Below are 144,179 nucleotides of genomic sequence, written 5' to 3'. Positions count from 1 at the left end.
ATCTTAACTCTATCTATGATGTACATGTACAAATTGAAAGATATAGGGTTAAAAGTTTGAAAGGGAAATATGATGACATGTGAAAATGGTAGAATGTGTAAGTGTTTCATAATATGGTTTTAGGTTAAAAGATCTAGTTTCTATAATTAAAACTACAAATGGAACCATAAATGATGAAGAAGTGGTAAGTGAAATATTGAGAACCTTGTTTCTTGTTTATTCCAATAGAGTTTCAACAATTTTTGTGTTTAGAAATTTTGACAAGTTTTTGGCGATTGCCTAATTGGTATTCATAGTGCATTTGAAATGAATACTTTAGATAATAGTATTCCCAAGGTTGAAGCAACTTTTAAATCCTCCTTATCATTGGCATTGGGAAGAAAAGGAAAAAAAAAGTAAAAGAGATAAATGCATTTCTTGATAAAGAAAAAAGAAAAGTTTTGTTAGAAGCTCTATCTATAGGAAGTTTCCCAAAGGTACCAATAAGTAGAAATGTAAATTACCTTTCAAATATTTTCATGTAAAAAAATTGGCCACATTGCTTATAGATTTTATAATACTAACAAAAAAGATGGAGTAAGAATATTTAAGTGAAAAGGAAAGAAGCAATGTTATGTTTCTATTGATGAAGGAGTAAAAGACGATTAATTAGATAGTATATAATGAAGAAGTAATGTTTATTATTTTCAAGGAAGAAAACAAAGAAGGTGAAGGTGAGAAATCCTTACCCACTCATTTAAATCATAAAAACGATTGGATCACTATTAGTGTTTGTTCTCATCGCATCATAGGTGATAGAGGAAAGTTCATCAAGCTTGAAGAGTTGTCAGATTTAGTAACAACACTCCATGTTTCATCAAAGGTAAAGGTTTTATCCCCTTAAATGGTAATAGTAATGGGAATATCATTGTTTCCACTGACCTGCGAACTTGATTTGCCTTCCCTGGCTTTTCATCCGTGGGTATTCCTTTCAAGATGGGACGCTTTCTCCTTTTACTTTCCTCTACGCACAAAGCCAACTCCCACTGCTCCAGTCGTGTCCTCAGTTATTCTTGCCATCTCCTCATCTTCTTATTGTAAAACCACTCAGTCCAAGAAGGTGCTTGACAAAAAGGAGATATGAGGATAAGTCCAAGCACTTGTTCTCTGTATCTCAACGCAAACAGTGTGAGAATGTAAGCCCCTGCACTAACACCCATACATATTACCCCGTGAAGCCCAAAGTAACCTAACACTTCAGCAACCTACTCTGCCAAGTCATCAACAGCGGGTAGAGCAACATCAGAAGAAATATCATCCGGGTGCATCAATATGATAGATGCAAAAATTGTGGAAGAGCAGTGACGCAGCCTCGGGGCAGAAGAAAAGACCTTGAAAAGATGACATGTAATTCAAGGCAACATCCGGATAAGTAATGAGTGCTGGCTTCTCTTGATTGCCAGAGACAAAAAAAGAAATTGGTCCATGGCTTGTTTTTACAATGTGCTCCTGTCCACCATTTTATGTGCTCTGTTCTTGGCATTGACTGTTCTTTTTGATCGGCCCCTGCTTCAAAAACATGGGGCTAACTTTTCCTCTGCTCACGCATTGAGTTATTCTCTACATATTTTTTTTTTCATTTCATTGATGGCTACCTTCACTGCATGGAGCTCTGACTGCTATTTATCTATAGCTGCTCCCCTTTAATTTGAATGCGTGGGATGCTTTTGCACTTGTTATTTGCTACTAGCAGCTTCATTGGTTTTAGAACCAAAGTCCACACTCCCCTGCCTCTAACTTAGCTGCTGCGTTATTCCTTGGTGTGCTTCTCTATGCTTTAGAGTGGAATTTTTTTTTAAAAAAAAAAATGCATGGAGTTGCTCTGTTGCCTGGCATCTTCTTTTGTTGTTTTGTGGCTACTTCCAAGACGCCCCTTTCTTCCACAGACCTCCGCTTTGCTCACGTGGGCTCACTTTGCTAGCGGCTTTGCACATCCCTCGTTCATGTTTCCACTTTGATCTATCTTCACAGGAGAAAGATAATACTTTTGGTAAATCTGCGAATTGTTAAAGATTTTTCTAATGGAGTGCTTTGAATGATTAGTTGTAAAGGAGACTGTTGTATATAAATTTTGTTCTTATAAAGCTTGGGGTTTGATTAAAGGAAAGCTCTGTATCCTAGCACACTTTTGCATCCATATTTGACTCCAAAACTGCAGCTTCAATGTTTACAAGAAGCCCAGAAGCATCAAGAATACAAACATCAATCAACACTTTTGACTTTTTAGGTGATGTACTTATCATCTAGCTCCAAACGTGCTCATCTATACATTTTCTCCAACTCCATTTTTTTCTTGAAAACCGGCTCCTTCATTTTGCTTACTTTTAGTTGATCTAAACCATCAGCTCCAATCTATACCTGCTTAATCATTTCTAGTGCAAGAGCATCTGAAGTTTGAAAGTAATAATGTAAATGACAACAAACAAACCCATTCATTCAATAGTTATCCTGAGGTGATTTAAAATCAACTGTATGATGTTGGGCATCCTTGTTTTGAATTAGGGTTATGCAAACAATAGCATGACTGCTACTTGAATTTTGAGTAATATATGGGTATTGGAAATACCTTCTGTGATAACTCTTATTTAAACCTTATCAATCTGGTACTATTAGTCAGGCCCCAAAGTGGGTCTGGCTAAATTTTTTTCGTTTCCAAATATCTAAACTATCAAACTGATCTACTAAGATCTTTGAATTGATAGAAATCAAAGTTGAACACTGAACCATCATTTAAAACTCATTTTACCACTTATTTGCAAACTATGATTTTCTGCTAACAAGGCCTGTCGGCTTGCTTTAAAAACTGACCCGAACATCTAACTGGGCTCTAAAATCTGACCCGTTGATTCTCTGTTCCGCATACTCCTATCTTGTCGAATATCGTCTTATAAAAAATTCAGGATCAAAAGATATTCGCTGTCAAAGTTGACCTCTCAGAACTACCTGCAAGAAAACATGTCATTAATAATAAATTGGGTTCGGATTTGGTTTTGAAAATTGGGCAAACGAGCACTTAGGAAAACGAAAACTAGGGCATCGGTTCTCTGTCATGAGGAGAGTATAAATTTGTGATTTGGGCTTATGACGAATAACTGGGCGCAAATGAAAAATGGTCAAAGTGGGCTACTTGGATTTTGTGGATTGAAACAATGTTAGAAAAATGTTTTTTGCAAATGAAATGGACTCGAAAAAGTGTGCAAATGGATTCGTCAAAACTTAAAAATTGACACACTTAAAGCATTTCCAGAGGACAACACAGTGGTACAATCCATTTGATTTGACCTAGCACAAATTTCAAGATATAACAACACAAACAAGGGTTCCAAACAATCTACATTTGTTGACACCAGTAAAAAGATAGAAATTGCATTTGGAATCACGTTTGAAAAGTGTGCAAATGGATTCCTCATGAGCTCAAAATTGAAACATAACAAGTCTCTGATGTCAATAATGCAACACAATTTTTTTTTTAGCATTTTGGTGAACTGGGTCAAAGTTATAACTTGTCAAACAGGGCTTCCTAGAATTATATGCAAACTGCAAAAGTATGAAAATAGTAAACTACCAACTTTGAGAGACTTAAAAACTAGTCAAACAGATTCAAAATGACTCAAAATCTGAAACATAGGCTTTTTGGTATGGATACTAAACATCCCTAAAGTGGCAAGTCATGAAACATTTCTAGGTGCAAGATATTGAATGACAAACATAGCCTCCTGTCACTATTTGACACCCAGTGAAAATGCATATTTGACACTAGCTCAAAACGAGACTTCACGAAATGGCTCGAAATCTTAATTTAACTTCATGGAACATATAGATGCACTAAATGAAAGGTGCTAGAAGCATTAAACACCTCATAGGGCTCAAAGGTATAGCCAGGTACAATCTCATCAAAAAGTGCTTAAAGGGCTTGAATTTCTCAATGGTACTCAAAATTGACCATGCAATTTTGAGTCCCTATAGAAGGTATGGAATGAGTACATCAATCCAAATAGAAGGCTTTGTTTCTCATGATTGTATTTGCTAAAGCTTATGACCAAATTGAGTGGCCCTTCATCTTGGCCATGTTGCAAGCTCTAAGATTTTGTCTTATTTTCCTTCATCCCGTGCAAATGCTTTTTGAGGATACCTTTGCATGTATTAACATTAATAGGTGAAAATCCAAGGCCTTTGGGATCTTTAGGTCTATTTTTCAACGGTGCCCTCTTGCACCTTCTCTTTATGTTATGACCGTAGAAGGGTTTGGCTACTTGCTTTCCAATTCCCATTTCTATGGGTATGGTATGTGGCATCTCCCTCCTTGCTTTAATAACCCATTTCCAGTTAATAATCACTTTGTGGATGATTCCTTCCTCACACTCATTGAGGATGAGGAAAATGTTTCCAATTCCTTCCAATGGCTAGACACCTTCTATCTTGCCTCTGAATCTACTATTTAATAGCACAAGACCCTTTGTTACAAACAATGCTTTCTACTTGGCCTGACATGGCTTTCTTGCTACCAATGGAAATGGGTGCAACATCATGGATAATTTTCTTTCTTTCTTAGCATCCCCTTTACATTTCAAATTTCTTCAATGGAGATTTGGAATGTTATGTTGGCTAGGATTGCAAAAAAAATTGAGTATTGGATCACTAAGCCCCTTTCATTAGCTAATAAATTTCAAATTTTCTCTAAGCTATTTGCTAGCACTCATGTTGACTAATCCTCCTATTCAGCTCCCTCAAAGGATTCATACCTCAAGCTCGAATAACTATTGAGAGATTTTCTCAATGCCTTAGATGCTTCTCATAACAACTTCCATAGGCAGACATGGGAGTATTTTTGTCTGCCCAAAGACTTTGGTGGCCTTGGGATGCTTTCTACCTAAAAGAAAGGCATTTCCCTTTGTGCGAAGTGGGTCATTTGGGCTCTCACTGATAATGAGTCTTGGAAACTTTGTGTGATACATTGCATTTCTTTAGGATTCCTAGTTAACTGGCCTACCTGGAAGGGGATTGACTTTCAAACCCTTCTTATCATCTTTGAACTTATGCAAATTCAAGGTACTTTAGTTACTAAAAGCATCTAGAAAGCCTAGGAAGTTGTCAAGTCATGGCTTCAATGGGCCGATGATGGGTTCAAAGATGCTATCTCCATGAACCAATACAACCTCTAGTAGTCGCCCTTATTTTCCACTCAAGGTATACGTTTGGCCAAAATTTAGGGAGCTAGTACTCTATAGTTTTTCAAACATGACATCAAGACACCCAAAGATCTTCTTTCTAGAGCTACTATGAGACTTCACGCATGGGAGGACATGCAAGTTTAGTTTAGGCTTAATCATCCAGATCAATAGAAATTTGATCTTTTAGTTTCTATGGTGCCTCCTCACATATTGCACAAGCTTGATATTTAGTCCTCTTGCCCATTGTGGAAGGCTTGGGTTATCAGTGGTTGATCAGCTACAAACCCAAATTGGGTTATCAGTGGTTGATCCTGCCACTCCAATGATCAGCTACAAACCCAAATTGGGTTATCAGTGGTTGATCTCCCACATGCCTATGGTTGATGTCCTCAATTGATGCAAGCATTTGCAGTCCTCTTAGAAGACCTGGAGTCTTAGGTTTTCCACTACATGACAAGCTATTATTGAGTTAAAGATTTCTCATTTTTTTGGTGCATCCTCTTTCAGGGGCTACCTTTGGGCCCTAAACTCCAAACTTTTGGTGTCCCTAACCCCAAATGTAATTTCTGTGGGTAGCCAAAAAAATTTCTACATATTTTTTGGTTCTACATGTGTGCTCAACATTATTGGCACTAGATTCATGATTTTTTCAAGCCATTTCATCTAGAGGCCTTTTCTTGGCACATAGTTGTTCTGAGAGATTCACCCATGATCCCTTTTGAGTACTCCCAGATCTAGCATGCTTTCCAAATGGAGATTTTTTTTACTCTCTTGAAAGATCAAAATGCTATTTTATTCTTTGACAACTTTGTTGATATAAATTTTTCTATGTACACTAAAGAATATATTGTAATAATGTAATGATGTAGATTCAAATACAAACTTATAAGGTGGCTTTGGAGGTGGTCCACCTGCAGAAGATTCTCCCTACATGGTGGCCATGGTGCCACCCAAAACTATCTTTGGAGACCATACACTACCTCACATCCACCAACAAGGTTGTAGTAGTTTTGCTTGCCACTCACACACCTTAGGCACAACCTTCATGCCACTCCCCTAGTGGCTGATTTGGTGGTTGTAGTTGCTCGATCTCACCTCCTTGGAGGTTAGGCTCAAGCTAGCCCCTAGTGACTCCTCTATTTGCTCCTAATTCTAGGCGGCCTTCCTCTATTTGGGACCCTAAATGGTCCTTCTCTTAGCTAGATTCAACTATCTTCCCTCTTAGGCCGGAGGGAGAAAAAGATGCTACTGCTACTACTATTGTTGTTGATGATGGGTGGGCTTCCCCTGAGTAAATATGAATAAAAGAAAAATTAGGTGTCATAAAAAATGTCAGTTCAAGCTTGTAGTTTAAATATATATATATATATATATATATTCCAATATCATTCATATCTTGATTCTATCACCTATGTTTAGGAAAATGTATTTTGTACACCCAACTATGATCTAAGTGCCACTATTGTTCTCAATATTATTCATAAATAAATATAACCAGTAATGATGGAATTAAAGTTATACATAAATATCCAATTTGTCTCTTGGCATCCAAGGATATTTTATATGATTTCTTAAGCATACATGAATTTGGTATAAGATTTTAAGGTACATGATATCTTAATAAGACTAATAAACTCTCTCATGACATTGTATATTGAAAATACATCTATAGGAAAAATGAGTAAAATTTACGAGAGAAAAAATATCAAAGTCTATGATATTCTCGAAAAAATGTAAGTTTTTCATATTCATTGTGATAAACAATGAATCTACAAAATTATCTAGATTGTCATCCTTCTCTAATAAGTCTTGAACATTGTTAATCATTTCTTGTACAAAGTTTAGATGAGCGTGATTAGTTTTAGAATAATACAAGATATGTTTCTGCCAATCAAATATCTCTTGTACTAGATCACATCTAATTATTTAATATGGCAATCAAAATTGATACCTAGATCTATTCCCTATAACCAAACCATTTCATTAGAGACATTTGGAAGAAAAATGATATTCATGGTATGAGATTCTTTCACTCTCTCATCCTAATGATGGATCATGGAGTATGATCTAAAACATTGATGGTTACAAATTTATACACAATCTTGGCCCATAAAGACAACTACATACTTCGTGGATTGTGGAAATCTCCTATCTTCAAAATGATCTTCTTTTTTGATGAAAAATAATAATTATCGATTATCATTTAAAATCTTATCAAACTCACTCGAACCCCAAACAAAGAAAATATAACCATTAATGGACCTCTGATCTTCTAAGTCACGTACCCAGTCTATATTAATATATTTATAAGTACATACCCATACCATCAATAGATTGATAAAAATACAATTATTAGAAGTTACATAAAAATATCTAAATACCCTCTTAGTAAAATTTTCTCTCCCTACACCAAGGTTAGAATCTAACTTACTAAATAATCCCATTGCTTGTAAAATATGTAGGTTGATGGAAGATTTTTCATACGTCAAAGTATTCATATCACTAGAATAAATAATGCTATTCACTCTATCAAAATTATTATATATATTTTGAAATATTTACAAAGTAAGTTTAATATAACAAAATAAATGGAAGACTCATTGAATCACATTGATCTAAATTATTCTATTATAAAATGACATCTCCATACTTTCATTGACTCAAGAAATTTTTTGAATGATCTTGATCCTCACTCACTCATCTTCATCCTTGTTGGTGTTTTAAAGCTACCATGTAGCAAAATACTTGATACCAAGATGGTGAAGAGAAATTTATTCTAAGGATTAGCTATATCCTATGATCAACAAACAAATCTTTAGATCTAGACCCAACTTCAACAAAACCATAAAGACTTCATACTCGTTAGGCTCTACAAGACCAATGCAAGTGCACTTGAGGGATAATAAGATTCAAACTTTGATATTATCTTCACACATCATTCATTCAATGACATCCTATTACAATACTCATCCCCTATAGAAGATGTTTGGTCATAATTCTTCTCAAATTTATAAGTAATTTTGGGTAATAGCAGCTAACTAAAACATAAAGATTAAGTGCAAACAAGTATAACTAGCTATAATACTCTTCATACATTTAAAGTAAAATTCATTTTGATTTTAATATTTTGCTTGATGCTTATCCATGATCTCTTCATATGCAAACTAAAATAATTGATCAGTGCCTCATCCATTGGGATTCAAAGTCTATCCAACTATTTTAATCTAATTGATTGTATTACACTCAATATTATCAGCAATCTTCCCCAAAACTCATTCTTATGCATATCATTCATACTACTTGGAAATCCTATCATTCCACTAAACCATTTACTTAATTCCTCAAATTAAAAGCAACAGTTAATTGATATACAACCTATTCCATCTACATTAAATTGAACAAGCTGTTTGCGCTCAAAATTGCATGGTCTATTTTGAGCACTATTGTGAAATTCAAGCCTATAAATGCTTTGTGAAGCCTATGTACCTCGCTGTTGAGTTAACGCATAAATGGTGTTTAATGTTTCTAGCACCTTGCATTCAGTGTGTCTAAGTGTTCCATGAAGATAAATTTTCGTTTTGGCAAAGTCTTGTTTTGAGTTTGGTGCCAAATCTGCTTTTCACCCCAAGTGTCAGACAACGACAGGAAGCTGTGTTTGCATCTAAATATCTTGCACCTAGAAAGGATTTGTAACTTTCCACTTTGCGAGTGTCTAGTGTCCATACCTGAGAACCTATATTTCAGATTTTGAGTCATTTCGAGTCCGTTTGACTAGGTTTTGAATCCCTCAAAGTTGGTCAGTTACTGTTTTCATGTTTTTGGAAAATATTCAAAATTCTAGGAAGCCCTGTTTGACCAGTAATAACTTTTGACCAATTGATCCAAATGTTGAATTTCCTTTTGCGTTGCATTGTAGACATCAGAGACTTGTCACGTTTCAAGTTTCAGCTCTTGACGAATCTGTTTGATCAATTTTCAAATGTGATTCCAAACGCAATTTATGACTTTTTACTGGTGTCAGCACTTGCAGATTTATCAGTACCCCTTTTCGTGATGTTATATCTTCTGATCCGTGATTAGTCAAGTCAAATGGATTGTACCCCTGCGTTGTCCTTTGAAAATACTTTAAGTGTGCCAGTTTATAAACCTTGACGAATCAGTTTGCACACTTTTCCAGGGCCTTTTCATTTGCAAAAAACACTTTTTGTTGTTGTCTCTTGTCTTGCAATTTTGAGTAGCCAACTTTAGACACTTGCCAAATGCGCCTCGTTATTTTTCATGAGCCCAAATTGCATATTCATAATGTCCTCATGACAGAGAATCAGTGTCCTAGTTTTCATTTCCCCATGTGCTCATTTGCCCAGTTTTCAAAGCCAAATCCAGACCCAGTTTGTTGTTTTCTAACACATTTTTGTGCAGATAATTCTAAAGGGGCAACTTTGACAGCGAATATCTTTTGGCTCCGAATTCGTCATTAGACGAAATCTGATAGGGTGAAAGTATACGAAACAAAGAATCAGTGTGTCAGGTTTCAGAGCCTAGTCAATTGTTTGGGTCAGTTTTTAAAGGCAGTTAATGGATCTCCTGACACCAATTTGGCAACTGGCAAAAAGTGATAAAATGAGTTTTAAGGATCGATTTGTGCTCGATTTCAATTCCAGTCAGTATTAGATCTTCAACTGATCAATTTTCCAGCTCAGGTGTCCAAAAATGAAATTTTTTTTAGCTGGACCCACTTTGGGGCCTGGCTAAATTCATTAGATTTGTGATAGCCAGTAGGATTTTAAGATGGCTTTCTGTGCTTGAACTTTTGAAGTATGAGATTAGCATGACCCTATGCTCAAGGGATAATTCAAAGTTACTACATGGAAAACAAAGAATTGAAAAGACTATTAGAATGTCATGCAAGCTTGCGAGGGTGTTATCCTCTGGTTTTCCATCAAGGAGTATCATTCATAAATCACATAAAGAGATTTAGAAGGCTCCTGCAAAATTGGGGATCTACATTTGGCATATGATTGATTCAATGATTACAACTCTATTAAGTCACTTGCAAGATTATTGGCGAAGAGCTATTTAATGCAAAACAAGAAAGGAGCAAAGCTATATATTCTTGAGAGTAAACTAGATGGAGTGAATTAATGGAAACTCTGACTGAAGGAGGTGAAGATGAAAATCCGTTGCAAGTTAAACTTAATGGTATTGTAACAATTCCTCAAGCGTGCAATTTCTTCTCCTTCCTATCCATTAATAAGTTGCCTCTGCCAAAACATTGAATTCATTTCCTTGCGGAGGAAGTTTTGTCTAAGTATGACTAAAATCTATATTGATGAGAGGTAAATGCATCCAAGACCACTATATGAAAGCCCATGAAAATAAAGGGAGTTAGCAGTAGGGATACAGATGTACAACACTTCTAGCTGTTGCAAATGCTAATTAGAATATTCATTTCAAGATGAAGGTCACACGCATTGAAGGGGGAGGCAAGTTTTAATGTGCAAAAAAGAAGAGCATCCAACAGTTATAAAACTAAATCAAAGATCACCCATGTTATAAAAGAAGCCTCACACATCATGCAAAAAACAACCCCATGCATTCAAAGAAAAGGTGCCATAAATTACAAAGCACTAACAACATGGAGGAGCCCTGTAGCAACCATGAAGAAGAATCCACACGCAATAGGAATAGGGTAGGAAGCCACCAATAAAGGATGAAGGTAAGCCGTAGGTCAGAGCTTGGAGACCACTACACCAAATCATTTTCAACATCAAATGCCATAAAATCTAAGGAGGTAGGGGTGTCAATAAAAAAGCATCAATATTTTTAATGGGAGCTCATGCTTTCATTAAAAGCTTCCATCAAGAAAGTTGCCCTACAGGAGACCTCACGCATGGCGATCCAGAAAGTAGGGAGCAGCTCACGATTTTGACACAAGAGCAATCAGCCCATGACAAAGAAAAGTCAATGGAGAAGGCAACATAGACCAGTGAAGACAATCCGCAGTCACAGAATGAAAAGGAAGTTGTAGTCTCTAAGGAAAAGACTCAACGCTGAGGGCAAAGAAACAATTAAAAAGTTTTATCCCACATTGGGAATGCGCAAACTTTTTTAAGACTTTAAATTCAATAGCCCTCAACATCTTAGTTGTCTTTGGGATGGTGGGCTTTTGGAAGCTAAGTTTGCGGAGGTGGGGCCCATGGTCGACAAGCCAGTCATAGACATTGACAAAGGTTAAATTTTGAACAAATGCATCAGACAGAGTTGATGACATCAGCGAGTGGGAGGTTGCCGGGAAACTAAAAATCTGGCACCTCGCTACTTCGCTAGACGGGAGGAAACTAAAGGTCCGGCTAGCGACTTAGCGAGTTGCCAGAGAATTTTAGAAATCCGACAAACGAAGGTTGAATTCGAGCTTAGAGATCACGCCACATGGATAATTTGATGGTCATCGCTAACTCGCCAAACGAAAGTTGCATGAAAGTTATCGTAGCGAGATAGCGAGGATGGATGCAGTAATGACATGTGGCAATGGATCCAAGAGATGGTGACGTGGCGAGCAAGTTTCTGAGACGCGTGAGATTGTGACACGTGGCAGATGGTCAAACCAAGTTTGACCCAGATGGAAGGGTAAAAGAAATTTCAAAAGTTATAAAATTAATTTTTATCCTCTCATATGCACGTACTGATTATTTTAAATAAAGTTTGATTTTAAACATAGTTCAAACTTTATAATATTTCAAATTTTTGAAATATTCAAGTGCTTTAAAAGCCATGGAACAGAGGTCTAATTTATAAACAGACATAACTAGAGAAATTTTCAACCAAAATGTGCACTCCAATATATCATCAGAATCGGGAGAAGACGAACTTTCTATTTCTGGAGTCAATTTTTGCACAGGTATTAGTCTGTTTGAGCTATATGAGGATTTGTCTTAGGTACCTGAATTGCAACCATTTTTAGATATCGAAGTGCAGAATTATTTTCCAACATGGTAATGACTTGAATATCAGTAGCATATAGTGAAAATGTAGTTGGGGTCACATTTAAGTCAATTATTTGGGGAGTTCACCAGTTTTTCATAAGGAAAAACAGATATTTTAGTGACTCAGCAACTTTTCATCATTCAGAAATAGACATTTGCAAATCAGTTACAAAAAATGATGAAATCAAATCAGATCACAATGGGAGAAGGAAGGAAGAAGTTTTCAGTTGCCAGAAGATTGATTTTCAAGTGGACACTTGTCAAGTAAAGATCAGATCCAGGATTTCTTTCTTGTCTATATCTTTCTTTCTTTAATACTTTGTGAGGGTTCCAATTTTTTGTTATGGAGAAACCATTGTTGGTAGAGAATTTGCAGTCATTCTGTGAGACCACTTTGTTGGATCCAGATCTATGATTCCACCCACATTCTTCAGCAATTTCTCTTCTGTATGAACATAAAATTAAGTTTTATGCAGATAGTTCTATTCTATTAGGTGATCTATGAGTTATTTTCTATACATCTTTCATGTATTTGATTTCAAGGAAAACAAATAAAGTGCAGTAAAGGGTTTCCAAATTCAATTTGAGTCTTGTCTCCTGTTTATGGATTTGTAATCTTTCTAGTTTGTGATCAAGGATCATAGATTAGGTTGCATCTCATTTTAGAATGTATGTGGTTAAAATGTCTTGCATATGGATCAAAGAGCCATGCAATTGCTTGGTATTTATCATAGGGTTTTGCAGATTTCATGGTGGGATAATTTGAGTATGAGATTCAAATATGAAGCAAATGTCTGTTCACAAGGTGAAGGATAGATCGGGGATCTGGATGTAGTAATGTGTCTCAAATTTCCAAAAGATGTATGGTTATAATTCATTTAATTTCCCAATAGATAAGGCACTGATTAAAAATAGGATCACTAGATTTTGTTGCTCATATTTGGGTCTTGTTGATATCAACATTATTAATCAAATGCTTTTCCCTTGCATGTTGAAGAGCTGTAATAGAATGCCCTCACTCAGCTTATGAGATTCCTAGATCTGCATTTAGCTACTGTAGATTGATTTTATTTCATAAGTTATCAGGAGAAATAAGGGTTTTATCTGCTTCATAATAGATTCAATGTATGCTTTGACAACTGGTACCATATAAAGAATCTATAGGTCTACCCGCCTAGGTTTTGTAGAGCCTGAAGAAGAAGAAGGGTCTAGCCTTATAGTTGGCCTAGTGTCTGAATGGGCATGTTGAAAATGGGAGTTAGCTGCCCCTAGATGTGCTTTGTTCTCATCAGGGTAATTGGAAATGGGTAATGTTTTCAAACACCAACACAAGCTTTGCTCATACAACCTCAAGATAACCAATCAAAAAGAAAGGAGACAAGACTTAGAGAAATTGGATATGGTGGTTATTCATCTTTGCATTAATTTTCATTGAAAATCATACAAAATTTGGAATAAAACTCAAGACAACTCAAGACAAGATAATATAATCTTTGAATGTTAGTGTATTCTCAGACTTACAAAGAAAATACATCATAAAATCAAGGAAATTGGATTGAATAAAACTAGCAAAAACTAAAAATTGCACAATAGTTTAGACCCTCTCTCTAGCCTTGAAATCTCATTTATATAGTATGAGATGCAATAAGCTTCAAGCCCAAAAAGTACTGATAACTGTCCTTGAGATAGAAAGATATTTACAAAAGTTACCATCATAACAGACAAAATTTGGTGCAATAGAATGATTTGTATCATGACTATTTTTTTTTGTGGGGACTACTTCTACTGCACTTCTTTATTGAGGAGTTCATCATTGGCTTTGTCATAATTTTCATTCTTTGGACCATGTGGCCATTGGACTTTCTTGTGATGAACCCTTTTTTGACATTTGAAAATTGAGCTAAACTTAGGGTTCTCTATCCATGTCATCTTGTACTGACAAATTGACAATCACACTTGATTCTTCTACCACCAAGTCATTAGTTTAGGCCTCTGTGCTTGTTACTATAGTTGGTTTTTTATCTTTGTCTTCTTCTGCTTTAACCAAGGCATTAGTTATTTGCAACTCATCTTGTTCCATTTCATCCTCATCGGTTTCACCAAGTTCTAACTGCTTTGCATGTACAAAATCTGCCATCCACTTGTAAAAAATTGTGTCACCTAGCCAATCAAAACTCAATATCTCATGTTGTTTCTTCAAAACATATTCTCCTAGTTTATCTATTTCAATAAACTCTTCTCTTATAGAATCATAAAATATTTGAACTTTAACAACTTCTTCAGTTGTATTTTTCCACCATGCATGCCCCTTTTTATTTATGACCCTATTCATCCTAAGGCATAATAGATCATCCAATTCCTTGGCTCATTCCTCTTTATCTTTTAATTTATCCTTTTTATTCAATGCATGGGGGAAGAGTTCAAAGTTTCTACTCCTATATTTTGCAAGATAGTTTATTATTCTCCTTTGTAATGCAATTCTTTTATTATCAAACTTGAAGAGATCATCAGTCAAGTCAAAAGTCTTTTCTATTTGTTCACAAGATAGACTGATGACTGAGAAAAATAAAAGGGTGACATCCTTGTCCCTCTTATTCCATTTGTTTGCAATTGGCTTCAAAGCATCCTCATTTATTTTCAGCTCATTCCATATGTTTATTACTTTTTCCAATTGTTCATAAAATGTAGGCCAACCAATTTTATCTACCATATACATGATTGATTGTCTCAAATTGTCTTCATACTAGATATCTAGTTCAACATGCAATGCCTAGAGTTTGATATTTTTGTCTTCAAAATCCTTTTTAGTATAATATTGAGGTCTCCGTGGGGTGTCTAACATTTCTATAAGAGAAGTTGATTTAAAGGGCTTAACTAGAGGATGAGGATAAGTAATTCTAGGTCTGCTAGATCATCTTGCCATCTTATTCTCAAGCTTTGTTCTTTTCTGCACTTCTTTATTGTAAGCCCCCAAAACCTGTTAATATTTTTCTTGTAATTCTAATTTTTCCTTTTACACCCTCATGGTTGTGGCTAGGGTGAGGTTGGTTGTGCAAACATTTAGCTCTACAACCTCCTCATTTGGAATATCCTCTACCCTTTTTACAATCAAGTTCCCTATCATGTCAATATCATCAAGCTGAGATAAACAAGCTCTGGATCCTCTTCTCATTTACCAAATCACTAAGGTAGCATGATCTTCACTAAACTTAGCACCTCTTAGCCCCTTTTTCACCTTTTCATCTATAGTTAACTACTTGCTAATAGTGTTAAAGACCATGGCATCTGTAATGTTAAAGACCATGGCATCTGCAATGTCCCAATTTGGTAAAAGCAAAACCCCACATGATTTTATCATTCTTCTTCCTTCTTCAGGGATCAAACTTTTAAACTCTTGCATCATCTCATCCTTTATTTGATCTTGTATGGACGCCTCTTCCATTTTAGGATGCTCTACCTTCCTCTTATTGCACCTTTCTTCAAATAGTTCAATATTTGTTCTCCATGAAGCTCTTGATTTAACAAAACTGTCATCAGAAAGAAATTCATGACTAACTTGCTCTACGATAGGGTCTAATTCCCTTCCTCTATACCTCAGCAACAGCTAGCTCAATGATATGGGAAGATCTTGATGATTTCCTTCTTCTATTTTTGTAATAATAATAAAGACCCCCTTTGGGATCCTAATTGCTCCATTTGGTCCTTAGTGAGTTGTTCATCTACTACATGCAATGGGGATTGAGTGGGTGAGTATTCCTCTATTTGGGATGCTTATTTTTCTTCTATCTTTTTGTCTTGGGCTTTTTTTATTCAAGTCTCTCTTCCAAAATAGTACTAGTTGATCCAACTATTTGTTTACCCTTATCAATGTTAGGCTCTTTATTCTTAATAATATTGTAGCAAGACCTCCTCTGCATAACCAATTGTCTTGATCCTACTGCAGGGGTAAAAGATAAATTTTTCATTATTGCTCGGGCCTTTTTAGGATAAGAATTGATAAAGAATGTCTTCTTTTCATTCATTACCTCCGTAATCTCTGTAAAAGTGATCATTAACTTATTCAACTTATTTGTTTCTATCTTTGCATCTTTTAAAGGTTTATAATCTTTGTTAAAACAATTAATAAACTCTAAAACTATGGAATAAATTCTCCATTTCACCTTTTTGATCTCTTGCTCCTAGAGAGAGAATTCATTTCTTATTACATCTTCAGGGAAGTAGGGTTGATTTTTTTTAGCACCAATCTTAGTCCTCTGTCTGAATATTTCAAAAAATCCTTCACTATCATTAAAATGATCATGAGAAAAAACAATTTTGTATGGGCCTAAGAATTTATATAGAAATAACTAACCACCTTTTAAGATTGTGAACTGATGAGCAACTATACAAGATGGTAAAATAGAGCCCATAAATTGAACAACTAGTTGTGCTTCCTCCAAACCACCTATTTTCCATATCATCTTAGCTATTTCCCTCTTAAGAGGTACTTGGTAGGAAAACACATGCGGAGCTCCTTGGAATCCATACACTCTAAATACTGTAGACACAAGGTATGATATGATATCTAGCCAATTATGGGAAACCTTTAGACCAGTACGATTATCCATAGGCTTGATGAAGTCTAGCGATGACTTAGGTATCCTCGGGTTGTCCTTTTATAACAAGCTCCTCAACCTAGATGTAAATTATCTATCAAATCTCACAAGACTGGCCTCCTCTATATCCTAGGTCATAGTTGCACTCCACATTTGAATTGTCAGAGATTCTCCCTCATATTCTCTGTACAACACCATTTCCTTTTCAAAGAAAGTAGCTCCCTTATACAAAATCATATGCATCAATGAAGAAAAGTAGCCAAAGGTTTTCTCAATTTTGCCCTTTGCAATCCCAACTAGACCTATGCAAAGTTCTTCTACCAGATAGGATGCAAAATAAAAAATAATAGCCACACCAAAAGAAGAGATATGCATCATCATATACATAAACTTTATTGACACAAATTCTTATTCATCTTCATCAAAGACCTTGCACAAATTAATGTAGATGTTTATGGCCCTAGAATTGAAAAACTATTTCTTGAAAGGTTCTTTAGTTGATGCTGTAACAAAAGTCAAATTACCAATTGTGGTCAAGTGTCCACTTAGTGCCCCTTGCCTGATTTGATCTTTATGAGAAAAATACTCCTCTATTTCGTGAAAATCAATGACCTCGTGATAATACGTGGTTGGCTCCATTCCAAAAACTTCTTGAATTTCTTCTGAAGTGATTTTCATTAAAAATTCCCCATCTATTCTCCTCACCATCCTAGCTATGGGGTCATAATTTTGGGCTACAACTATGAGAAGGTCTAAATCCATAAAAACCACATGAGCTACTAACTTACCTAACTCAAAATTCTAAATATTCCTAGAGGGGGAAACAATTTTCTCTCTAAGAACCATTTCTTAAGCAATTGGAGCCCTGTTTTAGAAGTTATGGCATCCGTAGTCCAATTTCCTTTGTCAAACAAACCATCTACAATTTGGAGTCTAGGGTTTACAAGAACTATTTTCTTTATTTGGGCTGATTCATTTGTAGATTCACTCAATTGTTCTTGAAAATTATCATAGATATTTCTTCTAGCACATTGTTCCTTCTAGAGAAACCCTTTTTTGGAGGCATATTGGACAATAATGAAGAGAAACCAAAATTATTTGTATTATATGTGGACTAAGATAATTACTTGGCTTTCTTATTTCTTCTCTAAATGCTGCAATGAATCATTGATATAGATAGTTTTTATGACTCAAACAGGCGGGAAAATAGACTCTTCAAGAGGTTCTGGCTCTAGAAAAACAAAAATACATTTGCACGAAGAAATTCTTCGACTTTATAAACTATATTCCTTGTCTTATTTCACAAAAGGAGCTTTAATCCTCATAAATAGATCACAAAGGAACAGGCTGGAATTACCCTTCAAATTTGAAAATAGGCCATTGATTTTTGAAATATTTGAAGATTAAGGAATAAAACATTTTATGACTCGACTTCAACCTTCCTAGTTGGCATTCAAACCAATTGAATCCTTCCAAATGAGCCATTTCTTTCCTTTTTGGAAACTTACATAGGACCCATTTATGCCTCCGAACACATGTCATGTTCTCTCTATGTCACTAAGGGTAAAAGTTGAGCAACTTCTATTGGCGACAATGCAACCACCATCGATCGTGAGAAGATCTGATGGTGCAAACCAATATCTCACTTTCATGTAAGTAAATCCCTCATGGCAGCTAGAAATCTAAAATTTGGACAATCCTTTAATGACATGGAACTCATAATGCCTTCCTTAAGGGTTGGTCCCACCACATATCCATGTGGAGAGCTATCACCATGTTGCCAAGGATAAAAACCTTGTAGCTTCCTTTGGCAAAAAAGTGACCACTGTCGATCATGAGAAGATCTGACAGCACAGACTTTATTCTTGAAACTTTGCTTCTTTTAACTGGGTCCTACAGATAAGTATTCTCTTGTCGCTATGTTGCCAGGAGTAAATACCTTGTAATTTCTATTGGCGACAAAGTGACAACCCTTGATCTTAAGGAAGATCAAGGGTTATCATTACTTAATTAATTTTTTCAACAAAATAAAAAATCTTGCAGAATATTAAAGTAAAAGCTTAGGTTAAAATTATTTTGGAGACTTAGGAAAGTGTTAGATAATGCAAACAACTTTTTAAAAGGTACCTAGGAAGAAATAAAAGAGGTATTTAAAATATCTTTCTCGTGAATTCCTTTTTTGTTTGAAAGGCCATGCTATGTAAACATAATCCAAAGGCTTTCTAGGGTAATACTAAGTGAAACAAAAATTAGACTTCTTCTAGGGGTAACAAATTAAAAACATAAAACCCTAGTTTTCACAAAGGAAACTGGAACATTTACTTAGAGATGCAATAGGATAATTTTTAGTGAAAACCAAACCAATAGTGGCTCTGTCTAGGGACAAAAAATATGCATGTTCATACAAGGGCTCAGAATCCTTGGAAGAAGCAGACTAGATATATTGAAAAAAAATTCATGAGAACCTTGAGAGAGAAATGACATAGGAAGAAAAAATATAAAAGGCTATATAAGAAATTACAAGGATTTATAGAAAATATAGAAAAACCCTAAACTACTATTCATGGAAAATAAGTATTTTTAGCAAAAATACCTTTTCAAGAAGTGGAAGTTAAAGAATATTGCTTGATAAGTCTTTGAAAATATAAGAATCTTCTCCCTATGTAGCTTCCACTAGATAAGGACCTAACCATATAGGATGAAACTTACTATGTTTCCCTTTGTCTTCAATCCTAGCATTCCACACAAGAACTAGGCATTTAGTTTCAAATTTCTTATTCACTATCTTTCTATCATACACCATTTTGACTTGTAACTACAATTTTGCATTTCTGAGAGAAGCTTATTTTCTAGTCTCTATTAATCCTACCAATTCATTCTTTCTTTCTTGAATATCATCAATGACATCTTCATCATACATCTGAATGTAATTAGATAGGCCTACTAGATTGTTTTGGGGTATTCTTGCCTAGATTCCATATACCAGATCAAAAGGTACCACACCTATTGCTTTCTTTACTATTACCCTATTAGCCCATATTGCCAACAATAATTTGGATCCGATGCCTTTTTATTATCATCTAGAGTTCTTTTCATGATTTTTAACAAGCTCTTATTGGTAGATTTAGCTTGCCCATTTCCTTGTGGATGATAAGGTGAGGATGTTTACCTAGTTATGCCATATTTATCACAGAATTTTATGAATTCTTTTGATGTTAAAAACATTGTGTCTTCAGTTACAATACTTTAAGGGCATCCATACCTTGTAAGGATATTATTCAAGAGAATATTATTCACCACCTTGCTAGTAGCATTTCTTGTAGGAATGACTTCCACCCGCTTTGTAAAATAATTTGTGGATAACAAGATCCATGAGTAACTAGTACTTGACTTGGGAGAAATTTCACCTATAAAATCCATGTCCCATTGCTGGAAAGGTGCTTGAACTTCAACTGGTTTTATATGAGTATTTCTAGAAAATTTTAGCTTACCTACATGCATCACATTTTGTAACAAGTAATTGTGCATCTTTCAAAATAGTAGGCCACTAAAATCCAGCTCTCATTACCTTGTGAGCAATGGTTTTAGCAATGTAGTGTCCTCAACATATTCTTGAATGCATTTCATTTAATATCTCCTCAGACTGTTCTTGATCAATGCACTTCAGTAATACTCCTTTAAATTTCCTCCACCACAGATTTTTTCTAACACTAATGTATCTTATTGCATGAAATATTGTGCTTCTCTTTTCATTATTTGTCAGATAGGGTGGAGTTTCCATGTGTTGCAAATAGTATATGACATTGGTGTACCATTCACAATTATCCATATCACACAATCCTAACCTTAAGTCATCTGCTACCATGTTTATTTGATTGGCATCCAAGTTTGATTGAGCCATGAGTTTTGCTAATCCTTGACCTATTACCAACTTAGTAATTTGGATGTCAATGTTAAACTACTAAATTCTATTGATCTATCTACACCTCCTACTAGATACTTCTTATTGAGAAAATTTTTCCTTAATAGCTACACTTAGTACAAATGCTATAACAATGGCACCTACAAGATAACACCTATAAGCTTTGACAACCTTTACTAAGTTCTAAGCCTATTTTTCATTTATCTGCATATTTCAATTTAGTAGGTTGAAGGTGTTAGTCTATGGTGATTGATCAAGGAAGTACTGTACAAAAGATTTTTGGGTTGTGGCCGACATTGTGGCCAACATATGGCCAACATGTTGTAACCCTAAAGCAGCATAAAATACTTGTATAAAAGGGCTTAGGGTTAGGGATTGTTTCATTGTAGGTGATGCGAAAATTTGTTCTTGTAGTGGTATTGAGCTGTAAGGGATTACAGATTGTAATCAGGTTATAATCACTAGATCATAAAAAAATTGGACTTGTTGTTTGGTGGATGTAGCCCAGGGATTGGGTAAACCATGTTAAATCTTGGTGTCTTGTGTTCTTTTCTGTGTGATCTATTATTTTCTATCATTGGTTATATTTGCATGTAATTGTTATTTTTGTCTAAGTTTTAAATCCTAATAGAAGGGAATTACTAAAAAATGCAACAGGCTGCTCATACCCTTCCTCATTTTTCTACAATAGAACTACTATCATAGTATGAAAGGATGTGAAGGAAAATATATGCATTGGTTTTGTATGCTCAGGAATCTTGAGGATTGGGGCATTTTTTATAGTAGTCTTGATTTCTTGAAAGCTTCTAAAGGTTCACTGTCCCAACTAATAACACCTCTCTTTTTGAGAATTTTAGATATTAGTCTACTAATCTTAGCAAAATTAGTAACAAATCTTCTTAAAAAATTTACTTGCCCAAAAAATGATTTTATTCCTTTTACATTCTTCGGCTTGGGAAATGTATTAATGGTAGCTACTCTCTTAGGGTCAATTTTTACCCCATCCTTTGACACTATGTGAGCTAACAATCTCCCTTCTATTACTCCAAATGTGCATTTCTTTGGGTTCAGGGATACTCCATATTCTAAGGCTTTAATGAAAATTTTCTCTAAATGTTTATAGTGGTCTTCAACCTTTTTGGAATATGATGTAAGATCATCTTGATACACTACCATAAACTTATCATTATATTCATGAAAATCTACATCCATGGCCTTATGAAAAGTTGCTCCTACATAAATTAACCCAAATGACATTATTACATAGACATATGTGCCCCATGGAGTAGTAAAGGTTGTCTTAAACTATTCCTTTTCATTTACAAGAACCTACTTGTAACCTGAGAATCCATTCATCATAGACATTAATTCTGAACTAGTCACTTGTTGTAGCATGGCTTCCATATTAGGCAAACCATAGTTATCTTTCAAGGAAGCAATATTTAGGTTCCTAAAATCCACACAAAGACTTATGTCCCCATTTTCCTTCTTGACAAGCACTAAGTTTGATACCACTTAGCTTTATTAATTCTTCTTGCATTTTAGGAGCTATGGTGGGATTCACTGGTCTCTGCTTTTGTCTAAAAGGTTTGACATTCTCCTTAAGTGGTATAACATGCTGAAATAATTCTTCTCTATAAGCTTGAAGGTCATCATACGACCATGCAAAAACATGTCTATACTTTCTTAGAAAATCAATAAGAGACTTTCTAATCTTAGCATATAGGTTCTGACCAATATAGACCTTCTTTGGGGCTTCATAGGTACCAAGATTTATCTCTTCAATTTCTTTTGGTTTGTGATCCCTAACCCCTAACTTCACTCTATCTTGGTTATCAAACATGCTTTCTAAAAATACCAATCCTTTGGGTACTTTGTTAGTTTTCAGCTGCAAAATTTCTTGGCCAAAGATTGTCTCCTTCATGTCTATTGTTTCAATTAGAGAATTGAAATCAAGTTCTTGGCCATGATATTTGTCTTCACTTGACAAGAAGTTTAGAGTATCCCTATCATCCTCAAAAACTTGCCAATGTTCTGTATTATTAGGGATTGAAGGCTGGTTTTGTACTTCAATCTGTGAAATCCCAACAAAAGATACATCTTTAGGCTTAATAGCTACATTTGCCAACATATCAGCCATCTTATTATAACTCTTCTCCATCCAAGAGATACCAAATGCATCAAACAACTCAATTTGGTCCCATAAAACATTCCTATACTTCTTTAATCTCTTATTTTTAATGCATAAGTTTCTCTCACTTAGGAAACTACCAATTCAAAGTCACCAATAACATGAAACTTTTTTATTCCATGATGAGTTGCAACTCTTAATCCCAATAAGAGTACTTCATATTCAACTATGTTATTTCTACATGAAAATTTTAAGGTAAATGAATATCTGAAAGTGTTCTTTTCTGGAGATACAAAAACTACTTCTGCTCCTAAACCTTTCTTAGAACTTGTCCCATCAAAATACATAGTCCGCAGAATCTGTGAATCCATGCAACATGCCACCTCACGTGCAATCACAACTGGGAGTTTTTCAACTTTTTGGATAATCAACTCTGCTTTGAATGCATTTATACCAGTATCTAGAAAACAAGTGGAATCCTTATCAACATCATCCCCAAAAATATGGTTGACCCTTGGCTCCCCATCTACCCTAACATCCTTGTCACCTATATAAAAAGTAGCATAGGATAAGTAGCATTGTAGGCTACCTCCTATAAAAATGCTCCATTTTATGGATAGCAACATTCCTTAATGTGGAGGAATATCAGCTACAAGGACTGACATTATTAATTCTACATTAGGGTACGTAGCAAATTTGAAAGGTAATTCATTAATAGTACCTATAACAAGCACTTCCCTAGCATCCATACCTCTACATCTACCTTGTTTGGTGTCTATTTGTAAACCTAAGGCTTTCATGACTTTAAAAGGCATTATAGTATTAGAAGCTCCTAAATTTATCATGCAATTCTTTAGAGTTATTCATTTTATAACCAAATTGAGAAAAAATGGGTCAATATCTTGCAAATAAGATAAAAATGAATCATCTAAAAATATTTGAGAAATTTGCGACATAATCCCACTATCACTAGGGTGTGTTGTATAGTCCTTTGTTCACTAGCATTACTACTGTTACTGATCCAGGAGCATCTTGCATGGGAAAATTATTGGGAAAAAAAAAATTGAAAAAAAATAAAAAAAAAATCTAGAGGAGAGAGAAAGTGACGAAAATTAGAAGAGAAATAAAAATAAATAAAAAAGAGAGGAAAGAAAGGGAAAAGAGAATTTCTATTTTCGAGGTGCATAGGTGGCATAATAGAAAAAATAAAAAAACAAATGGTTGTCATTCCATTTATCGAGGTGTGTGGGAAGAATTCTAGAAAGTTATGAATATTGTAGAAAGTTGTGGATATTGTAGAAGGTTGTGGAGGAATTCTAGAAGGTTGTGGATAAGTCATGCATTGGGTGGTAAGTTCCTATTTAAGCAAGGCATATGAGCATTTCTAAAACAAGCTTGGAGAAGCTTGAGAAGAAGGTGAAAGCTCAAGGAGTAGCGTGAGAAGTGGAAGCTCGAAGAGTAGAAGCTCGAGAAGGAGAAGCTTTGGAAGGAAAAGCTTCAAGGTGTGAAAGAGAAAGAGGAAGTGAAGAGTGAGTTTTCCTGAGTCTGTGGACAGAGCGCCGAATGTGAGGCAGTTTGCAGCAGGATTGTGATGGACTTGTGAGTGTGTAGACAGAGCGCCGAATGTGAGGCAGTTTACACTCGAATCTTGGATTAGGTTTTTGAGAAGAGCTAGTGACTGCGATTTAGAAACAAGGAGGTTGCTTGGTGGCTTGCGAGCACAAGTTGAGATCTCAAAGGTTTCTACTAGAGTGTGGATCTGGACTAGCTTGGGTTTGGATTGGATCTTGAGAGATCTTGTAGAAATGTTATTGTAATTGCTTTTGAATTTATAATAAAATTTCTTGTGAAGCATTTTTTTAATTTCTCTTGGTCTCCATATTGTTGCATTCTTGGTTGTGAGTTGGTAAGGGTGGTGTGGCCCTTCATTAGTGGTATCAGTGCATACCTTCGTCAGTGGTATCATAGCAGGAGTTCTTGAGTGTACAAGTTGCCAATGTGTGAGGCAGTTTGTACCAGGACCTTGGTTGGGTGAAGTTTATCAGAGCAGGAGTTCTTGAGTGTACAAGCAGATCACTGAAGTGTGAGGTAGTTTGTACTAGGACCTTGGTTGGGTAAAGTTTATCAGAGCAGGATTTCTTGAGTGTACAAGTAGATCACCAAAGTGCGAGGTAATTTGTACCAGAACCTTGGTTGGGTGAATTTTATCAGAGTGGGAGTTCTTGAGCGTGCAGACAGATCACCGAAGTTGAGGCAGTTTGCACTAAGACCTTAGGAGGACATGCAGATTGATTGATTGATGCAGAGATGGAAGACTGAACTTGTTGAGGCATGATTGTGGAGAGCTGGTGGATTGCAAATCCGTTGTCCTAGACTTGTGATGTGGTTCTTGATTGTTTGTACAAGGTGGCAGGTTGCGATCTGACTTGCAAACAATTTGAGGTTGTCACAAGGAGTGTGGGAAGGATTTGTTGCAGAGGGTTTATGAAGATCTTGGGAGATGGCTCCAAGAGGATTGGACCTTAAGATGATTCTAAAAATCCATGATATAGTGGAGAGAAATTTTTCTAATATGATTTCTCGGTTGGATGCTAGATTGGCTGATCAAGCTAAGAAGGTCAAGGTGGAAGAGGATGGTTTTGTTGATCAGTTTGTGGAGCCTAATGTAGAACCTACAGAGCAACTAGAGGTTGTTGCTGAAGATATTCCTAATGTTGTTGATGTTGGGATAGAGGTAGGTTTTCATGGTCAGTTGGTTGAGTCTGACATGGATATTGTGGAGCACTCGGTCGTGAATGATCCAATTGTTGGAGGTGAGTTAAGTATTGCAGAACATCTTGTTGTGAGCAATGAGGTTGCTGGTGTTGAGAGTTTGGCATGTATTGATGGTGATCTACATGTTGGTGTTGATATGGAGTTTGTTGTTGCTAATGCGGATTTTGTTGCTACTAGTGTGGATTCACTAGTTGTTGATGTGGATGAGAGTTTTTTGTTGAAGCATTATGTTCAGTTTGTTCCTGGGAGTGAGCATGCTGATTGGATGGTTGAGATTTTGGTGTTTGATAGAGTGATGCAGATGTGAAAGATTTGCATGGTGGTTTTGTTGTCCCTATTGAGGTGGAAGCCTTTGGTGAAGATGAAGATGGTGGTAGATCTTTCTTTTGGCGAAAAAGTGTGGGACACACTTTTCTATCTACCGAGGGAGTCTGATGCAGGAGCATCTTGCATGGGAAAATTATTGGGAAATTTTTTTTTTGAAAAAAAATAAAAATTTATGGAGGAGAGAGAAAGTGACGAAAATTAGAAGAGAAATAATAAAAAATAAAAAAAAGAGGAAAGAAAGGGAAAAGAGAATTTCTATTTTCGAGGTGCATAGGTGGCATAATAGAAAAAATAAAAAAATAAATGGTTGTCATTCCATTTATCGAGGTGTGTGGGAAGAATTCTAGAAAGTTATGAATATTGTAGAAAGTTGTGGATATTGTAGAAGGTTGTGGATAAGTCATGCATTGGGTGGTAAGTGCCTATTTAAGCAAGGCATATGAACATTTCTAAAACAAGCTTGGAGAAGCTTGAGAAGAAAGTGAAAGCTCAAGGAGTAGCGTGAGAAGTGGAAGCTCGAGGAGTAGAAGCTCGAGAAGGTGAAGCTTTGGAAGGAAAAGCTTCAAGGTGTGAAAGAGAAAGAGGAAGTGAAGAGTGAGTTTTCCTGAGTTTGTGGACAGAGCGCCGAATGTGAGGCAGTTTGCAGCAGGATTGTGATGGACTTGTGAGTGTGTAGACAGAGCGCCGAATGTAAGGTAGTTTACACTTGGATCTTGGATTAGGTTTGTGAGAAGAGCTAGTGACTGCAGTTTAGAAACAAGGAGGTTTCTTGGTGGCTTGCGAGCACAAGTTGAGATCTCAGAGGTTTCTACCAGAGTGTGGATATGGACTAGCTTGGGTTTGGATTGGATCTTGAGAGATCTTGTAGAAATGTTATTGTAATTGCTTTTGAATTTATAATAAAATTTCTTGTGAAGCATTTTTTATTTCTCTTGGTCTCCATATTGTTGCATTCTTGGTTGTGAGTTGGTAAGGGTGGTGTGGCCCTTCATTAGTGGTATCAGTGCATACCTTCGTCAGTTACCTATCCCACCCAACCATGATAAAGCTTTACTCTTATGTTCATCTATTCTAAATAATTCAAATAAAGGCACTTTGACAGTGATTTGAGATAGCATAGATATCATGTCAATTGGATCACATACAATAGGGTAACTTAAAAGAATACCTAAAACTAAGATCTTCTAAAAAATAGGCATCTCTATTTGTTTAGCAACAGTAGATTCTAATTTCTTTTCTTGTGTATTTTCCTTAACTGTCTCATTTATCTAAAATTGGACTTTCTTCTTAGGTTCCCATTTCTTGGCCTTACTGCCTTTGATCTTTGCTATCACTAAACTATCTTTCTTACTATTATCCTTCATCTTATGAGTAATATCCTTTATGAAGATACCAGAAGGCTTACCAATTTCATTGTTAACTATCCTACTTCTCAAATTGTAATTACTATGGACTTGAGAGACAATTTCTATTGTGATTCTATCAATCTCCTCTTTAGAAGGCTTTCTTAGATTTATATCACCAACATTTGAGGATGTAGTACATACCTTATCTTCATCATAGTCTTCATTATCTAAAAATACTTGCTGATGGTGTAACTGGTAAACAACTCTCTAATTAGCAATATCACTTTCATGTTCTTCTAGATTAGAATCTTCATAATCATCACATATATTAACCATATTGTAGCTTACATCATCATGATTCTTTTCTTCCTATTCCTTCTCATTCTGGACATTTTGATTTGCAACAAATGATTAGGCTACTATACAATAGTCTGAGTGAGGTGATTGGCATATGATGCACCATGGCACATCATCTATTATGTTGAGAGAACTTCTTTGTAGAGGGTCTAGGGTAGCCTTATCTTTCATAATTTGGCTCTAGTTGGGAATAGGTATACCATATTTCCACTAAATAGTGTATGGATAGTTTTGCATTCTTGGTTGCCTATTAAAATGATTGTTGTTCATTGGGGCTTTTTCACCAGCATTAGATTTTTTTGCATTGAAAGTGGGCGGGTTTATCTTTTTCAATAAACCCAACACTGGACCCATTATATCTTCCTCAGGCTTATTACCTATAGTAGATTTATCATTTTCCTTCTTATTGTTCGTAAGATTGAACAATTTTGGGTCATCTCTCCTTCCTATCTTACCAAATGCTTTCCTATTGTTCTCAATATTCATAGCTATCTTGTAAGCATCCCTTAAAGTTTTGGGATCTTTGTCTCTCAAATGATAAGCCATTTTACTATCAAAGGCATTTAAGTATGTAGTGAGGCATACATCTTCATTTAATCCCATCACCTAGTATAACTTATACATCTACTTCTGAAACCTTACATTGAAATCAAAAGGAGATTCATTAGGGTTCTTTTTGATGTTGTTGAAATCATTCAACATGAAGCCAACATTAGTGTTATCTACATATTGTTCTTTGAATAAGTTTTCCAAATCAGTCCATGAACTAATGTTATCATCTGACAATCTTCTTAACCAGTCCCTTGCATCTTTTATTAATGAGTGCACAAATAACTTCATCACTATATCCTCATGTTCTACTTCAAAATTATTTAACATTTCTATGAAAATTCTCAAATGTTCCTCACCGGTAACAACATTATTTCCTAAAAACTTCACAACCTTATCTCTAAGGATAAATGATATTGGATGTGGGAAACCAAGAATACTTAAGAATGAAATTTGTCTGAATTTTTTGATGTATAGGCTTCTTGTGAAAACCAACAACATTAGATGTACTTACTGCATTGGTCTAGTTATGGATAATGCTTTGAGACTACTGTGTTTGAACCATAGGGATCTGGGTACTAGTGGTAGATGATGAAGCAGTGGTACATTCAGATATATTTTTATTAGGGACTATTGGTCCATAGGTGGGGATAGAAGTTGTGGCTTGGGTGGATAAATTTTGCCATGAGGCTAAGGCAGAATTAGATTTTTTGAATTGAATCTTCCTTCTAGTTTCTACTGCCTGAGCTTCATTTTCAACTTTTTCAAGCTCCTTTGCTAGATCCTCCTCCTTTCTGGCCTTTTCTAAATCCAAATCTAACATAGACATGAGAGGGTTTGTAGACTTATTTGGTACAACTTGAGGTTCATTCATCTAGATTCCTACAACCTTACCTTTTCCTTTATATGTTTGTTTCAGAGTAGGCTCTACATGATCTGGTTGATCAAGCTTATAGGGTTGAACTTGAGACATAACAAGTTCTTTCCTCTGGCTTATGAATTTTTCTTGTTTTAAAACCTTAGATCTCAAACTATCTATATCTCCAAAAACATTAGCATGTAGAACTGACATCCTTTCTTCTAATTTGTTGTTCTTCTCTTTTACAGCAGCCATGCTCCTAAGCAAATTATCTCTCTCAATGAGAGCATTCAAGGTGGCTTTCTCTCTTTCTCTCTCCAAATGAGCATGTTTGGCTTCTTCTTCTACAATCCATTTCTTTAGGACTCCTATTTTTTAGTATACTTCCTTTGGATCTACAGAAGTTGCTTCTGAATCAACAAGATCGGGGTCATCAAGATCTATAAGGTTTGTTTATACATATGGAGCTACTTTAGGATTAAAAGGATCTTCCATAAAATTCTTATATGCTAGCCTATGATTCATTTCATCTATCACATCTGGTCTATGTAATGCATCTCCCATTGAAGATATATTTTTATCTTGATAGGCTTTCTCTTGTTGTAATGGGGTACTAAACATCCCTCCTAAAAGCCTTGTGTTTTCTGATTCATAGCTTAATGAAGAAGATTCTCTTCCTACCACAGGTTGGTATTGAGAGTTTACTGATATGTTACCCCTTGGTTTCCAAGTAGGATTTAAATCTACTTTCTTCTTGTTTTGTTTCTTCCTACCACCTTGGGGTAAATCAATATACAATGGTACTTCTAGATTGGTTCTTTTATAAGCTCGTACTCTTTCTCTTGTCTACCATTTGTGGAAATTACTTGTCAGTAAGCACTAGTTTCAAAACCTTGATCAAGTCACCACCCTATTCTAGGAAAATATAACATGAAAAAACTTTTGACTCATATAAAATATCATGGCATAACATAAAAAAGATCTGACACATAAATAAATCCAATCGGAAAGAATTTGGGACTACAACTCTTGCTTACTAGATAAGACACTCTACCACTCTTGCTTACTAGATAAGACACTTCTATAAGGATAGTATACATTAGTCTACACCTGTGGTATTGGGAATTTCTCCACTCTTAAATTCTCAAGGTTTGTCACATAACCATGAGTAATATCTTGAAAGAAACCAAAAAAATGTATACTTAAATATCACCAAAAACTGTAATACTTTTCACACATCAGCATGTGTTCAACAAATCCCCAGTAGGGTCATCATTTTCTTGGTGTTTTAAAACTTCCAAGTAGAAAAATACCTGATACCAAGATGGTGAAGAGAAATTTAGTCTAAGGATTAGCTATTTCCAATGATCAACTAAGAAGTGTTTAGACCTGGACCCAACTTCAAATAAATCATAAAGATTTCCTACTCTTTAGGCTCTGCAAGACCAAGTTGGGTGCAAAGAAGGGATAAAAAGATTCAAAAATTTGATATTATCTTCACACTTCATTCATTCAATGACATCCTATTATAATATTCATCCCCTATAGAAGATGTTTGATCATAATTCTTCTTAGATTTATAGGTAATTTCGGGTAACAGAAGCTAACTAAAACACAAAGATTAAATGCAAACAAGTATTGACCAGCCATTATACTCTTCATACATTTAAAGTACAATTGATTTTGATTTTAATATTTTGCTTAATGCTTATCCATGATCTCTTCATATGCAAAATAAAATAATTTATTAGTGCCTCATCCATTGGGATTCAGAGTCTATCCAACTATTTTGACCTAATTGATTGCATTATAATCAATATTATCAACAATCTTGCCTAAAATTCATTCTTATGCATATCCTTCATACTAGCAAAAACTAAAAATTGCACAATAGTTTGAACCCCCTCTCTAGGCATGGAATCTTAGTTATATAGTATGAGATGCAATAAGCTTCAGGCCTAGAGAGTATTGATAGTTGTCCTTAAGAAAAAAATATATTTACAAAATTTACTGTCATAAAAGACAAAAAATGATGCAAAAGAATGATTTGTATCATGAATATTCTTTTTGTGGGGACTACTTCTATTGCACTTCTTTGTTGAGGAGTTCATGATTGGTTTTTTCATAATTGTCATTCCTCAGAGCATGTCGCTATTAGACTTGCTTATGATAGACCCTATTCTGATATTTGAAAACTAAGTTGAACTCGGGGTTTCTCCATCCATGTCATCTTATACTAACAAACTAATAGTCACACATGATTCTCTTGCTACCAAGTCATCAGTTTGGGCCTCTATGCTTGTTACTGTAGTTAGTTATTTATCTTTTTCTTCTTTTGCTTTAACTAAGGCATCAATTGTTTGGAACTTATCTTGTTCCATTTCATCATCATCAGTCTCACCAAGTTCTAATTGCTTTGCATGTACAAAATTTTCCATTCACTTGTCAAAAATTGTGTCATCTGGCCAATCAAAACTCAATATCTCATGCTATTTCTTCAAAACATATTCTCCTAATTTATCTATTTCAATAAACTCTTCTCTTAAAGAATCATATAATATTTGAATTTAACAACTTCTTCATTTGTATTTTACCACCATGCTTGTCCCTTTTTATTTATGACCCTATTCATCCTAAGGCATTATATATCATCCAATTCCTTGGCCTATTCCTCTTTATCTTTTAATTTATCCTTTTTATTCAGTGCATGGGGGAAGAGTTCAAAGTTTCTACTCCTATATTTTGCAAGATAGTTTGTGATTCTCCTCTGTAATGCAATTCTTTTATTATCAAACTCTGAGAGATCATTAGTCAAGTGAAAAGCCTTTTCTATTTGTTCACAAGATAGACTAATGATTGAGAAACATAAAAGGGTGACATCCTTGTCTCTATTATTCCATTTGTTTACAATTGGCTTCAGAGCATCCTCATTTATTTTCAGCTCATTCCATATGTTTATTACTTTTTCCAATTGTTCATAAAATGTAGGCTAGCCAATTTTATCTTCCAGATACATGATTTCTTTTCTCAATTTGTCTTCATACTAGATATCTAGCTCTACATGCAATACCCAGAGTTTGTTCTTTTCTTCTTCAAAATCCTTTGCAATATAATATTAAGGTCTCTATGGGGTGTCTAGAATTTATATAAGAGGATCTGATTAAAAAGGATCAACTAGAGGATGAATATAAGTAATTCTAGGTCTACTAGACCATCTTTCCATCTTATTCTCAAGCTCTATTCTTTTCTGCACTTCTTTATTGTAAGCCCCTAGAACCTATTCATATTTTTCTTATAGTTTTAATTTTTCCTTTTTCTCCATCATGGCTATGGCTAGGGTGAGGTTTGCTATTCCAACGTTTAGCTCTCCAACCTCCTCATTTGGAGCATCCTCTACCCTTTTTACAATCAAGTTTCCTATCATGTCAGTATCATCAATCTAAGATGAACTGGCTCTGATCCTCTTCTCATTGACCATATTACTAAGGCAACATGATCTTCACTAAACTTAGCACCTCTTAGCCCCATTTTCACCTTTTCCTTTGCACTTAACTACTTGATAATAGTGTTAAAGACCATGGCATCTACAATATCTCAATTTGGTAAAAGCAAAACCCTAGATGATTTTATCATTCTTCTTCCTCCTTCAAGGGTCAAACTTTTAAACTCTTGCATCATCTCATCCTTTATTTGATCTTGTATGGATGACTTTCCATTTCAAGATGCTCTACCTTCCTCTTATTACACCTTTCTTCAAATAGTTCAATATTTGTTCTCCATGCAAATTGATAAAAAACTCTTGATTTAACAAAACTATCATCAGAAATAAATTCATGAGTATCTTGTTCTACCATAGGGTCTAATTCCCTTTCTTTGTAATTATTAACAGTTAGCTCAAGGCTAGGCATGGGAGGCTCTTGAGGATTTCCTTCTTCTAATTCTGTAACAATAATAAAGAATCCCCCTTGGGATCCTATTTGCTCCATTTGCTCCTTAGTGAGTTGTTCATCTCCTACATGCAATGGGGATTGAGTAGGTGAGTATTATTCTATTTGGGATACTTTTTTTTCTTTTATCTTTTTCCTCTTGGGCTTTGGCTCTTTAGGCCTCTCTTCCAAAATAGTACTAGTTGATCCAACTATTTGTTTACCCTTATCAATTGTAGGCTCTTTATTTTTAATGATATTGTAGCCAAACCTCCTTTGAATAACCAATTGTCTTGATCCTACTACAAGGGTAAAAGATAATATTTTCATTATTTCTTGGTCCTTGTCAAGATAAGAATTGATAAAGAATGTCTTCTTTTCATTCATTGCCTCCATAATCTCTAGAAAAGTGATCATTAACTTATTCAACTTATCTACTTCTATCTTTGCATCTTGTAAAGGCTTATAATCTTTGTCAAAATAATTAATAAATTCTAAAACCCTAGAATAAACTCTCCATTTCTTCTTTTTGATCTCTTGTTCCTAGAGAGAGAATTCATTTCTTATTACATCTTTAGGGAAGTAGGGTTGATGTTTTTTAGCACCAGTCTTAGCCCTCTATCTGAGTATTTCAAAAAATCCTTCATTGTGATTGAAATGATCATGAGAGACAACCATTTTGTATGGGTCTAAAATTTATACAGAAACAACCAACCACTTTTTGTGATTACAAAGTAATGAGCAACTGTACAAGATGGTAAAATAGAGCCCCTAGACTAACCAATCAGTTGTGCTTCCTCTGAACCACCTATTTGCCATATCATCTCAACTATTCCCACTTTAAGAGGTACTTGGTAGTGAAGCACATGTGGAGTTCCTTGGAATTCATATACTCTAAATACTATTGATAGAGGGTATGGTATGATATCTACCCAATTATGGGAAACTTTCAGACTAGTAGGGTTATCCATAGGCCTGATGAAGTATAACAATGCCTTAGGTATCCTAGGGTTTTCCTTTAATAATAGGCTCCTCAACCTAGATGCACAATATCTATCAAATCTCACAAAACTAGCCTCCTCTACATCCCAGGTCATATTTGCACTCCATAATTGAACTGGTAGAGATTCTCCTCATATTCTCTCTTCAACACCATTTCCTTTTCAAAGAAAGTAACTCCCTTATACAAAAACATATGCATCAATAAAGAATAGTAGCCAAAGGTTTTCTCAATTTTTCCCTTTGCAATCCCAACAAGACCTATGTGAATTTCTTTTGCCAGATAGGATGCCAAATTAAAAATAATATCCACACCAAAAGAAGAGATCTATATCATCATATACATTAAATTTATTGGTACAAATTCATGTTCATCTTCACCAATGACCTTGCACAAAGTCATGTAGATGTTTATGGCCCTAGAATTGAAAAATTGTTACTTGAAAGGTTCTTTGGGTAAAAGCACAAACCTATGTCACCTTTTATAAAGAAACGTGATATCAAAATGTGACAGTTCAACATTAGTGACAAAAAAAATGTTATTTGTGTTTAAAATATGAAGATGATGTAAACTGATGAAATGTGTAGAATTGGATGAACTTTATGTCTATAATTTTTATAATTTTTTTGAGTAAGAATTTATTCATTTTATTTTATTTTGAAGTCCCTTTTTTAACTGTAAAAAATATAGGGTGTAGTTCCTATTAAACAAGTATATGCAAATCATCTTTTTTTGTTCTGATTTGAAAATATCTTATAGATGACATGTATAGCTAGTGCACAAAAAAAGAAATAATTATTTTTGATGTATATTTTCTTTGTTATAAGTACTCAAGTTTGACCTTATCAAAATCCAACAGTTTTTTCCTTCTGTCAAAACTTTCCTATCAAATCTATACCTTCTTGAAAAAAATTACATATTCATGAAGAAGATTCTCTCCTCTAGAGATAAATATAATTTTTTTTTTTTTTGATATGATTTACTATTTTTTTTCCATTTTTGAGGGAGCATCTTCTGAAACGTTAAAATATTGAATTATAATACATTGAGATTATAACATATTATAACTAATCAAAACACTCAAAAATTTATATAATGATGATATTGAATCTGAGATCTATAAAAGAGTATTTTTAGTTTTTGAAAAAAATTGAGTTTTGATAGAGAAATGAGATTTGACCAAAACAGGTTTTGGTATCACAAACGGTGACATAGATCTGTGTTTTTTCCCCTTTAGTTGATGCTGTAAAAAAAGTCAAATTACAACCTTAAAAATGGGGATTGTTAGAGAAGTTATGAATCCTCAAATCCTTGAAGAAAAAGAGGGCAAGATCCAGTTGGAGGAACTAATAGAACTGGCACTGGTGGTCATCACAGACAATGTGAGGGAGGTGGATATGAATTTGTTCAATAATGCAAAAAACAAAATGATTGATAACTTTTGACCTATTAAATGGCCTTTTCATGAGTTGGAGGAGGTAAAAGATAGAATGGGATAGATGTAAAGCCAGGGGAAGATGAATGAAAACATTGTTAGTCTTGGTGGTAAGCTGGAAGCTAGGGGTTTCGTTGAGAAGGATGAGAAAGACAACATTGAAGATAGGATGGATGAGGACACCATAATGGACATAACCCAAGGTCACTTGGATCGAACCTATGAAAAAAGCTAGGAGCTCATGGAAGAGGAGAATTAGAGAGCCTATCAAGCAATAGAAACTATCCAGGACCTCAAAAGGAAGGTGAGGGAGCAAGTGAAGAATTTTTCAAGTTCTACCCTTGGTTTCTATAGTCCCTATAGGTCTTTTTCTTTTTGGATTTTCGCCTATTTTTTTGTTTTGGCCTTTCTATTGGCCATCATTCTATTGTTGGGCTTGTTTTGTTAATTTGCAACCCTTTGTTATGTAAGAAATATTGGGTTTTAGGATCCCTGTAAAACCTATTTTTCTTAATAAAAAACAAAATTCAAATTACCAATTGTGGCCAAGTGTCCTCTCAGTGCCCCTTTCCTAATTTGATCTTTACAAGAGAAATAGTCCTCTAATTCCTGAAAATCAATGTCCTCATGATAATTTATGGTTGGCTCCATTCCAAAAGCTTCTTGAATTTCTTATGTGGTTATTCTCATTAAACATTCTGTTAGGATAAACCACGGACAGAAATAAAAAACTACATGCAAATATAACCAATAACAGAAAATAATAGAACACATAGAAATGAACACAAGGCACCAAGATTTAACGTGGTTCACCCAATCCCTGGGCTACGTCCACCAAACAGAAAGTCCGATCTTATTACAATCCAGTGATTACAACCTGATTACAATCCATAATCCCTTACAGCTCAATACTGCCGCAAGAACCAATTTCGTATCACAACATTATGGAAAATACCCAACCCTAAGCCCTTTTATACAAGTATTAAACCGCTTTAGGGTTATAACATGTCGGCCATAATATGTTGGCTACCATGTCGGCTACTGCCCAAAATTTTTTTTCGTGAAGTATGTACAGTACTTTCCTGATCAGTCACCACAATCTAACAATCTCCCACTTGGGGACTGATCAGGCTCCACACTAAACAAAAATCTCCCACTTGGAGACTGATCCTGTAGCAATACCACTACCACATGGGGCTCCCACTGGATCAAACCATCCTGGACTCTACTGTTCTTTGATTCATGTTCAGTCTAAAAGACCAACCGAAGCTGAAGAGGAGTTCAGCTTCTCCCTTGTTACAACCTTTGTCAACATATCTACTGGATTGTCATTGGTATGTATCTTCTCCAGCTTTAATTGTTCATCCTCCAAAACTGACTGAATGAAATGGTACCGCAATTGTATGTGTTTGGTCTTAGAATGTAGAGCTGAATTCTTAGCAAGATGAATGGCACTCTGACTATTTGTGAACAAATAATTATCCTTCTGAGGATGTCCCAATTCTTCCAAGAAGAACTGAAGCCATATCATCTCTTTGGCTGCCTCTGTAGCAGCAACATACTCTGCCTCTGTAGTGGAGAGAGCATTAATCTTCTGTAACCTAGAAACCTAGCTCACGGCTGCCCCACCAACAGCAAAGACATAACCTGTAGTACTCCGCCTGGTATCAATATCCCTAGCCAAATCTGAGTCAACATAGCCCTGTAAATCAATAGTAGAGCCCCCAAAGTGTAAACACTTATTGGATGTTCCTCTCAAATATCTGAGAATCCACTTGACAGCATTCCAATGCTCAAATCCTAGATGACTCATATGCCTGCTAATGACTCCCACTGCATGTGCAATATCTGGCCTAGTGCATACCATAGCATACATCAAACTTCCTACAGCTAAAGCATAGGGTACCTTGGACATCTTATCCTCCTCTTCCTGTGTCTTGGGACACATCTCCTTAGTCAATTTCAAATGACTAGGTAAAGGTGTGCTGACAGCTTTAGCATTCTCCATAGAGAAACTTTGCAACACCTTCTCAACATAATCAGGTTGAGATAGCGTCAATGTTCTGTTCTTCCTATCTCTACAAATCTTCATACCAAGGATTTGTTTTGCTGCCCCCAAATCCTTCATAGCAAATGCATGTGCTAATTGGCATTTCAGCCCCTTAATATGATCCATGTTAGACCCAGCTACAAGCATATCATCAACATATAAACATAAAATAATGTAGCTATCATCATCCAACCTCTTAAAATAAACACAGTAATCTGAATGACACCTATTATATCCATGCTCATGCATAAAATTGTCAAATTTCAGATACCATTGCCGAGGTGCTTGCTTCAAGCCATATAAACTTTTCTTCAATTTGCACACTAAGTTCTCCTTACCTTTGACCTCAAAACCCTGTGGCTGAGCCATATATATTTCTTCATCCAAATCACCATGAAGAAAGGTTGTTTTAACATCCATCTGCTCTAAATGCAAATCTTCAATAGCCACAAGACTTAAAACAATACGAATAGAAGTCATTTTTACAACAGGAGAAAATATCTCATCAAAATCAATTCCCTTTTTCTGTGCAAATCCTTTTACAACTAACCTGGCCTTAAATCTTTTCTTACCTCCTTCCTCTTCTTTCAACCTGTAAACCCATTTATTCTGTAAAGCCTTTTTACCTGCAGGCAACTTGCACAAATCCCATGTCTTATTTTTCAGCAAAGAGTCCATTTCATCTTTCATTGCAGACTCCCACTGAATCTTAGTATCCACCTGCATAGCTTCATCATAACTTTCAGGTTCACCAGCATTAGTAAGTAAAATAGAATACAAAGAGGGAGAAAACCTTTGTGGAGGTCTAATTTGCCTTGTTGACCATCTAACATTCACTGGTGTGTGTGGTATTTATTGTTGCAGTTGTTGCACATCATGAGGAATGGATGGAACATCAGCTTTTGGAGTATCATCCAGCACTACATAATCATCTTCTTTCTTCTCATGTTGCTGCAACAGATCTTTGTACAACACTTTCTCATTGAATATGACATCCCGACTTCTAATAATTTTAAGATTTTCAAAATCCCAAAGCCTATAACCAAATTCATTAATGCCATATCCAACAAAGACACATTTCTTTGATTTAGCTTCTAGCTTGGTTCTATTTTCAGAGTCTATATGAGAAAAAGCTTCACAACCGAAGGTCTTGAGAAAAGAATAACTCACCTTCTTACCAGTCCATGCTTCCTCTGGAATACCACAGCCCAAAGGAGTAGAGGGACCTCTATTAATCAAATACACTGCAGTATTGACAGCCTCCGCCCACATGTGTAAGGGCAACCTAGCATGCAACCTCATGCTCCTTACGCGCTCCATTATAGTCCTGTTCATGCATTTAGCCACTCCATTTTCCTGTGGAGTCCTTGGAATAGTTTTTTGTCTACGAATACCTGTAGTGGAGCAATAATCTTCAAATTCATGACTGCAGTACTCACCACCATTATCAGATCTGAGACATTTTAATTTCTTACCAGTCTCATTTTCAACCAAGCATTTCCATTTCTTAAAAGTTTGAAATACATCAGATTTTTGTCTAAGGAAATAAACCCATACTTTTCTAGTTGTGTCATCAATAAATGTAACATAATAATGAGAGCCACCAAGGGAAGATACCTGGGCTGGTCCCCGTACATCTGTATGCACAAGCTCTAATTTCTCCTTTTTGTTTTCCTTCCCTGTCTTTACAAAACTCACTCTCTTTTGTTTTCCATACACACAACTTTCATAGAAATCCATATTCACACATTTTAGACCTGGTAAAACTTTCCTTGAATGAAGTACTTTCATACCTTTCTCACTCATGTGCCCAAGTCTATTGTGCCACAGCGCTGTATCAGAATCTATAGCAGTTATTTGTTCTCCCTACTCAATTGCAGTAATTGTTCCTGAATATTCATTTTTCTCTGAAACAATCAAAGTAGAAGGAACAATATGACCTGTATAAAGATATAAGGTGCCTACTTTCACACCTTTTGCTTCTACAAGGGAACCTTTTGAAACCTTTCAATTTTTATCATTAAAAGTAACTACACAACCCTCATCACCGAGTTGCCCTGCTAAAATTAAATTTTTACTTAGTTTTGGAACATTTCTTACCTCATGTAGTAGCCAATGATTCCCATTCTGCAACTTAATCTTAATTTTTCCCTTTCCAACAATCTGATAGGGTTTATTATCCCCCAAATAAACAAGCCCAAAATCCCCTTGGACATAATCAATGAAATAACCTCTATGAGGTGTAGCATGAAATGAAGCACCAGAATCTAAAACCCATGAATCATCAACACTCTCTAAAGACAGAAGCAAAGCATCCTCTTCGGATTTGTTACTTACCACATTTGCCTCCTTGTCTCCATCTGATTTATCTCCTTCATTTTTCTTTCGATTCCAGCAATCTTTCTTTTTGTGTCCTGGTTTCCCATAGTACCAGCAATCATTTGGTCCTCTCGATTGAGACCTCCTCCCCTTTGACTTTCCTCTTGATGTCCCACGATTTCCAGATTTACTTCCTCTTTCAGTCGTTCTGCCCCTGCTTTGTGCATTTAAAGCACTTCCTGATGTAGATCCACCTGAGGATTTTCTATGAGTTTCCTCACTTAAAATAACACCGATCACATCATCATATTTTAGGGTACTAGATCCAGGAACAGAATTACTCAGTGCCATTACCAAGCCATTCCAGCTTTCAGGCAAAGAACACAAAATCAAGAGAGCCCTAATTTCTTCATCAAAATTGATACCCACAGAAGATAATTGACTAGTAATAGTATTAAACTCATTTAAATGATCTGCAACAGATCCACCTTCTGCCATTTTCATATTAAATAAACGCTTCATGAGAAATACCTTATTTGAAGCAGAGGGCTTTTCATACAGTGTCGCTAGGGTTTTCATCAAATCTTCTGTCGTCTTTGCTTTTGTAATATTAAATGCCACTGATAGTGCCAAGCATAACCGAATGCTTCCAAGTGCCTTTCTGTCCAAAAGATCCCATTCAGCCTTTGACATAGTTCCCCGATTCTTGGCTTTTCCTTCCAACGGCTTCCATAAATCCTTCTGATATAAATAGTCTTCCATTTGCATCTTCCATAATTGGAAGTTCTGCCCATTAAACCTATCAACCCTCAACTTACCCTCATCTGCCATCGCTCCCACTCAACTATGAGACTCCCACTTAACTGTGAGACTTTCCTGCAGAGGATAACTGAAAGACAACCTTGCTCTGATATCACTTGTTAGGATAAACCACAGACAGAAATAAAAAATTACATGCAAATATAACCAATAACAGAAAATAATAGAACACACATAAATGAACGCAAGGCACCAAGATTTAACGTGGTTCACCCAATCCCTGGGCTACGTCCACCAAACAGAAAGTTCGATCTTATTACAATCCAATGATTACAACCTGATTACAATCCGTAATCCCTTACAGCTCAATACCACTGCAAGAACCAATTTCGTATCACAACATTATGAAAAATACCCAACCCTAAGCCCTTTTATACAAGTATTAAACCACTTTAGGGTTATAACATGTCGGCCATAATATGTCGGCTACCATGTCGGCTACTGCCCAAAAAAAATTTTCGGGCCGATGCCCCGAACCCCACTATTTATGAAGTATGTACAGTACTTTCTTGATCAGTCACCACAATCTAACACATTCCCCATCCATTCTCCTCACCATCCTAGCTACAAGGTAATAATTTAGGGCTACTGTTGTGAGGAGATTTGAATCCATGAAAACCCAAAGAACTACTAACTTACCTAACTCAAAATTCCAAATATTCCCATGGGGAGAAAAAATTTCCTCTCTGAGAACCATTTCATTTATAATTGGAGCCCTATTTTAGAAGTTACAACATCCCTAGTCCAATTTCCCTTGTCAAACAAACCATCTACAATTCAGAATCTAGGGTTTATAGGAACTATTTTCTTTATTTGGGCTGATTCATTTGTAGATTTACTCAATTGTTCTAGAAAATCATCATGGATATTTCTACTAGCATATTGTACCTTCCCAGAGAAACCATTTTTTGGATGCATATTGGACAATAATGAAGAGAAACTAGAATTCTTTGAATTATATGTGGACTAAGATACTTACTTAGCTTTCTTGTTTCTTCTTTGGATGTTGCAATGAATCATTGATATAGAAATTTTTTATGATTCAACTAGGTGGGAAAATAGGCTTTTCAATAGTTTCTAGCTCCAGAAAAATAAAAATACATTTACATGAAGAAATTCTTTGACTTTCTACATTGTATTCCTTGTTTTATTTCACAAGAGATTCTCTAATTCTCATAAATGGATCATAGAGAAATAGAGTGGCATTACCATTCAAATTTGAAAATAGGCCATCAATTTTTGAAAAATCCAATGATTAAGGAATAAAACATTTAATTACTCAACTTCAACTTTCCTAGTTGGTAGTCAATCCAATTGAATCCTTCCATGTGAGCCTTTTTTTTTTTTTTCCCTTGTTGGCAACTTACATAGGGCCCATTTATGCCTCCAGACACATGCCATGTTCTCACTATGTCACCAAGGGTAAAAGTTGAGAAAATTCTATTGGCGACAATACAACCATCGTTGATCGTGAGAAGATCTAACTGTGCAGACCAACATCTCACTTTTGTGCAAGTAAATCCCTCGTGGCAGCTGGAAATCTAACATCCAAACAATCCTTTAATGACATGGAACTCATAGTGCCTTCCTCAAGGGTTGATCCCACCTCATATCCACATGCAGGCTATTGTTATGTCTCCAAGGATAAAAACCTTGCAACTTCCTTTAGCGAAAAAGCAATCATTGTCAATTGTGAGAAGACCTAATGGCACAAACTTTATTCTTGAAACTTTGTTTCTTCTGACTGGGTCCTATGGATAAGTATTGTCTTGTCACTATGTCACTAGGAGTAAATACCTTGTAATTTATTTTGATGATAAAGTGACAACCATTGATCTTAAGGAAGATCAAGGGTTATCATTGCTTAATCAAAATTTTCAACAAAATACAAAAACCCACAGAATATTAAAGTAAGAGCTTGGGTTAAAATTATTTTAGAGACTTAGGAAAATGTTAGACAATGCAAATAACTTTTTAAAAGTACCTAGAAGAAATAAAAGGGATATTTAAAAGATCTTTCCCATGCATTCGTTCTTTTTGAAAGGGCATGCTACGTAAATATAATCCAAAGGTTTTCTAGGGCAACACTTAGTGAAACAAAAATTAAGGTTCTTCTAGGGGTAGTAAATTAGAAACACAAAGGGTCCCTAATTTTCACAAAGGGGACTGAAACATTCACTTAGGGATGCAATAGGATAAATTTTAAGTGAAAACCAGACCAATAGTCCTAAAGAAAAATTTTGTAACTTCAAAGTTTATTATGGTTAACATATCAACTTATTGAGTTTTGAACACCCTAACCATCATCTTGATATTACCTACAAGAAACATATCATCAATATATAGTAAAAAAATACACTCTAATAATTAATGTATTTTAAAATAAACATAATCATATTCCTCTATATTAGAAAATATAATTTCAATGCAATGGCACCCAAATTCTAATTTCATGTCATAAGAAACTATTTTAAAGTATAAATGATTATTTTAACCTACAAGTCAATGGTTCCTCTTTTTTACTATAAAATATAAATTCTTCATGTCTTCATATAACAAATGATTTTTGACATTTATTTCTTCAATTTGAAGATTATAACCTATCAAAGTAGATATAAAGAAACTAACAGAATATATATTACAAAAAAAAGAGAAGAAATTACTAAAATCAAATCTATCTCTGGGAGAAGTCTGTGGACACCAATTGCAAATACCTTGCAATTTCTTTTGGTTGCAAAGTGACAACCATTGACCTTAAGGAAGATCAAGGGTTATCATTACTTAATCAAAAATTTCAACAAAATACAAAAACCCGTAGAATACTAAATTAAAAAGCTTGGGTTAAAATTATTTTAGAGACTTAGGAAAATGTTAGATAATGCAAACAACTTTTTAAAAGGTACCGAGAAGAAATAAAAGGGGTATTTAAAAGATCTTTCCTGCACATTCCTTTTTTTGAAAGGGCATGCTATGTAAATATAATCCAAAGGCTTTCTAGGGAAACTCTTAGTGAATCAAAAATTAGGGTTCTTCTAGGGGTAGAAAATTAAAAACACAAAACCTTAATTTTCACAAAGGGAACTGGAACATTCACTTAGAGATGTAATAAGATAATTTTTAAGTGAAAACTAGACCAACAATCCCAAAGAAAAATTTCGTAACTTCAAAGTTTATCATGGTTAACATACCAACTTATTGAGTTCTAAATACCCTAATCATCATCTTGATATTACCTACAAGAAACATATCACCAATATATAGTAAAAAAATACCCTCTAATAATCAATGTATTTTAAAATAAACATAATCATATTCCTCTATCCTAGAAAATATAATTTCAATGCAATGACACCAGAATTCTAATTTCATGTCAAAAGAAATTATTTTAAAGTATAAATGATTATTTTAACCTGCAAACCAATCGTCCCTTTTTTTTACTATAAAATATAAATTCTTTATATCTTCATATAAAAAATTATTTTTGACATTTATTTCTTCAATTTGAAGATTATAACCTATTGAAGTAGATATAAAGAAACTAACAGAAGATAAATTATAAAAGAAAGAGAAGAATTTACTCAAATCAAATCTATCTCTAGGAGAAGTCAATGGACACTATTTTTATCGTTGTGTCAATCTAAAGTAAACTTTTCATTTTTTCTTTTGGATCATGCAATTGTATGGCATATAATTTTTTCTCTTAGAGAAAATAACAAGATGTTGGATAGCCTAACATGGTAAGACAAAAGTATTATCATATATAGCCTAAATCTAGGATTTAGTATCCTTTAAAGAGAGAGGACCTCTCTAAAAGATCATAATTTATTGTTACTAATTAATATATAAAATAAACACAAATAATCACGTGGGATATACCTATCAACAAGATTATATTTCCTTACAAACTTTTTCAAGATCGAATTAAGAGAATTTTCCTACTCTTTTATATTATGATCCAAAATTATCATATGAAGTTTCATATAAATCCTCCTCTACTTCTTCTCATTCCTTTATTATATCTAATTATTCTTCCACATGTGCATTCTCTCAACTTGTTTTTTAAGTGTACAATTTTTTCCCCTTCATTTAGTTTATATTTCTTCATCTTCATAAGTTATAAACTCTTTAGCATTCTCATTGTTAACTAAAGATGCATTTCTAAGATTTTAGTTTATTTTTCAATACTAAAAATGGATTTATTCTTATATGCTCAAGAACCCAATGTCCTTTGAGGGTTTTTCTCAATAAAATATTGTATATTAAAATCATTGTATTATATGAAAAATATCACACCAATGTTGGATAACATATTTTGAGAATAAAAAATATGGTAATGATTACACATGGACACTACACATGGGCCTATTAAATATTTAAGTAAAAATGCATCTTACCTAAGGTGTATTTTTTATATATTCAAGTCTCTAATTAAAATAGGTTATATAAAATTACTCAATCCTAGTACATATGTCTAGGAAAGTGGATTTTGTGTGCAGTTTCAATGAACTTCTTGATTTCTATCCCTATTATTATTGTGAGATTTTGAGCTACAATGAAATCTTAACCTCTTTTCCTCCCATATTTTTCACATTCCCTTCAATCCTTGAAATTTAAATTGGTTTCTAAACTTCCATTCTAATGCCTAATAATTTTAGTTTTTCTAAAACTAAATTACTAAAGTAATTTTTTAGAATTTTGCAAAACTAGTTCTATGAAAACTTTATATTCAGATTAATCATTACATTTTGCACAAACATTTTTTGTTTTTTTAAAATATTAGTAAATTCATTTGTACAAAATTTAAACATTATTTCAAAATTTAAAATCTTTTTATACATAACCAACTTTTTATTTGATAAAATACATAAATACACTCCTTATATTCAAAGTTTTCTTTTGACAATAAAGATAATGAAATGTAGAAAATAATATAATGTAAAATACAATAATTTTTTTAAAAATGTTGGTTATAAATATATCTTTTGATCTACAATAAATACAATTTAAAAGAAAGAAGGAAAAATATGTCAAAATTACAATTTTTGTAGTCTAAGCCAATTAAATTGCATTTCCTGTGCTAATTATTTCTATTTATCTGAATAGAGGGTTGTTTGAAGTGGGGTTTGTGAAAGTATACAAGATGATGAAAGTAATAAATTTTAATAAAATTAATCAAGTTGTTACGTGGGTTAAAGGCATTGAGTTGGATTTAAAAGAAAAATATTTTCAAAGCTATAGAGAGGTGGCTTGTTTTAGGAAAGGAAAATCACCTTAGTTTAATTGGTCATGTTGAAGCTTATCAATTTAATAATGATGTCATTTTTATGGTAAAGACTTGGGGTTTGCATATATTATAAAGTTGTACCTTGCAAGTCAAGGAAACTATTTTTCCCTATTTGGTAACAATCTACTACTTATGTGTGAGGACAATTGTACACTATTAATTATGATAAGAATAAAAGTAAGTTTTTGAGAAACAAAATCAATTTGACCTTTGAGAAACGTCTATATCTTCATAAAAGAGATTTTCTACCTTTTTTGATGTTGGCTATTTTAATGGAGAGAGAGCCTATTGGTATGAAGAAATTTATCACCTAGTGTAGTTTTAAGAAGTAAAAGTGACGGGGGCCTATCGGAGAAGGTAATATTACATAACTACAAGGAAATTACCCTAAATGAGGAGTTGTCTGATAGATTTAGAAAGGTGGGCTTGATGGACTATATTAAGGATATGAAGGATTTAACAATGACCTTTCAATGAAGTTTGTTAATTCTTTGAAGAAGGGGCCTGTATCCATTGTTAGTGTTAAGTTTCAGGTTATTCTAGAATTGATTTCTAAAGCCATAAGGCTAGAATGTAGTGAGAAAATAGTTGAACAAAAGAGTGGAAGAGACTAAGAAATATTATAAAAATTTCTTTAAAGTAGGTGAGAAGTCAGTTTTAGTAGCATTTGAAAATGGGTATAAAAGATCTTCTCTTCATGACCCGTTTTCTTTAGTTTTCTTATACATGATGGATTATTTCAAGTTATAGGGTAGACTCTCCACCTACTATGGTCACTATTTCCTCATGTTAAATCATATCCAAAATGGTGAGAAAAAATGATATATGTCTTTTCGTCTACTTTCTTCCCTTACAAATACAATTTGCAAAGGGGATTCTTCTCCTCTTGACCAATTTATTATGCATGTCTTGTACCAATATGTTTTTAGTAAACCACCTTCAATGAGAGATGATTTACTTACCCAAATCTGAAAAAAAAAAAAACCTTTTTACTGACATGAGAATTGAGTTACTTGGTAGTGAACCATCCATTGACAACTCTAAGAAAAACCATGAGCTTAAAATGAAAGGGAAAAAAATCTCCCTCAATGACTAAGGAGAATTCATTATCCTATATTTCTTTAAGGAAACCCTTCTTGATACTAATCCTCCTAAGAGAAAATCTCCTTCAACTAAGTTTTGTACTTCCAAATTGCTTAAAACTAGCTAGGGAGATAAAAATACTTACATTGATGTTGATAAGGATGAATTTTGGGAAGAACAAATTTTGATTCTTAAGAAGGAAAAAAAATTGATTCCTCAAGTGATCTTAGAAGAATGAATAGAGCATTGGTAATCAAAGGTTTATGAGGTTTAAAAATAAATAAGAAAATAATTTTAAAAAAATGGAAGAAGAGGTGGTGCACGAAACAGACTAGAAGTTTGAGCCAAAAGAGATGGAAGAAAGTAATAATTGTCATGGTTAGGACTATGATAGAGGCAAAAGATGTCAAGGACACAAAGGAGGTAAACTCTAGTGATCTCAATATCAATCTGAATGATATGGTTATTGTTTTTGGTACATCCCATGTCTTTGAGTACTAAGATAAAGAGAAGGATGATCTACCTCCTAGAAGATGGATAATCTCAATGCACTTGACCTTATGAACTATATCCTTGCCCTTCAAAATAGAGTCATCACTCTTGAGCATGTTATTATGGATATTATATCTTATGATGAATCCAACTTTTCTTTCACCTCTTTGTGTATGATCTTGGATGGTCTTATGATGAATGTTGTGCTTGAAATGGTCATGAGAAAGAGAAGATTAGGAAAGAGGCTTTGGTGTAAGAGCGAGGATGATACTAACAAGGACTAGACATAAGAGGAATACTCTGACAATTAGAAGAAGGAAATCAAACACCTCACCAAGCATTGGGAAGCTATTGTTGGACATACAAATATCTTTTTCAAAGGGTATGTATTTCTATGGTGCGTTTTGTATTATTTCTAATATTTCTATCCCATTTGATACTCTAAACAACATTTTACAATTTCTAGGACTTTATGGTCTCTACAAATATGGAGATGGGGTTAGCTAGTATTAAGACCTTTAATGTTAATAAATTAGTAGAAGCGGTATGAATACATCTAGTAGGTAGAAAAGAGCTCTTTGTTTATTTTTTCAAAAATTTTGAGTGATAGTTGGTTCCTTCAAATATAGATAAATCATTTGCATTTTCAATACCATTAATTTCAAGTCTAATTGTTAATGTTTTCCTTTGATGTCAATGATTTTTTGCAAGTTTTTGAACAACTTAAAAAATAAATCTTTTAGTTTTAACCAAAACATATTTCCATATTTGTCACACAAAACACTTATTTGGAGAATGAATTAAGATGAAAGACATTGGAAAAGGAACTATTCTTTTTCTTCAACTTACTCATTTGTATTTAGTGACTTGTCTCAAATTTACTCTCTTGTTCTGATGCTTTTGGTATTTTAACTAGCTATTACTATAAAATAAAGAGCAACTCACATTAACATCTTATTTTGAATTTTCTCATTATTTTTAAGAAATATAGATTGGCATATTTTCCAAGATAATATTTAGATCTATTAAGTTGGTTTTATCTCAAAAACATGCTACAATAGAATCGTCAATATGGTATAGTAGAATCCTAAATATAGGGACATTAGTATAGAGTTTAAAAAGATAAATCATAAAACTATGTATATGGGTTTTTCCCCTTGATTTTGTTTGGTGTATTTAGATTGTTTTAAATTAGATTATGTTCATATCATTAATATGGAAGGAGGTAAGAATGATTTCATATGGATATTTGAAGAATTAAAATCAGATTTTAACTATCAACAAGATAATAAATATCAATAAATGTTTAACATTTTATGATTATAATTTATTGTATGATTCACTACAAACATTATGAAGGTTGAATTACATCATTTAAAACTTTAAGTTTATTAGATCATTCTATCAAATCCATGTGGATTTTTTAATTTATAAATTACAGTTTTTTCATAAATCTTTAAAAAGCAGAATTCAAACTTTTTGGATGAAAAAAATCTATTTTTTTGAGAGTTCAGTACTACTTGTGTTTTTGGAGATTTTGAACTTATCAAGGAGTATCTTTGTTCACTATCTTTTCTTAAAAAAATATAAATTTAGTTTCTATTTCTAATGATTGCTTAGTGTTAATATTTCTTAATATGTAAAATCAAGATTTCATATGAGATATAAATTGCTACACTCATCAATTAAGAATACATTTCTACAACATAATATATCTTCCTCACCTTGCATTCAATTAAACAAATCACTCCTATCAGCTAATGCGAAATAAATATATTAAGGAAATTCCAAATTTTCAACAGGGAGAGCTTCCCCTTGGGAAATAAACGCCATCACAATCCTTAGTATCGATGGGGGAGGTGTACGTGGATCTATTGCGGCTCGACTGCTTTCCACTCTGGAAGAAAGACTTCAGGTATGATAATTTGCTATAAAAACATTCGACCATTTGGATTGTTTTCTAAGATATTAGATCTCTATAGTTCATAATTAGGGGCTCAGAGCAGAGCTTTTAAATTTAGCTGTGTATGACCTTTTTATATAATGATTGGGATCTAATTTATTTACCCATTATCAAGATGATCAATGAATTTGATCCGAGATATTGATAGAAAAGGTTTACTCAATTATATGCAGAAGCTCCTCTACATACTTATCTAGAGAGTTTTAATAAAAAAGGATGTATGAAATCTCTTTTTGCATGTCAGGATTTGCATGGCAGTAGCGATGCAAGAATAGCAGATTATGTTGATGTCATAGCGGGCGCAAGCACCGGAGCACTCATTGCTGCAATGTTAGCCTCACCAGACAAAAATGGTCGTCCCATGTTTCAGGCGAAGGATATCCTAGAGTTCTACAAACAGAAATCTCCTCAAATTTTCCCACGGTCCAAGTTAGTATAAATGCTAAAACAATATATTTTAATGTGCGTCATATAGTAAATTAGGGCGTCGGCTATTTTTAGACAGTACTAAAAGTCAAATTTTTTCAGATTGGTCTTTTTCAAAAAAATTATTGTTTCAATTACAAAACATACACATCATGAAGAACAAAAAATTTCCGAAAAATATATTTTATTTTGACCTTTTTGAATTTTAATTAAAAACCTTTGTTGTCCAGAAAATAGTATCAATTAGATGGCCATTTTGGTACCAAAAACTGTTTAAAAATCCGTACATTACTTCGATGCTAATGTTTTCTTTTCACAGAAGCATTTTTATGAGAACTCTTGGCACTATTCGTTCATACTTTCTATATCCAAGATATTCGGGCAAAGAACTTCGAAAGATTATAAGGGAAATGATTCCAAATCTTCGTCTAAACGAGACAGTAACTAATGTAGTGATACCAACATATGACATTAAGGATAAGGTGGCAATTATGTTCAGCACGTATAAGGTATCGTATCATTTATGTTAAACTGACTGAGAATTTACACTGCTTTTATCTGTGTTTGCCAGAATGACTTGAGCGTAAATTACTACCACGTTCTTACGCAGGCCCGAAGAGACACGGTTATGAATGCATATGTTAAGGATGTATTGATGGGCACAACTGCGGCTCCCACCTATCTCCCACCTTATGGATTCTCTACAAATGATGCAAGTGGAAAGCCTACTGAATTTAATTTAATAGACGGAGGAGTTGTGGCTAATAATCCTGTAAGATTTTCTCCACCTAGCTGAAGCATCAAACAAGTACTGATCTATAGGTTCTTTTATTGCACAAGTAAAATCTTAAAAGAGAATGAAATAAATCATAAATGTGCTTAGATTAAATCATGTCGAACTACCTGATGCAGAAATTCGTGCATACACTCTTTTTGTCTCAGGAATTATAGAATTTTTCATTCTAATAATGCCAGTTTGTTTGCTGGGAACATCAGTAATATTGTGATTCTCATAGCGATCTCCTTTATGTTGCCTCTAATTTTGTCTTCCATCCACTTGGAAGTAAAAAAGGAAAAGATCAATATGTGTTATTTCTAGATTAAAAGTGTTAAATGGTCAAAATTGATTTATTTTAATGTGTGATGTTCACAAATAGGGAGAAAAGATCATTATTCTAATTTTTGATTTGTTTGTTTCAAACCTTTTTATGTTAGATAGACATGCAATAAGGACAGCTTTTTAGTATATTAAAAGTATACAAAAATGGATGACTTGCCCAGTGAAACAAACTAGTGGTAGAGTCAGTAACAGCTGAAAATAACTCACTGACCAAAGGAGCAACAGAGCTCACTTACCACCCATATTCAATGTAAAAAACTACCAGCTGCCCAAAGGGCTCCTTCAAAATTTGCAACCCTATTCTAAGAAAAACCATAAAACAAAGAAATCAGACCCATCTTTGGGGCAACTTCAAAAACCAAGGAGATGCCACAACTTCCAATGCTAGAACCACTGAATCCCCCGCCCTTCCACTTCAAAATTGCCATAATCAAACACACTTTAACTAAGGTGACATCAATAAAGAACCTACCAAAAAAAAACAACCTCTAGCCAAGGAACACAAGAAAAAAACAAGGCAAAGTAAACTCCTACATAATCAAAGGGTGAAACTCCCTCATCTCAACAAAGTTCAAGAAAAAAACCTCATACAACACCATGGGGTAAAACCCCCATCTTACCATATCAACCCCCTTGCAACAATTGCTAAACCTCACAAGAATTTCCTCAACTATACTAGTGCAACTTTCATCTTCCTCAATAAACTAAATTGTCACCTCAATAAGAATAGTAGAGAAGAGATCCTCCCTCATAAAAGTCCAGGGACAAAGCCAATTAGCCTTAGAAACACCATTGTAATGAGAACAAAGAACTCAACTAGCACCCACCTCCTCCCACTGGCAATCCCCCACCTCAATAAGAGGGGCCGCAAAGTCAACATAGTGTTGGAAATAGAGAAACAAAGGCCAAATGAAGTTATCCCACATAACACTGGCTCTTTGAAAACCCACCTCAATAGGGGTTGACGTTACCTCCATAGAAGCAATGCTAGAGAGGTCACAACCTTGAACCACATGGGTCAAGAAGAATAAGGGGCAGAGATGATCTCAATCCAAAGCCATCATTAACCAAAAATATGAGACAAAGTTGGGCCCATTAAAATTGTCCACACTAGCAAGACCAAAAAAGCAGCAAAAGAAATAACACCGCCTATCTTAAGAAAGGAGATAAAACCATCATGACAAACCACATAGCTAACATTGAGAAATTTAAAAAAAAAAACTCTTTCCAAGGTGAAAAAATCAGCATCAACCCTTGCACAACCTCCACCAACAAGCAATGGAGGCAAAAACCAAAGGAACCCATCTCTTTGAATACCCATTTCTCTAAAAATGCAAGTGTGCCAAAAAAGTGAGAACTAGAGCAAGCCAAGCAAGGGATTTCCAACACTCGCTAGATGAACTAACAAGATGGGAAACATTTCCCCATGTAGACAAACACCAAATAAAAACCCACAAGAGATAACTGCCATTCTAGTAAACCCTAGAAGATGTAGGTGAAAGCACACAAAGGGAGAAAGGAAGGGTAAACGCTTCACTTGACAAGCCATACAAAACAAATGAGAACCACCACCATTCATAGGATAGAGCCCCACAAAATTTAGACATTTAGACACCCCATCTATTAGTTTTAGTTAGCTTGGACAACTGTGCATCCATATGTAATCAATTAGCAAATAATTATTTGTTAATTAATCGACTCCTTCTAGAAGAAACTAATAACCTATTGGTTAGGTTGTTGGGAATATTAGCAAGACAAATTAGGAGGCTATCTAAATTCTACTAGTAAGAGGAAAGGAATTTTGTATCTCTTGATTTGCTGACGTTAATATATTTTCCATTTGCAGGACTGGTTTTCCCTTAGGGGTTTTTCTAGGGATGATTTGTCCAAAAATATTGCACTTTCTTTCTATTGTGAATTTCTTTCCATATTTTATTGGTGAAGTTGTAGTTGTGTTGATTTTTGATATTAGTTGTGAATTTATTTATGGCAATTTAGTAATCATTTACAATAGGAGATTAATAATAAGTGGCTGCAATAGTGTTAATTTTCACATGGTATTAGAGTAGTGCTGAGGGTAGAAGAGTTTTTCTCTAGGAAAGAAATTAAGGGTTTATATAACCTATTGTGATCTCTTTAGAATTATTATTTCTTTAGTTCCTTGAGATGGCTTCAACTGGCTTCAGAGATTAGGACAGATTGGATGGTGTCTCAAATTTTGGTGTCTAGATGGCCAAAATTTCTTTATTGTTGGAAGAGAATGGTATCAAGGATTATGTTACCAGTGTTGTATTTGTACCAATATATGTGACATAACTCATAGCATATAAGAAGGACAATGTTAAGGAGAGGAGGATTATTCTTGATGGCATCAAGGATCATATTGTTTCGCATATCTCAGAGCTAGAAATGATGAAGAAGATGTGGGATGCCATTTTGAAGCTCTTCTAGAATGCTACCACCAACAAGAAGATAATTCTCAAAGAGAAGCTAAAGAATACTCAGATGAACTAGGGAGAAGACATTACAAGTTACCTCACCAGGCCTAGACTGGTCAAGGACGAGTTAGCAGCTGTTGGAGATGGTCTCAGTGATGATGAGCTATTGAGAATAGCCCTAAATGGGTTTTCTAAATAGTAGAGTGTCTTTATTCAAGTTTTTAGTGGATGAGATACCTTATCGAGTTGGGATTGACTATAGACTCATTTCACTTAGGAGGATTTTAGACTAAGTCTTGTCAATGGGGCCAATAAGAGTTAGAAAAGTGACTAGGAATAGGACAATATTGTTCTAGCAAGGAAAGGGAAAGAAAAGAAGGGATCTAGCAAAGCATCAAATTCATAAAGTGAGAAGAAGAAGAAGGACCTTCCTAAGGCCAAGTGCTTTGATTTTCATGAGTATGGTCACTATGTCAGTGATTGCCTAGAAATGAAGAAGACAAAGAACCAGGTGATAGCTTCACCAAGTGTAGAAGAACTGTCTAGTAGACTAGAAGATGAGTTGCACTTATAGCTTGTATGGTTAGCTCAACCTCATAGAATTTCTAGTATATAGATAGTGAGGTGTCATTTCATATGACAGGAGTTAGAGAGTTCTTATCTAGTTATAAGGAGGAGAACACCAATATCTAGATTTTTATGAGAAATTTGTCCAAAGTCAACTTAGTTGGGAAAGAGACTATTCAGTTTTACACGGAGAATGGAAAGATAATTCTAGTTCATGATGTGTTGCATGTGCTAGGATAAGGTATACTAATTTGATTTCTGCATCTATTCTTCAGGATAGGGGATATAATGTACTCTTTAAGGGGGAACATGTGTTGATTAAGCACAGGGATTGGAAATCACCAATAACTATTAGAGTTAGGAGTGGTTGCCTTTATAGGTTGCAGTTTGATACTCCTAAGGCACTTATGAGCAGCTATAATCCTAGAGATCTTGGAGATCTTTGGCATAGGAGAATGGGCCATATTCATCATGGAACACTCAAATTGCTATGTGAGATGGTGATAGGTATTCTAGAGGTGAGCATAGAGCATGATGATGTATGTAAAGGATGTATTTTGGGGAAGTTTGTGAAAGCATCTTTTCCAAGGAGTGATACCAGATCTGAAGGTGTTCTTGATCTAGTACATTTAGATTTATGTGGATCGATATAGACAAAATATCTTAGAGAATATGGGTACTATGTTGTACTTTTATCAATGATTTCTCCAAGAAGACTTGGATATAGTTCTTGAAGACCAAGGATGAGGTTTTCAGTCAGTTCCAAGAGTTCAAGGCTCTAGTGGAGAACTCGACAGGAAAGAAGATAAAGGTTCTTTGGTTAGATAATGGAGATGAGTACAAAGGAAATAACTTCGAAGAGTTCTGTACTAGGGAAGGAATCAAGAGAGAGTGGATTGTTCCTTACAATCCATAGCAAAATGGATTTTCTGAGAGAAGAATTGTTCTATATTGAAGGTAGAAAGAGCTATGATACATTACTAGGATATGCCCTGTTACTTATGGGAAAAAGTGTGTAGTACACCAATCTACATTCAGAATAGGGTTCCACACAAGGTGCTAGGGAGGATGACACTAGTGGAAGATTTCATAGGAATGAAGCCTAATGTTATCCATTTTAGAATATTTGGGAGTTTGGCATATTGTCATATTCCAAGTGATGCATGTACCAAGTTAGATCAAATTACAAAGAGAGGGTGCTTTGTTGGATACAATGAAACCTCAAAGGCATATAGGATTTTTATCCCCAAGACAAAAATAATTATTGTTAGAAATGATGTTAAGTTCATGGAGGACAAGACATTTAGAAGGTCCACAGATTTGCTAGCAAATGACTAGAATGAGCAACTAGTAGAAGCTCCAAGGCCTACTCAAGGGAAACAAAGCACAAGTACAATTACTAGTACAAGTGTAGGCTTAGGTGGTGAAGATTCACAGAGCACGGTGTAATAGGTGCAATAGGAAATGCATCTAAAAAACTTAGAGGTTGATATCTCATCCTCTATAGTTGGCAGTAGGAACTGTGAGCTTCAAGAGACACTAAGGAATACTCAGGAGTTTGTGGGAGCTCCTAGGAAGAGTACTAGACAACAGAGACAACCAGTCAAGTTCAATGACTATGTGGCATTAGTTATTCAGTTGGTAGATAGTGTGCCTTCCAACTATCAAGAGGCTATAGAGCATTAGGTATGATGAGATGCTATGGTTGAGGAGTATAACTCAATAATGCAAAATGATGTGTGGGAGGTAGTTCCTAGATCAAGCTAGATAGAATGGTAGTTAGATCATACTAGATCTATAATATAAAGCATGGTTTATATGGTAGCATCAAGAAATACAAGGCAAGGTTCATGGCCAAGGGGTTCTCCCAAAAGGAGGAAATAGATTATGAGGAGACATTTGCTCCAATCACTAGGTATACTTCTATATGAGTTGTGATCTCATTTGCAACACAGATGGGATGGTAGATCCATCAAATGGATGTCAAGCCAACATTCTTAATGGTGAGTTAAAGGAGGAGGTATACATAGAGCAACAAGAAGGCTTTGTAGCACAAAACAAAGAGACCCACATGTGAAAATTAAAGAGAGCATTGTACAAACTCCAACAAGCTCCTACAACATGGTATGAATGCATTGATACATACTTGTAGGAAATGAGCTTTGTGAAGAGTGAAATGGATGCTAACCTCTACTAATTAGTGGTTGGTGGTGAGATTCTCATTCTTGTTTTTTATGTGGATGACCTATTTCTTATAGGTGCACTAGGGCTCATAGAAGAATGCAAGAGGGACCTTGTAGAAGAGTTTGAGATTAAGGACTTAGGACTTATGCACTACTTTCTAGGCATGGAGGTGTGATAGATAGATGGAGAGATTTGTCTTGGTCAAGGGAAATATTGCATTGAAATCTTGAAGAGATCTGGGATGAAGGATTGCAAATCCATGTCTACACCCATGATTACAAATTGGAAAGAGGTAGATACATCTAAGGAGAAGGGCATAGATGCCACTTTATATAGGCAGTTAATTGGTTCACTTATGTATTTGGTCAATACTGAGCCAAATATAACATTTGTAGTAAACTCTCTTAGTTAGTTCATGCTTGAACCAAAGAGAATGCATTGGATAGTGGCCAAGCATGTATTGTGCTATTTGTGTGTTACAGTTGAGTATGGGATTAGATATGTTCGAGGTGAAGGTATTAGGTTGATGGGCTATACTGATGCAGATTGGGTAGGAACTACAATAGACAAAAGGAGCACTTATGGGTGTTGTTTCAATTTGGGATCAAGAGTTGTATCTTGGTTCAATAGGAAGAAGAAATATGTGGCTCTAAGTTTAGCAAAAGTAGAATACATAGTAACTAGCATGGTGACATGTGAAGCAATATGGCTTCAAAAGTTGTTAGTAGCCTTGTTTGGTCAGAAGGTTGAGACTACTATGGTATACTAAGACAATTAGGTTTGCATCAAGTTGTCTAAGAATCCAATATTTAATGATAGGTCTAAACATATAGACATCAAATATCATTTCATCAAAGATTGTCTACAATAGGGGGTTGTTTAGCTATAGTACATACCTATAGAGGAGCAAATAGCAAACATTCTGGCTAAGGAATTAGGGAAGGCAAAATCCATCTTCTTCAAAGATAAGTTGAGTGTCATACAGAACAACTTCCTCAATAAGAGGGAGTGCCAGTTTTAGGTAGCTTAGATAGATATTTGTCCATATGTAATTAATTAGCAAATAATTATTCGTTAATTAATTGACTCCTTCTAGAAGAAACTAGTAATTTATTGGTTAGGTTTTTTAATCGAGAAGTAACTAGAAACTTCTTGGTTAGGTTGTTATCAAGAAGCAACTAGAAACTTCTTGGTCAGGTTGTCTTGATAAAGAAGCAACTAGAAACCTCTTGGTTAGATAGTATAAAAGGGCTCGGGTCAAGGGAGGCATTTGGAAAATAGAATAGAATAGAGGAATACAAGTTGTAGAAATATTTGCAGTGTTAGCAAATGAGTTTGCAATGATATCAAACAATCTTGCAGTGTTAGCAAGGGTGCAATGATAGCATTGGGGATAGTAGTGGGGAATATCAATAGGAGAAATTAGGAGGTTTTCTACATTCTACTAGTGAGAGGCAAGGAATTTTGTATATCTTGATTTGCTGAAGTTAATATATTTTTCATCTATAGAACTATTTTTCCTTTAGGGGTTTTTACAGGGACAATTTGTCTGAAAATATTGTGTTCTTTGTGTTGTGAATTTTTTTCCATATTTTATTGGTGAAGTTGTAGTTGTGTTATTTTTTGATATTATTTGGGAATTTATTTACGACAGTTTAATAATCATTTACAATAGGAGATTAATAATTAGTGGCTGCAATAGTGTTAATTTTCACACCAATAAACTCCTTTTGCAAATAGAAAATAGAGAAGCCAAACATGTGCAAATCTTGAACACCTACACTTTATTGAAAGTAAAAATGATGGGATAAATGCCCCCAAGACATGAATCCCTATCTTGCAACAATATTTCTGTGCAGGCCCTCAATGGGGAAAGACCCACAAAGAAGGAGGAGTTATGTTCAAAGATAGAGGACCACTCATACAAGCAAGGAACATGTAGTCCAAAGCACACCATAATTTCTATAAACTAAATACTATGAGCTAATAAAAGACTCAACAAAGGCCATAATATGTGGCAAATCACCCACTATAGTCTAGGAGGGACCAACAATTGAACCTCTTCCAAATCCTTCTCAACCCCTTCCAGATCATCTTCATCCTTTCCATTTCCCTCCACAACACCACTATGGTTTGGAGATCCACCATCTCCTCTCTCTCCATGCCCTCTCATCATTAACTATCTCCAAATTTGGTTATAATCAAGGATGCTTGTTGATGAGTAGAATTGGAACATTTTAAAGCTAGGATAAGAAGAAGAAAAAAGCATGTGGGTAGGGAAAGAAGAACAAGGGATGATCAGGTGAAAATAAAGAAAAATATGGAGCAAATTGTATTTACATAGTGTTTGGTAGATCTTGACTATGATAGACATTATTCTTCATGGTAGGGAGAATATTCATGAGATACAAGTCATAAATAATAGTAGAGGCTGAGCATCCTATAAAATGTAATAAATATTTAAAAATGTCAAAAAATAAAATTTGGGTTTGTGAAAACACAATGATTTTATTTGCAAAATTTTCTTGGTTTTCAACAAAGAATATCTAGATCATGAAGAATAGATGGTGAAAATTTCATGAAAATCTATTGTGTTTTCAATTTTTTTTAGTTTGGATAGTTGTAGATTTTTTAGGAAGTTAGGCCATGTTTGTAAATAATACCTTTTATGAGAGTGGGAGAAAATTAAATATTGAATTTTTCTTTGTCCATAGTGAGTTTCTAAGGGAGGATTTTAGAACATCTAAAATTAAAGATAGGGAGTGATTTTTTCTTGTTTCTAACTAGATAAAGTGAGATAGGATCTAAACCCTTAAACAAAAAGTAACATCTAAGTCCAACAGATTGAAAAAATGAGGATCAAAATAAGGGAAACTCAACTACTAAGAAAAATAGCCAAGAAAAAAAATCTTAACTAGAAACTAAACAAAACTAGAAGAGACCAAGAAGCAAAATGAAACATCAAAAAATAAAAAATCATACACTAGCATTTAGGACAAAAAAAGACATGCCTCAGGACCATTATTTTCTCAACTCCTTAAGCTTCTAAAGAAAGTATGGATACATGAGAGGTCTAAACAAAGAAACATCTCCAAAAGCCATGTCGTTCTTAGGTGCCAACTGAAGACCCTCTTCTTCACCATGAATTTCCCCTCTCTATTTCTTCTTTTGTTTCCTCTCTTTTGGCTCAATTATTCAACTAATTATAGATTTCTCATCCATAACCTAGGCTTTCTTTTGTTAGGTAGCCAAATTATGCATCTATTCATCTAATTGTATATGAGATACTTTCATACAAGCTAGGGAAATCATAATCTCAATGTTTTCTTCCTCTTAAGGCTGTAAAGCTCTTACTTCCATAAGTTTCTTGCCCCCCCGCCCCACCATATTTCCCAAAGATACCTCCCAAAAGACATCATCTATCTTCTCATTAGTGCAATATTCTACCTTGTGCTCAATCTCATCCATAACTTCCATATTATTGATAGATTCCTTTTAAGAATTTGAAGTTGGAAGAGGAACCACTTAGAGAAAACTTTGAGTATATTGTAATACATGCACTATTGATCAACTTTTTAGAAAAGGGCCTCTAGGTCAATATCATATATCATATTAAAAAATATGATAGGGGAGTAGGACCTAAGAATTTGAGGGTCATTAGGGTAATTGAGTTGGGTTTAGGGGAAGGCAAAAAAATGTGATCAAGGGTGCATTTGAGACAGAGTTGGGAAAAAAATTCTTAGGGCTCTAGGTAGATTCGGTAGAGCAAGAAGAAGTTAACATGGAGTCATCCAAAACCTCCATAGTCTCCACTTGATGAAGCATTTTTAAATTTTTCCTTGTCTAAAGGGTTAAGCCTTGTGCTAAAAATAGAGAAAACATTTTAGGGAGCTTGAAGGGGTTTAGACAAGGAAGAAACTAGGGTGAAAATCAAGTTATTAAGTTCAAAAGATAGGGTAGAGATGAGTCAACGTAGGGTCAAATTGTGGTGGAACTCATAGAGACCAAAAATCAAGCTCTAGTGAAGAGGGTCTCCAACTTTTACTTTGTATTTATAAATAGAAAGTGTGTGTTTGTGTGTGTGTGTGTGTGTGTGTGTGTGTGTGTGTGTGTGTGTGAGAGAGAGAGAGAGAGAGAGAGAGAGAGAGAGTAAATATCTAGAAAGGAAAAAAGTAACATTCATTCTTAAACGATTTAACATGGGGAAGAGGTGGAAATGTGTGTACCTTCCCTTAAAGATCATGAACTAGATGACAATATCTACCGTAATTTCCTATTCACCCAAGAGATATTCACAATTAGACCCATTTTTAAGTTTTAGAATTCTTTGTCTAGGGTCTAGAGGAAGAGCTAAAAGTCCACTTTGAACAAAACTTTAGTCTTCTAGGTGATTTTGGCCTCTTCTATACTCATTCGGTAACAACATCTATGGTTTCGAGCATAAAAATAAATAAAATACCACCAATAGAAACTTTGACATTATCCATATACTGAAGAAATATATGGGATAGCTCAGGGTTGAAGCATTGCATACCCTCAACATACTTTAGCATGTGAACATCTAAAATGATCTTTTAAAGCCTAGTGTTATTCTTAAATTTATATTAGGTTTAATTTGGTTCAACTCCCCTCCCATATTTGAAAAAATCTAAATCCCACCCTTTTCAATCCTATGGCTAAGGCCAAAAATCCCAAAAATAGAAGTCATATAACAAATTGTCACTTTTTAAAAAGGCATTAGAAGAATTATCATATTACTTATCTATTTCTCAAATACAAAATTATTTTACCATGTTCTCAATCCTTCCTTTAAAATTGACATCATTTGTGAAAAAATAATCCATATTACGATGATACAATTTGTATCCTTTCTTCTCATATTAATAAGTTTTGAAAGGTTAATATTTCATATTGGAGCAAACTAAAATGGGTGACCCTTGACCATGATTAGTTTAAAATTAATTTTAATTTTACTTATAAGGAAAACATTGAATTAAGCGGAGTAGGCTACATATATCTCAATGACTTATAAATCACACGTCAAGGCTTGATTCCTAGATTTAAAATGTTAAATAGTTTAAATTGACTTACATTTCCAAACTTAGTCTTTTCCATGAATTTGTAATATTTAAGGATGACCATATATATCTCTATCAAATTAAATTTTCCTTGAATCAAGCCTACCTTCTTGGAACCATGAAAAATAATAATGCAAAGTTCCTGGAGCAACATGATTAGGAGGAAAACTTGGGTTGGAATTGAGAATAGGAAAGTTGCACCTCAAAGGGGATATGATGACAATTGTCAATGCCTTAGAGTCTTATAAAATTCCAAATTGGAAGTTTTAAGAATGGATACATTTCATTTGGATATTAAGCTCAAACTTCAAATACTTTCATATCCCTCATGTCTACATGGAGGGTAATGATGAAGACAACAAATTTTCCAAGACAACATAAGAAGCAAACATATAGCTCCCTTATCATCATGGAGCTAGAAAATGCATTTTAAATTTGAAAATCATTTATAATGATCACACATAATTTAATGATCATTTTATATATTTACAATAACTATTGTATCATGAGCTAGGTGATCTTCAAGAATAGTATACGCTTGTCTTATGTTTTGGATGTGAAATTCACATACAATAGTGAAAAAAGCTTGCCTGAAAAAATTGAACTAAATATTGTTGTGTTGTTGCTATAGCCCTTAACTATGACATTGTTAATGTAATAATATTACATTTTTATACAAGATTAAAAGATGAGAGCTCTCTTTGGAAAAGAATCTTATTATATGTTGTATTGTTGTTTCATCTGGTGAGATTTAGGTTATCCTATGGTAGATGAGATGGTTATATCAATGAGACTTCTAAGTATTGGGTGTTAGTGATATTTTTCACATAGGGTCTATTTGGTTACTAGAATTGGTTTGGAACTAGCATAACTAATTGTGGAAAATTTAAAATTCATAATTTTGATGCACCAAATGGTGGAAAATAACATAAAGAATGTTGAAAAAAGATGAAGGGGAATAGAGAATGAAAAAATGGTTGCAAGTTCGAATAACTTGAAGAAACTAGCCATATAATGAGGTAGTTCCAAACTAGATTTAGTGAGGCAAGAAGTGTTGAAAAATCAGCCATAAGTGTTGGGGAAATTTGGTGGTACCAAAGATATGGTAGTAGTTTCAACTTTGCCAAACAACAATGATCAACAATCTAGTCAGAATCATGGATCTGAAATTTCTTTTGCACCAATGTAATAAATGGTTTTTTTCAAAAATTCATGGATCTTTTCCAAACATTCATGGTTCCTTTCCAAATATGCATGTAATGGGAACTAATTCATTTTATGTGGGGGAAAGTTCTAGGCTTAAAAAAGTTAACAATTTTCTTCTACAAAGCCAAGATCGCCCTATACTACTTATTCCTCTAGAAGAAGTGATGTAGTGCAAGACAAAAGAATCCCCAAAGGAGATGTCCAAGCCCCCAAAAATAACCACACAAAAGAAACAAAACAAAAGATAACAACAATGCAAGCTCTAATACCAAATCACAACTCTTTATTTATAAAATAACTATTTACATGCAATATGCCTCGCTATAAGGCCTTTCGAGTTAGGGAAAAATACAATAGCAAATATAATAATAGTTTTGCAAGATCCCACAAGATCCAACTCAGAACACTAATCCTAGTTAGTCTAGATCTACACTCTGGTAGAAACCTCCAAGGAAGATCTCAACTTGTGCTCGCAAGCCCACCAAGAAATCTGCTTATTTTCCAAGCAACATCTACTAGCCCTTCAAAGTTTGTTCCTCTACTTTATCTCCTTCTCCAAGCTAGATGATCATATCTAAAGACTTTGCAAGACTCCTTACTTATACCCAACTAAGCCACAAGTTGGCCTAGAAATTACAAATTAAATAAAATCCCTTGCACCAAATGCATATTTAAGCCACAAGTTAGCTCACAACAAACATTAAATACAAAGTGTTAACCCTCCCATTAACCCATAGTTAACATGCAATAAACACATTAAAAAACTTAGGACAAGCCCCAAGTTTACAACACAGATTAAATGTAAATAGAAGAGATACCAAAGGCCACTCATAGGTCCACACAAACTCTTAAATTGATCCATGTTACAATCACATGCTAAATGTGTTAAGAACTCTAGTTAGCACCAACACACTGTCGAGTGTCAACAAACTCCTAAGCATTGTTGAGTAGCCAATACATGTCGAGCAGCCAACACATGTTGAGAAACCAATACATGTCAAGAAACCAATACATGCCAAGCACAACAATGAGTGTCAAGAGATAGTATTTTTTGAGCTCTTTAGTGACTAAGCCCCGTCAATGACCCGATACCTCAGCTACCACTAATTTTAACGTTGACCAAGCACCACTCCTTTGGTGGCTTAGTCCACAACTCCAAACCCAATACCTCCAACATGCAAGATCATAAGAAAGCCTAGGATGCTCCTGCAATAGACACCCTAGGTTTGAAAAGATGTTCTAAAAGCTAGAATTACCATCTTTTGGGATTCATAACATAAATCCCAAACTAGTTCTTCACATACATGTCCTCCAAGTCTTCAACTTGCACACTATGTCCCTTATTTTTCTTCTTCTTCTTCTTCACATCCATCATAGGTGTTCCATAGGTTTACTTTCCATGCTAATCTCCAACCTTCATAGAATCTATCAACTCAACTTGGTTAACAATAATTAGGTTCCTCCTACTAAACTCCTCATTTTGCAAAGGAATCAAGGAAAACTTCCTGCCACATTTCTCAATAGTAAACACATTCTTGACACAATCATGCATAACCCTGCAATCATATTATCAAGGTCTACTAAGTAATACATGAAAACTATTCATATCCACAATGTCATAGAATAGTTGATCCTATAGTAAATGTCTCGATAATGTGATCATTAAAGGGTTAAGAAGATGGCCATTTATCCCTTGTGATACTACACTATGAATCTACTTCTTTTGCAAAATTTGATGAGTCTTTGTTGGATTAGTGACCTTGGGAGGGGGAAGAGTTGTGAAAATAGGGACGAATGTATTAGCCTCTTTCTATGATTTTGTACCACTAGATCCACCTAACTCATTTGAAGGTAGATGATCTTTTTCTGACTCAACATTCACAATATTTTGCAGCTTGGGTGACCATCACATATATCAAAAATAGTTTGTTTTTGAGGTTGATTTAGACTACCCTTTGGTCCCAACTTCTTGGACCTATGAGGTTGGAAAATACCCCTGATCTTTCGACCTCATGGATAAGGAGGAGGGTTTAAAAAATTGAACTTTTATGTCCCCACCCAAAACCATATTCATGTGGATCATGTGGAGGGTGAAGCATGGATTGAGTGAAAGATTCCTTGGTTTCAAATGTAGATGGAGGTAGGGGTAGTCAGGATTTATTTGCAATCTCCTTGAAGGAAGCCACCATAATATCATCAGGGTGAAGTCTTGAATGTAGAATAGAATCATGCTGAACATGAAATTGTGGATTTATGAAAAATGGTTGGCTAGTTGAACAATTTCTTTGAAACAAAAGATTAACTTCACACTGTTATGTTCAAGACATCCACTATTCTTTTCTTGAAAATGGCATCACTATAACCATAGGTCAAAACAAGGCCCAAGAGTAGGTTGTAAAATGTATGTAGAAGAGAGGATGTCAAATTTTTTTTAGGGTACTATTGTGGTCCAAAGTTGTAGATGTTTCAATGTTCAAATGACTATATTTTAGATCTCACACCAAACCATACTCTTGCCCCATAATGGATATAGGGTGTGCCCTATACCTATCCCTACAAATCCATGAGTTCCTACGCCGGATTTTGCACAAACCCCAAGATCTATACCTGCCCCTACAAACCCTTGATTTCTAGCTTGTGTTCCTATGCTAGCCCTTGTCCCTACAAACCATTGATGTCTAGCCCGTGTTCCTATGCTAGCCCCTGCTCAAATCCTTGCCATCAATATATTAACTTTGTGATCTTTAGTGACTAAATAATTGTTGTTAGTTTTCAAGAATCTATTATGGCTATAGTTTATTTTTGTTAGGTTTATGCCTTGTTGAGACTATGTCAATTCCTTTTTCTACTTGTAACTCTCATTTTTTCTAAGTTCAACTTTTACAGATTTTGGTTGGGATCCTTTTTTAATGGCTTCTATGGAGCTTAGGTTGGTTCTTATGGAAATTGATTTCTTTTATTGAAACTTTATTGTACAAATGGCACATTTATCTCTTGTTATCTTTCTAATTAAGGTATAGGAATTTCTTATTGAAGTTAATATTTTATTTCTATGAGAGGATGAAAATCACTCCACATGTAGTATTATTGTGACCACAACTTCTCAAATATAGGGTTACTGCTTGTTTGGTTCACCCCTCTTATTGTCTTCTTCTCTTCTACGCAAATTGAGGTAGGATCCTCTTCTAGAAAGTTGGCTTACCATGTCAATTCTAAACCATTTTTAATGGTTTGAGAAACCTTGGTTTTAAAACCCCCTATTTCTATATTTGGATTCCTAGGAGGTTTTCTAGAAAGATTGGTTGATTGTCATCCTTGTTATGCTTTTCTAGATAGTTTCTAGTATTGAAGGTTTTGCATTGTCCCTAATTTAATATATTAATTAATTAATTACTTGGTCATGGGAACTAAATAAAATAATAAAGGGTATTTAATTAACTAATAAATATGGGGCCCACATTAACAAAATAATGAAATAATTAATTTTATTGGCCTGTACTTGTAAATCTCTAAATGCTTCATGGAGACCTTAATAAGGAGATGTCTGTGCATTGGAATGGATCATGGATTGGATTGTACTCTTAGTTTTATTTTTGGGAAGCTGGAGGTTGCAGGTGTTTATGTGGAGTTTTAGACATGGAAGACCCTCCTTATTCTACCTTTTTCAATTTTGGTGGTTCAATGCCACCCTATTCTATTGTTGGAGATATTTCTTGGATATCTCCCTTAGTGTACAAGATCTGTTGATCATCGTCATTTAGAAATTGTTCAAGTATATTATTGGATCTTGTTAAATGCCTATGTAAATTAATGTGTTGGATCTAAAATTAATGTATTTTGTATCACTAGTGTTTGGTGACTATCTCAAAATGTTTTCTTAGTGAACAAATAATCATGTTAGGTCCAATATCTATTTATTGGCAATTGGATATATATTTTCTTATTTGTAATTAATGATTATTTAAATCTCACATTCCTCTATTATTGATGACCCATACCGCATCACTACACATATTAAAACTTTACTTACCACAATAACTTCTTCCATATGGCATCTCTCTTTCCTACATGTTGTTTCATATGAATATCTTGTTGCCTATGCAACAATTTCTTTTCATTGTACAACTAGAGGTGATTCCCTTCTAACACCATACAATCTAACCTTACCATTTACCATAGGGTCTCTATGTTTAACTATAGGCTCTTCCCATTCCCATTGTATGGACTCTACATTGTACACCCCCACACTTTTCCATCCATATGGACATAGATCCCTTTGGCACAATTCTTCCTTCTACTCTACACTATGCATCATAGGGAACATTATAGTGGTACCAGAGCTAGTGATCATTTGTGCTTGTAGGGTATTGAGATCGAATAATGGCATTAAGTAATGGGTTGGTATATGCATCCAGAGTGATAAAAAGAAGTAAAAAAAGGATCAAGAAAAAAGTGAAAGAAACACTCAACCTCTTGGAGGGCACAAGGACATTAATGAAAACGTTCACGCCTAGGGTCAAGTGTCACAAATTATAAATAGGTACCCCTTTTGCTAAGTTATTGAAGAAAAATAATCAGGATTGGGTGATGGGCGAATGAGAGAGAAACATATTTCTGAAGGATTATATAGAATTACAAATTAAGTATTTATCATCTCAGTACAATATACTCTTCAAAAATCACTTGAAGTTAGAGATTGATAAATCATTACAAGCACAATATGGATATGGACAAAAAAATACTTTAACTGCCCCTTCAGATCAAAAATAACAAAAGCCATAAGATAATGAGAAGGAAGAAGTTTGAGGAGTCATTGATGATTCAAAAGAGAGGAAAGAGGAACATAGAAATATAGAAAAACCAAAAGAAGATGACAACCAAAGAAATTTTAGACTGGACCCTCATAATATTGTTAGTGTGTTGAAGATTACCAAGGCTAAAAATCTTTTAGAGCATAAGGCTAACAATTTTTATTACACTGAAATAGTTTCTTCTTAAAATGTTTAGTGTGATTAACCTTAATCAACTTAGTTGCAAAATCATAAAGCAAATAACATGAACACAAGAGACACCAAGGTTTAACATGGAAACCCAATTTGGCAAAAACCACCAATTACAACTAGTTACTATTTTACACTATTCTAAAGTGAGCCTTGTTAAGAGCCAACCCTATTAAAGAGCTTACAAAGCACATTGTTAGGTATGACCCTAATAAAGGATTTAGTTCATCCTATTAGTAGTGGCCTTGTTAGATGTCTTTAGACACTTCAATCTAGGAATGCCACCTTGTTAGAGGATTTGGCAAATAGATATTAAGCTAACTCTATTAGGAGATTTGATTCACCCCTACAATTATTAGAGAGTAACAATGATATAGTGTGATTGTTGATGCAACTATATTTGCTGATTTTAGATCTCTTTTCTAGCTTGAATACTTGATCCTCCTTGACTAGAATGTTCTTTGTAGCTTGGTCAACTCAAATACTCTGATATCCTTCCAATTCACTTCCTTGATTTATCTTTTCAATCCATGCTTGTTTATTCAATTCAATCCTCAAATTGACCTTGTATTTATATGTTTTACCTTGTCAAGTTGGCTTGAATACAATTTCAAAGAAATGAAATTCCTCCCACGATTCAACTTGAACTAACCAACAAAACTGTCAGATCAAATACTAATGCAGGAAGATCCTTTGTTAATTAACCCAAATCAGTCAACACTAACTAAGAAATGACTTTCCTTCAGACTTCCTTTGGTAATCAAGTGAATTTGACTAACACTCATTCCATGACAACTTTTTTTTGGTAACTGAGTGAGCTCAGTTAATATTGAATTCATGTAGACTTTCCCTAGGTAATCGAGTGAGCTTAGTAGACACTGACTCTGAACTTGGTTAATATTGAAATGCCCATCATACATTGGAACTTCCTTCGACTCCTGAGTGAGATCACATACATTGATTACTTGATATATACTTGAAATTTGTGTATCATCAAAGACAACATACAATTGAATGATTGTATTCAACAATTTCCCTCTTTGCATTAATGGCAACACATGTCATGATATATATAAATTTTAGAGCAAAATAGAAGTAAGGATAATATCCTTAGTTTCATTTTTATTCTCATCCATGAGAACTCCCTCTATCAGTGTGAACTCCCTCTATCATCAAATAGAGGTAAGGATAATATCCTTAGTTTCATTATGATTCTCATCCATGAGAACTCCATCTGTTAGCATGAACTCCCTCTGATAGAAAACTCTACCACTTTAATATCAACTCAAAATTTCTAAAATAATATCACAAACATTCACAAAAATTTCTCTTATATATGACAACAAGCTCCCCCTCTTTGACATCTTATGTAGAAGACAATAATCAATGTAGTTTCCATGTATTTGATGTACAAATTCATATGCAATCTGCTCTAACAATCCTACATCAACTTGTCTGATCTTCAACATGCTTAGTTGATGCATCACTAAAATATGATTAGTGAGCTTTAGATAGGGGAATGACTTGTATCTTAGCTCTTAGATTAAAAAAATGCATCCTTACACAATGACTTGGTGAATATTTCTACAATCTATTCTTTTGTATTCACATTTTCCAATCTCACCTCTTTTCCTTGCACTAATTCTCTGAAGAAATGATATTTTAATGCAATGTGTTTGGTCTTGGTATGCATCACTGGATTCTTGGATATGTTAATTGCAATTTTGTAATCACAAAAGATAACAACTAGGTCTTTGATCTCCTCCTTCACACCTGGCAATAGTTGTTTAAACCACACAATGTTAGAACAATTGATTGTTGCTGCAACATATTTTTCTTCTATTGTAGATTGAGAGATAAAGTTCTTCTTCTTGCTTATCCAAGATAATAGCCTCTTTCTTAGAAAAAGTGCTTCACCACTAGTGCTCTTCCTATCATCAACACTTCCTGACCAATCAACATCAGTGAATGTCTTCAATTCAAAGTCACCTCCTTTCTTATACAACAAACCATATTCATCAATACCTTTCAAATACCTCATGATTCTTTTGATTGGCATCATATGATTTTCTTTAGTTATAACAGAGAATCTAGTCACCATACCAATTGTTAATGCTATACCGGGTCTTATGTTCACTACATACTAAAATTTTCCAATCATTGATATGTATGTAGTCTTATCCACCTCCTTGGAATCATCCTTTTTAGAAAGCTTATGTCTAGTAGACATAGGTGTTCCAATTGGTCTAGAATTATCCATTCCAAATTTGTTTAGTATCTCCTTGATGTATTTTGATTGAGTAATATAGATATCATCCTTCATCTATTGAATTTATAAGCCAAGAAAGAATTTAATCTCTCAAAAAAATAACATTTAAAATTCCTTACTCATTTCCAAAGAAAAATATTTGGAGAAATCATCATTTCCAATAAATAATGTATCATCCACAAAGATTTTTGCCAACACAATCTTCTTGTCTGGTCCTTCTTTGATGTACAGGCTATTTTTATCATTAGTTCTTTGAAACCCAATCTTTATGAGATAATTATTTAACCTTTCATGAAAGTTCTAGGGGCTTGTTTGAGACCATACAAAGCTTTGTGTAGTCTGCAAACCATGTCCCTTTTTCTAGGATCAATGAAACTTTCTAATTGTTCAATATACACTTCCTCTTCTAAGATTTCATTAAAGAATGTTGATTGCACATCCATCTGATATAATTTGAATCCTTTGTGTGCTTCACATGCAAGGAGTCTTCTAACTCCTATTCTAGCAATAGGAAAAAAAGTCTCTCCATAATCAATACCTTCTTCTTGAGCACAACCCTTGAAAAATAACCTTGCCTTATTTCTTGAAATTTCTCCATTCTCTTTCAGCTTATTTCTAAATACCCATTTTGTGCCAATTACATTCTTGTTCTTGGGTCTAGGAACAAGATTCCAAGTTTTGTTCCTTTCAATCTAATCAATCTCTTCATTCATTTCCTCAATCTAGCTTTCATTTTCTAATGCATCTTTGATAGTTCTAGGTTCAAATTTAATAAGGAAAAATGTATCTTTTAATTTTTTCCCTATCATTGTACCTTCTTATTAATCTTCAATGAATTTTTTGAGTGCAAGATACCTTCTAACATATCCAACAAGTCTAGGCTCCTTCTTTATGAATTCACTAAGTTCACCATGATCTTCTGAATCATGCTCATATCCCACTATTTGTGACTTAGGCCCAACAAATGACTTAGTTTGTATTGGCTAAAACTTAGGTCCTTTTAATTATGACTCGGGTCCTTCAGACTATGACTCAAGTTGTGCTAGCTATAACTTAAGTTGAATTAGGGATTTTGAGGACTCTGCTGGTGAAGATTGTTGACTACCATTTTATTGAACTTCAAGTAATGTATCAAGCTCATAGTAAACAAAGTTTATGTAGTTTTTAGGTTCTTTCCTACTTTGTTCTTCACACTCTTCTACAAATTCATCAATCTTCACATGTGCATTTTCTATAACTTTGTGAGTAGATAGATTCAAACATTTGTATACTTTGCACTTATTGGAGTATCCCAAGATTATGCCTTCATCATTTTTTACCTCAAATTTTCCTTTCTTTGACTCCTTCAGAATATAAAATTTTCTTCCAAATACTTTGAAATAACAAACATTAGTTTTATAGCCATACCATAATTTAAAAGGTGTTTGATTTGAGTCCTTCAACTAAACTCAGTTCAAGCTATAAACTATAGTATTGATTGCTTCCTTCCAATATTTGATATCAACACTCTTCTCTATCATCAAAATTCTTACAAAATCCATGATTGATTTATTCATTCTCCTAGCAATACCATTCTATTGAGGTCTGCTAGGTGGGGATACTTGTCTTTTGTTTCCTCTTTCATTCCAGAATTCATTAAATTCATTTGAGATGAATTCATCTCCTTTATCTAACCTTAGACACTTTAGTTTCTTTCTTGTTTCTTTCTCAACTCTAGCTAGATACCATTTGAACTTTTGAAAAGCTTCTGATTTATCCTTTAAATATGTAACTATCATCATCTTATAATAATCATCAATAAACAAAGTAAAGTACTTATCTCCAATGTGACTTTGTATGCCAATAGGTCCATAAAGGTCTATATGTACCAACTTTTATTTCCCATCTTCCTATTTGATAGTTCTTACACATGCCCATATTAGTTTTATTTAGGCTTGGAATGCCTCTAACTGTTTTTTTCTTTCTTATGTTGGACAAGTTATCAAAATTCACATGATACGACCTTTTATGCCACAACCATCTTTCTTCTACTTGAGCTATGAAACATGAATTTATGGTTAGATATAGGTAGAATAGATTACCTCTTGTTTGATTTCTAGTCCCAACTAGATTTTCATTTCCATCTAGCAGACTTGGATTTCCTATTCATGAATTCCACCTTGGATCCAGTGTTATTCAATTGTGCCACAATAAGCAGATTATGCTTTGGTCCTTCAACCCAATAAGCATTATTACATTTGATATTATTGGTTAGTGTAATACAACCTTTTTCCTTCACATAACAAGGTTCATCATTTCCAAATCTGACTCTCCCACCATCATAGTGTTCTAAGTGCTTAAATTTAGATTTATCACTAGTCATGTGGTGAGAATACCCACTATCAATAATCCATGTATCATTCTTATGAACATGAGAAATGAGGGCCATATTGTCATTCTCATCATCTAATTCATCCTTAACAATAATGTAAACCATTTCATCTTCTTCACTACTATTAGAATATTTAGCCATGTAACAAGATTTCTTACCTTTGTCCTTGTAGTCTTTGTATCTTTTGAAACCCTTCTTTCATGTTTACTTGTCATGCTTCTTTTCTTCTTTTCCTTCTCCATTTGGACACATTGTAGCAATGTGACCAACTTCTTCACAAGAAAAGAATATCAAAGGAATTTTTCCTTTGTACTTTCCTTTGCCTTTGGGAAATCTTCTTTCAAGAAATGCTTCAATGACTTCAAGATCATCATTAGAGCCATCTTCATCTTCACTATCAAACTTCTTTCTTTTATAATTTACAAATTTCTTCTTCGGTGATAGCTTGGCTTGAGATTTAGACTCAAGGTTACTAGAGTTAGGAACATAATTATCAAAATTATCCAACTTAGATGTTTTCAACCTTCCCATTAGTACATCCAAAGTTATATCATTCTTAGGATTGGTTTCATTTCTTGAATAGCTCACACTCTGATTGCATAAACATGAAGAAGTGTTCAAAGTACCTTTCTTACTATTGTTACACCATCAATTTTCCCACTTTAGGCTCTGATTGCACTCACACTAGCTTTGATTCTTTCACTGCATTGTACTATATTCTCATCTTCTTTCATCTTCATGATCAAACTAACCTCTATGACTTTCTTCCTTAACTCTCTTGACATTATCATTACCTCCATAGATATCATTTAATTTGATCTGGGTAAAAGTACAAAGTTGTGTCACCTTTTAGGATGACTTATCAGAATGACTAAATTTGAGTATTTCTATCTAAAATTCAATTTTTTTAAAACATACGATCTAAGATAAATTAATTCTAGCTAAGTTATATGTGGTCTCACATTTCTCCAATTGGAAATGTCTATTCAATGCATGTTTTATACTAGTTCGTATCTAATTACTAAAGAAATAAAATTATTTAAGAAAAGTGGCATTTCAATAACTCTTATTATTTTTAATCATATTTTTTTAATAACATATAAACACTATTTTATAGAGCTCAGAGTCAAGAATATTCTCATGTAGAGTTAATAGTGTATTAACTAGATATAGTATATTAAAATTAAAATATTCCACAACCACATATTTTAACACTAAAAAAGATGTTAGTTTTGAGAAAGAAAATGTTAGTGTAAATTATCATTATTTACACTTTACTTAAGTTTACTTAGGATAAATGTATTTATTTATTAGTTGTCATCTAGGAGGTAGCATATTTATATGTATTGACTTGTTGACAACACAGGAGTTTGTTCCTACCTTGTCATACTTATCCCCTTGTCTATGTGGAGGATAATCCACCTTTTATGGACATATGCTAAGTTGTCATGCTTATCTCCTAGTGCTTTCTAGCTCATCTTAGAAGCTTCCTAGAGGCCTTTATAAATAGGCTCTCCTAGTGTATTTGCATATCATATTGTACAACAATTTCATTTTCTCATTATTGCAATATAATTTCTCTTTGTTGAAGTTGCTTCAAGCTCTTGTTCCTTCCTTCTTCTGTTTCTCTTTAGCAGGCTATTTGCATGTAGGTGATCTTAGCACACTATGAAGTTGGCTTTCATCAACTTCTACATGGTATCAAAGCCTCCCTACTACTTCATGGTTCGAAGAATTTTTGGAGCTAAGATTCAGAGACACAAAACCTATTTTGTTTGTATTTTTTTTAATCGGGAGGAAGAGCAATTTTTTGGGGCACTTTAGGCCTAAATGGACGTTGCCATTGAATTTAGAAAGCTTGTTACAATCAAGATCTATATAAAAAAATTTATTTTTGGTGACTGTAGCTTTTTGGGAAAAAAATTTGCCCCTTAAGCAGGCCGTATAGATTGTACGAACAATTTTTTGGCAAAGGAATAAAAAATAGGGCACTATCGTAGCAACACCACCATTGCACCATCGCAACATCGACACTAACAACATCGCCATGGTGCCACCCATCCATGGCCTACAGCTGTCAATGTGCCACCAGCCCCCCACCTACTATTGCGATGCCACTAGAGATCCTCGCCCAGTCGACACCTTCGCCAGCAGTGCCACAGCTGGACTTCTACACTTGCTAACATCACTTTCTAGCATCCTGACATCCTTTTCTAGCTTGCCACGTCACCTTTTTTAGTGTGACATTATCTTCTGACTAGCTAACATCATCAACCTGGGACCCCCTGCTGATGTCACTTTCTAGTAGGCTAACATCGTATTTCAGATGTTGACATCATCATTTTGGTGGCTAAATTTTTTTTGATGATGTCCAATTGATGGTCGCATGGCCATCAATTTTTTTGTCATGTCTGTAATTTTCCAATAAACTTGTCTTTTGGAGAAATAGTTAGTTTTTTGGCCATAATTTGAGCATAGAAAGGTATTTTTCTAATCCCAAAGAACTATCAAAAAGTTGGTTCAGAGACAGAGAAATGATGTTGGTTTCATTTTATTCTGAGTTTGTTTGAGCTCCTATTTTTGGCATTGAAGTAGAGGCTTCAGTTTCCTCCTTCTCTGCATCTAAAATCCAGGTTCTTTTCTTAGTTTTTGTGCTTTTTATAGTTGTTTCTTTGGTATTTGAGGGATATCTTTATATGTTATGGGGGGAGCATTTTCTTTTCTACAACTTACTTTAGAATAGACCCTTCTACTTTCGTCTTCTTTTCTCAATGTCAGATCCTTCTATGAATCAACTAATGTCGCACAACTATCACACCTAGAAAGCACAAATGACTAGGCTTCTCATGTCATGAGGTTTATGGTCATGTCTGGATGAGAACCAACCTATTCTACAATGCCCTTTTGAGGTTCTTCAGTACAGAAACAAAATGGATAAAGCCATGGGATTTATTGCACTAAACATCTCAGATAGTCTCCTATTTTACTTGAATGGTTTGACCACTCCTCGGGCTATTTGGACCAAGTTTTATAACTTATTTGGCATAGTGAATGAGTTCCGAACACTACATCTTGATGCAGAGTTGACTTCTTTGACACCTACTGACTTCTACACCATTGAGGACTTCTTGATGAAGTTCAAATCTTTGCATATAGTTTTGAAGGGACATGGGAAAAAAAAAAATAGATGATGAGTGTATAGTTTTTATACTCTCAAAGTTGAGAGGATAGTATCAAATCTTTTCTTCTACTTTCTACTCCACTATGGATGCCTTGGGTACCAAACATTAGATGCCCTCTTTTGAGATATTTTGTGATCAATTGACATGGGAACAATCCAAGATCACTCAGATGGATTCACTTACAACCTCACCATCATAGGCATTGCTTGCCAAGGATACATAGGAGCAGAAGCCAAAGTAGATATCAGATTCCTCTTCTCAGCACTCTACTGGTTCATCATCTTCTTCTAAGAAGAAAGAGAAAAAGAAGACTGAGACTCCTATCTATTCCTATTCTCAAAAAGGATCTCATGATGAGGCACATTGTTTTTAGAAGGGATTTGATGGCTATGAGAAATAGATTGCAGATTTGTAAGCTCTTCTTTAGAAGAACACTATTTCTTCTCCATCCTCTTCTACCTCATAGGGATCTACCTTTTAGTCTTCTTCCATATCTTTGTCCTCTACATCAAATTTTGGATAAGGTCATGCATTATGAGCATCCATTGCATCCCCTTCACAAGTCCCTTGGATACTAGATTCAAGTGCTTCTCACCATATGACATCTTCTCAAGGTATCTTCTCCACTATTGAGGCTTCTCCCATTCCTCATATTCTCATGGGGAATAACACTAACCTACTAGTCTGCAGGAAAATTTCAGTTTGCATCTAGGATGGTATATTCAATGATGTATTGTATGTTCCATCTCTATTTACAAACCTTCTCTCATTAGGGAAGATAGTTGAGTTTACTATAGATTTAGTCTTCATTCGGGATAGTGCAATAGGAGGCCTTATTGCTATAGGGATGGTTGATCCTTTCACCTGTCTCTACACCTTCTCGCACTTCTAAAAAAACAATATTAAATCATATAAAAAAAATATAAAAATTATATGATGTTCTAGAGGAGAGAGTCCTCTTCTAGAATGTATAATTTTTCTCCTGGTTAGAATAGATTTATTTTTAAAAATGTGGTGGGAGATGAAAATTATTGGTTTTAGGTGAGTTGAAATTTCAATCCTTATAAAAGAGAAAATATATAGTTCTGAAGCCAATTTTTATTTTTTATTGTTCTAGATGTATATGTTATCTATAACATATTCTAAGATCAAAGGAAATAAGTTTATTTGCATATAGTTTTATGGTGGGAAGTAGACCCCTAATTTTAAACATTTTTCAGCACCTAAAAAATTATCTATAAAAATTAGAAAAATATAGATCAATTCTTATTCTAAATAATTATTAAAATTTATAACACCAAAATTAATCCATTTCTACACATTTTATTATTTTACTTCATTTCAAAATTTAAAATAATAATACCAATTTTATGTCTTTAAAGGTGAACAGTTATACTTTTGGTAGCCTTTTCCTTTACAAAAAGGTGACATAGGTTTGTGCTTTTACCCATCCACATTTCATGAGTAGTGACATAGTCTTTGAATTCATCAAATTCAACATAATTGAGAGTGGAAGCAATGTCACTCATCATTATGTAATGGTTCTTCTTTTCTGTAATTTGTTCCATAGTCAAAGTTCTAGTTAGTGCCATATATTTGTTCTCCATATATTTTAGACTTGTGTCACCAATGGTTGCCAAATGGAGCTTCATAAGTTCTTGTCATGCTTGAAAGTTATCTTTGTTTAGCTTAGGGATCTCCCTTCTATAAGACATCTTGATCTTTAGCTTAGGTCCTTGAAACCTTCTCTACAAGCACCAAAAGCTCTAATACCAATTGTTGGAAATATAAGAGGAGTAACTGAGAGAGGAGAGGTAAATCAGTTACCACCAAAAAAAAAATCCAAGATCCCTTAAGATGTCAATGCAATTAAAAATCAAACTTTGTTGAGACCAAAATATTGTTGTAACTCGGTTGACACAGGAACACTCTGTTAACACTAAGAATTACTATCACTTAGCAAACACTAAAATAATTGCTTCTTAAGATGTTTAGTGTGATTAAATTTAATTAACTTAGTTGTAGAATCATAAAACAAACAACATGAACACAAGAGACACCAAGATTTAATGTGGAAACCCAATTTGGGTAAAACCATCAATTACAACTAGTTATTGTTTTTCACTCTTTTGAAGTGAGCCCTGTTAGGAGCCAACCTTTTTAAAGGTTACAAAAGAAACTCTTAGGTGTGATCCTATTAAAGGATTTAGTTCACCCTATTAGGAGTGACTTTTTTAAAGGTATTTAGACACTTCAATTTATAAATGCCACCTTGTTAGAGGATTTGAAAAATTATAGCTATTATAGAACTCTATTAGTAGATTTGATTCACTACAACAATTATTAGAGAGTAACAATGATATGAATTGATTGCTGATGCAACTATATTTTTTATTTTAGATCTCTATTCTAGCTTGAATACTTGATCTTCCTTGATTTGAATGTTCTCTGCAGCTTGGTCAATTCGGATACTCTAATATCCTTCTGATTCACTTCCTTGATTTATCTTTTCAATCCCATGCTTCTTTTTTCAATTCAATCCTCAACTTGACCTTATATCAATATATGTTTTATGTTGTCAAGTTGTCTTGAATACAATTTCAAACAAATGAAATTCATCCCATGAGTTGGCTTGAACTAACCAACAAAACTGTTAGATCAAATATATTAATGTAAGAGAATCCTTCATTAGCCGACTTAATTTAGTCAACACTAACTCTAAAATGACTTTCCATAAAAATTCCTTTGGTAACCAAGTGAGTTCAATTCACACTCATTCCATGCCAACTTTTCTTTGGTAACCAAGTGAGCTTGGTTAATACTAGTTTTATGGGGACTTTCATTAGGTGACCAAGTGAGCTCAATAGACATTGACTCTGAACTTGGTTAACACTAAAACACTCATCATACATTAGAACTTCCTTCAACTCCCAAGTGAGCTTGAAAGAAACTAATTTCTCATTATATACTTAACATTTGTGTAACATCAAAGACAATATACAATTGAATGATTGCATTCAATAATTACTACCATTATTTGAGTACAAAGTCCAAGATTCTTAGGTGGCAATCATGAAGGCTTAGATTGATGAATTTCAACACTAGCATGTTTGGGATACTAAAGACTATGTAGATACAACACTTTTTATATTAAAGTGACACAATGGTAATTTATCGATAGTGTGACTTGGGGAAGTTTTGATGCATGTTCGCTCTTTCCACCTATGTGATTAGTTTGGGATCTTAGAGTTTATGGTCTTTCATTCAATTATAGATTACCTAAGTGAAAACAATATTTGGGTGACAAGGATTTCTGATGTCCCCAATTCAATGTAATAATTAATTAATTAATTGGTCCTAGGAAATAAATAAAATAATAAAGTGCATTTAATTAATTAATTAATTAATATGGGACTGACATTAGTAAAATAATGAAATAATTAATATTGTCAACCTATACTTGTAAATCTCTAGATGCTTCTTGGAGACTTTTATAAGGAGATGTTTGGGCATTGTAATGGATCATGGATTGGAGTTGACTCTTTGTTTTATTTTCTAGAAGCTAGAGGCTGAAGGAGTTTACACATAGTTTTAGAGGTAGAAGACCCTCCCTATTCTTCCTATTGTAGTTTTGATGGTTCAACACTACCCTATTCTATCGTTGGTGGTATCATTTAGATAACTCCATCTATGTGCATATCTATTAATCATCATAATTTGGAAACTATTTGCATATGCTTGGATCTTATACGATGCCTATGTAAATTCAAGTGTTGGATCTGAAATTGATGTATTTGTATCATTGGTGTTTGGTGACTATCTCCAAATATTCTCTTGGAAAGTAGATAATCGTTTTGAGTCCAATATTATTCCTTATTGAAACTAGAAATTTTTCCTTATTTGTAATTAATGATTATTGAGATCTCACATTCTTCTATTCTTGACAACCCATAATCATTGTGTCACTACACATTATAGATTTAGGGAGCTTTATTAAAACCCTTGAAGGTGCTAAACACCTTAGCAAAACCCAATTTAATGTCCCACCTTGAGTAGTAAAGTCTTTTTTATCTACTATTTTACATGTTGTTTCTCCTATTGTAATGAACGCTTACCTTTGTAAAAAGATCAAAACCCTTTCAAAACATTTATATAAAAATCTATCATAACATTATATCATATGCATGTATGTATCATTACATGAATATATAAATCATATGCAACACGATTTTCCAATTATAATGTTAATTTTCTTTCATATTTAATATATATTCTTTCATTTTCGATGCAGACCTTTGTGGCAATGAGCGAAGCTATGATAGAATATGGGAGGCAGCATCCAGAGGATCCAAATTTTGAAAACCTGGTGACTATTCACTTAGTATTAAAAAATTTAGTTTGAAATAACTAGTAATTCAAATCAAGCTAATGTTTAAAATTTTATTTATAGATAAGTAGGAGATTCTACATATGTCAAAGTATTGTATTTCTATCAAGATTTAACTCTGTATAACAATATCACAATTTTTATTTTTATTTTATCTCTTAAAATATTATTTTTCTTTTTTTTAATTATAAAATTATTAATTTTTTTCATAATTTTATTTAGAATTTTCCAAGACAATTTTTAGAATTTGGAAAAACTCTTAACAACTATTTTTGATGAATATCAATATCACAATTTTTCAATACAACAATATCACAATTTTTATTTGTATTTTATCTCTTAAAATATTATTTTTCTTTTTTTTTTAAAATTATAAAATTATTAATTTTTTACTTAATTTTATTTAGAATTTTTCAAGACAATTTTTAGAATTTGAAGAAACTCTTAACAACTATTTTTGATGAATAGTCCCTTCTTTATATTTAAAAAAATACAATAAAGTTACATATTCACAACTATTTTATATAATTGAAGAATTAAAATTGTCTGACCTAAATAAACCAGCGGTTCATGGTGCTTTCTATTGGAACCGGTGAAGTTTCGGCCAAGAGTTATGATGCAAAAACTACAAAAAAATGGGGGACAATTCGACAGCTTGAACCTCTGATTCAGGCGTTATTTAATGGAAACGCAGAGGCCCAGCAAGTTCAGAAAATATTTATCTGGCACAAAGTTACACATTATCTCAGAATTCAGGTTCGTCACACATCTAAACAGTTAGCATATTGATTTTGATCTGTATCAACTATTGTAAATACATGTGTTTTAATATATGTGTAATGATCACATGTTTGAAGGCTTTTAGGTTTTAGTTGTATTTGTTTTTTTTTGAAATAATATATCAGATTATAAGTGGTATGTATCACCGTAGAATAAAATTAAAAAAAAAGTTATAATCTTGAAATATAGTTCAAAAGTTGACTGAAAAATAAACCATCTTTCGGTTACATGATGTTTCTGGAGAGTTAAATTCACATGTTATTTGTTAATTTCTAACCCCTAATATTTGTTTTTCCAATGGAATAGCCAAAAAATTTACATGGCCGTTTGGCAAGCCTCGATGATTCTAGTGAAAAAAACCGGAAGAATCTTGTGGCGGTTGCAGAGGAACATTTAAAAAAAACAGTAGACAAGGATGATTTGAAAGGCCTCGACATCGAAGAAATTCAGAACTATGAGACTGCTACCTATCAGGACGCTCTAAACAGGTAGGCTTTAGTGGGATGATTTTCAATTTTTTTTCTTTTGTTTTGTTGTTTTTTCTCAATAAGATAAACATCTTTAAAACAATTATTAGATCAAACTAAATCTTTATAAAGGGAGGGAAGAATTACAAAGATTAAATAGAAGATGAACATGTGTCCAATCTAGGATTTTTCAAGTGCGATTAAGACTAAAAGTTCATTTGACTAAACAGTCTTCAATATCATCAAATTTTCAAGAGTGTGAATAAAGGAAATATAATGATTTTTTGATATAAAAAGTAAACAACATAAGAAATTGATTTTTAAGACAACACTTGAAATCTTTCATTATTTACAAGAATAGACAACGTCATAAATGTCATTTTACAACTTATCTCCTCCTAAATCATCTCAATGCTTTCTTAAGAGATACAAGAAAAACCAAATTCTCTATCTAATTATTATTGTTGATTCACATACAATTAGGAAAAATGAACAATAAACCTAACATTATCCCATGCAACTCTACATATCCCTATAGAACTCTAAAATACTGAAAGAAGAACCTTTTAGTTTCAATCTTTTAGCTTTAATTTTGAAAATACTAGAGATGTAGGAGATTATTTGCTCACTCTTTTAACCCTACTAAAATACTTCAACCTATATTTAGAAGAAATCTATCTAATCAAATGGTCTACATCAAATTGTCTTAGAGTTCAAATACAATAGAAAACTTAATATTTCATTCATAGATAATTTAGCCACAAATACTTATTTTAACGAGTCTAATTATTTCTACTAAGAATAATCAATTAGCCTTTGATGCCCTTGGAATATACAAACATTTCATTCCATTAAGTGTTTTAAAGTAAAAAGAGGGAATTGTATCCTAGGCCACTATGAGAATAGGTTCTTATGTAAGATGATACCTTAAACTAGCCCACAACTTAGACAAAAAAATTGAAAAAGAGGTTTACTCTACATGTGCCACCATGGCTTGTAAAGGCTCTCAATATAGGAGTTCTTGAATCCTTTCATCCTTATCTTGTCCTAAGTAATATATTTATCTTCACAAGTTGACTAGTGGAAGAATTACATCTAGGCCAACAAAATTTATCCAAAACCTTTTTGACACCAAGGGAATTCCTTGTGTTGGGACTTAAAAACACAAGTAAAAATTTGATTATTGGATTGAAACCTTTGCTAGAAGTGATCCCCTATAAATGTTTTTCTTGCATATGTGCTTGACTATCATTTTGAGGCCTATGATGTGTTTTAGGTGTTCCTCACCTTTCATTGTTAAATGCATGTGTCTCATGGTGATAGGTTGTGATTCTGAGTCATTTTGTGAAGTGTTGTTTTGTGCACTTGTCAAATCTGTATTTTCCTTTCAAGTGAAAAACAATGTTCATGGGGTTAGTTTGCATTTGAATATTTTTCACACAATTAAGTTTCATGACTCACCACTTTGCAAGTGTTTATTATGCATATCAGAGAACCTATGTTCCAAATTTCAAGTCATTTTGATATGCTTTGATGATGTTTTAATTTTCTTAAAATTGTTCATTCATCTCTATCATGGTTTTGCACTTTGTCCAAAATTCTGGGAAGCCCTGTTTGACAATGGATATTTTACAACCTATGGAGTATTTTGAAGAAATAATCATATCACCACTTCCTTCCTCCAAATTCTCCTTTTCTTGCTCCTGCAGGGGAATGGGAAGGGGAGGGAGCATAGAGATCTCTGGACCCAAGTCATTTTCCCCTTCCAGAGGCAAGTCCTCCTCTTTATTCCTCCTTTACTTCTTTTTGGGGTTACCATCCTTGTCCTCTTTAGTCTCGACATCCTCCTCCTTATTCTCCTCATTTGTGTCCATATTTTCTCCTTTGTCATTGTACTCTTCTTCCCCCTGACTAGCTATTTTGGGCACATGACCCCTAGGGCTTTTCATGCACAAAAATTTACCTGGAGTTGGAGTGTCCTTTTCTCTTCCCCTAGACTTCTTCCCTAACGAATGATATTCTTCCTGCTCCTCCAAGCTTAAACTCCAAATTTCCTCTATGTTTGAGGATAAATTGGAGCTCCCTATCTCCTCATAATCAATCACATCATGTGATAGGGATTTGCTCCTAGATTGAGCTTTAAAATGTTCATAGAGGAAAAGAAGCAAACCCTCATGCAGAGCAGGGTTAGCACTACTTTTTTTCTGATACCTAAAAATCTTCTTATTCATGGAAGAATACAAGTAAAAAGAAAAGGAAATCTTGGCCCCATAATGGAAATTATTGAGAAAAACAAAATGATGGGTTCTAACCCTATCAAACCTCGTATCCAGAGAAATAAACTCAATAATGGCCCTCATCACATACCTCAAGAGCTTCTTAATCAAGTCCATCTCATAGTAAGTCCAACTTTTTACTAACTCCTTCTCATTCATGTTCTTGGAAAAATTGTTAATTGCATTCACGAAGACTTTTTTGTCTCTATAGAGTTTTAAACCCTCATCAGGGATTTCAATGACATGGATGACGACCTCTACATTAACATAATGTGACACCCCATCAATCTTAACTCTAACATCCTTCCAAGTATTAACCATGAGATTAGTAATTGCAGGGTCATACCCATGAAGCTTGGCTATGTAATTTCCAATGCCTCCATTTTCAAGTTTCTCCCAAACCTTGATTCTCTATTTCCATTTCTTTACCTCTCCTACTAGTTTTTTTTCTGCTCTGTTCTCCTACCATCTCAGTAAATTGAGTGGTATTCTTTCACTTAAACATAGTCCTCTCTTCCCCTTTCTTTCTCCTCTATCTAGTCTATTGAAAACATCTTTCTTTCAATTCTAGTGAATTGGAAATGAAAATAAACAACCCATAAAATGTGGTGATTAGACACTAAAAATGTCATCCACTAGTTCCTTCCGTATTTTTCATAAATGCATTAGCTTTCACACATACTAACATTGGTTTCCATAATTAACTCAGGATTTCACCTGTACCACCCTGGAGCCTCTCTTGATCAATTATGCCTTTTGTTACTAATAGAATATTCCCTCCAATGTTTCATATCATCGTTTTTTCTTTCTTAACTACCTCATTGGAAGACCAAGTAGCCACTAAATTAGACTCCCTATACTCACGGCTGACATGAACACTTTCAAATTTTCCAAGTGTTGTACAGATTTCTTCCACTATGTTTTCAATGGTCTAGGTAGGTTGAAGAACACCTCTTATACACCTAATTATATTGTTTGAGTCCCCCTCCATCCATAAATTTTTAACTCTGACTTCTAGAGCCAATTTAGCAGTGTGGAGAGTAGCACTAGCTTTAGCATAGTGATTTGTCTAAATTCCCAAGGGGAAAGAAAGAGTAGCAACACTCACACCATGACTATTTCTAATTATTCCCTTGCATCTTGAAGGACTAGGATGATGTTTAGTTGCTCTAGAAAAGTTGGCTTTATGCCAACCTTCAGGGGGGAGTTTCCACTTCACCTCCTATCTTTTGATTCTCCTGTCCTTGTCCCTTTCCTTACTTTTAACTCCATCAAGATCTACCTCCTTCCTTATAAGAAAATTTTCTCTCATATTGTTGTTAATTTTTTTTGCAAGCACATTAGTAGGAACCTCCCTTTCTCTAAAAATTCAATTGTTTATCTCCTTCCATACTCCCTAGCAGAAGTGGGTCAAAGTCCATATGCTTATATTGTATGATTTTATGCCTTTGTACATGCTATCCCACTGACAAAAGAAGTCTAGAATATTTCCTGGCTTGCACCATTTAACCCCGAAGTTCATGGTGAGAAATTCCCAGACCTCCATGGATTAAGGGCAATGGATGAAGATGTGGTTTACCATCTCTAAATGATACTTGCAAAGAATATATCTATTAGGGATGTACCAACCTCTTTTTGAAATATTATCTAGAGTGAGAATTTTATCTTGAAGCATCAGCTAGAAGAAAATGTTAATTTTAGGAGTAAGGCTAGGTAACCAAGCCTTAGCCCAAAGAGGTTTCTCCTTCAAGCGCCAAAGGGAGTTGTACCTCAAGGCCATTGAGTAGCTTCCATTAGGATTACCCTCCCATATCACTTCATCCTTATTATTAGTCAAGATCAAATAATTCAACATCACCATTATCAGCTTAAGATCATTCAAAATCAAGGATAGATCTCTCCATCCCTAATCTATTCTATAGTCTCTTACTTTCATTCTGAACATCCCAATATAGATATTGGTCCAATTATCATATGTAGGATTATTGATGAGAGGACCCTAAATCAACCAATTATCATGCTAGAAGAGAATGTTGTCTCCATTACCCACTTTCCATTTGGCTTTAGAATTAGCCAAGGTTCTTGCCTTTAAGATCCCATTCCATATAACTGAGTCATTTGAGATGTTAGGGTCATTGAGGAAATACCTCAGAGAAGGCCTCCTAATATACTTCTCCACCAAAATGTCCCTCCATTCCCCCATATTGTAAAATATGCACCATACCTAGTTTGCTAGAAGAGCATTATTGAGATGCCTTAGTTTTATGATTCCTAGACCTACATAGCACTTTGGAAGAAAAACATTATCCCATTCCACAAGAGGGTATTTTTTATGTTCCTCCAGACTGGACCACAAAAAGTATCTTTGGATCTTTTCCATTTTGTCATCATATTTGACTGGGATCCCAAAGAGACTCAAGGCATATGTTGGAAGATTTTGAAGAGTGGACTTCACCAGAAGACATTTACTAGCTTGGTTGAGGGTTGTACCTTTCCAACCTACCAACTTCTTACTAAACCTATCAACAATTCCATTCCAGAAAGAGTATGGGGGCTTAGTCCCCAATGGAAGTCAAAGATAGCTTGTAGGTAGGTTTCCCACCCCACACCCAAGAACACTATCAATCTTCCTTTTTCTATCAATAGGGGTGTTGATATAGCAAACTAAGCTTTTTGCCCAATTAATTAGCTAGCCTATTCCCTTGGTATACAAATCCAGTAACCTCTTCATTGATTTAGCATTTTGAACTGAAGCTTCTCCTCCCATAATAATATCATCCACAAACTTTTGGTGAGTGAAAGAAACATGCCCTAAAGAAGGATTAATTACTCTCAAGATCCCTTCTTGCCTTTTTATTTGAATTAATCTACCTATACACTCAGCCATGATAATGAATAGGATGGGAGATAGGGGGTCTCCTTACCTTAAGCCTCTCGATGGTTTGAAAAAATTAGAAGGGGCTCCATTAATCATGATAGCTAGTGAAGAGGTAGGAACAAGTTGGGAAATGAGTTTACAAACCTGATGATCAAAGCCAAAAGCTTGAAGAACTAAACCAAGGAAAATTCAATCCACTTGGTCATAGGCTTTGGAGAGATCCAACTTGAGGAGAAGGCCCTCCCTCTTCCCAACCTCCAGCGAATGAATGACTTTATGAACCATCATAATAGAATCCAAGATCTATCTGCCAAGGACAAAGCCCTTCTACTATTGAGAAATGATCAAAGGAAGAGCTTTAAGGATTTTGGTCATTAGAATTTTTGAAATGATCTTGTAGAATGAATTACAGAGACTTAAGGGCCTGAATTGGTCCATAGCATCCGCACTAGGGATTTTGGGAATAAGAACTAGAAAGGTGGAGTTGAGCTCTTTCAAAAGATTCCTAGCTCCAAAAAATTCTTGCATTGCCTTGACAACATCCACCTTAACCACCTCTCAATAGACCTGGAAGAAGGAAGTAGGAAAACCATTTGGCCCTAGGGCTTTATGAACTAGGACAGAAAATAGGGCTTGTTTTACCTCTTGAATATTAGGAATTGCCTACAACATATCATTATTGTGAGGTTGTATTAAATGAGGTAGAGATGAAACAATTTCTTTCTGGTCCTTCATAGATAACATAGGATCCCAAGAAAGAAGAGAAGAGAAAAAATTAACCACCTTAGCAAAAATATCATTATCTTTAGTCAAAAGAGATTGACCCTTCTTGATACCTATAATTATGTTGTTTTCTCTATGCTTAAGTGTGGAAAGGTGGAAAAATATGGTATTTTAATCTCCCTCTTTAGGCTAGTTAATTCTAGATCTTTTTTTCCAGAAGTTCTCTTCTCTACTTATAGTGCTATGAAGATAAGAGAGAATGGAAATCTCTATGCTCCTATTATGATCATTATATCCTTCCTATTGTATTATATCTTAGATAGTATAAAGCTAATTAGACACCTCCTCTTTGGCCTAAAAAATATGACCAAAATCCATCTTGTTCCAAATTTTGGTATTACATTTTACATTACTCAGTTTCTTGGTGACCCTGAACATTGCAGCCCCTTCCACCTCAATGTTCCACCAATAGGAGATCCTAGATAACAAGTCCAGATGGGATAGCCACATCTTTTCAAAATTAAAGGAAAATTTCACTTGGCCTCAAGAGGGGAAATTGAAAGGGAAATAGGGGAATGATCAAACCCAACTCTGGGGAGAAGGGAGAGCTTGCAAGAGAAAGAGTTCAACCAATCTAGGGAGATGAGAGCTCTATCCAAGCGAACCTAGATACAATCACTCCCCATTTGCCTTTAGGACCAAGTGAAAAGCCTACCAGATAGATCAACATCCAGGAGAGCCAAACTATTTATGAAATTTGAGAGGTCCAACTTGTTATCTAAGTTCAGGGCCAAATCCACAAATTTTTCCTCATTAGAAAGGGGAGTATTGAGATCTCCCATTATTATACCTTTATTAAGGTTAAAATTCTAAATGATAGAATAGAGCTTGGTCCAATAATCCTTCCTCTCTCTCTTAAAATTAGGGGCATACACATTTAAAAGAAACCAAGAATCTTTGCTAATAATATGTAGAACTTTACATAATAGAATATTATGGTGGAGACCCCAAAAAATGCTTATAATTGAAGAGAGTGAGCAGCCCACCAGACGCTCCCTCAGAATTTGTGGCCTCTCCATCCATACTACTACTAAAGGGGATCTTTCCCACCAGATCCTTCTTCATTTTAGTTTCTTGGATCAACATAAAATCAAGTCTATGATCTCTAATCATCTTCCTAACTACCTCCTATTTATGGGCTCCATTTAGCCCCATTATATTCTAGGATATTATCTTCATTTCTTTTTTACAGAGCAATTCTTGATGGTTTGCTGGCTTCCATCAACCAAATTCCTTCTAGCCTTGTCTTAAATCAGTAGGCTTAAATTCTTTCTTCCTAGTGTCTTTGGTTTAACCCCAACATCAACTTTAAATCAACTCTTGGTTGTTGCTGGTGACATTGGGGAATGGTCCCTACTTTTCTTCTCCTTAACCTTGTTCTAGATCCCCTTGCTTTCGTCAAGCAATTCCTCCATTCTTGAAATCTATCTAGGGGAAGAATTTCTGACCAAATCCAAAATCATAGATCCAAAATTAGAGGAAGTTGATTGATCCCCCAGAGGAGATGCGAGAACCTCCTTAGTACCCTAAGGCACTTGAGTTTTTGGCACAATCTCCTCTTCATCTCTTGATTTTTTCTCCTTCCCCATCTCCATTGGAGAAGTCATCCCACGATTCTCTTAAAGGGATGTATTACAAAAACCCCTTTCCCCTTCAGAAGGAGGTATGATATTCTCCTTCTTAAGCCCTTTTTTCCACTAGATGGTCCTCCCTCCACCGTTTTGGTCTGGGCAATAGTTGGATTTGAGACCATCACATCTTCTATAGGGATCACTTTAGTCTAAGAATTAGATGAATCTGAACCCTTCACTTCTTTATCCACCTCTATGATCTAGGAGCCATTCTAATCTAAGTTGTTCAATTCTTTAATAGGGATTTCCACAATCACCTCCTGATTCTTAGGGCAAGTAGTTTAAGGACCCTTGTTATTCTTCTTTTTCCAAATCGTTTTCCTTTCCTTTCTAGATTTAGAAGAAATTTTTTTCTTGATCTTTTCCTCTTTGTCCTTAGGGCGTTGATTGGCCTTATGATCTATTTTCAAATAATGAAAGTAGGCAAAAGGCACACTCTCATAATCTAGCTTTTGAACATGAGTTCTAAGTTTAGAATGGAAGCTTACTACCTCTGGCATATCCAACCCCTCCCGAACTCCAATACATATATGAGTATAGGTTAGTCTTCTTCTAGAAGCTGTAATTAGATCTATGGAGAGAAGCACACCAAAGGAACTAGCCACTCCCATGAATACATCCTCATTCTAGATACCAAAGGAAGCTCTAGATGTCTAACCCAAACTAGAGCTTGCACAAAAAAAAGAATCTTTCAAGTCCATCTTTGATGTCCACTTCTAGAGGACCAAAGTCAAGCAACCTATAACCCAAAGCCCTTCACACAATATGTTTGAAAGGTCCTAATTGCAAGAAAAATCAAAAGATGGAAACTCTTTAGCCATCACAATGATTGTGACTTGACCATTTAGATTCCATTTCTTCTATGTGAAAGATCTAACAATGTTTATATTTGGCCTTTGCCCAATGAACTAACCCAGTAGGGTAGAAGCCATAGAAGCAATGTTGTGGTCAACAAGCTCATTCGGAATAGCAATTGCACAAGTGCCTTTTTCTAACCTAGGGAGCTCTTTAACAACTAGAAAAGAAGACTTACAAGATAGTTTGACTCCAAATAGAGAAGACCATTTTGCAATCTGTGCCCCAGGAAGGCCCGCCTTGGAGAATAGAAGTGACTTGCTTGGATCCTTGCCAAGAGCATGTGGGTCTGTGTCTCCATTCTCTATTGATTCTCTAATCTCTGAATTCCCCTGACAATATCCATTCCCTCTCTACAATCTATGACTCGAGCCTTGTTTCTAATCTCATCTAGCCAAAGGAATCCTACCCAAAATAGGTTTCAAATTTTAAAAACCTACATGTCCCCCTCCACTTCCACTCACAATTTCCCTCCCATAAAGTAATATTGTTTTATTAGTTTCCTATTTTAGGTCATGTTGATGTGATTTAAGGGCATAATTGCTAATGTTTTATTTCTTATTGGGATCATATTATTATTGCATATGGGAAATGTGTTACTTGATCAAGGTTGTGTGTGTGGCATGGTCCACATTTCATTCCTCCTCACTATGGTAAGGTTTAGTATGTATCTATTTCAAAATTATATTCTCTAACTTGTTAGTTTCATATTAGTATATAAGTAAGAAAATGAGTGTGATGAAAAGGTTAGGCATTTGTTGGAAAGAAGATCTATGAAATATATTGCAAAGGTTTTACCAAGGTTTGAAGTTAGGTTTTGAGTAGAGCATATGAGATATTGTTGGTTAGACACTAGAGGCAATGAGCCAAAAGTTTCTTTTGATGTTTGCACCTTAGTAGTGGATTCCTTTTCTCTTGTCATTTTTAGAGCAATCACCTTTTTATCTTATCTTTGTAATTATGATGTTTCTTATTTGACATACTTTTTATTATTGTAATCTTTTAATGACATGTTGTACTCCAAAAATGTTCTGATACTTTTCATGGTTATTATTGTTTATAATCTTATTTTAATAAAAAAATATGTCAATTTTTTTCTACTGATGCTCATTCTTATCCCACAAAAAAAAAGTTTCAAATCATATCTAATACTCTTTTCATCTACAGAATTGCTAAAATATTATATGAAGAGTCAAAAATAGCTCACACCTAGATCAAATGAAGTGAGTATGCGATCATATATCTTCAAAGTAGCAAACTATTTCTTAGTCCTCATCATTCAAAATTTATTTTGATTAGACTAAAGAAATAATGATCAATTATTTCATTAACTTGTTGATTCTCCTACACCAAGAGAAAGAAATGAATTTTTGATTTCATTGAACTTGAGAGAGTTGACGTAAATGTAGTTGTTTAAATGTGTATTTTTCTATGCTTGTTATATAAAATTAGCTCTTTGAAATTTATAAATTTTTTATTTGTGGATTGAATATGTATTTCAAGATGAGATATATAAGTGGGCAATGGAAGTTTTTTGGTGGAGATCATTTATTTTCATAATTTTGTTAAGACACATTTAACTAGGATATGTTTTTTCTAAGAACACTAACATGATTGATGCTATTCTAAACTAGGAGGTTTCACTAAAAAGAAAAAATATAATATGTCGACATTAAAAAATGTTCGAAGAAATTTGAAGATAATTTAAAAGTGTTATTAAAAAAAAGTATGTAGATTCTCTACTCATTTTAAAGCACCAAATTATTTTCTACTCATTTTAAAGTACCAAATTAAATCATATCATTACTAATTATTTCTACAATATATCACTTGCATTTCCATTTAACTAAATAATGATAACTAGTATATAGAAAATAATAGAATTTAAATAAATGTCTATATATATATATATATATATATATATATATATATATATAAACATCAAATAAAATGAAAAAACATGAAATACATACCTGAGAAAAAAAAAAGATGAAGTCCCTATTTTGTGCAACTCTTGAAACTTGAAAGAGAGAAGAAGAATTTCCATGGGCTTAACCATAATCTATACGGAAGAATCAAATTTTAAATGGTTAAGGTATGTTATAAAATAGTAGAATAAAAGAAATATGCTCTATGAAGAAAAATACATATAGTCTTTATTACTGTTATGTTTTCTTGATTGTAAAGATTTTTATTTTAAATAATTTGATTTATATATTTTGCATGCTTTTAAACTTGACATGTATTTCTAACCTTCTAAAAAATATTTTTAGTAGTGAGCATGAAAATATAGTTAACAATAAAGTAAGATTGAATTGTATGTGTGTGCGTGCGTGTGCATGTGTGCACGTGCACGTGCATGCGCATGTGTGTGTGTGCGCGTGTGTGCGCGTGTGTGCATGTGTGTGTGTGTGTGTGTGTGTGTGTGTGTGTGTGTGTGTGTGTGTGCATGAGAGAGAGAGAGAGAGAGAGAGAGAGAGAGAGAGAGAGAGAGAGAGAGAGAGAGAGAGAGAGAGAGAGAGAGAGAGAGAGAGAGAGTATTTTAATATTAATGAGTAGTAAAATTAGGATGTCCATTTAAATGATTAACTTGATAATAAAAGGGACTCATCCAAAAATAAATTATCAATGGGACATCAACAACAAACTAACAAGAAAATTCTAATAAGGTACAATGACATAAACAAAAAGTTGCAAACTTCTTGACCCTACAATGATTATTGAGTAAACTAAAAAAATCAAAGAGAATCTTATAAAAAAGAACCTAGAAAGAAACTAATAGCCTTAGTATCATTAAAAAATACACATTAAACATGACCAAAAAACTAGATCTCAAAATTAGCTTATGGAACACATGGCTTTAATCCTCAATCAAGAAATTGAATAGTTCTTTGATCTCCCTCAAGCTTCACTTCTCTTCCAAGAAACTATTAAGAATATTGCGAAAAGTTTGGTATTATTTTCATTGTTGTCAAAACCCTTATACTACTTATATGTGTCTATTAATTTCAAATCTGTGTCATTTGATTGTTGATTATATAAAATTTAAATCTGTGTCATTTGGTTGTTGGTTATATATCTATGTTTCAATTATGTGCTTAATATAATTATTTTATGAAAATTTGTGTTTCTACGGTAGATTTCATTGTTCCTATTATAGAAATACATCTTTTTAGTTCATATGTATATTTTATGATCGTAGAAGCATGAAGTTTTGTATGGATTTTATTGGTTGTTGAGTTTTAGTGTTCTCTTGAGTATCCCTACTACTTGAATACTCTTACAGTTGTCAAATATTTTTGGTACAATAGTTATATCCCATGTTGGATAGGTTTTCTCATGTTCTATCCATCATTTGGTTTAGAAGTTTCGATGATCAAGTCATAGAATTATCTGTGGTATCCCATCTATTCTAGAATTTACTTATCTATGGTAATCATGTGGTATCTTATGTGTGACCTATCTTTAGGTCCATTGATGACTTGGTATGAAAACTTCATATGTATGATCTATTTTATAGATTTTATAGTAGTGTTTTGAACAATAATTTTAATATCTTTTGTAATTTTTTTGGCATGTTTTGTGGCTTGGATGACATATGTATTTACCTAATTAGGTGCATAGATAAATAGGCAAATAATTGTCTATTCTATGTCATTTGTGAGAGAGTGACCTAAAAAAATGTGATGATGTGTATTGAAATTTTCTTAAGAAAATTAGAGTTGTGTTATCTACAATGTTGACAATTGTTATTTTTTTATTCAATCATGTAATTATTTTTATATCATATTTATGTGAAAGAACTCACACAATCAAATCTAGAAATAAATATTAGAAATCTTTTGTTTTCAATTTAACAAACTCTATAACTAAGGTATACAAGTGTGGTTCATGTTGTGTCGGAGACACCAAGGATGGTGAAGGTTATAAAAGGAGTGCAAAATATAAGAATGAGAAATGGTTTAAATTTAGTTAAAAGATCAACAACTAAGATTTTTAAACTATGTTTGAAACAAAATGAAGAAATGACTACTTCTAATGAGGAGATGTCATGTCCCCATTTTTGGTGACAGTTCGATTTAATTAATTTAATTAATTTGGTTGTCCAAAATAATGAATATTTTATAAGGACGACTAATTAATTATTTTAATTAAATAAATAAATGATATTAAGTTAATTACTTATAAAGTTATCAAATAAATAAATATTAAAAGATAACTTTATATTTAATTAATTTAATAAAGTGACTTGGATCATAAAATATTTAATAAAGTCACTTAAGAGATAAGATCGAAAATGTTCTAGAAGTCTCTGGAGAAGATGGAGAGAAAAGAATAAATAAGCACCCCGGGGGCTCCATTGGAATCAAGCAGTTGTTTTATCTCTTTGATTTCAGATTGTGATTTAATCACAGGTGCATTGTGGAACCTAGGGTTTCTGCAATTGTCACAGTTGGCCATTGAGAACGATAACTCTCAATTGGTACGCAATTTTGAGGGTGTGAAATATCATCTGAATTATTGCAGATTGGAAGTGGCATTACAGTCATTTCATCAAGGTAGAATTTGTGGCCTGAGGCCAAATTTGGAGGATCATTTCGAGAATTGATATTCGAAGTTTTTGCAAGTTTTGAAGTTCATCATTTTTACCAGAATCTATTGGCAGAAGAGTAAGGAGATTTCGTCAACATTCTAACCAATCCAAGCAAGATCTATAAACACTCACCAATTACTGAACACGTGGGTCAGAAGGTTTGAATTTTTAAAGGAGATTGCAAGCAGCGATTTATCTCCAGCAAGCAAGATTCGGACACCTAGGTCGGGCGTCTTTCCTCAAGAGATTTTCATCATTAGAGACCTAGCAGTTATCGTAGGATTGTAGATTTGTGGGGTTTGTTTCCCGAATTCCGACTTAGTATTTCTGCAAACAGAGGACATGAATAATATAAATGGCAGGTAACAGCGATAAGGCATTTTCTTTCATTGTTTGAGGATCCGTGAAATTCGCAGGAAAAGGGAAGTCGTGGGTGTAGGTATTGAAGGGGAAATAACCTCCGCTGCAGCTCTAAAGACCTGTGCAACTTCAAGCCCCCGCTCCAGTATTAGTAAATCCGTCAGTAATCAACCACTGTCTCAGCGATATAAATTGCATTGTCTTCGACCGCGAGGCAAATCCGAATCCGACTCCATTTGTTAGCTCTCACAAGTCGAAGGCATAATAATCTGCATACGGGTTAATCACTCCCACCACAGGAGGAACCCATTCGCATCAAACTGAGGTTGAAGACTGTTAAGCAAGCAAGGCCGACGGTATTATAAATGGATGAGGGAGTTTAAGGAGTCGACGACAGTACTCCGTATGGAGTTAGCAGGCCCAAATTATCCCCATTGGAAGTGGTGTGCCAGCGGGAACAAAACCTCAGACATGCAGAGATTGTAAAGGATCTGGAACGATTAGAAGGCAACGGGATACATTTTGGTTGGAATCTACATCCTCAACATGCAGGAGAAGTGGTTCGATTGTGAAGGAATTTTGCAAGACTTGCCGTGGAGATAGAGTTGTAAAAGCACGGAAGAAGATTACTTTGGATGTAATGGAAGGTATCGATAATGGAGAGATGTTGTGAGGAACAGATTTCGAAAGTGGTCAGTCAGGGGATCTTCTTGTAACTATAAGGTTGTGATGATCCTATATTTCGTAGAGAAGATGCAGACATTCAGGTGGATGAAAACATAAGCTTCACCCAGGCAAACTCAGGTTCTCTTTCTTTTACAAGTTCAGGTTTTTTGTTGAATTATGGTTAAACAATGAAACATATGATTGTAATAAGAAGTTCTCCCTGAGCATTGAAAGTATGAATATATATATATATATATATTGCATTTGATACGTCTATTGGTGAATTATGTGAGGAATTCTTCTATTCATGATTAATTACATAGGGTACAACTCTGACTACCAGAATAGAATTTGACATCAGTTCATCTCTGGTTCGTAACAACCTTGATTGCTAACTGTTTGACGAAATGTCAAACCCTTGAAGCTTTAAGATTTTGGTGCTTAAAGAGTCAATAATCCTGTCGGGGTTATTTCAGGAGAATGAAGGATTCAATAAAAGAATAGATGAGAGGAAAAGAATAATGCAAAGATCAAATAGAAGATGATAGAGCAAAAAGGTTTTCAATCTAAAGTTAGATCTTGTTAAGTTCTATTCTATCATCGATTTCTTCTAAAACACTTCTATCTTGAAAAAGGAAAAATTTTATTTAATTTTTTAAAAAAAATTCCCACTTTAAATCTTATAAATGAAAAATAAATCTAAACGTCCTTGAAAATTTAAACTCAAAAAAGAAAAATATTGTTAGAAAGGTGACTTTTCTATGGAACATAATACTATTGAAGAATCAATTTAGTTGTCTAAATATTTGTACTAGGTTAACACAAGGGTTCGCAAATTGTTGATTTATTTGAATTCTAATTATACCACCAGAATTCTTTCGCTACGAATATCAACCCTAAAATTCTCTGTCGATCATATTTCTATGGTTAGAAAGAAGAAACGTGATTCTAATTTGAGAATCAGTACCTGGCCTGCAAAGCGAAATCCAAATATCGGACCTGCGACCAACAGCTGTGTCTTTATCGTAACTTTCTCCATTTGCTTTTCTGTGTCCCTCAAAAATCTCCACGAACTTTACGATAACTTTATATGAACTTAGCAAATTTCTGTTGGAACGTAAATCTCCATTGATGAGGACACAATTCTAGAAAAATCATCACGCTATTCGAAATAATCCTAAAATAAATTGTCACCGAATTGTTTAAACAAAACAAAAAGTCAAAACTTCCATTAATAACGGATCCTGCAATTGGTTGTGATGAAATTCGACCCAGATGCAATATTAATTAGGAGATTCGATCTTCGAGAGTCTGTGATAAAAAGTCTCCGATGCAAAAAGATTCTCTTTACATGTGGCTATCTTATAATCTCTAGCAGTTGCTATCCAGCCATATATTTAGAAAATTCTACAGAAGACTTTTATAAAAAAAAACTCTGATAAAAATCTTCAACGCAAAAAGATTCCATCTGCATGTGGCTGCGTTATAATCTGTAATTTACCAGTGGCTCCGCAGACAGAAAGTTATACAAAAGCCTTTTTCAGAAAAAAACGGAGTGTCCTTCATCTGATTTCGTAAATATATGGCTGCATAGGCGCTGATCTCTGCCTTTTTTCCGAACTCAAAAAAGAGAGTAGAAAACCAGAAATAGTTTGTCATTTTTGAAGCTGAAATTGATAAATTTGAATGTTCTGCTACCGTATTGGGTTGGCTCAAAACATTAGCATTTGCATCTCTGGGATCTGTTCAAACGTTGACCTCAGTCTGGCACTATCAATGAAGGATGCATTGTCGGTCGCTTTCCTATTTCTTACGTTTCTGATAGATGATTCTGATTTTATATGTATACACGTACATTTATCTAGAGTATTTTTAAATATTTAAGCTATATATTATATATCAAATTTTTATCAAAGGGCAAATATAGAAGTTTTTTTTACTTTCATTTTATAATATCAAATAATTTTCTCTAATTGGATGAACCATTAGAAAACTCTAATAATAAAAAAATGTCTTACCTTATTGTTAATAAATAAAAAGATCAACAAGTCATGTATACTTAGTTGCTAAGATTCATCCAGAAATAATCTCTACAAACATATTTTACAATTGAGAACATCCCGACCTATTGAACATTTCCCAGACAAATCAATTTTTAAATTATTGTCATTAGTGTTAGGAAGAGACACCTTATAATGTATGGTATGTTGTCATTGATTGCAATATCACACTTACCTCTTAGCCACCTTACAAGATTTTGGCCTACCAGTTGTTTAGTTGATGAAAATCAACTATGTATGATGAACTCTACATGATACAAGTGGATACTTTGGGTCATTTCAAACAAAGGTTAGAGAGTTATGGTCTCTATAACTAGATTTTGATAGAAAATGTACTGGAGTGTCTAATCTGATCATTGCATGATATATTGTTGGAGAATGCAGGAGTTGTGATATTTTGAGTATTGATTTATCAGTAACATTTTAAGAATAGGAACATAGTTGAATGATTCCTTCAACAAACTTGGTAAATTAGTTTATTTTGGTGATTGATCATGTTAGAGCCAACTATGAAGAGTATTTTATTCATATAGAGAGTTTGTACGTTATGATTTGATCAAGGTTTACTAGAATCTTCTATGAGTTTTATTATACACCTTTTGAGTCAACAATGTTATAATTTTGGCACATATATATGAGATTGTTTTGGGGATTTTGAAGATTGATGTGCAAGTTATAGGATCAACAAGGAATATGCAATGTTCATGATCTATTGTTGATGCAAAAAGGAAGATGAAAATAGGAAGATTTATCGTGTTCTTTCATTTGAACTAATCATGCATATGTGATTCTAGATATAAAAATTATGTTTTGGATTGTAGTTCAAATTGGATTGTAGCCAAATTGTTTTGTAATTGAATGATTTATTGCTCATAGGGTTGCAACACTAACTATTGCAATTGAGTAGTGTGTTGTAGAAGAGTGCCTAATGCCTTGTGGTTCATATTTTACTTAAATCTTTAACAAGAATAAGTACTTCGACAAAGTATTTTTTGGGGTCACAATTCCCACTATGGTTTTCCCCTTAGAAAGGTTTTCATGATAACAATATTGTGTTATGACTTCTTGTATGGCGTACTTATTATGTTTTGGTTTACTTTTTATTTTAGTTTTGTTGTAGTTGTAGTTTAATTTTATTAAAGGTGTTGGAATATTGATTGACCCCTCTCCTAGTATTCCTCAATCCTAATAATTGGTATCATAGCTTTGTGCCTCATAGAAAGTCTAATATCCAAAGGAGAATTCTAATGGAAATCAATTGCTCAAAATCAACTCTTGATTATACTTGCAAATGTTCATAAATCCAATGCAAGGAACATTGAATTGAAAGACAAGATTAAGGAAGTTATGGTATTTATTAGAACTCTTAAGGACCTATTGGAAAAATCTAGATCTAAAAGAAAAGAGCTCATAGATAAGATGTAGAATGATGGAAGAACTATTGTAGAGGTAATTAAAAAAAGAAAAATCCACACTAGATTAGCTTGAGAAGCTTATAAATGAGAATGAGGAGATTCAAAATGAAATTGGGATAACAAACTTAAGGATTTCAAAAGAAAATTCAAAGAAACTAAGTAGGAAAGATAAGAAATACTTGAAGGTCAAATTAGATGAATTCCATAAACTTAACATTAAGGTTGGTTTGATGAAACTTGACCCTGATGAGACAATGAACAATGAGCATGAACTTCAGAATGTGAATTATATACTAAGGAATGAACTTGTACAAGCCAATAAATTCAAGGACAAATTCAAAATCAACAGAGAGAATCTTCAAGTTCAAGTAGAAAGGAAAAGATCAGCCAATGAAAAATAAGGATTTGGATATGAAAAACGAGAGTATTCTAAAATTGTTGATGAAAAATTTATTGAGATTGAGCAACCTAAGGAAGAACCTAAAAGGAAAATAGATAAACTAAAATTCAATGGTAGATATTTCACATTAGAAAAAAAATATAGGGAAAGAGATTGTAGGGGTAATACTTCTACTACATTATTTATAGGATACTTATTCATATGTTTTTAGTATGGAGATAAATCTAATATATGCAGATCTAATGTTAGACCTAATGCAACACCTACAAATAGAGGCAATGTGACATGTTATAAATGAAATAAATTTGGACACATAGAGGGATTACAAGTCAAAGACCAGTTAGATAAATTAGCGGCATGGAAATATACCAATACAACAATATAGGACATATTGCAAAGAATTACAAGTACAACAGAGAGAACAATTGGAGGAGTTAGTCAATTGAAAATAAAAGATAGAATGTTGACAATAAAGTGTGTTGATTTTAATGGAGTAAGAAATGAAATTGATAAGACTTGGGTTAGAAAGAAATGAATTGATTCAACTAGGTAGGTCAAACTAGCTCTTGGTGCCAACACTTCATTGTCAAAATAATTAGGTATAAAGATCTAAGGGGGAGATAATGAAGGAAAATCAAATCTTACCCAAAAGTCATAACATTTGAGGTGGTGAGGTAACATGATTCAAAGAATGATCTTTCAAATCTATGCTTTCAATCAAATGATGTTGTAATTTTATCATGTATCAAAAGAAAATTTTGATTCACTGGCACCTAAAAGGTTTTTGGAAACTACAATATGGATGACATTGCATGAAGATATAAATGAAGAAATTCAGATATAAAAGGGTGTTTTATGACTTAATTTCACTAATTTCTAACTAGAGAATGAGTGATTATCTAGGTAGAAAGAGATCTAGTCATAAATCTTGCAACCAATCAAGCTTCACAAGAAAACCCTAGAATGATAGAAAGAGGACATTTATGTTTTTGAAGTATTGTTGAATTTATTAGAGAAGAATGCACACACCTCGTATCATTGATATTATCAAGGAACCTTAAATATTATTTTAAGAACCATTTATTCAAGTCAATGAGAGATGATCTTGAAACTTAGCATTTTTGCATGTGTCCTATAATTTTACTTCATGTCGAGGACATAAGAGCATATATATTTTAACTATAAGACTAAGAAATCAAGTGGCGTTGACATATACAATTAGTAAAAATCTTTTTGTGAGAACGGAATAGTAAATGATGCATTCAAATAGGTCAATAAAATTACATTAGCTTAGTTTATGGGTTTCTATGTATTTGATGAATTTAAGTGAGTGAGAATTATTTTAAACAAGGTCCATGATCATTTTATGGTATAAACCTATTAAGAAAACTAAGTAATTAATTCACATTGTCATTGGATTTAATGAAATTTAATGAAATCAATGAAACCCTACCCTAAAATATTCAAACAAAAATATTGTTGAAAAGCTTAACAATTCAAAATAAGATAGAGGAACTATGATTGTAAACAACATTAAATAGCATGGTGTCAAGTTTGCATCTGTGATATTTGGTTATAGGTTATATCATAGTAGAAAATTCAAATCCATCTCTGCAACTATTCTCCATTTTACTAATAGAATGTTAAATGAAGATGCTCAAATTAATGTTTGTGATATTTTGAGAGAAATTGAGAACTGTAGCAATATTAAGAGGGATAGAATATAGTTATTCAAGTATGGATCATTGACAGTTCACGTGTTTTTTACTTGATGAACTAATTCCTAGGTATTTCAAATTTTACATCGTAAAATGACATTCCTAATGTTATCCAAATCAATTGGCACTCAAAAATCAAAAACATGGAATCCATTACTCAAAAAAAATTGGTTATTTTAAAAATATTCAGAAGAATAAGTAGAAAAGGGAGAGAATTCCTATGAGCTCGGTTTGAGAAATATGTAGATAAAATTTATTTTTTAGTTAAGAAAGATGCATATATATGTTTCATAGAGGGAATGAAACCAAGAACCTAACGGTTGATGCCCATAATATATGAATTTGACCCTTTAATTATGGTTAGTCATATTGATGACATGATTTCTAAACCTAAAGATCATAATGTGGAGAAATTTTTAACTTATGAAGATAAATATCAAACATTTCATGATGCACTTTATTAAGAAGAATGAACCAAGAAGATAGAGAAAATGGTTGATAATATTATATAAAAGGAAGGTATAAGAAAGGACCTAATCGAAGAAATTAAAATAAAGAAAGAGGAAAATGAGAAGAGAAAGGTAGTTGAAGATGGACCTGTTGATGTAGAGAAGGAAGCTACACCTCCACCTATTTCTATTTCACCTAGTCATATAAAAATAAGGAGTGAATATTTAAAGCTACATCTACACCTCTTGCAAAGAAGGCCATTGATTAAAAAAACATCTAAACTAAAGGTTTCAAAGCCTAGGACAAAGAAATCCAAGTCTAAATTGGTAAGGAGAAGAATTTAAAGGAGCTCAGAAGAGGGAAACGGGTTTATAAAGATGACTAGTATGCTAATTCTAATGATTCAAATAAAAGGTTAAGAATTGAAGGAGAAGTCATACTAAAATTTATCAAGATAAGACCTATAATTGATGGTAAGAATGGATATCTGGTAGATATGATTCTTGATAAGTTAGATAAGATTTTGGATAAGGTAGTTGGTCCACTTCTATCTTCCCTCCAATAAAAAAACAAAATTCATCTCCTATGCCCTATATCACCATTTATGGACCAAGAATTCAATCTTGACATCAAAATAAATTGCCTTTTCGATCTTGCACATGTGAGCTCATTGTGACCCACCAATAAGACGCCATCCAAACCTTGGGAAGGAAAGATGATAGAATGACTTGTTCTTGAGGATGGGATGACTTGTCCATGGGATTTGGAGCCTAAATTTAAGGGTAGGGTCCATCCTATAGAATTTGTGGGGTTTCCAAAAATATATAGTCCTCCTACTTAATTATGTCTCCTGATCTCACTATAACAGAAACTATCACACCTCATTTTGTTAACATGAAATCAATTTCAAGGTGAAAGCCCAAATTTGATGCAAACAAAAATTGTAAGGTGGGAGCCCCAATTTTATGACATCCTATGAAGTGAAGTTTTTTTATTAATACGACATCAATATATATCAAGCATCTACATATACATTCTCTCTTAAGAATTCAAGACATCCAATACATCAATTTCTATATCATTATGGATCCTGGGGATGGCTAGGAATAATACTTCTTATTTTTATTTTCAGATTTATGTATTAGTGCTTCATTATTGCATGTTTGAATCTTGTGCAATAGTCATGGAAGGAGTTTTCCCAAAGGATATAATTCAACCCATAAAAAATGAGTCAACAAAGTGAAATCAACAAATCCAAATACAAGAAGAGATAATCAAAATGTTAAGATAGATTTTTCATTATTATAGAATTAGAGATCTACATTGAGAAAATAGGTAGATTACATTCAAGATATACATGCCTCTAATTATAATAGAAATTCAAGTTATAACCCTATATCTAACCTTTAAGAGGCTATTCTTACAACTCTCAATGCACTACCCCTTAACAAAGATCAAATTCCTAGAAATAGAGAGCCTTGAAAGATCAAAGATGACCCAAATCCATCACATTCTCTAATAAAAAGAAAACATCATACAGAAATATAGGTCACGTCATAAATCATAAGTCTCCCTCAACTTGATATAACATGAAGATCAATCCAAGAGAGGTGTTGGCTAGGGATCCAATAACATTGAGATATGATCCACTGAGCTTTTCCATTCAAGAAATAACTTTGTGAGATTGGAAATGCAATTAAAAATTAGAACTATGAAGGATTGATGAACAAGAATATAGGATACCTCTATTAAGAAACTTAATCAAACAATGTGAAAACCTATACATAGATAAATAATTATGTTAAAATTATTCCATGAGGTTTTTGATAGAAAATGTGTAATGTCCCTTTTCTGATTTTGTATGATATTTCCAACCTTAATCAGATCTTTAAGGTCAAACAACTGCTATCACAAAGATCCACCAAATTTCTTAAGAAACCCCAAATCGGGTATGTCGAAAATAGTGCCAAAAAGCTTCACAGCTTCACCTGTTATTAATAAATCTGAAAGTAGACATTTTTACAGAAATTTGAGCAGCATAACAGCCTATAAAATGTCATTTTCAGATCTGTATAACATGTACACAATAGCTCCCAAATGGAGGACAAAAACAATGCTCATCGGGCTCCCGAAATTAACACAAAATGCCCGGAAAGACCACAAAAACACCCATAAACTATCTCAGAAGATTAATCACGTCCCAATACATATATTCAGCTCTATTTTAACAGCTTAAAGTCTGAAATACAGCAGCAACCAAAACTGATATGAAATGCTCAACTGAAAACACCAAACTCATGCAAAAAACACACCCAAAAACCCACAAATCTACACTGTTCAGCACAAAGGCAAACTCTGTATGAGCATGCACATGGAATGGCTTCAAACTCCCGTCCTTAGCCTTCCTGGAAACCTACAAACTCCCGTTCTTGGGTCTCCCTGGAAACCTGCAAACTCCCGTTCTTGGGTCTCCTTCTCCACAGGTTTGGCAGCCTTTGAAGAATAACAAAGAATGAGCGAAAATCAAGTCTGGAATGAGCCCAAAATGCCTCCAAACCCCTTAAAAGAGGGCATAACTGTAACTCACGTCCAAGAGAGGTTAATGAAACTTATTTTAATAATAATTTTCATTTATTAGTCCAACGGTTTCCAAAGATTAACCCCCTTTTTCCGAAACTTCACTTTCTTGGGCCTGCCTACCTTAGCAAAGATTTTCTTTTTTAATTATTTGAAAAGGGGACATGACAAGTCCTCCCCTCCCAAACATTGCTTGTCCTCAAGCAATGGCTGAATAATAAACCAATCAATCCACCTGGATCCCAAATGTAGTCATGAACTATACTACTACCAATTAACACAGGCTCCTGCAATATCCTCTGCAATATGACCAAGAGGAATCCATAATCAAATTGACAATTATAGCTCAACCAAACTCCGAAATCACCACTACCACAATCAAAAACCCATGAGGCACAAACTCTTAGAGCATCAAAACCCAAGTAAAGTGGACAAATCAAACTACCAACACAGTAAATACCATCAACGCATTCCACTGGCCTATATGGAATGTACAATCCAACTCTGCAACAATGGTGAACCCTCTCGAATGAAACTGTACCAAGTATGGAGAATCCACACACTGTACAACTCCTGCAGTCAACACAACTTTGCAAATCATCGGCCACTATCTCATAACCATAACTCCCATACACTGCTGATGGTGAAAAGACATTACAAGATAAAGAGTAAGAAATGGAATCCAAACCAAATTTGTCTGCCATCAACTCCTCAGCACAAGGATCAAATGCTAACTGATGTACATACCCTGCAATATAATGTTGATAAAAAAAACCAACCTCAGTCAATAGCTCACCATGAAGAAGTGATACAACCCACTGTGACTGATCACCAGCTAAGTCAAGAGATGTCATAGCCAAAGGAGTAGAATCAATAACAACACCTGCTAAAGCATCACTCCAAAACTCCTGCTCTAAGTCATGTATTATCAACCTGTCAATTGCAGGACCTATCACCATGTCATGCCCATCACAACTCTCATCCTGAGGCATCAAACTATCCCATAACTGATGATAAGCACTAGGAACCAAAGTACATCTCTGTATCATCATCTCATCAACATGGTCATCAAAGGTAGATAGATGAGCATACCTCACAGTGTAATGCCGATAGAATGCACCAATCTCAGTCAGTGGCTCAGACTGCAATCCAGATGTAACTAACTGTAATCGATCATTAAACAAGTTGGAACTGACTACTACCTCTGAAGACATTGCGAAGGGAGTAGTATTACTAGCAGGAACCATGCCAACTGTCGACTCACCAACATCACACATGACCTTTGATACATCACTAGTCTCTGTGCCTTCAGTACTAGAGGCCACCACCCTGTTAGGCATACAATAATTTGCTACAATACCCAACTCAACTAAACCTGACTCTAGTGGGAATGAACCTGATATGCCAATGTTAGTATCAAGGATGGATGCATCCCCATCTCCACTGTCTCTAACAATCTCAACCATGGACATCCTCGAATCACCAAACACCATAGCTTGTGACTGTATAGAATCAGATAAAGACTGTAGTCGCTCTAACTCCATGGTCACCTTAGCCAAATGAAATTGTGACTCCTTGAAAGCCAACTGTGTACTCTCAAGAATCTCAGAAGTCACCTCAAGCTGCTCAGTAAGCTCACTCACCTCATCTTCCTTGGCCAACAATGCATCATATGCTGTACTACCCCACTCCATAAGATAATCTCTATCGGCTACCAACTGCATATAATTCTGTCTCAAAATCCGAATAGCCTCCCATAAAGAGTGGATCTCTGTCAAGGAAAGATAACTTCCTTCCTGCTCATCATTAGTAGGAGAACCCCATCCATAAACTGCTAACAACTGACGAGCAGCATCGAAATGTTGGCAAGTGATAGCAATGTCTTGGTCACTAACTCTCAACTGATTAGATACACGATGGCACTGGCTTGACTGTCTCCTACAAACCTCCTCTGATGCACTGTCTGAAGGAGTGTCCTCAAAGTTACTAGTCTCTAGAGTATTACCATCCATATCCTGTGAATCAAATCTAAAGCTCATATCAACATACGGAGTATCAAAAACTGTAGCACTGCTGTCCAACTCCTCTATACCCAAAGAAACTAAGTCTTCAAAATTTCCCACTACATCCTCCTGGATGTCATCAATGCCAATATGATCCTGGGACTCATCTATACACACTGCCAAATATGAAACATCATCAACACATTCCAGCAAGTATGGTCGACTCGATATATGAACAAAGCCCAACACCGGTGTATAAAAACTAATACCAACATCAGACAAGATACTGGCACAAGAAAAGACAACACCGTGTAATCTGCTAATCAAATCCTTGATAGCACCCAAACAAACACTGCTACCAAAAAGTGTTAAAGATCTCCAGTCAACTGAATCCCAAATGCCAATATAACAATCTCGAGTCCATATCCATAAACTAGAATCAACTGGTAACTCAAGCAAACTCCTCACCTGAGTAATATGACCAATACCAACTAACTCCACATACCTGTCATGATGAGATAATGAAGTCACAATACTATCTTGGTTCACCTTCAGCTGGCTGGACAAATCATGTGAAGTACTACCAGCCTCAACCTCATGTGATGAAGCATCTAACTGTGCCTGGTACTCTTTCTCAGCAAAGTCATGAATGCTCAATGTCTGTTCATCTCTACCAGGTATCTCACCATCCTGCACAACAACATCCTCATAATCATCATCTGAACCCACTACACTGTAGTCACTGCCTGTTGTAACTATACCATCTTGAATACCTGTGGCATCACCCTTTGACGACCTGTAAACAATTGTCTCAATTTGAGTATCAAGTTGACTGTAACTATCAATCTGTGTGATATCCTTTCCCACCACCTCCTGTGGCAGAGTAGAATCTGAGACCTCTACCTGGCTATCAGCTAGTTTCTCAAACTCCTCATGCAAGTTCTTGTGAATTGTGTCATCTGTCCTGTGAGAAAATTTGCCAAATAGAAATCTAGTCAACTTATCCACCTTAGCTGGGTCGGACAACATGTCATTCATTATACGGTGGTGCTCAACCAACTGTTTAGACATGTCATGGCTTATTTTCATAAGTTTATCTCGAATGTCTAAATAACCATCCTTCCTACTGTTTTGACTCTGGATATCAATTGTCCAAGATCGTGTCCTCTGAGACTCTGTACTATACCTGTCCATTCTGGATAAAGTAGAGTGTAACCCCAATAGGATATAACTTCTTCAAACACCAAGAACTAACATGCAATTGATTAGAAGTAGCATGCAACCATAGATTTTGACATGCAACTGATTAGAAGCAACATGCAACCACCAAATTATGACATGCAAGATCTGGGTAGTTGTCAAAACTGACATGCAAGATCTGGGTAGTTGTCAAAACTGACATACAAACTTCTACAACCACCAAATTCACCAAGAACTAACATGAAACTATAGATTTGGACATGAAACTGATTAGAAGCAACATGCAACCACCAAATTATGGCATCCAAGATCTGGGTAGTTGTCAAAACTGACATGCAAGATCTGGGTAGTTGTGAAAACTGACATGCAAACTTCTACAACCACCAAATTCACCAAGAACTAACATGAAAATGATTAGAAGTAGCATGCACCCATTAATTTTGACATGTAGCTAATTAGAATAAACATGCAACCATAAATTATGACATGCAAGATTTGGGTAGTTCTCAAAACTGAAATGCAAGATCTGGGTAGTTGTCAAAACTGACCTGCAAACTTCTACAAACCCTCAGGCTGGCAAGATCATGGCTCTGATACCACTGTAATGTCCCTTTTCTGATTTTGTATGATATTTCCAACCTTAATCAGATCTTTAAGGTCAAACAACTGCTATCACAAAGATCCACCAAATTTCTTAAGAAACCCCAAATCGGGTATGTCGAAAATAGTGCCAAAAAGCTTCACAGCTTCACCTGTTATTAATAAATCTGAAAGTAGAAATTTTTACAGAAATTTGAGCAGCATAACAGCCTATAAAATGTCATTTTCAGATCTGTATAACATGTACACAATAGCTCCCAAATGGAGGACAAAAACAATGCTCATCGGGCTCCCGAAATTAACACAAAATGCCCGGAAAGACCACAAAAACACCCATAAACTATCTCAGAAGATTAATCACGTCCCAATACATATATTCAGCTCTATTTTAACAGCTTAAAGTCTGAAATACAGCAGCAACCAAAACTGATATGAAATGCTCAACTGAAAACACCAAACTCATGCAAAAAACACACCCAAAAACCCACAAATCTACACTGTTCAGCACAAAGGCAAACTCTGTATGAGCATGCACATGGAATGGCTTCAAACTCCCGTCCTTAGCCTTCCTAGAAACCTACAAACTCCCATTCTTGGGTCTCCCTGGAAACCTGCAAACTCCCGTTCTTGGGTCTCCTTCTCCACAGGTTTGGCAGCCTCTGAAGAATAACAAAGAATGAGCGAAAATCAAATCTGGAATGAGCCCAAAATGCCTCCAAACCCCTTAAAAGAGGGCATAACTGTAACTCACGTCCAAGAGAGGTTAATGAAACTTATTTTAATAATAATTTTCATTTATTAGTCCAACGGTTTCCAAAGATTAACCCCCTTTTTCCGAAACTTCACTTTCTTGGGCCTGCCTACCTTAGCAAAGATTTTCTTTTTTAATTATTTGAAAAGGGGACATGACAAAATGACCCAAGTTGAAGGATCACTACCAAAATCATTGAAATTGCAAAAAAGGAACAAAACTAAAAGGATATATTTTTGTGTAATGTAATAGTGCCAACATCTTGAAGATAATCCTACATTAGACATTCCTAGTAAGAAGAATTTATTCCAGAAGAAGAACTTATGAATATAAATTATAGGATTTAGGAAGTAAATTCCATGCTCATTCTTAAACCAAATATCCTCTTCATTTCCAAATTTCTTTATCTATAATTATTCTCTATCTTTTATCAGATCCATTAGCTTACTATACTTTGCACTATGTATCACATTAGAATATCACAATAAATGAATATTTTCACCACCTCCCTTATTTCACATATCTTATTTACCTCTACTACAAGTCAAGTAATCTAATCATCAACCAAATCCTTCTTCTATTTCTCAACTCTACAATTTTGTCACATATTCTCATATATAAGATCTTTCTTTAGATTTAATCCTTTATTCTTCATAACATTTGTATTCTAATTCTTAGAATAGTAACTCTCACAATGCTCAAATTTCTTTTGCTTGTCCCCTTTCCCTCCTTCAAGGGAATCAAAGTTAGCTTTATCTCACCCTTGTCTATTTTTACCAATTTTCTTATGCAAAAATAAATAGCCCCCCTATCATATTGTCAAGGTCTAACTAATAAAAAATGAAAAGAATTCATAGACACCACATCACATAATACTTCATCTCTATAAGGTCCAACACTAAAGTTCGCTATACAATGCTCTTTCACGTCCACCATATGATCATCTTGAAACCAACTTATCCCATAATAATAAAGTGTATAAAGATCAAAGTTGGTGAACAAGGCAGTTAAGTGTATCTTCATTGGCTATGGTGTTGCTATGAAAGGTTACAAGATTTTGGATCCAGTTGCAAAGAAGGTTCTCTATAATATAAGTGTTATATTTTGTGAGTTGAAACCTTCCACAGTTGATTAGTAACCAAAGAAGGAAGAGAAGTAGTTCATATCTCACTACCTCTAAGGAAGGGGAACTGTGAGCTCCTAATAGACCTCAGAATGAGGATAGCTTAAGAAGCTCTAGAAGTTTTGACGAAGAGCAAGAACTTGAACATCAAACTTTGAGGAGGTCTACTTGTGATAGAAAATAACCTGGTAGATAGAGTTATTCACTTGAGAGGTTTACATGTTCTTTGTTGGATTCTAGTTGTATATTTTCTTTGGTTTCTAATGCCGATGAGCCTAGATTGTTAGAAAATAGAAGTCATGAATGAAGAGGTGGCAACATTGAAGAAGAACGCCACATGGGATTTGATACCTTTTCCTAAAGTGATGAAGGCATTGCCCTTAATACCACAAACACATAATAGAAACCAAGAAATAACAACAATTGGTGAGAACAAAATATGGGCTTCTTATTATTGCCAGAAATGTGGAATTAAAAAAAATTGAAATACAATATGTAAACCCACATGTGCATCTTCCTTACAATAATTTTCAACACAGAGCTGTGAACTATCACCCAAAGTTGTCCTAGACAATGTACGAGCATTCCTTAAATACACATTTTTACACCACCTAGGAAGTTTCTAGACATCAAACCTAACCCTAGAGACCAACTAACTCTAAAATTACATATAGAGCCATCCCAAGACATCTTTGCCACTCCTTTTGGAAATTTTGGTTGGTCCAACTTTGGAAGGCCATAATTTTTGAATCGTTGCTTTGACTGGCTATTATAGCCACTTTTCGAAATCCTTGGCTTCTAATTTGTAGGGCCTATATAGTGCAAGCTCCAACCAACACTATTTTTGAACCCATTGAGAGCCTCTAAGGTCTTCAACAATGAGCCTAAAGTTTTTATACCAAAATGGCACACCAAAAATCCATAATAACTATATGAATATTCATGATATGACATTGAGCCTCAACTAGCAAGCTGATATATCCAAGATGAAAATCCACCTCTAAAATTAGGACATTCTAAGTTCATATGACTGACATAGTAAGTAGTAAACCTCTAGAAACAACAATTCTGCATTAAGACAACCCTTATTCAAGAAACAAAAAGGAGATATTTTTGGGTGATTCAAGATTTCTCTTACACCTAGGATGCTCCTACATGACAAAGGACAAAAACATGTTGGATGCACTTGGGTGTTCAAGAAGAAAGTGGGTCTATATGGAAAGATTGAGAATTATAAGGAATGATTGGTTACAAAGGGATATTCACAAGTGCAGGGAATTGACTATGGTGAAATATTATCTCCTATAGAAAAGTTGACACCCATTTGATTGTTGTTATCACTTACAAAAACTTATGATTTTGAAGTTGAGAAAATGGATATGAAGACAACATTTCTCCATGGTAATTTGAAGGAGGAAATTTATGTCATAGCCAAAGAACTTCATTGAAAAAGGTAAATAAAATTGTGTTTGCAAGGGGGTGGGTGCAAGAAGTTGAGTCCCACTTTTGGCCAAAAAGTGGAAGTGATTTTCCTATTTTTAAAATTTCCTCTCACTTAATGCCCAAATTTGAGTTACATCAGTAATGAATCTTAGAAAACTTCACCAATAGAAAAAGTAGCGCTCAGAGTCTAGTTTTCAAATATATATATATATATATATATATTTGGAATATCCATGTGACATAAATTACATTTTGGTAGCAATGTTCAAAAACCACTTTTTCAAAATTCTTGTTTTAGGATTATACAACACGTGTATGACCACCCTTTTATGGAGAAAAGGAATGAATTTTTGTAATTCATTTTGGGAAAAGATACCTATTACACCAAAGATTGATGAGAATAGTTTTCCTTATAAATTCAATGAAATTTTTTTCCATAAATTTTTACTTGACCATAAAGTGGATTTTGACAACCTCTAGTGTACGACCACCATAATTTGTTGAGAACTTCACCTTTTTTCAATTTTTTTATAAATATTGAAATATATTAGATGTTTAGATTGATGGCATATAATTCATTTTTCAAAAAATATAAAATAAAAAAAGTTATTAAAATTTCAGTTAAGCATACTATTTGAAGTTTATGTACCAATTTGGCTCAATAATGTTTGTAAAAATACTAAAATAAGTCATATTACTATAAAATTTACATTTTTAGAAACTAGACAATGAATATTGTGATGAGTTTTTATTTTGTCAAAAAATTCATTTGGAAATTCCTCCAAAAAATTATGACGAGGCAAAAATTTCATGTTCCTATGCCTTAGCCAAAATTTATGGAACAAGCACAGGCTTGGTCCTACCAAGCCTATCCCAAGCCAAAAAATAATGCAACCCATGGAATGTGAAATTTGAATTTTAAGAAATGGGTACACGTTTCAAAATGGATACCCATTTCTAAAAGTAAGTAAAAATGAGTTTGTAAGTAAAAATGAGTTTTCAAGCGCCAAAAATTGATTTTTTTTTTTTTTTTTTTAAAGAAAGGAGTACCCATTTTGAAAATAACAGGTACACATTTTGAAAACCCATTTTTTGAATTTAGGATCAAACACCCAAGCCTAAAGTAGGAACCCATTTTTTAATAAACAACTACCTATTTCTAGCAACAATATTTTTTCCTCAAGGACTTCTGCAGTTTTGGTACTCAACTCTTACATATAACCAAGTTAAAGAAATCTCTATATGGCTTGAAGTAGTCTCCTAGAATGTGGTATCAAAAGTTTGACACCTATGTGTTGTCCTTGGTATTTTTGAGATCTAAATCTAACCAGTGTGCTTATTATAAATCTAAAAATGGTCACATCCCTATCATAGTCCTATATGTCAATGATATTTTGTTTATTGGGAATGGTAAAAGAATGATTTTAGATTTGAAGTCTCATTTAGAAATACAGTCTAAGATGAATGGTCTAGGTGTGGCTAGATATATTCTTAGGATTGAGATCATTAGAGATAGAGCTAGTAGAAAGCTTTGGATGAGCCAGCGTAAGTATGTTAACTCTCTATTGGAGAAATTCAGAATGACAACATGTAAGTAGTTAGTTGTTCACATGTTATAGGGAATGAAGCTTTCTATGGAGGAAATCTCTTGATTACCTTATGCAATTGACATTGGCATCTTGATGTATGTTATGGTCTATACAAGACCAAACAATGTCCAAGCAGTGGGAGTCCTTAGTTGATATATGGCTAATCTTGGAAGGGTGCATTGGGATGTAGTTGAGAGAGTGTTCAAATATTTGAAAGGCACATCCAAGTATTACTTGTGCTTTGATGGTAATTCTTTTGTATCTCAAAATTCTTTTTGCATTCATGGATATGTGGATTTAGATTGGATAGGTGACAATGATAGTGGAAGATCCAACAATGGATATGTTTTCAAGATGTTTGGCGGTGTAATTAGTTGGATGATTAAGCGACAGGTTGTAGCTTATTTATCCACTATAGAAGTAGAGTACATGGAAACTACTAATGCTTGTAAAGAGGCCATTTGGCTTAAGATATTGTGATCTGATATTAGTTTGATGCATGCCATATTATTATTTGTTATGATAGCCAAAGTGATATTTGTCTAGCAAGGAATGCTACTTTTCATGCCAGAATAAAGCATATTGATGTATACTATTATTTTGTTCATGATATGGTAGAAGATGGAAAGGTGAAGTTAGAAAAGGTTGTGACTTTGGAGAACGTTGCAAATTTTTGACAAAGCCAGTGAGCATTGAGAAGTTTAGATGGTGTGTTGGTTCTATGGGCCTTGGGGCCTTGGGGCCTATGCTATGATACAATAACTCTTGTAATGTCTTCATTAAGTGGGAGATTTTTGGGATAAGGTGATTCAACCTTACCATGATTTATTGTTTTATTTTTTCTTTCTTGGAAATTTGCTAAATTCTTCCACAAGAAAATGCTTGGATTATAAAAAAAGAAAGCTTCTACTTTTTGATGATTTATTCACTTGTGCTTTTTTTTATGCAAGGGTTATGCATAAAGAAGTTTCTAAAAATTATTTTTAGATGTGTTGAATTTAGATGTTCTAGAAATAGTTTCCTCTTGTACAAAAACTCTATAAGTACAAGGCATTGTTGTAGAGAATTATGAGAGGGGGCATTGTTTGAAGAGTGTTGTTATATTGCCAAAAAAATTTTGTATTTGATATCACAACTAAATAATCTTGGAGATTTGTGACTTTGTAGATTGTATTGTAACTGTTATTTATGATAATACAATTCAAACTAGCTTTGGAGTGGTGGGTTTTTTCTCAAGAAGGGTTTCCCACATATATCTAGTGTTTTGTGCTTATGTGTTGAATCTTTTTGTATGTGTTTCTTCATCTTGAAATAGTTTAAGGTTTTGTGAGATAATTTTAGCATCATCTCTCCAATTAGCACTAATACATATGATACCAAACTCTGATGGTAGTTATTTAATAATTATGATGTCACAACCTATCGTCGTGTAAATTCTAATAGAAAACCGTCAAAATTGCAAAGATGATAGGTTGCAATGCCATAATTATGATGGAAGTGTCATCAAAATTTGGTATGAAATGTATTAGTGTAGATTTAACATTTGGAAGCATTTTTGCACTTAGGCTTCTTTTCATTACCAAAAGTAGACAACTTGTCTTTACCTTTTCCCTTATATCTCCAACACTAGGATTCAGAGGATCGGGAACAAATCCATCGAAAAAGTGCAATTTGAAACATCATCATGTCGGAAAGAACAATTTTTGTATGGGCACAAGAGGAAATCAAAATAATTTTTTCATTATACAAATGAAACATTTCCTCATCCTGAGAAGAATCTTTCTCTTGGTCAAAAGATATATCCTCATAATGAACCCTAATGTTCTTCTTAGATTTAATACCCATTCCAAGAAGGCTTTTATCAATATCCAATGTTAGACATTCCCATAATATTCTATTATGAGTTAAAATATTAATATTAAATAAATAAAAATACCAATAATTATAAATTAAATTAAGTTAAATATTTTTTAGTTATCATTTAAATAACTTGATTAAAAAAATAATAATTAAAATAAATTTCAAACTTAAATCTGAGTTAAAAATAAAATTAAAAGTGGGCAAGAGCCAATAGCACAATGGTAACTTGTGAGCCTCCTATTAGAGATATCTTGGGTTCAATTCTAATCAAACTTAACACATAATACTAATTAATTTTAATAAATATTAATAATAATTAACTAAGACTTTGATCATTTACCTATCAAAAAAATGGAGAAAATATTTTTCAAGTGTATAAATGGAACTTGTTAGACTACATCAAAAATACATGGGAAGAATTAGGCAAGACAATACAACACAATGGTAACTTGTGAGCCTCTCATATGGGAGGTCTTGGGTTCAAGTCTTCTCGAGCTTTAATACATAATAATAATAAATTTCAACAAACAATAATAATTAATCTAGGTTGTGGTCATTCATTGACCAAAAGGGGTGACAAAAAACATGATTCATTTTACCACTATTTTAGACATGAATAGGAAGCTTGTGCTTTACTAAAATGTAAAAGATTCAAAGATGAGAGGACTACCAGATAGACAATCAAACTAGGAAGGTCTAGTAGCATATATAATTTTGAAAATAGTCAATAGCTTAAAAAATAATAAAATATTCATATAATGAATAAACCACAATTCATAGATCATTTAGTGTCATTCTCATCTTAAATCAAAAAATGAGATTTAAATAGTTGATGCTATTCAAACAATCTTACAAGAAAATAGTTTTTCATTCTAATGGAGAAAATGTCTTTGTCCACTGTGAAGGGTAAAAAGGAGGGATGTAACTATCCTCTAGACAAAATACACCTTTGACCAAAATTGAAAAAAAACAAAAAAAAAAACACAACTGATTTTGTTGAAATTTTCAGCATTTGTTCTTCATGATCTATATGTTTTGTAATCGTAAACATCAAAAAAATTGAGAAAAAATCATTGTACTATTTTCGAAGATCTGAAGGAGAAGAAAAAATTGACTTTTGGTGCATTCTGTCTAGGGCATAGCCAACACCAAAAGGAAGCTTGTCAAACTAAATCAAGTGAATATAAGGGATGAATCTATTTTAAGCTATGTTTCAAGGTCAAATGTTGGGTCTTCATTGGACTGAAAATACAATGCCACCTTCATTCATAGTGCATTCATATAATGGAGCTTAAAGGTATTGGAAGGGATGACGATTGAGAATAAAATGATTTTTCACTATGAAAAATATTCCAATTTATCATTTTCAAACAATAATAATACATAACATTAAATGATAATAATAAATAATAAGTATAACAAAATTAACTATCATAACAAAATTATAAAGATGATTTTATTAAAGATGTTTTAAAAAAAATTTAATTAATTTAAAAAAATTTAAAACATTCAAATTCATTTTTATTTGTTTCAAATCAATTCACATTTTATCATAGTGATGTGTATTTTTCAATTACTTATTATAGTTTTTATATATGATTCAAAAGTGAGAAAACTACTAGCAACTTCCAAAGTGAGAAAATTACCACCAAATTACAAATATTTTATAGTGAGTTATATATATCTATATCTACACGTGTGCACACACATGCACACACACACACACACACACACACACACACACACACACAATCACACCTTGGTGTGCAATGGGTATGCCAAAGATATATTGAAAATTAATTATGAAAAAAATATAAAGAGGAGAGGGCTAGAAAGAGAACAATTGTATTGCTCTTTTTGAATAGCTCTAACTACTTCTATCTACCTCTACCTCTCCATAACTCTATTTACCTCTCTCCAACTCTCAATATCTCTCTATCTTTAGCTACACCTCTCTATTTTTTTCAAGCCATGTTTCTCTAGCTCTATTTACTTCTCTCTATCACACCACTCTCCATTTGTGTCCACATATATATATATATATATATATATATATATATATATATATATATATATATATATATATATATATATATATATATATATATATATATATATATGACATTCCCTCCCTCCTTCCTCATTTACTCCATTTATACTACTTTGTATATGCATATGTTTTTCTCTTTGTATCTCCCTTACACTCCTCCCTACATTTCCTTCTATTCTGTTGGGCAATGTTCATTCTCTAACATGACAACTTCTTAACAATCAAGACGCAAAATATAGCATCAGTTTTGTAAATTGTTGTAATTATTAGCACTACAAATACTTCAATTTTTTTATAATTCACATCATTAAACGTTGTTTGCATTGGTAATATAATAGATCTATAATTCACATCAAAGAAATATCGGTAATACTTATAAAATGAATAAACTAGAGATATAATAAGATAAAAATAGAAACAAATATCAGTATGTGTATCCATCCCTCGATTTTCCTCTCTCTTTTTCTCTATCGATATATCAATCTTTTCTTCTTTTTTCATTTTTCCAATTGACATTTTATAAAGAAAAACCTTCCCACACAAATATCACATCAACAAAAATAATAAAGACTAAGAAATTAGTCAGAATGTTGAATGCTCAACTAAATAAACAAGAGGTTTGCTTATTTAGTCAGATTTTAAATAACTTTGCCCATACTCAAACAATTTCAGTATCAAGATCATTTGTTTGGAAAATTTAATACAACTGCAAAGCTATGGATATAACAAACTGGAATGTCTTAGTTCTTGGAAGTCGGTGTCTGCTAATGATAAATTTGCATTATCTTAGTATGCTGATAATTTCAAACAATAATTGAGGAATGTAGGTTACAGTTTATTGTCCATAGCATTTTCCAAATCACTGCTTTAATTCTTGATTAAATATGGTCCTTGATAACTAGAGGAAACAAAGGGGATCAATAAGTTCATTTTTTTTCATTATCTGACATCGCATAATGCCAGTTGTGTGAATAGTGCATTCTGAATTATTTTCCGAGGACGGCTTAAATATCAATAAGGTTTGATTCCTAGACTAAAAGTATTAAATAATCAAAATTGACATTTTTCCATAACTTTCGCCAAGAAAGTTCAGATTGTAAGCAGTGATATATGTATGTAGGAAAATGAAAAAGTGAACATTGAACTACTAAAAGATGAAACGGTTCATCACAGAGGAAACTTATAAAAAATTTAGAAACCACGAAGATTTCATTTGTTCAAGAGGACAACACACATTGAAAAAGAACATATCCCGATTTCAATATATGAAAATTTGACCCAATCCTAAATCAACGTAAGCATTGTTACAAAATTGAAATTTTGAACAACTACCTCCAAATCATTTCGACAGAATATTTGAAGTGATGTAGACGAGATGTGATCTAATAAAAATGCTGCCGACTAATAACGAACGGTCCCGATTTAAGTCGTCCATTCTCTCTCCCTCTGCACCGTTAGATATAAGGAAATGCCTTATAAAAATCTTTAAAAAACATACTTTGGTTGATAATAACTAAAAAAATGATATTAATGGAGCTGTTTGCATATTTCTTAAATTCAAATATTATTTATATGAACATTTAGATTTTTGTATCACTCCATGCGTGTGTCATTGCAGAAATCGATACAATATACAAATGTCATCTAGAAAGCATATGATGGACCTACCAAGTTAATTGTTGGTCACGCAAGCAATTTTAAAAGTCATTCGTGTCATAGTGACCATCTTGGATTCCATTATTTACAATTATTTGTATAATTTCTAATTTATTTATGAAAGTTCGTGTTTCACAGATTTTATAATGCTTTATTATATTATTTGACTTTTATTAATTAATTACTCTATTAAGAGATGAATAAAAAATATTCGTACTCACAGGTTATATTAAATTTAAAAAATCATTTGTGTGAGATACATGAGATAATTAGTTATTTAAGTTTTTTTATTATGTGTTTTTAATTATTTAGTGAAGGAGTTATTTGAACAAGCGCTGTCTAGTGGCAAGTGTCTTATGTATAGAGATAGAAAGTTGAGAGACATTGAGTCTTTAATTTAATATATATTTTTATTTTGTTTAAAAAATTTGAAATTTCTATATTTCTTTTTAACTTTTATATATTTTTAAATATATATGACTAGTAGCATGAGAAGTGATTTTAATGAATAAGTATAAATTTAATAAATTTTAAGAGTAAGCTTCAATTTAGTAGAATGAAGGAAAATAGGTTGTATTAATTTAATTAATTGAGCTTTTCAGAAATGGTATAGGATTAAATAGACGTAAATTTATTTAATTAGGGATATGATAAGGAATAACAAATAAATAATGAATATATTTTAAATCGGATAGAGTAAGAGTATTTGTGATCATGTTAGGATAGATTTTGTTGTATACAAAAACTCATGAGAATTTGATAAAGTATAATGGGTGTGATGGTCAAAATATTAGTGGTGATCTAAGACAACTGAAAAAGTGCATAGCAAGGAACATGGCACACATCATCAAGTACAAAAGATAAAGCCTACACAACTAAAGACGAAGTTGAGAGACTAAAAACAATGCCAAAGACACCAAGATATGCAAGACTAAATCATAATGAAGGACATATCATCGGTGATAGAACAAAAGGAGTTTAGACAAGGAGAAAGATTGCACAAGGACAATATTCCTAGTGTAACATATTAACCCTAAAGATATAACATAAATGTACCATGATAATCATTAATTTGAAGAAAAGGAATAAGAGCCATCATAGATTGAGAAGGATCATAAATGTTTAGCACCAAAAGTTATCTCAATCGATGGTGAATGGGTTAGAACCATAAAGAAAGAGATCAAAACCTAAAATGATTATATCAGGAAAATTAAAAGAAAAGTAGGAAGACTCAAAAGATGGATTGAGCACGAGAATAGAAGTGTTGTACTTTTTAAAGAAAAGATATCTAAGTCTAACCAAGAAAAGTATAAGGTGTGAGGATAGTAGTAGAACAAGAAAAATAGGAAAAGTAGAACAAAGAAGCCTAAATTATAGAAGTTTAGAGAGAAATGTTATGTATGTGATAAGGTTGGTCATAAAATAGCAAGTTGTAGAGAGAAAGTTCATTCATCTAGTAAAAGAAAAGACAATCATGATCGAAGGATGCATAGTACAACAAAGGATAAAAGTAATGTTGTTAGAAGAGAAAATATTAGAAGACAACATGTTGCATATGATGAAGTAGAAAAAGAGTGACAATAGATCATTATGAGGTAAAAGTATAACATATTTATGCACTGCTTGATTGAAAGTGAAGATATAAACAATGAGAGGTAACCAAGAAGTAGATAGAGAAAAATATAATAAAAAAGAGATACAAAGGGATGAGAAGAATACTTTTTTCGTGATAAAATATAAAGAGTACTATAATGAAGAAGATCAATACCTTCTTCTTCTTCTTCTTCTATATAACTTCCTCTATAGTTGTCTTTATATTTAATTACTCATCTCATCCCAAGTTGCTAAGACATTGGCACTAATCCCATGAACCATCTCATAGTTGCATCTTTCATAGTAGAGGGGAACAACTTTGGTGTATGAGCATCATTTCTATATTCATAAATCCTAGATATCAGACATAAAGAGGAAGGTTTGAAGATCTTTAGTAATGAAGCCATAGAACTTTGGAAGTACAAAGGAAAGAACATTTTATTTAGATTAAAGTTGGACCATATAGATTAGGGATCTAGGAAAGGGAAAAGTAGTCTATGTCATCCTTGGTGGCGATCTTGCTTGTTGCCCTAGTTGACCAATGATAAGAGGCAAAGGGTTATCTTGATACTCAGGTTCAAAAAAGATATCATTCAGATGAAAAGATTCCTCTCAAGATGGGAATGAAGGAAAAAATTTCTCAGCCTCGGGAAAAGGATTTTCACATGGTTTTTCCTCTTCTTGGGCCGTAATTCCTCGAATAAGCTCTAAGAATTTCTTTTATCTCAAAGGGGTCATTTCTAGGAAGGAGTATCTCGAGCTAGTCCCTTCTTCCATGCATGCAATTAAAGTAGTATGAGATTATTGCAAGAATTCAAAATGTTGGCATAAAATGAAATTTGAAATTTCAATAATTACGTCTTAAACAAGGTCTTAGTTGACACCATCCCCAAAAATGATGTAAAAAATGTAGTGTCCAAGATAGGTATAATAAGTAGGAATAAATATTCCTCTACTCAAGGATTAAACATCTCAATTGGTAGTCATATCACAACCTAAGACATGATTTAATTATCATCCCAAGGACATTAAACTTGAAATGGGTCAATATATGCACTAAACTCCTCTTTCACAATAGAATCTAGCCTAAAGACTATCATGATGGAATTTAAATGCCAAAAACAAAACTAGTCTAATTCATATTGTAGGAGAAAAATTCTATACTCTATTTTAAGAATAAATATGACTCTCTTCATAGTGGTTGTAGGAACCAAAGATAGCTATATACTTCTATTTTCTACAAGAACAATCACATTGAGCTTCTTATGAAGATAATAACTAAAAGAATGAATGGAAACATGAACAAATACATCTCACAATCTATAAAAAAAATTGAGTATGTTACATCCTCTAGTAATTTCTCTCAATCTATTTAGATAAATAAAGTCTTGGAAGGGATTAATGAGAAGATCCTAGAAACAGTGACTATCTATAATGATTGTACTAGCGTAATAAATATATTAAAGAATATAGCTTGACACCTTAAGACTATGAATGTTGCAATAAAATATCATTTTCTAAAAGAGGTGTTAGGGAAAGAGGTGAAGACGGACAATGTGACCTCAAAGGAAAAATGTGTGCCTATTTTCACAAAGTCATTAATTAATGATGATTTTTAGTATCTAAGAGGTAGGTTGTGGGTCATTCCCCTACTTGAGTATAAGAATGATTCTCTATTGCATTAATCCAAAGGATTCATGTCACACCTTATAGTAGGTTGATGTAATGGAGAACACTTCTTAGGCAAGATTAGTTGGTCAATTTTTTTTGGAGATTCATGAAGAGGTGACTCATACTTTGAGTGACACCTTTGGAAATATTTTCAAAGGGGGAGAAGTACAACAAGATCACAATTCCAAAAGGGTGACAAATGAAGAAAAAAAATAGGAACATAAATACAAGAAGAAGAACTATAGATGTGAGGATTGATCATCTTATGGGGAGTAATTTGATATTTTGGTGTTGAGATCAATAGTTGATGTTAACAACTTTGGTTTTTGTGATCTTGGTGCTTCTATCAATGCCAAAGGGGTGGAATTTTGCATTAATTGATGAAAATTATATTCTAGGGTCGTTAAAATTAAAATTTGATGACTAATAGATTTTTTTTGTGTTTTCATCAATGTCAACTTGATGGTTGTTGAGTAAAATTGTAGACTATCTAGGATAGAAATCAAGTGTGTGGTTGAATTATCTATTGAGGTAGAAAGATTGATTGATATAGTATACATAAAGATGTCTCTAGATGTTGTATGTTCTATCTCATGAACTACACACAAGTATGGAGAGAGTTAGAAATGATTGAAGTATGATAGTGCGATTGTGTTAATCATTTTATGATAGATAGTGAATGATTAGATTAGATTATCAAATCTCCATTAAACCAAACATTCTAATTGAAAATTTATGATATATACTTAGTTATTTGATCATGGGTATATTTATGAATTATTTGTGTTGGTGTAATTAAATATTGCTCATGTATTAGCTCTCTAATGGCTATGCAATGAAACTCCTATGGATTTGATACCAATTTTTGGTGATTGAATCTGGGTAATTCTCATTTTTACAACTTCAAAAAATTTGTTTGAGATCATTCAGACACATTTCCAAGTTTTTTTTTTTAAGTGTATATTTTTCATCTACTATCCAGATATGCAATAATATTGTAGCCTTGTTTGGGTGGAAATATCACTTTCAGAAATAGGTCCTTTTTTGCATTGTATAATCATTATAAACCTTAAGATTTGTTGTCATTCTAAGCTATAAATTTAATAAAATTTTAAGAGTAAGCTTCAATTTAGATCAATGTTGAATAATAAAAATTAATCTTATGGTTGGAGTTTTATTTAAATTTATTTTAGATTCAAAATTTCTTTTGAGTTGTGTTAAGGTTAGGTTTTAAGGTGGTCTATTGATTTAAGATCAAATAGAATTAATTGGAATTTATTTAATTTTAAGTGGGAGAACAATGATTGATTAAGTAAACCATTTCATTTACTTAATTTAATGATGGTTTAAGATGCAAGTAGAATGAAGGAAAATAGGTTGTGTTAATTTAATTAATTGAGCTTTTTAGAAATGGGATAGGATTAAATAAATGGAAATTTATTTAATTAGGGATATGATAAGGAATAACAAATAAATAATGAATATATTTAAAATTGGATAGAGTAAGAGTAGTTGTGATCATGTTAGGATAGATTTTGTTGTCTACAAAAACTCACAAGAATTTGATAAAGTATAAAGGGTGTGATGGTCAAAATATTAGTGGTGATCTGAGACAACTGAAAAAGTGCATAACAAGGAACATGGCACACATCATCAAGTACAAAACATGAAGCCTACACAACTAAAGACAAAGTTGAGAGACTAAAAGAAATGCCAATGACAACAAGATATGTAATACTAAATCATAATAAAGGACATATCATTGGTGATAGAACAAAAGAAGTTTAGACAAGGAGAAAGATTACACAAGGACAATCTTCCTAGTGTAACATATTAACCTTAAATGTATAACAAAAACATACCATGATAATCATTAATTTGAAGAAAAGGAATAAGAACCATCATAGATTGAGAAGGATCATAAATGTTTAGCACCAAAAGTTATCTCAATCGATGGTGAATGGGTTAGAACCATAAAGGAAGAGATCAAAACTTAAAATGATTATATCAGGAAAATTAAAATGAAAGTAGGAAGGCTCAAAAGATGGCTTGAGCATGACAACAGAACTATTGTATTTTTTAAAGAAGAGATATCTAAGTCTAACCAAGAAAAGTATAATGTGTGAGGATAGTAGTAGAACAAGAAAAAAATGAAAAGTAGAACAAAGAAGCCTAAATTATAGAAGTTTAGAGAGAAATGTTATGTATGTGATAAGGTTGGTCATAAAGTAGCAATTTGTAGAGAGAAAGTTCATTCATCTAGTAAAAGAAAAGATAATCATGATAAAAGGATGCATAGTATAACAAAGGATAAAAGTAATGTTGTTAGAAGAGAAAATATTAGAAGACAACATATTGCATATGATGAAGTAGAAAAAGAATGACAATAGATGATTATGAGGTAAAAGTACAACACATTTATGCAATGCTTGATTAAATGTGAAGATATAAACCAATGAGAGGTAACCAAGAAGTACATAGAGAAAAATATAATTAAAAAGAGATATGAAGAATACTTTTTTCATGATAAAATATAAAGAGTATTGTAACAGAGAAGATGAATACCTTCTTCTTCTTCTTCTATATAACTTCCTCTATAGTTGTATTTATATTTTATCATGAAAAAAGTACTTATCTCATCCCAAGTTGCTATGACGTTGGCACCTAATCCCATGAACCATCTCATAGTTGCATCTTTCATAGTAGTGGGGAACAACTTTGGTCTATTAGCATCATTTCTATATTCATAAATCCTACACAGGATATCAAACATAAAGAGGAAGTTTTAAAGATCTTTAGTAATGAAGCCATAGAACTTTGGAAGTGCAGAGAAAAGTACATTTTATTTAGATTAATGTTGGACCTTGTAGATTAGGGATCTCAAAAAGAAAAAAGTAGTCTATGTCATCCTTGGTGGTGGTCTTGCTTGTTGCCCTAGTTGATAAATGATAAGAGCCAAAGGGTTATCTTGATACTCAGGTTTAGAAAAGATATCATTTGGATGAAAAGATTCCTCTCAAGATAAGGATGAAGGAAAAAATTTATCAGCCTTGGGAAAAGGATTTTCACCTGGTTTTTTTGTCTTCTTGGATCATAATTCCTTGGATGAGCTCCAAGAATTTCTTTTATCTCAAAGGGATCATTTCTAAGAAGAGATCTCTCAAGCTAGTCCCTTCTTCTATGTATGCAGCTAAAGTAATATGAGTTTATTGAAAGAATTTGAAATATTGATATAAAATAAAAATTGAAATTTCAATAATTACATCTTAAATAGGGTATTAGTTGACACCATCCCCAACAATGATCCTAAAAATGTAGTGTCCAAGATAGGGATAATAACTAGGAATAAATATTCCTCTACTTGAGGATTAAACATCTCAACTGGTAGTCATATCACAACCTAGGACATGATTTAATTATCATCCCAGGGACATTAAACTTGAAATGGGTCAATATATGCACTAAAATCCTCTTTCACAATGGAATCTAGCCTAAAGACTATCATGATGGAATGTAATTGCTGAAAATAAAATTACTCTAATTCATATTGCAAGAGACAAATTCTATACTTTATTTTCAAAATAAATATTACTCTCTTCATAGTGGTTGTAGGAATAAAAGATAGCTATGTACTTCTAGTTTCTACAAGAACAATCACATTGAGATTCTTATGAAAATAATAACTAAAAGAATGAATGGAAACATGAATAGATATTATTTTTGTTAAACCTAAAAGAGAGACAACTCCTAAGTGGGCCCCATTAGGTAGTATCCAATTTAACACAACAGATTAAGATAGAAACTTCATAAACATTTTAACAAAAAAATCTTGCACAATATATAGAGCTTTCTTGGTATTACAATCTTGCTAACTGTAAATGATAAATCACTTCCTGTCTATCCTATTCATTTGGGGGAGAACATGACTTATTTATGCATATAAATTCTAACTAACTATCCAATTGTTCCCAATAAATGATGAAACATTTATTACAAGTTTTATCTCTTTACAATGAGAAATGTGTTGAAAACATATTGATACAAGTATGAGAATGTGTTTCAATCATTGCTTTATCACTGATTTCAAATGTTCTACTTGCTGGTAAGACAATTTCTTAGATGATTTGAGTACTTTCATTTGTTTGATTGGTGAAGAGGATTTGATCAAATGAGGTAAGAATAGCACCTAGAGGTAAGGTTGAGCTGTGACATGGAAAAGGAGTACAAAGATCAATTAAGACAATGTTATTATAGTGCATTGATTATCTACTTAAGGTTGCAAAGGATGGTTACACTGATTAAGTTTAGAAGAACAAGTAAAACAAATTGTGGCTACCAAGCTTAACAATCTACATAGTAGGTGCCGAGAAAAGTTAGCGTAAGCTGAGTAGAAAAGTAGTTGGAGCCAAGAAAAGTAAAATTTTAGTGTATGTTGAGTAATATAGTGTTAGCCAAGTAAAGTTTAGTTGATGCTAAGCACCAGTAAACTTTAGTTCATGTCAAGTGATTTGATAGTGTATGCTGAGCAACACAGTATGTGTTGAGCATTAGAAGCTATATAATGTCGAGTGTTAGCATTATGAGAAAGATCATAAATTCAATGAACCTTAGCTAACAAGTTTGATTTCTTGGATTGTGTAAACTATGTGGAAGATAAGCTTGATGATCTGGTGGCATAGAATTCAAGATAAACCATTTTGAGGTGAATTCAAAGAAGATTGAAGGAGAAGTTTCTAGAAGAGAAGCAAATGAAAAGATGGGTAGATTCATTGATTCCTACCTAATCCTACTTAGCCCTAAAATGTGTTAGTGTAGTTTTTTATTTTTCCTATTTTGCTAGGTTTTTCCTACACTTTTTAATAATCTCGCTTAGGTTAATAAAGCATGTCTTATTAGGTGAATGGTTGTGAGGTGTCACCTTCCTACATGTGAGCATCCATTAGCTATCTTGGGAAGATACTTTGCTATCTTTAGTACGATAGATGGTTGCTCCTCATTGGTTGGTGTTGCCATCTCCTCCCTCTTCCTAGCCTATATAAGCATGCTACCTAGCTTGTATTTGTATCTCTTGTTTTTGCACCCTCTTAATGCTATTTTGCTTCCAGCATTTGCATTACTCTCTTGGAGACTAACTCTATGATGTTGTTTTGATTTTGTATCATTTGTATTCATAGTTTAGATATTTACTCTTTGCACTAGTTTTCTGGGTTATTAATCTTTTCAGATTCTAACATGGTATCAGAGCTTTTCTATGTGCAAGAGTAGATTTTAGTTTCCTTATTTGAGAGATTCGGGAGGGGCAAATAAACTTTATTGTATTTTTTTGAAAAATGAAGTATGCTCTTCTCTTGCATCTTTGGATGATCCTGAGAATCAAAAAAGTTTTGACAAAAACAGTTTTTCTCTGGGGTTTCAATCTCAAATCTGACAACCAACTTGCATATTTGGAGTTTTCAATCAGTTTTGCAGGTTCCAGCGTGCCATTGATGGAATTAAGAAGCTAATCTAGCATTTGCATGTTACATTTTGGTTGCTGGGGGTCATTTTTTGATTTTTGGAGCTATTTTTTACTGTTAAAGGCGTCTGATTTGCACTCCAACAACATCTTCTGTACATTAGCAAGAAAAACGCTTTTTGGGTTTTGTTTGCAGCCCCAAAAAACCATCTGGGTATCTTTTAGATTTTGCATGCAAGCTGTATATTTTTCAGAATCAAGCATGCAAAGCTACAGCCATACCCCTCTCCGTTGGCAGTCACAGATTTGAATGCAGTTTTCAAATGTCTCATTCTTCCTCATATGGACTTTGATTTTGATGATTCTTGTTATGAACTTGGCTATTTTTTGTGCTCTATCCACTAGTGGAGTTGTTTTTTGATTTTCATGCATGAATTCTTCAGAAATTGTAGATTTCCAGCCATGACTGTGCACAGTTCTCGTTTTGGAAACTTCGGAGGATCATAACTTTCTCATACGACCTCGTATCGAGGTGATTCTTTTTTCGAAAGTGCATGATTTTTTGAGTAGATCGCAGTGGTACTATTTATTTCTTTGATTATTGTGCCCAAGTTTCACTTCTAGCATATGCTCTTCATGAGGGTTTGTAATGCATTGAAATCAAGACCACTAAGTATTTCTTTCTAGTGGTAGTTGTAAATGCACTAGAATAAAGTGCCAAATCAAATTTCTTTGGAGGGGGGTTCTTTGATTGAGTAAAAAGGGGGGTGGGCATTGTCGTGGCTGGGTTCTCTTCTTTCTAGCATTTCTTCTTTGTATTTCTTCATCATGGATCAAACAAATATGCCCATCCTAACTCCATACAATTACTTTGAGTGGAAATCATGCATGACAATTCACTTAAGGAAAGTTGGATTAAATAGGATAACTATGGGACTTGAAACTGAACCTGCTAAAGATGAAGATAAGCCTAAGTGGTTTAACAAATATGTGATGAGGTATTTGGAACATTGTGTTTGTCTTTTTCTCCTGACTTTCTATTTCACATTGAGTCTTTGGATACACCAAATGAAGTATGGACAAAGCTAGAAACACTATTTGGCACACACGATTCAATGAGGGGTCATATGTTGGAAAATGAATTAATTAGTTTGAGTCCAGGAAATTTCAACACAATCCAAGATTTCTTCACCAAATTGAAATCACTAAGGTTGCAGTTAAAACAATGTGGAATTGAAAGGAAAGATGAACAACTAATTCTTAGTATTCTCTCTAAGCTAAGTGCAGAATATTCTATGTTTGTCTCTACCTTCTATGCTACTAAGGGTGCACTTGGTACTCAATTCACCATGCCATCTTTAGATGATTTTTTTGTCAATCTCACTCGAGAACAGGACAAGCTAATCCAGATGGGCATTCTTAAGTCCTCTAAGTCACATGCCTTGGTTGCCAACCAAGGCACAAAAGAACAACAAGGACAACATAGTAACAACAATAGTAAGGACAAGAAACAAAAGAATAGCGAGGAGAAGAAGGATCAGATGCCAGTTTCTTCAAAAGCAACTATTGATACACCATCTTCCAAGGGCGATAAGCCTAAGAAAGAAAAGGTCAAATGTGCCTATTGTAAAAGACCTGGTCATGATGAACATAAATGTTTGTAGAAACAACTTGATCACTTGACATACATTCTTGAGAAGAATAATATCAGTGTTCCTAAGTCTATCAAACAAAGTTCTAATGAAGGGTCTAACAAGGAAAAAGAAAGCAGCAAGGGGAAAGGAAAGGTCAAGGCCCTTTTTGCAGTTGCTTCCTCACCATCCACTTGGGTTCTTGATTCGGGTACTTCACACCAAATGGCTTCATCTAAGAAAGAACTTCCATCCTTGGAGGTGTGTACTATGCCTTCTATTTTGATGGGTGATAACACTCTTGTTGAGGTGTGTGGAGGGTCTGTTGATGTGGGGGATGGTACATTCCATGATGTTCCTTATGTACCCTCATTGTCAACTAATCTCCAATTGGTACACCAAGTCACTCACACAGGTTTAGGCAAGCGAGTTGAGTTCACTCCTAGTTTAGTGGAGATATGTGAGTTGTACAAAGATTCTACAGTTGCAGTTGGGAGAGCAGATCATCAGTCACGACTCTATATGTTTTCTCACTTTGTTCCTGATCCTCCTTTGACTATTTCACTCACTCACTCTAATGATGTGAGCAGATTATGGCATGAGCGGTTTGGCCATCTTAACTTCCACTACTTGCATCAGCTTAACCAGCAGGGCATGGTCACAAGGTTGCCTTCTACTTTGACATTGGAGTCACTTGGAATACATGATAGATCTTCTAATGGGTCAGATTCACTTGAGCAGTCTTCTACCTCCACTTTTGATGCAGAGAGTGATTCAGAGGACTCACCTCCTTCCTCTCCTAGTCATCATTCACAGGTTGATGATTCTCCTCTAGATTCTCCATCTTTTGGTCCACTTTGGGCTAGACAGACCTTTCAGTTTGCAGGTGATTGGGTTGGGGATCCATCAGACACCAAGCAGACTCGTTCACAATTCTAGGATGCTCTACATATCTTCATTGCTACTATCTCAAATCCACAGTCCTTTCATGAGGCTTATGGTATTTCTGAGTGGGATATAGCTATGCAAGAAGAGTATAGTTCCTTGATGAGGAACCACACTTGGGATCTTGTCCCTTTTCTTAAGGGAAGAAAATTTGTTCGATGTAAGTGGATCTACCAGACAAAATTTGCAAGCTTTGCTGGGGGTGAGGGATGCTTGGAGACTAACTCTATGATGCTATTTTGATTTTTTATCATTTGCATTCATAGTTTAGATATTTACTCTTTGCACTAGTTTTTTGGGTTATTAATCTTTTCAGATTCTAACAAAATGGACAATAGAGGATGAACAAAAAAAGATTTAGATTTTTTGTTTATAGAGATGGTTGGTTAGAAGCAAAGGTTGTCATGTGTGAGAACCTAAGGAAGACAACGAGTCTAAAGTATTGCTTCATTCAATGACCAAAGAGAAGAGACTTCTATTGGCAAGAAAAGAAAGAAGGCTTAAGGGTATGGATACTTGAAGGGTGGAAAAGCTATTAGAGCTAAAATGTATGAAATCTAAGTAGAATGGAGTAATGAAATAGAGATCTATAATTTTCAAAGTGAGTTGTAAGTTGTTGTTAGATCAAGCCTTATTGTTATCTTCTATTCATTGTATCAGTCTAGGGAAATCCTTTGGATTAGGGTTGACCTAACAATCATTTGTAAATCTTTTAATCGGGTGACATTCCCAAGTGAATGATCTAAAGTCCTCTAACAAGACTCACTTCTAATAGAATGATTGAAATCCTCTAAATAGGTCACAATTAATAGTGTGCATTGTAACCTTTAACAGGGTTGGCCTTTCACAGAGCATCACTTTAGAAGAGTGAGAATGAGTAGCATGTTACTAGTGGTTTTTCCCAAATTGGGTTTCCACTTAAAATCATTATGTCAAATATTTTATTGCATCTATTATATTTCATGCTTACATTTCTACAAAGTTGATATGACATTAACCTACAAAGCTTAAGTGATTGTATGATCTAATGGATGGATGCATAATGAATATGTTTTATGAATATGGGTTCACTAAGCTATGAAAAGTTTTATTTGTACATTTGGACCTTGGATAATTGATTCACCCCCCTCTTAGTTATTCTAAAAAATTCCAACAATTGGTATAAGAGGACTAGTTTGAAGGTACTAGAAGCAAAAGATGACGATGTCAAAAAGAGAAGTACCCAAGCTTAATAGAGGTAACTTTCCTGCATGACAAAGTCTAATGAAGCTACACCTTGGAGGTCTTGGAGATCATGCACAATCTACCATCAACATAGAGCATGTTGATCGTGTTGGAGCCCTAAATGCTAAAGATCTAAAAAAGAAGAAAAAACACAACTAGGCAATGTTGGAGATTGTGTTTGCCCTAAGTTATGTCAAGTTCAATCATATCAAGGGTTGTGACTATGCAAAGAAAATGTGGGATGCTCTTCACACTATTTATGGAGGAGACACAATATTCTAAGAGCCAAATCTAAAAGTCTTAGAGATAAGTTCAATGATATGATAATGCTAGAAGGTGAGAATGTTGCTCAATATTGTTCTAGGATAAAACATGTTGTTAATGCAATAAGAGGAGTTGCTAGTAAGATAGATGATGAGACTATACTAAGAAAAGTTTTGAGAAAACTACTACCCATTTATGCTATTAGAGTTTCTGCAATACAAGAACTAAGATGCATACCAGGTTCTAATCTGATTGTTGAAGTTTTGGTATGTAGGCTCATTGCTTTTGACCTATCTAACTTTGATAATTTAAAATCTTACAATGTTGAATCTTCTTTCAAAGTTAAGTTGTCATTGAAAGAACTTAATGAGAAGAAGAAGAAAAGGTAAAATATGTTTCCAATGATAATGATACAAATGAGGAAGATCTAGAATAACTTGAAGCACTACTAGCAAGGAGATTTCATAGAGGTAAAGGAAAATTCAAAGGTAAGTTACCTATCATGTGTTTTAACTACAATGAGGTTGGTCATATTGTTGCTAGATGTCTAGAGAAGAAAAATTACAAAGGTGGAGACCAGTACAAAAGAAGAAAAGGTGAAGACAACAAATATTACAAAGACAAAGGCAAGAAGTCTTGCTACATTGTTGAAGAGGAAACTAAAGATGGATCTGATGATCATGATGATGAAGTGGTATATGTTGCAATGAAGGATGATTCCTATGAGGATGAGGCAACTACATTGGTTTCTTGTGTGAAAAATAATGATAGATGGATCATTGATCATGGGTGTTCACATCACATGACTGGAGATAAAAGTAAGTTCATTACCTTGAATTATTATGATGAAAATAGTGTAAGGTTTGGTAATGATGCACCCTGTCTGATAAAAGGAAAAGGTTCTATAAAAGTCATAGAAAAGATTTTATGTGACAATACTTATTATGTTGAAGGACTTAACTATAATTTTTTGAGTGTGTCACAACTAAATAGTTCAGGTTGTAAGGTTGAGTTTGAGAACAAGATTGCTAAGATATATGATACTAATGGACAACTAATTGGAAAAGGTGATAAATCTAGAGATAATATATTCTTCCTTGATATGGATGATGCTACTTGTTTAGTTGTAGAATTTGATGATGTGTGGCTATGGCACAAGAGGTTATGTCATGGTAATTTTGATAACTTGGTTAGTATTGAAGTGACATGAGAAGAGTTAGAGGTTTTCCTAAGCTAAAGAAACCTGACAATATAATTTTCAAACAATGTTAGTTAGGCAAAATGACAAAGTCAAGTTTTAAAAGTAAGACTCATACTTCTAAAGGAATATTGGAGATTGTTCATACTGACTTGTGTGGACCAATTATTGTGCAAAGCTACAAAGGAGATAAGTACATTATGCTATTTGTTGATGACTATTCTAGAATGATGTTAGTTATGTTTTTGAAACAAAAATTTGATGCTTTCCAAATGTTTAAGTGGTACTTAGAAAGAGTTGAGAAGGAAATAGGTACAAAAGTTTGAAATGTTTAAGATCTGACAGAGGAGGAGAATTCACATAAAATGAGTTTGAGATATTTTTTAAAGATAGAAGAATCAAAAGATAGACATCTACCCCTAGGACCCCTCCACAAAATAGAATTTTTGAAAGGAGGAACATATCTATAATGGACTATGCTAGGACACTCATGATGGAGAAAAATGTTGCTTTGAAAAACTAGAGATAAGTTTTAAGTACATTTTTTTATACCTTGAACCATGTACAAGTCTAGAAAGGTACTCATTTAACACCTTTTGAACTATGGTATGGATACTCACCCAATGTAAAATATTTTAAGGTATTTTGAAGCAAGTGTTATAATCTCAAAGATTTTAGGAATGGTAAAATAGATGCAAAATGTGAAGAAGGTATATTACTTGTCTATTCCACAAGAAGCAAAGCTTATAAGTGTTTAAATACTAACACTAACAAAGTTGTGAAAAGTGCAAATGCAAAATTTGATTAATATATAGAAGTAAATAAGGTTGAACCTATGAAGGAACCAAAGGAATACAAATCATTTGTATATTTTCATGAAGGTATGCCTATTGATGAAGATGTTGTAAATCAAGTTGGAAATCAACAACAATTTTTAGTGACTATTGAGTCACATACTATGACTATCAATTTGCATTTAGGAACCAAGTTATAGAATGAAGTTGAGGAAAATTCTAATTTTGAGGTTAGTGTACATGAAAGTGATGTTAAACTACCATATAGAGGTGTACATAGTGATTTAGAAGTTGAGAGACCAAATGAGGAAAATATAGCAAAACCAAGATTGTCAAAATATGTCAAGAGACACCACACTACAACACAAATTGTGAGATAAAGATGCAAGACCAATGACAAGAACAAGTTAAGAAATGATACATGTTTTATTAGCATGCATGAACCTAAAATAATGAAAGATTCTTTAGAAGATGTGGACTAGAGTAAAGACATGAATGAATAGATTGAACAAATGAGAAAAATAAGACATGGACTCTATTTCCTAGACTAGAAGATAAAAATGTGATTGAAATGAAGTGGGTGTACAAAAATGAGTTAGATGAAAATGGTGAAGTCATAAGGAACAAAGTAAGATTAGTTTGTAAAAGATATGCATAAGAAGAAGGGATCGACTATGGAGAAACATTCACTCCTATTACAAGATTGGAAGGAGTAAGAATTCTTCTTGCTTACTCTACATACAAAGGTTTCAAAGTTTATCAAATGGATGTTAAATCTGTATTTTTGAATGGTATATTGGAAGAGGAGATTTATATAGAACAACTAGAAGGATTTTTTGATGCTAACAACAATAAGATGGTATATATACTACACAAAGCTTTATATGGTTTGAAGCAAGCACCAAGAGCATGACATGAAAGGCTTCATAATTATTTTGTGAAGATTGAATTTGAGAGGACTGATGATAGCAACAATCTATAGTTTAAGATAGAGAAAGGAAAATGTATTTTACTATCTAAAATTTTTGTTGATAATATCATATTTGGAGGTCAAGATACTTTATTTAAGGCTTTTGCAAATGAAACGAAGAAAGAATTTGAAATGTCTATGTTTGGAGAGAGCAAGTTCTTTGTGGGTTTTCAAGAATATTGGATGAAATATAGTATATACATTACTCAGTCAAAACATATAAAGGAGATACTAAAAACTTTTGGATTCAAAGATTCTAAGCCAGTAAGCACACCTATGGTGATAGGACATAAATTGTCAAAGAATGATGATTCAATTGAGGTGAATCAAACATTCTGCAACTATATGATTGGCGAATTAGAATATGTATTACAAAACATACCTAATATTGCATTATCTATTGGGATAGTTTCAAGATTATCTACTAATTCCAGGGAGAATCATTTGATAGTTGTTGAGAGAATAATGAGATATCTGAAAGGTATAGAAGACTATGGTTTATACTATAAGAAAAATGAGAAATTTAAATTGAGAGCCTACAGTGATGTTGATTGGGATGGAAATATTGATGATAGAAAGAGAACTAGTAGAAAAGCATTTTTCTTAGGAAAAAGGCTGGTTACATGGACTAGCAAGAAACAAAACTACATATCTCAATCTACTGCTAAAGCTGAATATGTTGCTACTATAGTAAATTGTAAAAATATTGTATGGATCAAATAGCTACTCAAAGGTATGAAGGAAGAAATCACTGAACCTGTGATACTTTATTGTGATAATACAAGTGCTATAAATATATCAAAGAATCCTATGATGCATACAAAGGCTAGGCACATTGTAATCAAGTATCATTACTTGAGAGATTTAGTTCAAGATAAAGAGGTGAAGATGGAATATGTTAACACAAAAGAGAAAATAGATGATATCTTCACAAAAGAATTACCTAAGGATGCTCATGAGTATCTAAGGGGTAAACTAGGGGTGATACCCCTATCCAAGGCTATTTAAGAAGCATGAGAAGTGCCATACATTAAAAAAGATGATTAACATATGTTACGCATCAATGCAGTGGATCTTACTTTAGGAGCTGCCTAAAGTAATCAAAAATTGGAGCTACAAATCAGTCACAAGCTAGGTGACAAAGGGAGAAACTAAAAATGTTCATATCTGCATATTAAGATGACAAATCTTTCACATTGTTGTCAAAGAGGGATATTATATACGATACAGATAGAGGACACATGATATATCTACTTAGAGGGAGATAGTGCCAAGGGAGATATATGAAGTGATCAAGAGGGATTCATAAGGATGAGTTGATCATCTGTTGATCATAACAGACTTTTGTAACCTATTTAGAAGATGAAAGTTACTGATAGAGGGAGAGATTTCAATACAAGGAATTATTTTATTTTTGGTATTATTGTTAGTTCCATTGATTAAGTTTGCTTTGACATCAATATCAAAGAGGGAGATTTTTTAAAATAGATTGATACAAGTATGAGAATGTGTTTCAATCATTATTTTGTCACTAATGTCAAACTTGCTACTTGCTTGTAAGACAATTGCTTAGATGATTTGAGTACTATCATTTGTTTGATTGATGAAAAGGATTTGATCAAGTGATGTAACAATAGAAACTAGAGGAAAGGTTGAGTTGTAATGTGGAAAAGGAGTACAAAGATCAGTTAAGATAGTGATATTATAGTGCATTTATTATCTACTTAAGGTTGCAATGGATGGATATACTAATTAATTTCAAAAGAACAAGTAAAATGAATTGTGTCTGACAAGCTTAATAATCTGCATAGTAGGTGCCGAGCAAAGTTAGTGTAAGCCGAGCTGAAAATTAGTTGAATCCAAGTAAATTAAAATTTTAGTGTATGCCAAGTGATACAGTGTTAGCCGAGTAAAGTTTAGTTGATTTCAAGCACCAGTAAACTTTAGTTCATGTCGAGTGACTTGATAGTGGATGTCAAGCAATGTAGTATGTGCCAAGCATCAGAAGCTAGTCAATGTTGAGTTTCAACATTATGAGAAATATTGTACATTTGATGAATCTAAGCTGACAAGTTTGATTTCTTGGATTGTGTAAACCATGTGAAAGATAAGCTTGATGAGCTAGTGATATAGAATTCAAGATAAACCATTTTGAGGTGAATTCAAAGAAGATCGAAGGAGAAGTTTCTAGAAGGGAATAAAATGAAAATATGGATAGATTCATTGAATCCTACCTAATCTCGCCTAACCCTAAAATGGATGATAAAGGATGAATAATAAAAGAGCTAAATTTTCTATTTATAGAGATGGTTGGTCAAAAGCAAAGGTGGTCATGTGCGAGAACCTAAGGAAGACAAGGAGTCTAAGGTATTGCTTGATTTAGTGAAAAAAGAAAAGAGACTACTATTGGCAAGATAAAGCAAGAAGACTTAAGGGTATGGATGCTTAAAGGGTGGACAATCTATCAAAGCTAAAATGTGTGAAAACCAAGCAAAATAGATGATTGAAATAGAGATATGTAATTTGCAAAGTGTGTTATAAGTTGTTATCAAATCAAGCCTTACTGTTACCTTCTAATCATTGTATCAATCTAGGGTAAATCCTTTGGATTAAGGTTGACCTAACAATCATTTCTAAATCCTTTAATCAAGTGGAAATCCAAGTGAATGATCTAAAGTCCTCTAACAAGGCTCACTCCTAACAAGGTGATTGAAATTCTCTAACTAGGTCACATTTAACAATGTGCATTGTAATGTTTAATACGGTTGGTTTTTTATAGTACATCACTTCAGAATAGTGGGAATGAGTAGCATGTTCCTGGTGGTTTTTCTCAAATCGGGTTTCCACATAAATTCATTGTGTCAAATGTGTTATTGAATCTATTATGTTTCATTCTTACATTTCTGCAAAGTTGGTTTGATAGTAACCTACAAAGTTTAAGTAATTATATGATATAATGGATGCATGCATAATGAATATGTCTTGTGAATGTGGGTTCAATAAGTTGTGAAAGCTTTTATTTATACATCTTGACCTTGGATAACTAATTCACCCACCCCCCACCAAAGTTATTGTAAAGAATTCCAACAAAATGAGCATGAGAAGAAAGACCGAGACGAATCAATTGAAGAAGTTATTAAGCCACTATCCTAGATTGTTGGATCATAAAAGACCTCTTTGGTTGTATGTGTAGAGATTTAAGAGACTTCTTGTATAGTTTAATGCACTCCACCATGTGGTGGATGTTCTTCTAGCTAGTTCATTTTATGATATTGAAGACTCCTTGTTTGACACGATCCTACAACAACCTCAAGATAGCTACATATTCTCATCAATGATTGGCATCAACACAATCTAATAAATAGTCCTACAATAGTGGGTTATCTTGACACAAAACCTCATATATATGATTTATCTTTTCATTTTTATGTTTATCAAATATTAAATAGAGTTAAAGAAACAATTCCAATGTTGGCTACGAGATTCTTGATAATAATGGCTCTTGGGAAATACTTCGTCTCATGAACTCAAAAATTAAAACACTTTCCATACCATGTTAAAAATTATAAGCAATTAACCATGAAATAGTATAAATACATGTCATAATAATATATAATAATGATAATAAAAGGTCCAAATATTATCCATAATTAATACTTAAAGTTTGTCTAGTAGTATAGAATTCATAAAAGAGTGTTTTAAACTATGAGAAAAGTATCCTTAATATGAGGCTAAATATGAAAAAAATGGAGTTCATTAATACCTTTAAAGACTCTCTCAAATCATCTCAGAAGTGGGTCAGTTAAAATTAGGACCCTTTAATTTTTAGATCCCTGACTCTAGTTCCCAAAGTTGCAACAAAAAAAACTAAAATTGATCCCTTCCACATAATAATAGACAATGGAATAACACTCCAAACAGTGAGGGGCCATTTCTTAAAAATTAGATGCTCAAGGAAATGTGGGTCCTTGCTGCATCGCTAACCTTGTTGAATTCCACCCCTTAAACAACTATATAGGTTGCATAACGCTGGGACACATTCATAGGTGAATTGTGCCACTTTTGATAAGGTAATTCAGATCTCCTAGTCAAATAATCAATCATAATCTAATCTTTCACATTGGGTAAGTGCACCAAGTTGTGGTGCCAAAAGGGGGGTATAAGTGGACATCTTTTTCCTAAAATCTACAAATTTTGAACTTCAACAAGAATTTGAAGATAGTTACGCTCAAAATTTTAAGATATGACAAAAACAAAAGTCGTAGTCCTTTGAATCTAGTTTCTAAACTACTATTTTTTTTTTCAAAATGGTTTAGTTTTAGGTCCTCAAAAAAGGGGGCCACAAAAAGTGGTACTATTTATTCCAAAAAAACATAACATAGTACAATGTGTGGCCCTCCTAAAATTTTAACTTTTTTTTTGAAATTCTTTAATCGCTCTAGTCAAAAGTTACTTAACACTATGTAGTTTATCCCAGATTTTTTGGGTAATTTTATTAAAAAAAAAATTTTAATGAGTTTTTTTAACTAGACACAACCCAAAAATGTGAAATATCTATGTGCTCCTCCTAGAAATAATTGGAAACTAATCTAAAATCAAAACTTTTTTTTTTTCAAAATGTGTAGAATGGAGTCTAGTTTCTAAAAAACTAAGTCATTGCAAAATTCGATGAACGAGCTAAAATCTATAGCCCAATTAGTACATGGTGGTTTTTGACAATAAATGAACATACATTCAAAAGAAATTATAGATGAAAGGATTGAAATAGTTCAAATTAAAAATAAATTATATGGTTAGATAGCTAACGGAGAGACCTACAATGTCATGTAACATGATCTTATTGATACCCAACCATGAAGAATCTTGAAGGAGAGAACACAAGAAAAATCAATCATTTTTTGTATGTTTGTTGGAAAACATGTCTCAGACCTATTTATAAACTCCAAACCTTTTGGTTGGATCTCCAAGGAAAAACCAAGCCTTAGGCTTGGTTTTAATGCAAAGCTCTCAATAGTGTACACACGCTATAGTGTGCACGCACTATTGAGACCTAAATAGTGCAAAGTTGCAAAGCATGAGCGAGAGAGAGTGAGGGCAGGTGGGGGAATCACTGTGTGTGTGTGTGTGTGTGTGTGTGTGTGTGTGAGAGAGAGAGAGAGAGAGAGAGAGAGAGAAGGGGATGGGAGAGGGGAGAGAGTAGGGGATGGAAGAGAGAGGAAGTGAGAAAGAGTAGGGGTGGCAAAGAGAGTATAGGATGGGAGAGAGGAAGTGAGAAAGAGTAGGGGTGGCAGAGAGAGTACAGGATGGGAGAGAGAGGAAGTGTGAGAGAGTAGGAGTGGTAGAGAGAGTACGATATGGCAAAGAGAGGAAGTGTGAGAGAGAATAGGGGTGACAAAGAGAGAGTACGAGATGGGGGAGAGAGATTGAAAGTAGGGGATGGGAGAGAGAGGAAGTGTGAGAGAGAGTATAGGGTGGGAGAGAGAGATTGAGAGTAGGGGATGGGGGAGAGAGAGAGTAGGTGGTGGGAGATAGAGTGGGAGAGGGAGAGTGAGAGAGAGGAGAATAGGAGTGCATGTGTGTGAAAGAGAGAGAGAGAGAGTAGGGAATGGGAGAGGGGGGAGATAGAGTAGCTTGAGAGAGAGTAGGGGATGGGAGAGAGAGTAGGCGATGGGAGAGCGAGTGGGAGAGGGAGAGAGAGGGGGGATGGAAATGTTTGTAAGAGAGAAAGAGAGAGAGAAGGGGATCTAGGAGAGAGTGTGAAAATGTGAGAGAGAGTAGGGGGTAGCAGAGAGAGAGAGTAGAGAGGGAGAGTGAGAGAGAGAGAGAGAGAGAGTGAGAGTGAGAGTGAGTGAGAGTGAGAGTGAGAGTGAGAGTGAGAGTGAGAGTGAGAGTAGGCAATGGGAGAGGGAGAGGGAGAGGGAGAGCAAGTGGGAGGAAAAGTAGGGGATGGGAGAGGAGAGAGGGGAGATGGGTGTGTGTGTGAAAGAGAGAGAGTAGGGAATAAGAGAGAGGAGAGAGAGATAGAGAGAGTAGGGGATGGAAGAGAAAGAGAGTAGGCAATGGCAGAGGGAGTGGGAGAGGGAGAGAAAGGGGGATGGGAGTGTGTGTAAGAGAGAAAGTAGGGGATGGGAGAGAGTGTGAGAATGTGAGAGAGAGTAGGGGTGGTAGAGAGAGAGTAAGAGTAGGGGATGGGAGAGAGAGGGAGAGAGTGAGAGAGAGATAGTAGATGGTGGGAGAGGGAGTGGGAAAGAGAAAGAGGGGGAATGAAAGTGTGTAAGAGAGATAGAGTAGGGGATGGGAGAGAGTAGGTAGTGGGAGAGGGAGTGCAAGAGAGAGAGAGAGGGGAAATGGGAATATGTATAAGAGAGATAGAGTAGGGGATGGGAGAGAGTATGAGAGTTTGAGAGAGAGTAGGGGTAGCAGAGAGGGCTCGTATGGGATGGGGAGGAGAGAGAGAGTGAGTAGGGGATGGGAGAGAGTATGAGAGAGAGTAGGGGATGAAAGAGAGAGAGAGTGAGAGTAGGGGATGGGAGAGAGAAAGTAGAGAGGGAGAGAGAGTACTTGAGAGAGAGAGAGATATTAGGTAGTGCAAGAGGGAGTGGTAGAAAGAGAGAGAGGGATGGGAGTGTGTGTGAAAAATCTAGAGAGTAGGGGATGGGAGAGGAGAGAGAGAGGGGGGATGGGAGTGTGCGTGTCTATGAAAGAGAGAGATTAGGGGATGGGAGAGGGGAGAGAGAGAGTGTGGGATGGGGGAGAGAGAGTAGGCAGTGGGAGAGGGAGGGACAGAGGGGGAATGGGAATGTGTGTAAGAGAGACAGAGTACAGGATGGGAAAGAGTGTGAGAGAGAGTAGGTGGTGGTAGAGAGAGCTTTTATGGGATGGGGGAGAGAGAGAGAGTGAGATTAGGGGATGGGAGAGAGTGAGAGAGAGTAGGGGATGGGAGAGAGAGAGTGAGAGTAAGGGATGGGGAAGAGAGAGAGTAGAGAGGGAGAGATAGTAGGTGGTAGGAGAGGGAGTGGGAGAGGGAGAGGGAGAGAGATAGGGGGGATGGAAGTGTGTGTGATAGATCTAGAGAGTAGGAGATGGGTGAGAAGAGAGTGGGGGGATAAGAGTGTGTGTTTCTATGAAAGAGAGAGAGTAGGGGATGGAAGAGGGGAGATAGAGAGTAGGGGATGGAGGATAGAGAGTAGGTAGTGGGAGAGGGAGAGAGTGAGAGTAAAGGATGTGAGAGAGTGTGAGAAAGAGTAGGGGATGTGAGAGTGTGTGAGAGAGAGTAGGGAGAGGGAGATAGAGAGAGGGGGATGGGAGTGTGTGTGATAGATCTAGAGAGTAGGGGATGGGAGAGAAGAGAGAGGGGGGGATGGGAGTGTGTGTGTCTATGAAAGAGAGAGTAGGGGATGGGAGAGAGTGTGAGAGTGTGAGAGAGAGTAGGGGGTGGCAGAGAGAGTACAAGATGGGAGAGACAGAGTGAAAGAATGGGAGAGAGTGAGAGAGAGAGTAGGGGGTGGCAGAGAGAGAGTATGTGATGGGAGAGAAAAAGTGAAAGGATGGGAGAGAGTGAAAGAGAGAATAAGGGGTGGCAGAGAGAGTATAGGATGGGAGAGACAGAGTGAAAGGATGGGAGAGAATGAGAGAGAGAGTGCGAGGTGGTAGAGAGAGAGTACAGGATGGGAGAGACAAAGTGAAAGGATGGGAGAGAGTGAGAGAGAGAGAGTAGGGGATGGGAGAGAGTGTGTGAGAGAGAGAGATTAGGGGATGGGAGAGAGTGTGAGAGAGAGTATGGAGAGGGAGATAGAGAGAGGGGGATGGGAGTGTGTGTGAAAAATCTAGAGAGTAGGGGGTGGAAGAGAAGAGAGAGGGAATGGGAGAGAGTGTGAGAGAGAGTAGGAGGTGGCAGAGAGAGAGAGAATGGGATGGGAGAGAGAGAGTGAGAGTAGGGGATGGGAGAGAGTGTGAGAGAGAGTAGGGGATGGGAGAGAGTGTGTGAGAGAGTAGGGGATGGGAGAGAGAGAGAGAGATAGTAGGTAGTGGGAAAGGGAGGATGGGAGTGTGTGTGGGAGATCTAAAGAGTAGGGGACAGTAGAGGAGAGAGGGTGAGAGAGGGAGAGAGAGTAGCTAGTGGGAGAGGGAGAGCAAGAAAGAGATAGAGAGAGTAGGTGATGGGAGAGGGGAGAGAGAGAGAGTAGGGGATGGGAGAGGGGAGAGAGAGTAGGGAGGATGGAGAGTAATGTGTTTTGACATAGTGCATATGCACTATAGTGCGTATGCACTTTATAATGCGTACGCACTATAGCACATACACACTATGTGAAATAACCTAAAAATAGTCAAAAAGAAACTTTGGGGCCATTTCATCCATTCTCTACTTTTGGTCTATTGTGCACTCTGTTATTCCAACAGAAATCATGGGTTTCAACATAGCAAACACTATTTCAACACTTTTTGAAGCTAGCAAATACCAAATTCAATCATTGGATATGCAATTTGAAGACTTTTTGAATATTCCTTGTATAGAAAAGGTTAGTGCAATCTATTTTAAATATTGTTTGTTGATATATAGATACAAATTTGATTATAGTTTGACATGTTTTATATATAATGAATTCATTGAAAATTGTATGTTTGAATGAAATGTTATTTCGAAATGGTTAGAAATTTGACAAGTTGTTTGATATATATTGTGTATTCATTCAAATAATTATAATTTTTATATGTATTTGAATAATTTGTAATTTACACATTGTAAGTAATTTAGATGTTTGAATAATTTGACATGTAGAAATCATCATCATGCCAAGGAAGAAACCAAAAACTCAAACAAATGAAGATAGAGAGAGAGAGATTTGGTAATTAAAAGAGATAAAATGAAATTACTAAATGAACAAAAAAAAATTGCAAAGCAATAATGAAGAACTGACTTTTGAAGAGGATCAAGAACCACCAGTACAAAGAAACAAAGAGGAGGAATTGGAAATACAAAGAGAATGAATGAGACTTTTTTTTTGTTAAAGGGGTAAATTCTTTGACACTAGAGCTATGAACTAGTAAGGCCAAAAATAGGGTACCTCATCCCTATTAGATTTGAACCTTGATCGCAAGGATAACAACTCAACAACTTAACCATCACACCATGCCACTATTGGCAGAATGAATGAGACTGGTACACTCAAGAAGACAATTTAATTGTGAAGCTACACCATATTCCAATGTTGGAGTCATATCATCTGCTACACCATCTTACAATGTCAGAGTCATGTCATCCTCTCATGTTGAAGAGACACTAATTTGTAGATTTGATGATATACATACTCCATCATGTCATTTTGAAGGCACAACATCAACACATCAAGTAGGTGATGATCCATCTTTTTCTCTTATTGCCAAGGCACATCATCTTTAGTTCAAGGCACACAATACACTCAACCTTATGTTGATGTTCAAAATGTTGAGAGAATTGACGAGATTATAACACCTTCTAAAATTCATTTTAGAAGACCAAAATATTTGATTGATATTGATACTAACATTTTGAAATCAATGCCTGACAAGATTAGCAAGCGTACTTGTCAAAGAAAAGTTAATTGTATGTGGAGATTATTTTTTGAATAATTAAATATTACAAGTCAATGCAAATTATTTGTTGAAATGATGAAGAATTTGAAATTCAGGCCTATCATGAAGATTATTGGGCTAAGAATGATGGACGATTCAAATGAAAAAAGCATTGTAAAGAATCTAATGAGTGCTTATGACAAAGTGGGTTCTAAATCAAACACTAAAGATAGTAATATCACAAGATGAGTACTTAAATAAAAAATAGTAAGTAGCCAAATGAAGAAAGCTTGACTCATGAGAAAAACAAGAAAAATATTAAAAATTGGTAGAGGTACTCTAAGGAGAGCCATGCTAAGACATGAGAGATTGGAAGATCCAACAAAAAATGAATTATGGACATTTAGTGGTAGATTACTACAAAAGGATAAAGAAATTAGTGAAGCTTTGAAATCATTGATCGAATATTTTTGTAAAAATAACACGCATTTCCCCTAATCAAAGAGATGTTGTAAGAAGGAGGATTGATAGCCAAAATTGTGACCCACATGCGAAACATTTTTTAGACTCACCTCAAATACAATTTTTTGCAAAATTTATTGGTATGTATCCTCAAATTTGAAGAAGTCAAAGATTTTTTGAGATGGGTAAACCTTTTTATGTGAAGACAAATCACACATGCACAACTTGTTGTTGTAGGATACATATTGAATTTTCTAACCATTTTGATGTTTTTAGGCATATATGCATGTTTTTGCATGCTCAGTTTGTTTTGTATGATTGTGACATGAATGAGTGACCAACATCTTAAAAGGATTTAATATCCAACATTTTATGTGAAATAGGGGACAACCAACAATTTTATAAGACATCATGCTTGGATGGTACGTGCTTATTTTGTGGTTCTTTGCAACTTTTATCAACTTGTCAACACATGGATAGTACACATACAATTGGAAATGGAATAGTAGATTACAAAAAATTTAAGACATTGTCATATTATCTAAAACATGGGAAAGATGTGATTTAGTCATTGAAAAGATT

At 34.1% G+C, this 144,179-nt stretch overlaps 1 protein-coding gene across 1 annotated transcript; it reads left to right on the top strand.

Annotated features, from left to right (window-relative positions):
- Nucleotides 1–25,608: 25,608 nt before the first annotated feature.
- LOC149580371 (patatin-like protein 2) lies at nt 25,609–94,950 on the top strand. Its single transcript, XM_089804296.1, has 10 exons — nt 25,609–25,654; nt 49,265–49,377; nt 49,670–49,854; nt 50,171–50,360; nt 50,423–50,623; nt 79,558–79,632; nt 80,218–80,409; nt 80,740–80,921; nt 94,334–94,436; nt 94,696–94,950. Exons 1-10 carry the CDS (start codon nt 25,609–25,611, stop codon nt 94,948–94,950), a joined length of 1,542 nt encoding a protein of 513 aa, XP_089660422.1.
- Nucleotides 94,951–144,179: the final 49,229 nt, after the last annotated feature.

Source organism: Cupressus sempervirens, chromosome 1 (genome assembly GCF_028749045.1).
Source record: "Cupressus sempervirens isolate cs-2001-9-10 chromosome 1, ASM2874904v1, whole genome shotgun sequence".
Taxonomy (NCBI): domain Eukaryota; kingdom Viridiplantae; phylum Streptophyta; class Pinopsida; order Cupressales; family Cupressaceae; genus Cupressus; species Cupressus sempervirens.
This window is presented reverse-complemented; position numbering and strand designations above follow the sequence as displayed.

What these genes read in the sequence shown, in the direction of transcription:
- LOC149580371 (XM_089804296.1), top strand. Translation starts at nt 25,609, where the DNA reads ATGGATATTGTGGAGCACTCGGTCGTGAATGATCCAATTGTTGGAG. An exon ending in CAAATTTTCCCACGGTCCAA is followed by an intron (nt 49,855 to 50,170) that starts GTTAGTATAAAT and finishes TTCTTTTCACAG; the next exon opens with AAGCATTTTTATGAGAACTC. An exon ending in TTATGTTCAGCACGTATAAG is followed by an intron (nt 50,361 to 50,422) that starts GTATCGTATCAT and finishes TGTGTTTGCCAG; the next exon opens with AATGACTTGAGCGTAAATTA.